The 120,872-nt window shown below is 44.6% G+C and overlaps 4 protein-coding genes and 1 long non-coding RNA gene across 6 annotated transcripts; 1 reads left to right on the top strand and 4 right to left on the bottom strand.

Annotated features, from left to right (window-relative positions):
• Window positions 1-579: 579 nt before the first annotated feature.
• Window positions 580-11,571, bottom strand: BRF2 (BRF2 RNA polymerase III transcription initiation factor subunit). The gene is made up of 4 exons (XM_038746325.1): window positions 11,375-11,571; window positions 3,375-3,434; window positions 2,237-2,558; window positions 580-1,671 (listed from the first exon to the last, which is right to left on the bottom strand). The coding sequence occupies exons 1-4, from the start codon at window positions 11,526-11,528 to the stop codon at window positions 924-926; spliced, it is 1,284 nt and encodes a 427-aa protein (XP_038602253.1). The 5' UTR covers window positions 11,529-11,571; the 3' UTR covers window positions 580-923.
• Window positions 11,572-24,577: 13,006 nt separating this feature from the next.
• Window positions 24,578-27,112, top strand: LOC119928732. Its single transcript, XR_005451106.1, has 3 exons — window positions 24,578-24,972; window positions 26,369-26,603; window positions 27,008-27,112. It is a non-coding gene; the product is annotated as an uncharacterized LOC119928732 (long non-coding RNA).
• Window positions 27,113-29,573: 2,461 nt separating this feature from the next.
• On the bottom strand, window positions 29,574-81,534 carry RAB11FIP1 (RAB11 family interacting protein 1). Its single transcript, XM_038747339.1, has 7 exons — window positions 81,522-81,534; window positions 62,869-63,367; window positions 43,631-44,076; window positions 41,813-42,626; window positions 38,142-40,262; window positions 37,196-37,304; window positions 29,574-31,849 (listed from the first exon to the last, which is right to left on the bottom strand). The coding sequence occupies exons 1-7, from the start codon at window positions 81,532-81,534 to the stop codon at window positions 31,631-31,633; spliced, it is 4,221 nt and encodes a 1,406-aa protein (XP_038603267.1). The 3' UTR covers window positions 29,574-31,630.
• Window positions 81,535-95,841: 14,307 nt separating this feature from the next.
• Window positions 95,842-109,328, bottom strand: GOT1L1 (glutamic-oxaloacetic transaminase 1 like 1). Of its 2 annotated transcripts, none has more exons than XM_038747111.1 (9): window positions 109,093-109,328; window positions 106,378-106,559; window positions 104,458-104,569; window positions 103,299-103,408; window positions 101,765-101,857; window positions 101,519-101,669; window positions 98,844-99,009; window positions 97,548-97,690; window positions 95,842-96,057 (listed from the first exon to the last, which is right to left on the bottom strand). In XM_038747111.1, the coding sequence occupies exons 1-9, from the start codon at window positions 109,205-109,207 to the stop codon at window positions 95,870-95,872; spliced, it is 1,260 nt and encodes a 419-aa protein (XP_038603039.1). In that variant the 5' UTR covers window positions 109,208-109,328; the 3' UTR covers window positions 95,842-95,869. The 2 variants fall into 2 exon arrangements, with proteins under 2 accessions (XP_038603039.1, XP_038603040.1); XM_038747112.1 differs by having other exon boundaries at window positions 101,519-101,666.
• A 1,555-nt stretch (window positions 109,329-110,883) lies between these two features.
• On the bottom strand, window positions 110,884-119,933 carry LOC119928821 (nucleoplasmin-like). Its single transcript, XM_038747338.1, has 6 exons — window positions 119,748-119,933; window positions 118,344-118,426; window positions 114,453-114,572; window positions 112,975-113,068; window positions 111,254-111,315; window positions 110,884-110,940 (listed from the first exon to the last, which is right to left on the bottom strand). Exons 1-6 carry the CDS (start codon window positions 119,809-119,811, stop codon window positions 110,884-110,886), a joined length of 480 nt encoding a protein of 159 aa, XP_038603266.1. The 5' UTR covers window positions 119,812-119,933.
• Window positions 119,934-120,872: the final 939 nt, after the last annotated feature.

Genomic DNA, 120,872 nt, shown 5'->3' with positions numbered 1-120,872 from the left:
CGAACCCTGGTGCCCCAGGATGGCCCAATCACCCTCCTGTCTCGTCCGGCGTGAGTCTGAACCCCATCCTTTCCCAAGGCAGTACATCCAGAGCACTTAATGGGGACCTAGCACTCTCTCTTGGGGCCACACTGCACAGCCGGGCCCCACCCCTTCACTCTTCTTCCGCTCCCAGCACTTACTCATCTTTTCCCAGTCTGGAAGACGGCTGTCGGTCCTAGGCTCCAGGACGGCTACAAGATGGGGAAAGCTTCCGTGTTAAGCTTGGGAGGTGAGAGCAACCCAAAGTCCTGCCTTCTCCTCAGGGTGGGCCACCCCAGGTTCATCCCTAACGGAAAGAAGGTGGTGGAGAGAGGGAGGAGGAGACACGACCCAGTTGTTTAGGGCGTGCTCTGTTATATACGCTTGCTGCACGGTGACAGTATTAGAGAAAGAGGAAAAAAAGCTTTGTATTATTCTTCCACATATGCTGACCGCTGTTTACATACCTTGCCAATGCCTTAGCACTGGAGAGCTTTTTGCAATATACTGGGGAAGGACAAGGGGGGAGGAGGGAATGAAAGGTGCCAAAGAAACGTGTTTTTCAAACTCGGGTTTTATACAGAATGTTTTCTAGGAGATGCCTCTTGTTTAATATATTAAAGATTCGCCAAGTCCCCTCAACAGCCCCCAGCCTGAACTCGGTCCTTCACTGTCTTGAGGGGCGATGCCACCTCTATTTTCTGTGCACATCAGGTCCCACGTGGGCCAAACCCGTCAAAGTCAGGACCAAGAGTAACCTCCATCAGACCTTCTCTCTCCCTGTCTCTGTGTGTGTCTCTCACTCTCCCTCGCCTACCTAGCTGATGGAAGGAGGAAGTGCTACAGCTACTTTTCCTCTCCTAGCCCACTGCAATCTGTCAAATTCACAGCGAGGCAGGGGTTCAGGAAGGGGCCGAGGTGCCTACCGCTTTCTGGCTGGCTGCCTGAGCCTTCTGGAATGCCTTCACTTCTTCGTGGGTGCGCAGATACTGCTCCAGCTCGCTGTCAGAGATGTCCTCGTACCCAGTGATGTGGGTCTCTGGGGAGCGGGGGCGAGGCCGCTTCTGGGGCCTCAGCAAGCAAGGGGGCAGCAGAAGAGGGGGACTAGCCGGCCGTTTCCCCTGCTGGGGTCCCGGAGGGCGGTCGCTCCCCTTCTCTTCGTCCCGTGGCTGCCGCTCCTCTTCTGCCCCTTCCCCTTCTCTTTCCTCCTGCTCCTCGTCCCCCTCCTCGTCCCGCTCCGCCCTCTCCCTGAAGGCCCGGCGGATGAGGAGGTAACGGTGCTGCAGTAGGTCCCCGATGTGCTTCACGACCGTCCGCTTGTCCGGGGACAGGAGCCGCAACCAAGCCAGCTGCCCGGCCATCCGCAGCAGGACGGCCAGCAGCTCCTGAAGCCGGAGGTAGGCCGGGTGGGGGAGGTCCACGCCGGCCAACTGGCAGAAGCGGGCGAGGGGACAGGTCAGGCGGCCGCCCGGCCGCAGGGACTGCCAGGCGAGGTAGGCGGCCGCGGTGACCACGGGCACTGGCTGCCGCCCCGTCACCAACCAGGTGTCACCGGCTAGCTCCACTAGCTGCACCGTCCGGGACACCAGCTTCTCCCTGTCCTCCGCAAACTTGGCCGGCACAGAAGGGGAAGCCTGCGACAACTTGAAGCTGGAACAACAGAAGCCCCGGGCTCAGTCCCCCAGGGAGGAGCTGCTCTTCCCTTCCGCTCCTTCGCCCTCCTCCCGACCCACCGGGAGGGAGTCCTCCTAGGTGAGGAGAGGCAGCTGATTCCTCAAGGATGGGGACCGCCCGAGCACAAAGAGCCCCAAACACAGCATATCCAGAGAGGGACAGACCCAGGAAGATGGACCCCTTCCACTCCGGCCCAGGCTGGTGGGAACCTGGGCCGGGGCAACGTGGAGAAGCAGCGTGGCCCAGTGGACAGAACACGGGCCTGGGAATCAGAAGGACCTGGGTTCTAATCCTGATTCTGCCACGAGCCTGCTGTGGGATCTCGGGCAAGTCACTTAGCTCCTCTGAGCCTTGGTAATCTCACCGGTATTATGGGGATTAAGACTGTGAGCCCCATGTGGGACGGGGACTTTGTCCGACCTGATTAGCTTGCATTTACCCCGGCGCTCAGTACAGTGACGGACACAGAGTAAGAGCCTAACAAATGCCATTCAAAACCAGTAGAAAACCAGCATCTATAACCGGGAAGCGGCCACCCTACCTGCTGCAGTAGGTCTTCACCAGGTCTGCCAGGCTCAGGGCAGGCACGTCCAGTCCCAGAAGCTTCACTACCTGCAGGTAAGTAGCCGAGAACAGCTCCAAGTCGGCGTAGAGCAGGGTGCACACCGTGCCCATCGTCAGGGGCCAGTTGTGCTGCCGGCAGGTGACCAGGACACAGCAACCCACCAGCACCTCCTTCTTCTGGATCCTGGTGGCTCGGAGGGCGGGAAGCTGGAACGCCCGCCGGTAGTAGGAGACGGCCGTGTCCTCGAAGGTGGCTGGCAGCTGCAGAACTCGGCACAGGTCCTTCACTCGCCGGAGCCCTAGGAGACGCCACGGCCCGGTCACGCAAAGCTGCAGCCGGCAGAAGGCCGGGGAGCTCGCGGCCGACGGGGAAACGTGTACCACGTGCCTCCTCCCGAGCTTACGGCCCATCGGCAAGCGACACGGTGGCAGGACGGAACTAGCTGCCTACCGCTGGTTTATAGCTCATCCACCTCGACGCTCCCTTATTCTTGGCCAGGTTTTTAAGTCTTTCTCCTGGATGGCCCCCTGGGGCTTCTGGCGGGGAAACCCAAGTGGATGCTTCCTCCTGACAGACCCGTTTCTAGAAAACCGTTCCCTCTTATTCGCTGTACCAGGGTGGCCTCCTTACAAAATGGCAACCTGATTGTTGCGCTTCTGAAAGGAGAGTTGGCCCACACCACCCGAGAGTTTACTGTAAGCACACCCCAATGGAGTCCAGCCCTAAGTCCACTCTAGGGCAGTGTCAGAGGTCAAGTTCCACCTGGGGACCCTCAGCAGTCTGTGCAGCAGGCCCACATCTCTGGAGTAACCCCTCAGAACAGGGCTAATTTCCCCAGGGGACTCTCATCCCCCTCAATTTCACCCAGAACCTCCCACTCCCGCCTGCTCCACCCCCCACCTTCTTCGGCTCTGAATCCGGGAAAGGCATTCATCATCATCATCATCAATTGTATTTATTGAGCGCTTATTGTGTGCAGAGCACTGTACTAAGAGCTTGGGAAGTACAAGTTGGCAACATATAGTTGCACATATATAGCATTCAGTCCATCCAACCCAAAGTACCGCTTTCCTTGTTGTTTATGCTGCCTTAGGGCAGAGAATCAGGCTCTCACCTCGAAGTTGGCTGCGGCTGACTTGTTCGCTCTCTCCCGTGCTACGCGAGTAGGTTACCTCTGAAAGAGAATAAAGAGTTTGGTCTCTCGTTACCCCGGATGCCACATAGTACATGTGGCAACGCAACCCACCGATGCCATCCGTTTGGGCCCCGAGGCGGTGTTAAAAGAGGGGAAGAAACATAAATTTTGCCTGCAAACCTGGGGAAAGGGGGCCAAATCGGGGCAGGGCACAAGGAGTTACCTGCAGCCAATCACCCCCGCACAATGGATCGATCAGTGTTACTTACTGATCACCTACTATGTGGACAGCTCTGTACTAAGCGCTTGGGAGAGTACAGTTTTCCTAATGCCCCTCCACCCCCACAACTAGCAGCTATGGTTAGTCCTGGCTTAAGAATAATAATACTACTACTAATGGTATTTGTTAAGCATTTACTATGTGCAAAGCAGTGTTCTAAGTGCTGGGTCAGGGGATACAAGGTGATCAGGTTGTCCCACATGGGGCTCACACTCTTCATCCCCATTTGACAGATGAGGGAACTGAGGCCCAGAGAAGTTAAGTGACTTGCTCAAAGTCACGCAGCTGATAAGTGGCGGAGCTGGGACGGCATTTGTTAAGCACTTACTATGTGCAAAGCACTGTTCTAAGCACTGGGGGGGGGATACAAGGTTATCGGGTTGTCCCACTTGGGGCTCCCAGTCTTCATCCCCATTTTCCAGATGAGGTGACAGGCACAGAGAAGTTACGTGACTGTCCCAGAGTCACACAGCTGACAAGTGGTTTCTGGGACGGGGTCTGCCAGGAGTCCTGGACTGGAATCGGAGGGTGAATTCATCCATTCATTCCATCGTTATTTATTGAGCTCTTACTGTGTTCAGAGCACTGTACTAAGCGCTTATGAAGTGGGGGGTGGCAGGGGGCTAGGGACTGAGACCTCCTCACCGTGCCTCCTTCTCGCCTGTCCCGCCGTCGACCCCCGGCCCACGTCATCCCCCTGGCCTGGAATGCCCTCCCTCTGCCCATCCGCCACGCTAGCTCTCTTCCTCCCTTCAAAGCCCTACTGAGAGCTCACCTCCTCCAGGAGGCCTTCCCAGACTGAGCCCCCTTTTTCCTCTCCTCCCCGCCCCCCGCCCTACCTCCTTCATTCATTCAGTCATATTTATTGAGCGCTTACTGTGTGCAGAGCACTGTACTAAGCGCTTGGGAGGTACAAGTCGGCAACATATAGAGACGGTCCCTACCCGACAACGGGCTAACAGTCTAGAGGAGGGAGACAGACAACAAAACAAAACATGTACAAAGAGGTCAAAATCGTCGGAACAAATAGAATTAAAGCTATACACACAACACACACCTCCCCACAGCACTTGTATATATTTGTACAGATTTATTGCTCTATTTATTTTACTTGTACATATTTACTATTCTATTTATTTTGTTAATGGTGTGCATATAACTATAATTCTATTTGTTCCAACGATTCTGACCCCTGTTCTCCGTGTTTCGTTTTGTGGCCCGTCTCCCCCTTCTAGCCTGTGAGCCCGTTGTCAGGTAGGGACCGTCTCTATCTGTGGCCGACTTGGACTTCCCAAGTGCTTAGCGAAGCAGCGTGGCCCAGTGGAAAGAGCCCGGGCTTTGGAGTCAGAGGTCGTGGGTTCAAGTCCCGGCTCCGCCGTCAGCTGTGTGGCCTTGGGCAAGTCACTTCACTTCTCTGGGCCTCAGCTCCCTCTTCTGTAAAATGGGGATTAAGACCGTGAGCCCCCCATGGGACAACCTGATCACCTTGTAACCTCCCCAGAACGGTGCTTTGCACATAGTAAGCGCTTCATAAATGCCGTCATTATTACTATTGAGTGCTTACTGTGTGCCGATCACCGTACTAAGCGCTTGGGAAGTACGAGCTGGCAACATATCCCTTTCCTTCCCTTCCTCTGAAGCCCACATTATTCGCCTCTACCACCCCCTCCAGATTCTTGTAGCCGTCATCTATGCCCCCCCACCCCACCCCAGGCCCCACCTCCAACTTCTTTAACGATTTTGACCCCTTCCTCACCTTCCTTCTCTCCTTTTCCATGCCCACTCTGATCCTCGGAGACTTCAACATCCACATGGATATCCCTGACGACTCCTCCGCCGCCCGCCTTCCATCTCTCCTCGACGCTGCCAACCTCTTCCTCCACCCCACCTCGCCCACTCACCAACTCGGTCACACCCTGGACCTCATCATCTCCTACCGCTGCACCATCTCCACCCTCACCAACTCTGAAATCCCTCTCTCTGATCATAACCGCCTCACCTGCCTCCTCACCCACACTCCTCTCCCCCGTAAATCTATATTAATCAATCAATCGCATTTATTGAGCGCTTACTGTGTGCAGAGCACTGGACTAAGCGCTTGGGAAGTCCAAGTTGGCAACGTATAGAGACAGTCCCTACCCAACAGTGGGCTCACAGTCTAAAAGGGGGAGACAGAGAACAAAGCCAAACATACTAACAAAATAAAATAAATAGAATAGATAGGTACAAGTAAAATAAATAGAGTAATAAATATGTGCAAACATATATACAGGTGCTGTGGGGAAGGAAAGGAGGTAAGATGGGGGGGATGGAGAGGGGGACGAGGGGGAGAGGAAGGAAGGGGCTCAGTCTGGGAAGGCTTCCTGGAGGAGGTGAGCTCTCAGTAGGGCCTTGAAGGGAGGAAGAGAGCTAGCTTGGCGGATGGGCAGAGGGAGGGCATTCCAGGCCCGGAATATTACTACCTCACGGAGTCCTCCGCTCTCTCGACCCCATCCATCTTTCTGAGCGCCTCGCACCCCACCTCGCCTCCCTTTCCTCTCTACCCAATCTTGCCCACAAGGCGCTTACAGTCTACAGGAGACGGACATTATAATAAATTATGGAAGTGCATATAAGTACAGCGGAACTGAGGTGAATATCAACTTCTAGGCTGTGAGCCCACTGTTGGGTAGGGACCGTCTCTATGTGTTGCCAACTTGTACTTCCCAAGCGCTTAGTACGGTGCTCTGCACGCAGTAAGCGCTCAATAAATACGATTGAATAAATGAATGAATGAATAAATACGACAATGAATGAATGAACATAGAGAGACAGTCCCTACCCAACAACGGGCTCACAGTCTAGAAGGGGGAGACAGGCAACAAAACCAAACATGCAGACAAGTGTCGAAGTCGTCAGAACAAACAGAATTAAAGCTATATGCCCATCATTAACGAGTAGAGAAGAAGCGTGGATACAAGTGGCGCAGTGGAAGGAGCCCGGGCTCTGGAGTCAGAGGTCGTGGGCTCAAATCCCGGCTCCGCCAACTGTCAGCTGTGTGACTTTGGGCAAGTCACTTCACTTCCCTGGGCCTCAGTCCCCTCATCTGTAAAATGGGGATGAAGATGGTGAGCCCCTCAGGGGACAACCTGATCACCTTGCAACCTCCCCAGTGCTTAGAACAGTGCTTGGCACATAGTAAGTGCTTAATAATACGATTGAATGAAGGAATGAATGAATGGATAAATGCCATTATTATTACTTAACTTCTCTGCGTCTCAGTTATCTCATCTGTAAAATGGGGATTAAGACCGTGAGCCCCCCGTGGGACAACCTGATCACCTTGTAACCTCCCCAGCGCTTAGAACAGTGCTTGGCACATAGTAAGTGCTTAATAATACGCTTAATAATACGATTGAATGAAGGAATGAACAAATAAATGCCATTATTATTACTTAACTTCTCTGTGCCTCAGTTACCTCATCTGTAAAATGGGGATGAAGATGGTGAGCCTGCCAGGGGACAACCTGATCACCTGGCAACCTCCCCAGCGCTTAGAACAGTGCTTGGCACAAAGTAAGCGCTTAATAATACAAATGAATGAATGCCATTATTATTAGTTAACTTCTCTGTGCCTCAGTTCCCTCATCTGTAAAATGGGGATAAAGACCGTGAGCTCCCCGTGGGACAACCCGATCACCTTGTAACCTCCCCACTCTTAGAACAGTGCTTGGCACAGAGTAAGCGCCTAATAAATGCCATCATTATTACTTAACTTCTCTGTGCCTCAGTTACCTCATCTGCAAAATGGGGATGAAGACGGTGAGCCCCCCGTGGGACCACCTGATCACCTTGCAACCTCCCCAGCGCTTAGAACAGTGCTTTGCACAGAGTAAGTGCTTAATAAATGCCATCACTATGAACTTCTCTGTGCCTCAGTTCCCTCATCTGTAAAATGGGGATGAAGACTGTGAGCCCCCCGTGGGACCACCCGATCACCTTGCAACCTCCCCAGCGCTTAGAACAGTGCTTGGCACATAGTAAGCACTTAATAAATGCCATCATTATTACTTAACTCCTCTGGGCCTCAGTTCCCTCATCTGTAAAAACTGTGAGCCCCCCATGGGACCGCCTGATCACCCTGCAACCTCCCCAGCGCTTAGAACAGTGCTCTGCACAGAGTAAGCGCTTCATAAATGCCAACATTATGAACTCTTCTGTGCCTCAGTTGCCTCATCTGTAAAATGGGGATGAGGACTGTGAGCCCCCCCGGGGACAGCGTGATCACCTTGCATCCTCCCCAGCGCTTAGAACAGTGCTTTGCACAAAGAATGAGCTTAATACTACGATTGAATGAAAGAATGAATATATGTCATTATTATTACTTAACTTCTCTGTGCCTCAGTTCCCTCATCTGTAAAATGGGGATGAAGACTGGGAGCCCCCCGGGGGACCCCCTGATCACCTTGCATCCTCCCCAGCGCTTAGAACAGTGCTCGGCACATAGCAGGCGCTTAATAAACGCCATCATTATTATGATTGTCATTCTCTGTGCCTCAGTTGCCTCATCTGCAAAATGGGGATGAAGACCGGGAGCCCCCCGGGGGACCCCCTGATCACCTTGCATCCTCCCCAGCGCTTAGACCAGTGCTTGACACCTAGTAGGCGCTTAATAAATGCCATCATTCTTCTTCTTCTTCTTCTCTGTGCCTCAGTTGCCTCATCTGCAAAATGGGGATGAAGACTGTGAGCCCCCCGGGGGACCCCCGATCACCTTGCATCCTCCCCAGCGCTTAGAACAGTGCTCGGCACATAGCAGGCGCTTCATAAACGCCATCATTATTATTATTACCATTCTCTGTGCCTCAGTTGTCTCATCTGCAAAATGGGGATGAAGAATGGGAGCCCCCCGTGGGACCACCTGATCACCTTGCATCCTCCCCAGCGCTTAGAACAGTGCCCGGCACATAGTAGGCGCTTAATAAATGCCATCATCACCATTATTATCATTCTCTGTACCTCAGTTGCCTCATCTTCAAAATGGGGATGAAGACCGGGAGCCCCCCGGGGGACCCCCTGATCACCTTGCATCCTCCCCAGCGCTTAGAACAGTGCTTGGCACATAGTAGGCGCTTAATAAACGCCATCATCATTAATATTATCATTCTCTGTGCCTCAGTTGCCTCATCTGCAAAATGGGGATGAAGACCGGGAGCCCCCCGGAGGACCCCCTGATCACCTTGCATCCTCCCCAGCACTTAGAACAGTGCTTGGCACGTAGTAAGCGCTTCATAAATACCATCATTATGAACTTCCCTGTGCCTCAGTTCCCTCATCTATAAAATAGGGATTAATCAATCACTCAATTGTATTTATTGAGCGCTGACTGTGGGCAGAGCACTGGACTAAGCGCTTGGTGAGCCCCCCGTGGGACCCCCTGATCACCCTGCATCCTCCCCAGCGCTTAGAACAGTGCTTAGCACCTAGTAGGTGCTTAATAAACGCCATCATTATTCTTCTTCTTCTTCTGTGTGCCTCAGTTACCTCACCTGCAAAATGGGGATGAAGACTGTGAGCCCCCCGTGGGACCAACTGATCACCTTGCAACCTCCCCAGCGCTTAGAACAGTGCTCGGCACATAGTAAGCGCTTAATAAACGCCATCATCACCATTATTATCATTCTCTGTGCCTCAGCTGCCTCATCTGCAAAATGGGGATGAAGACCGGGAGCCCCCCGGGGGACCCCCTGATCACCTTGCATCCTCCCCAGCGCTTAGAACAGTGCTCGGCACATAGTAGGCGCTTAATAAACGCCATCATCATTAATATTATCATTCTCTGTGCCTCAGTTGCCTCATCTGCAAAATGGGGATGAAGACTGGGAGGCCCCCCCGATCACCTTGCATCCTCCCCAGCGCTTAGAACAGTGCTCGGCACATAGTAGGCGCTTCATAAACGCCATCATTATTATTATCATTCTCTGTGCCTCAGCTGCCTCATCTGCAAAATGGGGATGAAGACTGGGAGCCCCCCGGGGGACCGCCTGATCACCTTGCATCCTCCCCAGCGCTTAGAACAGTGCTCGGCACATAGTAGGCGCTTCATAAACGCCATCATTATTATTACCATTCTCTGTGCCTCAGCTGCCTCATCTGCAAAATGGGGATGAAGACTGTGAGCCCCCCGGGGGACCGCCTGATCACCTTGCATCCTCCCCAGTGCTTAGAACAGTGCTCGGCACATAGTAAGCGCTTAATAAACGCCATCATCACCATTATTATCATTCTCTGTGCCTCAGTTGCCTCATCTGCAAAATGGGGATGAAGACTGGGAGCCCCCCGGGGGGACCCCCTGATCACCTTGCATCCTCCCCAGCGCTTAGAACAGTGCTCGGCACAGAGCAGGTGCTTAATAAACGCCATCATCACCATTATTATCATTCTCTGTGCCTCAGTTGCCTCATCTGCAAAATGGGGATGAAGACCGGGAGCCCCCCGGGGGACCCCCTGATCACCTTGCATCCTCCCCAGCGCTTAGAACAGTGCTCGGCACAGAGCAGGTGCTTAATAAACGCCATCATCACCATTATTATCATTCTCTGTGCCTCAGTTGCCTCATCTGCAAAATGGGGATGAAGACCGGGAGCCCCCCGGGGGACCCCCTGATCACCTTGCATCCTCCCCAGCGCTTAGAACAGTGCTCGGCACATAGTAGGCGCTTAAAAAACGCCATCATCATTATTATTATTATCATTCTCTGTGCCTCAGTTGCCTCATCTGCAAAATGGGGATGAAGACTGGGAGGCCCCCCCCGATCACCTTGCATCCTCCCCAGCGCTTAGGACAGTGCTCGGCACATAGTAGGCGCTTCATAAACGCCATCATTATTATTATCATTCTCTGTGCCTCAGCTGCCTCATCTGCAAAATGGGGATGAAGACTGGGAGCCCCCCGGGGGACCCCCTGATCACCTTGCATCCTCCCCAGCGCTTAGAACAGTGCTTGGCACATAGTAGGCGCTTCATAAACGCCATCATTATTATTACCATTATCTGTGCCTCAGTTGCCTCATCTGCAAAATGGGGATGAAGACTGGGAGCCCCCCGGGGGACCCCCTGATCACCTTGCATCCTCCCCAGAGCTTAGACCAGTGCTTGACACCTAGTAGGCGCTTAATAAACGCCATCGTTCTTCTTCTTCTTCTTCTTCTGTGTGCCTCAGTTACCTCACCTGCAAAATGGGGATGAAGACTGTGAGCCCCCCGGGGGACCCCCTGATCACCTTGCAACCTCCCCAGTGCTTAGAACAGTGCTCGGCACAGAGCAGGCGCTTAATAAACGCCATCATTATTATTATTATCATTCTCTGTGCCTCAGTTGCCTCATCTGCAAAATGGGGATGAAGACCGGGAGCCCCCCGGGGGACCCCCTGATCACCTTGCATCCTCCCCGGCGCTTAGAACAGTGCTCGGCACATAGTAAGCGCTTAATAGACGCCATCATTATTATTATTATCATTCTCTGTGCCTCAGTTGCCTCATCTGCAAAATGGGGATGAAGACTGGGAGCCTGATCACCTTGCATCCTCCCCAGCGCTTAGAACGGTGCTTGGCACATAGTAAGCGCTTAATAGACGCCATCGTCATTATTATTATTATTATTATAAATACGACTGAATGGCCGTCATCCCAGCGGCCTCCACGGTATCCATGACGACGCACCTCGGAGATGCTCCTCGTCGGCAAAGGTGGTGGTGAGGAGGCCCTCGCTGAGCACGCAGGCGCAGTGGGCGCAGACCAGCTGGCTCTGGGCGTAGTGGGCGTCCTCCACCAGCTCCCGAGACCCGCACTGCGGGCACCGGCCCCGGTCCGCCATGCGGGGAGCACAACGGCAGCGAAAAAACCACAACCACCCTCCCTCGGCCCCGCTTCCCCCCTGGGGGACCCTTTCCGCCGACGCACCTTCCGCTTCCGGCCGCGGCGCCGGACGGGGAAAGCCGCCCCCTCGCCGGCCGCTGCTACGTCATTTCCGGTCCCCGCCTTCACCAGTCCCGCCTGGAAAAGAGAGCCGGAAACAAGCGTTCCCGTTAAGGTGAGGTCTCTCCCGGAGCCCCTGGAGCTCTGGCCTCAGTCACTCCATCAACGTATAGATGTTTGTATATATTATGTTAACATGTTTGAACACATTTATTACTCTATTTATTTTGCTTGTACATATTTATTCTGTTTCTTTTATTAATATGTTTGTACACATTTATTACCCCATTTGACTGGTGCAAATTTATTCTATTTATTTTCATTTGGTAATGTGTTGGTAACATTTATTACTGTTTTACTTGGACATAGTTATTCTGTTTCTTTTATTTCGTTTATGTTTCTACACATTTACTACTCTTACTTGTACACATTTATTACTCTTACTTGTACATATTTAGTCTCTTTTATTTCGTTAATATGTTTGTACACAGTTATTACTCTATTTTGCTTGTACGTATTTATTCTGTTTCTTTGATTTAGTTAATATGTTTGTACACATTTATTACTCTATTTCTCTTATTTTGTTAATACGTTTGTACGCACTTATTACTCTATTTTGCTTGTACATATTTATTCTATTTCTTTCATTAATATGTTTGTACACATTTATTACCCCATTTGACTGGTGCAAATTTATTCTATTTATTTTCATTTGGTAATGTGTTGGTAACATTACTGTTTCTTTTACTTGTACATATTCTGTTTCTTTTATTTCGTTAATACGTTTCTACACATTTATTACTCTTACTTGTACATATTTAGTCTCTTTTATTTCGTTAATATGTTTGTACACAGTTATTACTCTTTATTTTGCTTGTACATATTTATTCTGTTTCTTTTATTTAGTTAATATGTTTGTACACATTTATTACTCTATTTCTCTTATTTTGTCAATACGTTTGTACGCACTTATTACTCTATTTTGCTTGTACATATTTATTCTATTTCTTTCATTAATATGTTTGTACACATTTATTACCCCATTTGACTGGTGCAAATTTATTCTATTTATTTTCATTTGGTAATGTGTTGGTAACATTACTGTTTCTTTTACTTGTACATATTCTGTTTCTTTTATTTCGTTAATACGTTTCTACACATTTATTACTCTTACTTGTACATATTTAGTCTCTTTTATTTCGTTAATATGTTTGTACACAGTTATTACTCTATTTTGCTTGTACGTATTTATTCTGTTTCTTTGATTTAGTTAATATGTTTGTACACATTTATTACTCTATTTCTCTTATTTTGTCAATACGTTTGTACACACTTATTACTCTATTTATTTTACTTGTGCATATTTATTCTATTTCTTTCATTAATATGTTTGTACACATTTATTACCCCATTTTACTGGTGCAAATTTATTCTATTTATTTTCATTTGGTAATGTGTTGGTAACATTTATTACTGTTTCTTTTACTTGGACATATTTATTCTGTTTCTTTTATTTCGTTAATATGTTTCTACACATTTATTACTCGTACATATTTAGTCTCTTTTATTTCGTTAATATGTTTGTACACAGTTGTTACTCTATTTTGCTTGTACGTATTTATTCTGTTTCTTTTATTTAGTTAATATGTTTGTACACGTTTATTACTCTATTTCTCTTATTTTGTTAATACGTTTGTACGCACTTATTACTCTATTTATTTTGCTTGTACATATTTATTCTATTTCTTTTATTAATATGTTTGCACACATTTATTACCCCATTTTACTGGTGCAAATTTATTCTATTTATTTTAATTTGGTAATGTGTTGGTAACATTTATTACTGTTTTACTTGGACATAGTTATTCTGTTTCTTTTATTTCGTTAATATGTTTCTACACATTTATTACTCTTACTTGTACATATTTAGTCTCTTTTATTTCGTTAATATGTTTGTACACAGTTATTACTCTATTTTGCTTGTACATATTTATCCTGTTTCTTTTATTTAGTTAATATGTTTGTACACATTTATTACTCTATTTCTCTTATTTTGTTAATACGTTTGTACGCACTTATTACTCTATTTATTTTATTTGTACATATTCTATTTCTTTTATTAATATGTTTGTACACATTTATTACCCCATTTTACTGGTGCAAATTTATTCTATTTATTTTCATTTGGTAATGTGTTGGTAACATTTATTACTGTTTCTTTTACTTGGACATTTTATTCTGTTTCTTTTATTTCGTTAATATGTTTCTACACATTTATTACTCTTGTACATATTTAGTCTCTTATTTCGTTAATATGTTTGTACACAGTTGTTACTCTATTTTGCTTGTACGTATTTATTCTGTTTCTTTTATTTAGTTAATATGTTTGTACACGTTTATTACTCTATTTCTCTTATTTTGTTAATACGTTTGTACGCACTTATTACTCTATTTATTTTATTTGTGCATATTTATTCTATTTCTTTTATTAATATGTTTGTACACATTTATTACCCCATTTTACTGGTGCAAATTTATTCTATTTATTTTAATTTGGTAATATGTTGGTAACATTTATTACTGTTTATTTTACTTGTACATATTTATTCTGTTTCTTTTATTTTGTTAATATGTTTCTACACACTTATTACTCTTACTTGCACATATTTAGTCTCTTTTATTTAGTTAATATGTTTGTACACAGTTATTACTCTATTTTGCTTGTACATATTTATTCTGTTTCTTTTATTTAGTTAATATGTTTGTACACATTTATTACTCTATTTCTCTTATTTTGTTAATACGTTTGTACGCACTTATTACTCTATTTTATTTGTGCATATTTATTCTATTTCTTTTATTAATATGTTTGTACACATTTATTACCCCATTTTACTGGTGCAAATTTATTCTATTTATTTTAATTTGGTAATATGTTGGTAACATTTATTACTGTTTATTTTACTTGGACATATTTATTCTGTTTCTTTTATTTCGTTAATATGTTTCTACACATTTATTACTCTTGTACATATTTAGTCTCTTTTATTTCGTTAATATGTTTGTGCACAGTTATTACTCTATTTTGCTTGTACATATTTATTCTGTTTCTTTGATTTAGTTAATATGTTTGTACACATTTATTACTCTATTTTACTTGTGCATATTTATTCTATTTCTTTTATTTCATTAATATGTTTGTACACATTTATTACTCTATTTTACTTGTACATATTAACTCTATTTCTTTTATTTTGTTAATATGTTTCTATACATTGCTTACTCTATTTATTTTACCTGTACATATTTATTCTATTTATTTTATTTCGTTAATATGTTTCTACACATTTATTACTCTTGTACATATTTAGTCTCTTTTATTTCGTTAATATGTTTGTACACAGTTATTACTCTATTTTACTTGTACATATTTATTCTATTTCTTTTATTTTGTTAATATGTTTGTACACACTTATTACTTGTACATATTTATTCTATTTCTTTCATTTCGATAATATGCTTGTACACATTTATTCTATTTTACTTGTACATATATATTCTATTTCTTTTATTTTGTTAATATGTCTGTACACATTTATTACTCTATTTATTTTACTTGTACACATTTATTCTATTTTATTTTGTTAATATGTTTGTACACATTTATTACTCTATTCATTTTACTTGTCCATATTTATTCTATTTCTTTTATTTCGTTATGTTTGTACACATTTATTACTCCATTTCTTTTATTTTGTGAATATGTTCGTACACATTTATTACTCTATTATTTTACTTGTACATATTTATTCTACTTTTATTTTGTTAGTATGTTTGTACACATTTATTACTCTATTTTACTTGTACATATTTATTCTATTTCTTTTATTTTGTTAATATGTTTGTACACATTTATTACTCTATTTTACTTGTACATATTTATTCTATTTCTTTTATTTCGTTAATATGTTTGTACACATTTATTACTCTATTTTACTTGTACATATTTAGTCTATTTCTTTTATTTCATTAATATGTTTGTGCACATTTATTACTCCATTTTACTTGTACAAATCTATTCTATTTTAATTTGGTAATATGTTTGTAAACATTTATTACTCTATTTCTTTTATTTTGTTAATATGTTCGTACACATTTATTACTCCATTTTACTTGTACATATTTATTCTATTTTTATTTTGCTAGTAAGTTTGTACACATTTATTACTCAATTTTACTTGTACATATTTATTCTATTTCTTTTATTTTGTTAATATGCTTGTACACATTTATTACTCTATTTTACTTCTACATATTTATTCTATTTCTTTTATTTCGTTAATATGTTTGTACACATTTATTACTCTATTTTCCTTGTACATATTTAGTCTATTTCTTTTATTTTGTTAATATGTTCGTACACATTTATTACTCTATTTTACTTGTACATATTTATTCTATTTCTTTTATTTCGTTAATATGTTTGTACACATTTATTACTCTATTTTACTTATACATATTTAGTCTATTTCTTTTATTTTGTTAATATGTTTGTACACATGAATGAAAATGGCATTTATTAAGCGCTTACTATGTGCAAAGCACTGTTCTAAGCGCTGAGCACTGTTCTAAGCGCTGAGCACTGTTATTTATTACTCTATTTTACTTGTACATATTTATTCTATTGTATTTTGTTAATATGCTTGTACACATTTATTACTCTATTTTACTTGTACATATTTATTCTATTTCTTTTATTTTGTTAATATGTTTGTGCATATTTATTACTCCATTTTACTTGTACAACTTTAGTCTATTTTAATTTGGTAATATGTTTGTACACATTTATTACTCTATTTTATTTTGTTAATATGTTTGTACATTTATTACTCTATTTTACTTGTACAAATTTGTTCTATTTCTTTTATTTTCTTAATACTTTTGTACACATTTATTACCCTATTTTACTTGTACATATTCTATTTCTTTTATTTCGTTAATATGTTTGTACACGTTTATTACTCTATTTTCCTTGAACATATTTAGTCTATTTCTTTTATTTTGTTAATATGTTTGTATACATTTATTATTTTATTTTACTTGTACATATTTATTCTATTTCTTTTATTTTGTTAATAGGTTTGTACATATTTATCACGCTATTTATTTTACTTGTACATATTTATTCTATTTATTTCAATTTGGTAATATGTTTGTACATATTTATTACTCTATTTATTTTACTTGTACAAATTTATTCTATTTATTTCAATTTGGTAATATGTTTGTACATGTTTATTACTCATTTATTTTACTTGTACATATCTATTCTATTTATTTTATTTTTTTAATATGTTTGGTTTTGTTGTCTGTCTCCCCCTTCTAGACTGTGAGCCCACTGTTGGGTAGGGACTGTCTCTCTATGTTGCCAACTTGTACTTCCCAAGCGCTTAGTACAGTGCTCTGCACACAGTAAGCGCTCAATAAATACGATTGATTGATTGATTTTACTTGTACATATTTATTCTATTTTATTTTGTTAATATGTTTGTACATATTTATTACTCGATTTATTTATTTTACTTGTACAAATTTATTCTATTTATTTTAATTAGGTAATGTTTGTACATATTTATTACTTGATTTATTTATTTAACTTATACAAATTTATTCTATTTTGTTAGTATGTTTGTACATATTTATTACTCTGTTTATTTGACTTGTACATATTTATTCTATTTATCTTATTTTGTTCATATGTTTCTACATACCTATTACTCGATTTGTTTATTTTACTTGTAGATATTTATTGCTCGATTTATTTATTTATTTTACTTGTAAATATTTATTCTATTTATTTTGTTATACTTGTACATATTACTCGATTTATTTATTTATTTTACCTGTACGTATTTATTCTATTTATTTTATTTTGTTAATATGTTTGTACATATTTACTACTCTATTTTACTTGGACATATTTTGTTTATTTTATTTTGTCAATGTTTGTACATATTTATTACTCTATTTTACTTGTACATATTTATTCTATTTATTTTATTTTGTTAATATGTGTATACATATTACTCGATGTATTTATTTTACTTGTACATATTGATTCTATTAATTTTTTGTTAATATGTGTGTACATATTTATTACTCGATTTATTTATTTATTTTACTTGTACATATTTATTCTATTCATTTTATTTTGTTAATATGTTTGTACTTATTCATTACTCAATTTATTTATTTTACTTGTACATATTTATGCTATTTATTTTATTTTGTTAATATGTATGTATCTGTTTATTACTCGATTTATTTATTTATTTTACTTGTACATATTTATTCTATTTATTTTATTTTGTTAATATGTGTGTACATATTTATTACTCAATTTATTTATTTTACGTGTACATATTTATTCTATTTATTTTATTTTGTTAATATGTTTTGTTTTGTTGTCTGTCTCCCCCTTCTAGACTGTGAGCCCACTGTTGGGTAGGGACTGTCTCTGTATTTTGCCAACTTGTACTTCCCAAGCGCTTAGTACAGTGCTCTGCACACAGTAAGCGCTCAATAAATACGATTGAATGAATGAATGGATGAATAGCACGTTTACTTCATTTATTCATTCAGTCCTTGTACATATTTACTATTCTATTTATTTTATTTTGTTAATATGTTTTGTTTTGTTGTCTGTCTCCCCCTTCTAGACTGTGAGCCCGCTGTTGGGTAGGCACTGTCTCTATATGTTGCCAACTTGTACTTCCCAAGCGCTTAGTACAGAGCTCTGCACACAGTAAGCGCTCAATAAATACGATTGAATGAATGAATGAATGAATGCGATTGAATGAATGAATTTATTGAGCAAATATAATAATAATAATAATAATGATGGTATTTATTAAGCACTTACTATATGCTAAGCACTGTTCTAAGTGCTGGCACTATTCTAAGCGCTGATATATGTACATAGTGTGCTCAGTGGGAAGAGCATGGGCTTTGGAGTCAGAGGTCATGGGTTCAAATCCCGGCTCTGCCAATTGTCAGCTGTGTGACTTTGGGCAAGTCACTTCACTTCTCTGGGCCTCAGTTCCCTCATCTGGAAAATGGGGATTAAGACTGTGAGCCTCTGTGGAACAACCTGATCACCTTGTAACCTCCCCAGTGCTTAGAACAGTGCTTTGCACATAGTAAGTGCTTAATAAATGCCATTATTATTATTATTATTATTACTAAGCGCTTGGAAAGTACAACTCGGCCACAGATAGAGACAATCCCTACCCAACAAGGGGCTCACAGTCTAGAAGTTTACTGTGTGCAGGGCCCTGTGATGATGATGATGATGGCATTTATTAAGCGCTTACTATGTGCCAAGCACTGTTCTAAGCGCTGGGAAGGTTACAAGGTGATCGGGTTGTCCCACGGGGGGGCTCCCAGTCTTCACCCCCATTTTACAGATGAGGGAACTGAGGCCCAGAGAAGTGAAGTGACTTGCCCAAAGTCACAAAGCCAAGTGGTGGAGTCGGGATTAGAACCCACGATCTCCGACTCCAAAGCCCGGACTCTTTCCACTGACCCACGCTGCTTCTCCTGTGCAGGAAAGCAGCGTGGCTTAATGGCAAGAGCCCGGGCTTAGGAGTCAGAGGTCGTGGGTTCTAATCCCGACTCCGCCGCTTATCAGCTGTGTGACTTTCTGGGCAAGTCACTTCACTTCTCTGGGCCTCAATTACCTCATCTGGAAAATGGGGATTAAGACTGTGAGCCCCATGTAGGACAACCTGATTACCTTCTATCTATCCCAGCGCTTAGAGCGGTGCATGGCACATAGTAAGCACTTAACCGATACCATCATTATTATTATTACTAAACGCTTGGGAGAGTTCAATATGACACAGTTGGTAGACACGTTCTCTGCCCTAAACGAGTTTACAGTCTAGCGGGGGAGACAGACATTAATAAAAAATTACGATTATGGTACATAAATGCAGTGGGGCTGAGGGAGAGGTGAATAAAGAGTGCAAATCCGAAGCAGGGCGAGGCAGAAGGGAGTGGGAGAAGAGGAAATGGGGGTTTAGTCGGGGATCCCCTTGAAGGAGATGTGTCTTTGATAAGGCTTTGAGGGTGATCGCCTGCCGGGTATGAAGAGGGAGGGAGTTTCAGGCCAGAGGCAGAATGTGGGTGGGAGGTAGGCGGCCAGATAGATGAGATCCAAGTGCAGTGAGTAGGTTGGCATTAGAGGGGCAAAGGGTGCGAGCTGGGTCATAGAAGCATATCACGGAGTTAAGATTGCAGGGGGCGAGGTGACTGAATGCTCCGCCACTTGTCTGCTGTGTGACTTTGGGCAAATCACTTAACTTCTCTGTGCCTCAGTTACCTCCTCTGTAAAATGGGGATTAAGACTCTGAGCCCCATGTGGGGCAACCTGATCACCTTGTATCCTCCCCAGCGCTTGGAACAGTGTTTGGCACATAGTAAGCGCTTAACAAAAAACTCCTTTCTCTCGGCTTCAAGGCTGTCCATCACCTCACCCCCTCCTACCTCTCCTCCCTTCTCTCCTTCTCCAGCCCAGCCCGCACCATCCGCTCCTCTGCTGTCGACCCCCGGCCCACGTCCTCCCCCTGGCCTGGAATGCCCTCCCTCTGCCCATCCTCCAAGCTAGCTCTCTTCCTCCCTTCAAAGCCCTACTGAGAGCTCACCTCCTCCAGGAGGCCTCCCCAGATTGAGCCCCCCGCCCTACCTCCTTCCCCTCCCCACAGCACCTGCATATGTTTGTACAGATTTATTACTCTATTTTACTTGTACATATTTACTATTCTATTTACTTTATTTTGTTAATAAGTTTTGTTTTGTTGTCTGTCTCCCCCTTCTAGACTGTGAGCCCGCTGTTGGGTAGGGACCATCTCTATATGTTGCCAACTTGGACTTCCCAAGCGCTTGGTACAGTGCTCTGCCCACAGTAAGCGCTCAATGAATATGATTGAATGAATGAATCCCCATTTTCCAGATGAGGTAACTGAAGCAAAGAGAAGTTAAGTAACTTGCCCAAAGTCATACGACTGATAAGAGGCAGAGCTAGGATTAGAACCCACAACCTCTGACTCCGAAGCCCGGGCTCTTTCCACTAAGCCATGCTGCTTCTCTGGGACCGAAAGAATCACCCAGCTACCTTATCAGCCAGCAGCCTCAATCTCCCTCCCCTTGGGCTCAGTGATGATAGAAAGTAATGAGCTTGAGTGTTTGCATTCAGCTAGCCCACCAAGCCAGCCTGTAGCCTCAGGAGATAACAAATGGGACCCTCCATGTCAAATCCTGGCTGAAATGTACAATGCTTGTGGGTAGGAGTGTTTGAGCATGGGTCTTTATGGGGAACTAGGCATAAACCTTCCGCTTTTGTGGCTCCTACTATTGCACACCACATCCTTGTTCTCCTCTCACCACACCCGCCCCAAACGACCCATCCCTGGATCCTCTCCACAGTCTTCCTTCTCTGCTCATGCCTTCGTCCAGCTGAGTCATCTTGGCAGAAATCTAAAATCCGTACCCATCTCTGCCACAATAAATTTGACCTTACCTATTACAGCTCTGCCCTTTTACTACGGAAACAGCGCTTCTATTCCTTCCTCATCAATTCCCTCAACTTTAGCCTCCTTCAAGTAGCCCAGACTCTGCCACAATAAATTTGACCTTACCTATTACAGCTCTGCCCTTTTACTACGGAAACAGCGCTTCTATTCCTTCCTCATCAATTCCCTCAACTTTAGCCTCCTTCAAGTAGCCCAGACTCTGCCACAATAAATTTGACCTTACATATTACAGCTCTGCCCTTTTACTAAGGAAACAGTGCTTCTATTCCTTCCCCATCAATTCCCTCAACTTTAGCCTCCTTCGAGCTTAGCATCCGCCAAGCTCGCTCTCTTCCTCCCTTCAAGGCCCTACTGAGAGCTCCCCTCCTCCAGGAGGCCTTCCCAGACTGAGCCCCTTCCTTCCTCTCCCCCTCGTCCCCCTCTCCATCCCCCTCATCTTACCTCCTTCCCTTCCCCACAGCACCTGTATATATATTTGTACATATTTATTACTCTATTTTACTTGTACATATCTATTCTATTTATTTTATTTTATTAGTATGTTTGGTTTTGTTCTCTGTCTCCCCTTTTTAGACTGTGAGCCCACTGTTGGGTAGGGACTGTCTCTATATGTTGCCAACTTGTACTTCCCAAGCGCTTAGTACAGTGCTCTGCACACAGTAAGCGCTCAATAAATACGATTGATTGATTGATTCAAGTAGCCCAGACTTTCAACTCCCTTCTAAAGACTCCAGTGCCCCATCCCCTCCCTCACTAAGCTCGTAGCTTCACACACTATTTTGTTAATAAGGACTATCAGACATGAATTAGCGTGGTTTAGTGGAAAGAGCCCAGGCTTGGGAGTCATAGGTCGTGGGTTCTAATTCCGGCTCCGCCACTTGTCAGCTGTGTGACTCTGAGCGAGTCACTTAACTTCTCTGGGCCTCAGTTCCCTCATCTGTAAAATGGGGATGAGGACTGTGAGCCCCACGTGGGACAACTTGATCACCTTATATCTACCCCAGTGCTAGAACAGTGCTTGGCACATAGTAAGTGTTTAACAAATACCATCATTATTATTATTTAAACAAATACCATCATTATTATTATTATTTAAACTCTCTGGGCCTCAGTTTCCACCTCTGAAAAATGGGAATAATAATAATACCTACCTTTCCCTATCTCCCAGGGATTTCATGAGAAGAAAAATGAGACGAGTAGTGTGAAAGTGCTCTGGAAGATACAAGCATCATACAAATTCAGTGTAGTCTCAATTCATACGAACTGAGAAGCAGCATGAAGTAGTGAAAAGAGCACAGGCCTGGGGGTCGGAAGACCTTAGTTCTAATCCCGGTTCTGCCACTTGTCTGCTGTGTGACCTTGAGCACCTCTCTGTGCCTCAGTTACCTCATTTGTAAAATGGGGATTAAGACTATGTGGGACATGGACTGTGTCCAGCCTGATTAGCTTGCATCTATCCCAGCACTTAGTACAGTGCCTGGCGCATATTAAGCATTTAAATAATAATAATAATGATAGTATTTGTCATTCTTTCATTCAATCGTATTTATTGAGCTCTTACTGTGTGCAGAGCACTGAGCTAAGCACTTGGAAAGTACAATTCAGCAATAAAGAGAGAGAATCCCTGCCCACAACATGTTTCAGTCTAGAAGCGGGGAGACAAACATCAAAACAAGTAAACAGGCATCAATAGCATCAATATAAATAGAATTACAGATATATACACATCAAAACAAGTAAACAGGCATTAATATAAATACTTAGGTACTTATTATGTGCCAAGCATGAGGTAAATACAAGTTAATCCGGTTGGACACAATCCTTGTTCCACCTGAAGCTCACAGTCTAAGTAGACGGGAGTAGGATTTAATCCCCATTTTACAGATGGGGTAACCGAGGCCCAGTTAAGCACTTACTACGTGCCAAGGACCATGCTAAGCACTGGGGAAGATACAAGATTGAATGAATGAAAGACGCTACGGTCACACCCAGTCCCTGTTCCACCTAGGGCTCACAGTCTTCATCCTCATTTTACGGATGAGGTAACGGAGACACAGAGAAGTGAAGTGACTTGTCCTACGTCACACAGCAGACACGTGGCAGAGGTAAGGTTAGAACCCAGGGCCTCTGACTCCCAGAGCCGTGGTCTGCATCATTTTGGAGGGGGAGAAAAGATGAAAGTATTGCTTGTTCTGTAGAGGAGTATAATCAGATGGTGCCTTCTGTCCAAGCTTCCAGCGCCCCAGTGAACGTCCAGCACAGACCCCAGCAGCTTGGGGACTTTGGCTGCCAGGCCGGCGGAGAACTTCGGGCGGGATGGGCGACGGAGTCCCGACCGGCCCTGAGGACAGAGCATGGCACCCTAGCCTGGCCGCCTTAAAGTCAAGGGCACCTAACTCCAAATATTCAAGGGCTAAGGGCACAATGCCAACGCTGACCAAATCTCAACAACTCAGTAAAGGGAAGTTTGTTCCATCCACATAAGGGGAAGTGACTGAGCCCAGCCCTAAAGAGCAGATCGGGGAGGAGCCAGAAACAGCAAGCCAAGAATCCTCTAGCGCTTTCACTAGCACCCACCTCACCCCACTTCTCCCTAGCCAGTTGGGCAAACATTTCTGGTGCTACAGCTTCTACCCCACCCAGTTGTATATTGTCGAGTCTGTTCCTCACCTAAACCAAGCAGTTTTTCTTTGGTGATTGGACTTCTACCTCTGTTCGGTGATAAACAGGCAAATCAGTTGGCCCCTCCTCCTGTCTAAGCATTTGAATCTTTGCTGATTTGCTTCCTTCCCTCTGGCATTTATTTTCCTTGAATATTTATCCTTCCTTCCCTCTCCCACTCCTATGCTGGTGAAGTCATCAGGGGTTAAGGGGAAAGGAAACGATGACACTGGAGGCTTCAGAAGGAGCTGAAGGTCTGGAAGTCCATGAGGAAAAAGGGAGTTTGACACTTGGGAGTCTGAGGTCGTGGGTTCTAATCCTGGCTCCGCCGCTTAGCTGTGTGATTTTGGGCAAGTCACTTCACTTCTCTGTACCTCTGTTACCTCATCTGGGAAATGGGGATTAAGACTGTGAGCCCCATGTGGGACAACCTGATTACCTTGTATCCCCCCCAGTACTTAGAACAGTGCTTGGCACATAGCGCTGAACAAATACCAAAACATTATTATTATTATTGAAGGAGGGATAGTAACACTGTTTTGCTAGTGGAAGGGCAGTCAGAATTGGTATCATGAGAGAGCAAATGAATAATGACGCCTACAAAGTGGGGGTTATTTTCCCTTCCATATCTCCCAGATGAAGCTCAATTCCTTTTGAGTTATTTGGAGAAGGCACAAAAATAAATCCCATGTATTATCACAGTATCGCCAGTTGTGCTGTACAACACGGAATGGATCAAATAGTCACCTTCTGCTGTAACAGTTTCCTGGTTCATTTGGCAAAACAGACATTAGAGTAAAATCCTGTGGAAGGCATTGTTGGTCCTTCGGGCAGACAAAAATTTCCATTTCAAGATTAACACACCTTTCCCCCAGCTCACCCTGCCCTTTAGAGGCTCAGCTCAACAGAAGGGTTCAGTTTACAAAGTCCCAAGTCTGCGGGGCCAGGTGTGTACAATTAGATATTCTTCTTTGCTTTGTCTCCCCAGAACAGTCAGCGAGAAATAAATCAAAACAAGGACACAGAGATATCTATATTTACTTTCAGGGAGCCAGTGCTAGTCTGGCTGGCAGAATCCAGAGCAGCCAGGTAAGAGATTTTTAAGGGGCCAAGTCTGCTTTAATCTCTCAAGTTTGCTATATTGGCCAATCTTTTCAAATTGGGGGGTTCAGACAGATGGAATCGGGGCCTAAAAAACATCTGCATGGCTTCAGTTCACGTCTCCCCACTCCTCAAGGACCATCCGCCTCTGTATTAAACTGAAACTCCTTACCATTGACTTTAAAACACCCAATCAACTCATCCCCCTCTTATCTTACTTGGCGGCTCTCCTACAACTCAGTCCACATACTTTGCTCCTCCAATGCCGACCTTCTCACCGTACCGCAAACTCATCAATCTCGCTGCCGACCCCTTGCCCCCGTCCACCCTCTGGTCTGGAATTCCCTCCCGCTTCACATACAACTGACAACTTTCCTCCCACACCTCCCGCAAGACTAAGCCCTACTCCCCCGCAACCCTTCCTCATGACATAATTTAATGTCTATTTCCCCCGGTAGACTGTAAGCTCCGTGTCTACCAACTGTTTTATTGTACTCCCCTAAGTGCTCAATAAATGCCACCAACCACTTGGTTCGCCTCACCACCAGTGAGGACTGCTTGGGGCTTGATTTGTTAAAGGAGGCAAGTGGGCCACTTGACCAAAGGGGCATAAAAATAATAATAATAATGCTATTGTGGTATTTGTTAATTACAAACTATGCGTCAAGCCCTGTTGTAAGCACTGGGATACATATAAATTCATCAGGTCCCACATGGGGTTCCCATTGTATGTAGGAGGGACAAAGCAACATGTCGTAATGGCTAGAGCGCAGACCTGAGAGTCAGAAGGCTTTAATCCCAGCTCTGCCACCTGTCTGCTGTGTGACCTTGGGCAAGTCACTTTACCGAGGTCTCTAGGCCTCAGTTACCTCATCTGTAAAATGGGGATTGAGACTGTGAGCCTCATGTGGGACAGGGACTGTGTCCAACCCGATCTACTTGTAATAATAACAATGGCATTTATTAAGCGCTTACTATGTGCAAAGCACTGTACTAAGCGCTGGGGAGGTTACAAGGTGATCAGGTTGTCCCATGGGGGGGCTCACAGTCTTAATCCCCATTTTACAGATATGGTAACTGAGGCCCAGAGAAGTGAAGTGACTTGCCTAAAGTCACACAGCTGACAATTGGTGGAGCCGGGATTTGAACCCACGACTTCTGACTCCAAAGCCCAAGCTCTTTCCACTGCGCCACTTGTATCCACCCCGGCACTTAGTACGGTGCCTGGCAAATAGCTAAGTGCTTAACAACTACCATAATTACTATTATGGACTGAGGCTCAGAGAAGTGAAGTAACTTGCCCAAGCTCACATAGAAGGCAAGTGGCAGAGGTGGGATTAGAACTCGGGTCCTCTAACTCCCAGACTCTTGCTCTTTCCACTAGGCCACACTACTTCTCTGGGAAGCATCCGTCAATGGATGGAGGGAAAGAGGAAGGTGTTTTCTGGACCTGAGGAGCTGGACAGTCCCTGCTGGGACTAGAATATATTGACTGATCATTGCTTTGGTCAACTGGGATCTCTGAGTGTGGCTGGACTGAGGATGGACTAGAAGGGACCTGGGACTCGAGGGCATGGCTTCGTGTGCTTGGCACCTGGGAAGGCGTAACGGTGAGCAAGGTAAGATAAACCCCTTGTTTTTATCTGGATACTTAAGTGTGTTGATCTGCGGTGTCTACTAGTGTGATCTTTTGTGTTTTCGGTTATACCTGGATGGTAGGTGAATTTGCGTGGTCTGTGCAAAGTCCCATCTTCAAAAAGGGGAAATAGGGGGAAGTTAGCATAACAGAGAAAGGGGAAGAGAGGCAAAACAACAACAAGGTGAGGCAAAGCGGGGGGAGAGCGTGTGAGGAAAGAACAATGTCAGAAAAAATGAGTACACGTATCGTGAAGGTGCGGATAAAGGTGTGGTTGTAGAATACCTTTTTATGACCCGGCTGCGGAGTTCGGGAAAGCTGAGTCCAGGCGACAGGGACTTTAATCTCTCTCATCACCCACTCCCATATTAACCTGGCTATCCTTAGATCCCAGCAGTATGTCTGCAGAGGGCAGAATGACCCAGACACCGAAGAGGGCAATTTCATCTGGGAAACACAAGTGAGGGGACTACATGGGGTGTTTACCCAATTGTCCTACGGAAAACCTTCCAGGCTTTCATCAAGAGGGCGAACCTCCTCAGTCCTCCTGGTCCACCTGGCCCTGCTGGTCCTTTTCGCCTCCACTAGCACCGAAGCAGCGTGGCTCAGTGGAAAGAGCATGGGTTTTGGAGTCAGAGGTCATGGGTTCGAATACTGGCTCTGCCACTTGTCAGCTGTGTGACTTTGGGCAAGTCACTTAACTTCCCTGGGCCCCAGTTTCCTCATCTGTAAAATGGGGATGAAGACTGTGAGCCCATGGGACAGCCTTATCACCTTGTACCCTCCCCAGTGTTTAGAACAGTGCTTTGCACATAGTAAGCACTTAATAAATGCCATTATTATTATTATTATTATTATTATCTCCCGAATCCCCATCCCAGCCGATTATCCCGCCCCTTCATCCATCCCCGGGACTTTCCCAGTGGGTAAGCGGCCCACCCGCCAACATGTCCAGTGGCGTCCCGGCCGACATGATGAGTGGGGGAAAAAGGGGAGAAAGGATCCATTCACTCGTTCCTTCCGTCCTATTTATTGGGCGCTTCCTGCGTATTCTATTTATTTTATTTGGTTTATATGTTTAGTTTTGTTGCCTGCCTCCCCTTTCTAGACTGGGAGCCCGCTGTTGGGGAGGGACCGTCTCTCTATGTTGCCAACTTGGACTTCCCAAGCGCTTAGTACACTGCTCTGCACACAGTAAGCGCTCAATATGATTGAATGAATGAATGAATGAATGCAGAGCACTGGACTAAGCACTTTTTGTGGCCTGTCTCCCCCTTCTACACTGGGAGCCCGCTGTTGGGTAGGGACCGTCTCTATATGTTGCCGACTTGTACTTCCCAAGCGCTTAGTACAGCGCTCTGCACAGTAAGCGCTCAATAAATACAATTGAATGAATGAATGAATCCAGGCTCAGGCTGTCACCCCAAGAGTGGTCCTCTTCCGGGACGGATCGAGGGACGCGCGGGCCAATCCACCGACACCAACTTTTAAGACCGTACCATTTTATTTAGTGTTCCAGGGAAAATTTAGGTTCACTTAAAAACAAAGCAAAAAGAAATTCCAAGTTCCCAAAGTAACAGAGCAGGAAATATCACACATTCCATAATCCTACCACAAAGCATAATGGGAGATCCTTCAATATTTTAAAAATACATAATATCCAAAAGCAGCAACTCATAGAGCAGGTGGTACGGAACCACCAAGGAGTAGAGGTGTGATATTGTTCCGGGAGATAGAGTAGGCTTCCAGGTCTGGGCAAGGAACCTCTAAACCCTATAGCACCTGGCTAGCTAATCAGAAGCTACAAGAACAGCAAGTTACATTTTTAAGCAAACTCGTTTCCAGCACGTGCATGAGAGGAGGCCGGGTCGCTTTCCTCCCTCACAGCCACTGTAGTGTCCTACAGTCCCCACAGCTGGGACTCAGGTGTGTGGATATGCTCCCATCTGGGTACCCTCTTCCACAATCCCCCGTACACATATACCCCACGCAGCAGATACAGCCATCTCACACACACATACACGCTCTCTCTCTCTCTCCAGTCCAAATGGGGCAAATTTCCTTCTTGTTTCTACTGTACTCAGAGAAAGTGACCCCACCGAGAGAGAAATGCAGAAAAAAAATTCCGGTTAAAAGTCCTAGGGACCAAGGGATGACCCCAGTGTAAGGAATATCATCAGCAAAGGTTTCACTGTCACATTTTAACTGTGAGTTCCAGCTGCAAGTCTGCCACGATGACAGGACATATGGCATTGGATTTAGCACTTCCTAAGGCACTGATTTTTTTTCTTTTTTTGGTCAAGGTCAACCGAGGCACTGCAAAAATGTAACAGGTCTTGCTGTGGAATGAGGATAACTTGATTCAGTCCAGTGAGGCCTTTAAAAATCCACTGGAGTTGGGTCCCCGTTATTATTTTGACTAGTTTAAGTCCCTGAGACACTCCCAGAGTTAGCTGTCATTTAGTTTTCTACGTCAAGCCATTGAGGTCATGGCTCGAACCTCACTATAGCTTGTTCGGTGGAGATATGAAATCCCTCAGCAGCAGCAGTAACCACTGAATGTAAGAGTCAGAGGTGGGATGACGGGAGACAGCTTGAAGCCCTAAAGCCACATTACAGTCCCAGGCAGAGCTCAGAGCAGGAATCAACCATTTTCGTCACCTCCAGGAAGCATCTGGGGACCCTAGGAACCCATTCCCCAATTACTGAAGTTGCCCCACTAATGACTGCTATTATGTACCTGAGGTCTAGCAAGGAATACTGAATCCAGCTTCCTCTGCCTTGAATATTGCAAGACTCCAACAAACTCATCTCTTTCCATGAAAAAAAAGGCCTGCCTTCCAAGTTTTCCAGCACATTAAGGTCATCATAGTTAAAAAGTTTATATAGAGTAACAAATGTAGCAAGAAGCAGATATATATATATATATATATATATATATCTGCTTCTTGCTACATTTATATATACATACCAATATATGTATATAAATACATATATATTCATCTTGATAGAGAGGGAGATATATTTCCCAGGTTCAAATGAACATTTGGATTTTTTAAATGGGTAAATATATTTCACTGTGTTTAACACAGCAAAAACATAAGTTATCCGAGAAGAGGTCTTCAGGGTTAGAAGAAAGTATTAAATATCACAACTTTAGCTATGGCTGTCCTGTTCTAAAGGGCTACTACGATGCATCAAGCTGTAGTTATCACCCTTCAGATAAAACTGCAGCAGAAACTATCTGCTTCCTATCAGGAGAAAATATTTCACCCTCAATCATCATGCCAAATGGCACACACTAGGAAAGTTTTCAACTTAAAAAAAAAGAATAGTTTTCATGCAAGGGGTTGGGCATTTAGTAGCTGTGCCTGCTTTCCCGCTCCCAGTCTCAGTCCTACAATAAACCTACATTCACCTTCTCAGCAGGAAGGTGGTATGATTCTAGAACCTATATTGTAGCTAGCCCATGGATCACACTATAAAGTACCACATGACAGCTTCCTGAAGCCTTCGAAACAATATTTAAGGGAAAAGGAGGAAAAGTAACCCTAGGGAGTTTTACAAAATTCGATCAATCTCAGGAAAGGGTTACATCTTACTTTTCACAAACCCATACCCAAAAGAAAAATAATCAAAAAAACAAAAAGGAGCAGCAGTAGATTGAAACGAGTCAGAATGTCTTTCAGGAAAGTAGTGGAGAAATTTCAGCTTTTGACTGGCTTTTAGGAATGATGATGAAATACAGTCCTAACAGTGATGCCTGATGCCCTCCTCTCACTTCCACCACCACCTGGAAATGGCAGGTTCACTGAAGGGGAGGTGTGGAAAGTGCACTTAATCGGAATAAGGCCTCCAGAAAGGTTCAAAACAAGCATTAGGTCTACTCTCTCATCTGATTGCTTCCTCGGTTAATTCATAAGGAACACTTAAAACAACAGATTCTGTACTGTTCCCACTCCCTGTGACATAATGGACTGACTTAAGCGGCAGTAGAGGATTGGCCTGACGAAGAAACTGGAAAGCAGGGCAGGTTTTCTGCAGAGTCTGTTACAGAGACCCAGTTGAAAATGTTGGCTTTGACTGCCAAGGGGCTCACTCTCCTCCTCCTCCTCCTCCTCCCTTCTTTCCACGTGTCATTCAATTTGGCGAGCAGCCGAATTCACTCTTGCAGCCAGGAGGATGCCTGCGGCTGAGTTAGCAGTGACTCTTACCCGGCTTCCCTTCCAAATGAGAGTTGAGTTGGGGTTGAATTCTGCTTTTCTCCTTCCCAAAACTGAGATGACATACCTCCCTGTGGTAGGACTCTACAGACTGTTCTGAAATATTCAAGTCTGTTTTGGGGACAAAGGAGGGAGGGTGGAGAAAGGCGAGACAGGACGCTATTCACGAAAGGCAACTCATCTAGATTACACTAAGGCACTTTCAGAAGGCATTCCTTAAAATAATCATGCCACGGTTACCCAAACTGAAGTCAAATCCAGGAAGGTTGTTCAGATTTATATGGTATCAGGTTTGCAATAGTGCATCTGTCACCAGAATGCAATCCCCAAACTACTTAAAGTCAAGAAGAGATGAGCGAAAGATGGCATCAGGCGCCTGGTTTGCCCCTTCTCCTTCTGAGGCTTGTAGAAGGCAGCTGTGGGTTTCAAAAAGAAATGACGCCCTGCAGTTAAAATTCATTAATGCCTCCCAAGGCCTTCTGAATCTCCGATCTCTTGTTTAGATCTCGTAACCAGGCTCCTGGTAGGAATAAAATATTTACAACACATTTAAAAGGCACAGTACAAAGCTTCTATTCATCTCTGAGAATGGGTCCAGAGATTCAACTGCAATAATTGACCAGGCTTGAGATTAGTAAAATTCACTCTCATCAGACAATTTGCAAGGGAACAGGTAATTCAAAAGCAGATTCTAGTTGCTGTTCCTCTGATCCGCAGGACATCCATTTCCCCAAGACAGCTTGTAAACGAAGGTAGGAGGAGGCCGTCTGTCCTTTATTCGGATGTCTCACATCTTGCCTGCTTTCTTCCCTAACTGTGCTGGAGTGCGCAGGATGTTGGGAGTTTCCTCCATGACTCTGACAAGCAGGTTATCAATGTAGTCTTCCAACTCCCGCACCTGAAACTCCTTCTTGTTGATGGTTTCCTTTTGTTTCAGAACCAACTGGATCAGCTCGTCATGGGTTAACTGGGCATACGCACAGGCAGGGTCGGAGGGGTTGTATTTCTTTAGAAATGGGGAAAGAGTAATGATTAGTCCCAGATTAATTTGAGAAAAGCCAGTCACTAAAAGCAACCCGAGGGGAACTGTGAGCTAGTTTATAAAGGATCATGATGTTTCAATCCAGTCACGAGCTTTAGTTGAAAAAGCCACAAAATCTGACCCTTTGTGTTTAAAGTTTCTCTGAAGTGACACTGCAGGATTCAACTAAAGCAAGAATTCACATGAGAGACAGACAGACACACACACACACACACACACACACACACACAGTTTGAGCTCATTTTCCAGCATCTCTGTCTGGGCACTGTCACAGAGTGTTGATTACACTAACAGCCCATGGAAAAAAAGTTGGCAAGGCAAGGCCTCTGGTAGGAATAAAATATTTACAACACACACGATGGCATGAAGGCAATTTAAGTAACTTGATAATCCTCACTTGAAGCCCCAGGAATCAAAATAAAAACACCACGGTATTCCATGAGCACCCTCTGGGTGCCAGCTGCTGTTCTAACTCCCCTACCGTTTCTCTCCTCACCCCTTCTCTTTGTGAAAGAGCAGGATCTCCTGACCAGGCAGCACCCTAAATTACTCCATCGGCATTGTTACAGGAGCTTGGAGCTGAAATCTGCTAACCCCTATCCTTGGCTGTCCCCAAAGAAGAGAGAGTAATTTAGGGCCAAGCTAACATGAAGCTCCTTGAAGAACTTTCCCAAAAACTACAGCTCAAGTACTGCCAGGCCAATTTACAGTGAATCAAGGAGATCGAGTTGGAACAAAGCAAATGGGACATTAAAAAAGAAAAAAAGCAGCTCTAGAGCATTCTCCAATACTCACAAAGCTTTGGCCAGAAGATGTCCAAACTTGGCCTGCCCCGAAACCTTAATTCAGTAAATTGTTCATCAATGGGTTGTATTTATTGCGTGCCTACTGTGTGCAGGGTACTGTACTAAGCACTTGGGAGACTACAACAATATAACTGTCCCAGAACGTGTGTTTTCCTTATGTGTTTGGGTAGGGCCCCGTCGGAAAATTAGGGAATGTTCTTCCGATAATACACGTCTGTCCGAACAGAACGTGATGCAGAGTGGAAAGAAAGGGTTTGTCAAGGTGTGAAGACCACAATGCAGGTTTTCCTTACCGTGGGTCTTCAAGAATGTGACTCCCACGTTATAGAAATAACTGGAGTTTCATTAGCTCCCAAAACAGGAAACAACCAGTTCTGATCAAAAACTGAAATTAGCATTCGCTCCTCTCTGTACGGGACACCCTCCCTCATCCAGAGGGGAGGGAAACCACCCAGGAACTCAAGGCAATTCAGCAAACCTCAGCAGAGACCAATCTGTCCTTTACACTGGCAATGGGGAAAAGGAATAAGAAACCGCTGGGCTTCTAAACTACATAGACATTTTAATATATAGTGGGGGATTTTACTTCCCACACTTTAATGAACTGGTTGAGAAACAACTTCCTCTCGAGAGGAATCCTCCTCCTCTTCTTCCCCTTTACCACTTCTATGTCTCGGTCAGGGCAAACAGGTAAAAATCGAATTTATAATGGCAACAAGATATTTTTTCCTAGGCCTCATCCTTCCAGTCAGAAGAGCCAAGAACAACAAATAATAATAATAATAGTACTTGTTAAACCCTCACTATGTGCCAAGCACTGTACTTAAGCACTGGGCTAGAAATAAAATAAGCAGGTTAGGCACAGTCCCTGTCTCACATGGGGCTCAAAGTCTAAGCAGGAGGAAAAACAGCCACAATTATATTGCAAATACGGTCCTAATGTCAAGAGAAAGTTTCAGTAGTCAGCAGAGGCTGTATTTTGAAGGGTAGAGAGCCTGTTTTTCAGGTTTTTACTAGTTCTCCACGACTATTGTTGGGGCCTCCGGGTGACCCCAAGGTAAGGAAACTGAGGTTAAACAAGAAAGGTTATTCCTTGGGACTTGCAACTTGAAAAATGGAGCCGTAGATTCATTCATTCATTCAATCGTATTTATTGAGCGCTTACTGTGTGCAGAGCACTGTACTAAGCGCTTGAGAAGTACAAGTTGGCAACATATAGAGACGGTTCCTACCCAAAAGCGGGCTCACAGTCTAGAAGATGGTGGTCTCAGTTAACTATTACAGAAATAATCCACAGTAAACCAAGTAACAATGGAGGGAAATCATGAAGCATTAAATACCTCCCTGGTTTTGTGGAGGTGTTTTTTTTTTTTAATATTCCAATTAATCCCACTAATTTATAACTTTCAAAATGGTTTGGTCTGTATGTAGAAAATGCATTTCTGGTATAGGTTTTGAGCTCTGTAGTCAGCTGTAAAAGGCTGAGTCATTACCATATTACCGATGGGAATGTGTCCATTGTACTGATCCTAATTAAGTACCGTTTCTGGGTTAGGAACATGAAAGGGTTTTAATAACTTTAGCTGTGCAATATCTTTGCTAAACCTCCCCCTGACTCTGGCAACATTCCAAAGAGTAGTATTAGCATAAATATTGTTTTTATCTTTTTAGTACAAAACCCTCATTATATAGCAGGTCAGCTCTCGGCAGGAGGGCTGAAGGAACAAATTCCTAGAAAGAGCTTTTATATGAATTCTGAATATTCACCCTGTTCAATAATGAAGCTTAGGCAAGAACTGGAGAAACTAGCCACCCAGCTTTCACAAATCAGGCTCTCTGTGTGTCGTCTTTTGACCGAAAAGAGGTTTGCAACTGTTGACACCTCCAGGCACCCCGAGTCAGTCGGGAGAAAGTTGCCTGGGACTAAATACCCTTTGAAGATGACAAAATGAGCCAAGTGTCTTTCTAAGTAGCTGAGTGCTCTTCTTGGGAGCAGAGCCTCAGCTGTGCTCCGAGCAACTGTAGGTTGTAGTTTTCATCACCAAATCATTTTTTATTCTCTTCCTCATCCTGATCCAAGCACTTATGTTTCCTACCCTGAATACTGTATCAGCCTACCCGTTGACTCCCCTGCCTCCTGTCAATCTTCTGCCCAGTTCATATTTCACTCTGCAGGCTGGATCATTTCTCTGAAAAGCTGTTCAGTCCATATGTCCCCACTCCTCAAGAACCTCCAGTAGTTACCCATCCACCTCTACAAACAGAAACTCCTTACCATCGACTTTAAGGTACTCAATCAGCTCTCCTTCTGCGGAGAAGCAGCTTGGCTCAGTGGAAAGAGCCCGGGCTTTGGAGTCAGAGGTCATGGGTTCAAATCCTGGGTCTGCCAATTGTCAGCTGTGTGACTTTGGGCAAGTCATTTAACTTCTCTGTGCCTCAGTTACCTCAACTGTAAAATGGGGATTAATACTGTGAGCCCCCTGTGGGACAACCTGATCACCTTGTAACCTCCCCAGCGCTTAGAACAGTGCTTTGCACATAGTAAGTGCTTAATAAATGCCATTATTATTATTACCTTGCTTACCTCCTACTACAACCCATTCGCACACTCCACTCTTCTAACTACAACCTACTGTATATACTTCAACCACATCTGTCCCACCGCTGACCGTTTGCCCTAGTCCTCTCGGGCCTGGAACTCTGTCCCCCTTCACATCCGACAGTCCACCACTCTCCCCACCTTCAAAACCCTCTTAAAAATCACATCATCTCCAAGAGGACTTCTCTAAGCCCTCATTTCCCCTACCCACCCTCCCCTCTGCATCAACTACGCACTTGACTCTGTAACCTCTTAAACACTTCGACATTCACCCCAGCCCCACAGCATTTATGTACACAGTCTTAGGCTTTATTATTTCTCCTGCCATTTATTTTAATGTCTGTTTTCCCCTGTAGGCTGTAAGTTCCTTATGGGCATGGATAGCCCTTACCAATTCTATTTTATTGTACTCTCCCAAGTGCTTAGTACAGTGCTCTGCGCTCAGGATGACTTAGTGGATACAGCACAGGCCTGGGATTCAGAAGGACCTGGGTTCTAATTCTGGCTCCATCATTTTTCTGCTGTGTGATCTGGGGCAAGTTACTCCAATTCTCTGTGCCTCAGTTACCCCATTTGTAAAATGAGGATTAAGATGATGAGCCCATGTGGGACAAGGAATGTGTCCAACCTCATTAGCCTGTATGTACCCCAGCACTTATTCCAATGCCTGGGATATAGTAAGCCCTTAACAAACACCATAAGAAAAATACCATTGATAAAGGCTAGAACTGCTGCCTATATAATATGGGGTTTGGTGGAATCTTCCATAAACTACCCACCTAGTTATGAGTTAAGTTAAGCAAACAGTGAACAATGCTACATATATATCATTCCTACATACCTGAGTAGGGAGCGTAGAGCATGAAAGGAAGGAGGAAATCAAGGAGGGTAGGGAGGGGAAGGAAAGTTTTATTAAAAATGTAATGTGCTGATCACATTTTTGCACTGTTTTGGAAGCCGGCCCTAAGTTCACATTGAGAGTGCTCAATATACACTCACTGCCAGACGACCTTAATTCTTCTGGGCAAAGTTAGCTTGTGCTAACTCTGTCAAGACTAGAGAGGTGAAGGCAAAGGGTGGTCTGAAAGGTGCTAACTTGCTTTAGCCATATATATATATATATACACACACACAAATTGCCAAAGCACATTAGCACTTTTCATATACATCTATATAAATGTGTATATATATATATATATATATATATATATGTATGTACAGATATGAAATAACCTCTTCACCAATAACCTGCATGCCCCGGTTACAAGAGATGGATACTCTAAGTACAGTTTCTGGCCGTTACGTTTTGGAGAAAGCTCTGAGGAGCCGGCAATACTCACCCATCAAGGTGCAACAGGGAAGGGTTAGAAAGGTGCTTTGGGCCTCCTGGTTCAGAGAGACCCGCCCTTCTTCATATATTATAGACCCAATGCAACATCCTCCTAAGATAGCCAAATCGAGTAACATTTTGACTTCCCCTGACACTGGAAAAATAGATCAGAGGGCCCATTTGTACTTCAGTAAAGGTCGGATGGAACTTCCTTCTGGATTTTGGCCAGGTGGAGGGGAATTCTATAATACAGAATCAATGCTAAAAGATGACTGACTCTATTTTCAAACAAGGAACTAGGATGTGTTTGGGGTTGTTTGTTGGGGGGATGTGCACTTCTTGCAAAGTCATCCACTTTTTATAAAAGGGAGGACCAACACTGGGAGGCAAATTCATTTTTAGGTGTTTTCCACGTTGGCATTAATATGAACAGCTACAAACCACATAAAAATCCTGAATTTACAGGAAGTTAAGTTCCTCCAAGCTAGCTCAGAGAGTGAGTGCCCTAGCAACGGAAAGCATTTGATAGTCAAAAAGCTCACACATTTACACACCTAATTCTTATAGAACTATACCTTTATAATGGCTTCATTAATCAGGTTTTCACTGATGATCGTGGCAGTTCCCAAGCTGGTGCTGAGAGACTTGGACGCTGTTGTATTCATTGGCTTCACAGGGTGCGGTCTGAAAGAGAAGAGGGGGTGGGGAAGTGGATCTGTTTAAGCCACTCAGCAGCAGTTTGGCAAGGCAAGCGTTCTCCATCGCAAGGAGGGCTGCCTGGCATGTTCTAGAAGTGAAGGCAGACAAGGTGAGTGGTCCTGCCTAGGTCTCTCAGTTCATCGGGTTCCCTAAGTTTTAGTTAAAGCGAGAGAAGACAGGAGAAGTGACAATACAGCCAAGTGCCACCATATCCAGAGCCCAGATGCTCTCTCCAAACACAGAGACTCTTCCTCCGGGAACACACCAGAGACCTAGAAAGGACAGTATCTCCTATTTTCCGACAGCGTTTCTGGAGGCAATCATCTACCCACTGGACAAACCCTCTGCAACCCGATCCTCGGAGGCAGGGCAGAGACAACAAGGATAAACCTGGTTCGGTTTTAAGCCCGTGCTACTGTACCTATGGCAGAAAAGGTGTTCCGAGCAGAAGTCCAATAATTAGATCTGAACCAGTTTCTGGTGGGGAGGAGGATCGTTCAGATTTTGCTAATAACTTGTTCTCCCCTTCTCGGGGGCTGCGTGACTCGACAAACCTGTTCTACAATGGCATTGCAGGCCAGATGGCAGACCTGCGACTTCCCTCGTACCTGACTTTCGGTAGGTCAGCCGAGGTACGTGCGATACCAGCTGCAAACTGGGGTTTTTTTTAATCTTTCGCCCTGCCAGGACAACCTAGGCATGACATCAAAACACCTGTAAACTTAGGAAGAACGGGAGTCAACTCTGTCTACAAGTGGAAAGCCAGGCAGGGGGGAAAAAATGTATCCCACATTTAGACAGACAATCTTCCCATTCTCTCACCTTTGCTTGGCAGACACAGCCCCACCACTCAGCTGAGTTGGGACCGGCTGTGTCTCCGAGGGGGAAACCCACGCCCGAAGCAGCTGCTTCTTCTTGCCAGAATTTTCAACTTTATCAGCCGAGCCCTCTGCTGTTGCTTTTTTTGGAGATTCTGCTTTACCAGTGTCATAAGTGTCAGAGTGTGGAGAGCTGGAGGAGGAGTGTGCTGGAGAAAAAGGCTCAGAAAGGGAGGGATTTGAAATAGAGGAAGCCTGAGGGGTTTCAGAGAAAGAGAGTGGCTTCCCGCTTTCCTTAAAGGGGTCATCCTCCTTCAACTCCTGCTCCTCAACGCTACCGGGGCTCGACAGCTGTATGGCTAATCCCAAAACACGGGTTTCATGAATTCCTAAAGCTGAAATCTCCTTTGAAGCGGACCTGCTGGATGTAGCAGCTCCTTCAGGTTTGTTTGTTTCAGCGTCCTTCGTTTCCTTCTGGACTGATGTAGCCTGCCTAGCCTCACTTCTCCAACTCTCTGTTGGGCTCTGATCTCCCTCCTTAGTGCAGGCCAACGACAGACTCGAAAAAGGGGTCCTGGCCTCATCAGGATCTGTACTGTTTACAGCCATTTTGTCCTCTTCATACTGGTCTACTCTCTCATCATCCGAGGTCGCTTCCGGAATAGAAGGGAGGGTTAAGTTCAGATCTCCGGTAACTGGAGATCTAAGGTCCGGAGCAGATTTAAGATCCTTCAGGGGGTCAGATAATAAACCTTCGTGATCGTTGGCTTTACTTTGAAAATGCTCGCTGTTGAGATCATATTCCTCAATCCGGAATAACGGAGGAGCTTGTCGTGAGCTGTCTTCACTGATCGAGCCTCCTGAGAGACTCTCACCACCAAGCGTGGACCCCACCGTCTGGTCTGCTACGTTGACAGGTGGAGAGCGGGAAGAAGAAAGGCGGCCGCCAGCTAGAGACGCCGATCCATCATGATTTAGTTTGAAAATACTTCTTGGCTTTGGCTCTGGCGGCAGAGAATGAGGGTCCACTTCAATCCCAGTTTTATCCGTAGTGTCTCCTGTGTCGGATTCCTGGAGTCTTGAAATGGATGCAGGTGGCTTTAACTCAGAGAAAATATCACCGGCCATTTTTTCTTTAAATTTCAGCTCTGAAAGCTGATTTCCAGCCTTCTCTATAGTGGAATCTTCCACGTCCTCTTCCAGGAGGGAATGTTCATAAAAGGACACAGACTTCTTGCTTTTCTTTTGACCATCGGCACAAGTGAGACCAGCTACATCGCCCTTTTGCACCGCCGCATCAAATGGGGAAGACGAGTCACCCTTTTTGATCGACAGCTCACTTTTTTCATGGACAGACACTTCTCCATCTTCATTTCCTTGGCTTTCTGGAGAAGCTGGTTGCTTCCTGGTGTTCTGAGGCAGTGCCTCAGAGTCAGGAGTAAATTCTTCATTTGATTTCATCCAAAGTTTAGCATTTGGGCTCCTGCTGCCCTCACTGCTACCCTGGGTGATAATCTCATTATACTCGCTTGCATTTTCCCTGGAGGAAAGGTAACCACCAAATCCTTGTCGGTAGTGGTTCTGAGAAAGCTTGGTGTCCTTTTCTTTTTGTTGGACTTCCTCAAGCTGCTCAGGATTTGCACCTTTCTGCTCCTCCATGAGGGACTGTGCTGGTTTTCTGCCACTCAAGCCTGTGCTCTTCCTTGGGACGGGGCCTACCAGTTCCACTTCACTGATTTCATTAGCTCCCTCTGCAGAGGTGGCTGCCCCTGGATACAGAGGAACTAGAGGTTGTTCAGAAAGCCCTCCGAAAGAGGTGGAATCTTTGGTTGCACTCTCATTTTGAGACTTGACTGTATGGAGGAAAGAAGGCCTTGCAGAATCAACCTGGTTCGTATTTAAGGGAGGCCAACTTTCAATAGGAGTAGAAGTGGAAAGGGGAGCGGTGAGAGGTGACAGAGAGGAACAGCCAGGAAGGCTTTCAAGGGATTGTGTTTCTGAATCTTGTCTTGTTTTGGAAGGGGGAGGTTTATGACCCGGAATGGAAGTTTGCCCAGAAAAAGAAAGAGAAGAATCACAAAGAGAAGAAAGAAGCGTGGCTTTGGGTGGAGCCTCTGGAGACACTCTGTAAAAGGACAAAATGAAATCTGCCGGTCAGTTGCAGATGCAATATGAGATGAGCTCCCACACATACACTCACTCTCAATCTCTGTCTCTCTCCCTCTCCCATGGAGTGACGAAGATCTCACACATCTGGCAACATCAATTCAAGCAAAGTTGTAAGGGTGAAAACTGAACAATTAGAGAAGCAGCAGAAACTTACAACGCAAAAGAAGCACTTTGGAAACAGAGCATCTCTGCCACACTGAAAGGCTCATTTCAACAGGGCCAGGCAGATCCATGTCAAGAAACAGCCTGCAATTTCTTTTGTGGGTAATTTAATTGGAGTATTTGATTAATGGAATAGCAAAAAAAAAAAGGCACTTAAAAATCTTCAAAGCATTGCCAGAGCAGAGATTCCAAGACTCTAGACAGGGGTCTTGGTAAGGAACATGTTTTCTGTATGTGTAAGACAAAGGTAGGCAGAATCTCCAAAAAAAGTGTCACATACCCCAAGTCACAGAACTACGGTTAGTGTGAATGTGAGTCATGCTGAAAAGTAGAAATGCACTGAAGTTAGTTGGTCTTCTTACAACAAGATGCAAAGTCAAACATGCAGGGAACCATCACAACGCATGTCCAGGAATGAACTGCAGCTCCTCATACCATGTCAAACTTGCACCCCATTGCAAGGAAGAAATATGGCATTAGTCTTCACGAAAAAGGAGAATTACAGCATCCACTACGACCACAATTCACACAGGGCTGGGCGCAGTACAGCACCAATACACATTATTCTGCAGAAGTAAAAAAAAATGCATTCATATTCTCACATTTTCCATTTGAAGACACGAAACCACCTTGAGAACACCCAGTACTTTCTCCACAATTAGCAATTCGGACAGTTGGCGTTGACTAATGACATCATCTGCTTATTAAAAACCCTTGCTGGGCCAGTGGTGTTGAAAAAAAAACCAGAAACTTAGTACTGAGAGGAGGCAAAGAAAGCCTCTGAAAAGAGTGGAGCACTTGGAAAGTGATTAGATGGCTCGGAGGACCAGGATTTAGAGAGGAGCCACTCCGCTCACCATCTCTTCCCATCTCCCTCTTCTGCCCTTGACAGCTCGCCTTAGGAGTCTGAAGGGTTTTATTATGAGTACATTCAGAGTGGGTTCAACACTGTGGTTTGACCTTCACACCAGTGGTCGAATCTCCAACCCACAGTGTGACTGCCTCCTTAAAGAAGCCCGCAAAACTGTGGTTGGTGGCGCCAGTTTATTTGATCAGCATCTATGTATTTTACTCTATGTGCAGCCCAGATTGGAGATCCTGGAAGGGGGGCAAGCAATTAAAATAACAGGTGGGCTAGTAAAAAAAGCTATAATAACCTTGCAGGTCACTACAAACATTCCTTCAAAATTTTGTGAAATGACCACCGAGGAGCCAGGAGCGGCCCCTCCTCTACCCTCTGCCGACAGAAATGGCTGGAGGGGCACTAGAAAAAAAATGATCCAAGAAGGTGCCATTCCCTGCAAGCTTTTAAAAAGGCAGTTGACCCGAGGAGCCAAGACTAACCTGGGTTTGACAGCTTTGGTTTGGGGCGCTCTTGCTGAGGCTGAAGTCGGTTTGGTTTCAGGTTTGGGTTCTGGTTCCGGCTCAGTTTCGGGATCCAGGATCAGCACCTCCTCAAAGGGGTTTAAAGCTTTACCCTGTCCGGACACAGCGGCATGTGGGTCTTTCCCAGGATCTACCAAAGGGCCTCTCACAGGCTCAGCCGGTTTTTCCTCCCCTTTGACTTCTGCGGGGTTCACTTCTTTCTCCTTCACTGTGATGTTGGCAGGGTTCTCTGCTTCACTGTTCTTTGCCACCTCCTTTTTTCCTGTGACAAGAGACAGCAGAGAGGACTTCTTGTTCTCCTGCTTCTTATTCTCTTTCATTTCTTTTGCTGCCTCCACATTCTCAGGCAAAATGTTCTCCCTTAAGTCCCCACTAGCCAGAGGTTTATAAGATGGCAGAGTCAAGGATTTAAGTGAGTCTTTTGAGGGAGACCCAGACAGCCTTCTGTCAGGAGACATTCTTCCTGGGTCTCCAAGTTCCTTTGATGATCTGGAAGACAGGTTTTCGGCAGAAGAGAACAAGTGTTTCTTCCTAAAGCCTTGAGGGGATGGGGAGGAAGAAGGAGTGTTGTCTCTTGGCAGAGTTTCACTTTTGGGTTCTGGTTGCTCCATGTAAACGTGATTCCCATTGATGCACACATTAGATCGGGAAAGGTGATCGTTCTTGGACCTAAGGCCACTGAAAAGGGAGAGTCCTTCTTTTTTGGGAATGTTGTAGGTGATCTGGCTTAACTGTTTGGGATCTGCACTTGCTGTCCTCTTGTGAGACATGCCTGTGGGAAAACAAAAAACAAAAAAAACCACGAGTCTTAATAAGCAGAGTTCCCAAATCTCAATTAAAAAGAGATGAGATGTTAAACTAATGAGAACCCTACACAGAGGATATCAGAGTCTCTAATTAAAGACCCGTGTATATCTTTTACAGAGAGTCCTGCTGCGGAGAGCAGAGGAAATGGTCGGATGGATGGAACGGGTTCAAAGGACCCAGATTCTAGGATCTGAAAGGACAGATCTGAATAAACCAAATATTTTATTCTCCCAAAGAATAAAAAGGGAACTTCATGCAACCATATAAGCCTGTAGCATAGATAAGAAATAATACTTTAACGGAGCTCTTGCCTATTTCTGCAGACACGTGAGATTCCACAGGGCTCTGCCTTCTGAAACAGTGTTGTAGCCCTATACAAAACTTCTGGGACTCATCCTATACTCTTCCAGGCCTCAAGAAGATGTGCTTCAACATCCCTCTGTGATAATGTCCTAGATGTTCCAAAGGAAGCCTAGGGACCGCCACTTTTGATTTGACAGAATAGGCATGAATGTGCTCCTAAGTGTGCTTGAGTGATGCAAGCCCAAGAGTATTTTTGTTGCAAAACAGGGTGAAGACGTGAGATGTTTGCACATCTCATATGCACGTGTGTACACACACACATCCACTACCACAGGCTAGTATCAGAGGAAAGGGTGGGAGTGTGCCCAAAGTCCCTCCTCATGACTTGGACTGTCTTGGATCAAAAAAAAAAAAGTTTTAGATGGACTGTTGTAAACGATAGTATGTACTCTTGAAAACCAAACACACAGAGGACTCCGTAAGCACTATTCCTTTTGTTATTGTTAAAATTTACAAAAATCTGCAGCGTTCACCTACTTCTTTCCCCCTTTCACATTACATTCTGAAGCACACAGGGCTATCTATCACTGTTTTGTCTTCTACTTCTCTATATTGAAGAGTGAAGTGTAGAAAGGGGAAGAGAGGAGAAGGGAAGAAGAAACTTACTTTCAGAGGTTGAGGAAGATTCATCCTCAAAATCATCATCTTCCCACCGGGAGCGGAAGTCTTGTGGCCGAAGTGTCACTTTCTCTGGTTTGGAAGTGGGCAGGACAGACATGGACTGGGAGAGGGAGGTTTTCTGCAAACCAGCCTTGGAAAATAAGGTCTTGAACTTTGATTTCTTCTTCTTCTCTTTCGTAGGTGATTCCTCATCACTGTCCACTGGGGAGTGAGTCATACTGGGGACGATGGCAGAAGCGGTGTCAGAAAGTCCGTCTTGCCTCTTTCCCTTGATTCTGTCCTTCAGTTTCCCAAATGGACTTCGGGGCTTGTCTTTCATAGACAGGTCAAACATGCTAGCGGTCATGTTGTTCCTCATGAACTGGATGTCAACCTCGATTTCCCCTCGCTCTTTTTCCTTCTTTCCTGGCTTGGACTTTAAGGGATACCACCTTCGAAACAGGATAGAAAAAAAAAGAAAGAAAAAAAAGGGAGTTGACCCATAAACCCAAGTGGTCAGATAACTGACAACACATGAATTGCTTCATTCTTTGCCTTAGATGGTTTCTCCTCTCTGTCACTCACCTCTCTGACAAATGAATTCTCACTTCCCCATTGCCCCATTGTTCTATATTAGGAAAAAAAAAATATTGGGTGAAGCTACCTCTAAGTCAAAGTTTAATGCAATGCCAACTATACTATTGCCATTCAGTAAATATTTACTCCTAAAAAAAATCCAGTCTTTTTTTCCATAATCCGTGATATTCCTACAGTAGAAGACACAAAATACAAGATGATAGGGAAATATGTGATAAATTGTATGCAAACCACAGAGGAAAATGCAGAGGATAGAGAAAAGAACAGGCCTTGGCGGAGAAGTTATTGAAAATGTTGTAACGAAGAAAAGGGAGCAACTTGGGAAGGGAATGACAGGAGGTCTTCATTCCTGGTTAATGCTGCTGCTCAGCTTAACCAGTAGGAAATATAGCCATAGTGCAAGCATCACTTGAAAAACAAATGTCAAATATTTTCCACGGCCTAGTGGATAGATCATGGACCTGGGAGACGGAAGGACCTGGGTTCTAATACCAACTCGGCCACATCTCTGTTAGGTGACCTTGGGCAAGTCGCTTCACTTCTCTGGGCCCCAGTTAACTCATCTGTAAAACGGGGATGAAGACCGTGAGCCCCATGTGGGACAGTGACTGTGCCCAACCTAATTAACTCATACCCACCCAGAGCTTAGAACAGTGCTTGACACGTAGTAAGCGCTTACCAAATACCATCACCGTTATTATTATTAGGTTATGCAAATATCTGAAAATATACTGATGCAATAACTGTGGCATTTGTACTAAGCACCGTGGTAGACATAAGATCATCAGGTCTCCTGCGGGGCTCACATTTTAAGTAGAAGGGAGAACAAAGTATTGAATCCCCATTCTACAGATCAGGAAACTGAAGCACAGAGACGTTAAGTGACTTGCCCAAGGTGACACAGCAGGCAAGTGAGGCGGGATTAGAAACCAGGGTCCTCTAACTCCCAGGCTCGTGCTCTTCCCTCTAAACCACACTGCTTCTCGTGTGGAAGTATCAACCTAGCTGCAGTAAAAACTAAAAACGATACCCAGAAGTCTGAAGGGGAAAAAAAAAGATCCGCTTGACAATGCCTACTGGAGGAAACTTCCATCTCTGGTGGACTATAGAGTCATCACTACAACCATGACATCCGGTACTCTCAATCAGGATTCACTTTAGTAACCTACTTAAGATGATAGCCAGGGACTCAAGGAAACTGGCTTTACCAAAATACGAGGTGTGATTTCCTCCGTGCTTTCAGCAGTCAATACCAAGTGTGCTTGCAGCGCACACTTCAGCTCATCCTACACTGAAGATAAGGAGGATGATGACAGTGACCCAAAAGAAGTTGAAATACTGGGTTCTCGGCTTGCTCTGAGCTATCTCCTAGTTCTCTTTTTCTAAGGTCGTTTTGGCATTACATCAGTACTTGGCGATGAAGGCGCAGTCTCAAAATAGAATTCCTTCAAAGCAAATTATTTCGAAGCCACTAATCATAAAAGGAATTTCATTTTAAGGGAGTTAGTTTTAAGCAACCACAAGGACGAGAGAAAATGGATTCAGAGGCAGGCACAAGTCAAAAGCAGATACTCTTGTTGAGTTAATGAAATTCTTCCAGGGCTCTGTTGAAAACTGTGTGGGCTAGAAGTTTGTAAACTTAAAGAATGCATAGATTGCCATTTTCCGACCAAACCACGTGGGGTTTAAGAATGGGGCCAGCAGGGAAGAGGGAAAGAGCTTGAATTACTCCAGATAGTTAAAATACTCATAGCAGCAATTCATACTTTCCTTCCTGAATCCTCCTGCACATATCATGAATTGCTTGCCTATTTATCATTCAAAGGTTGAAAAGATTACAGTATTTGTATTTTCTCCCCAAGGGATAATGTGATAAATGACGCCTCCTTGATAATCTAGAGTTTCTCTTAAATTCCCCCAAAAGGGTAACTAACAAGAACATCTGAGACAGCACAAACAGTAGGACTTTACCCTGCCCAAATATATACGGAATTCAGACATCAAGAACCCACACAAGTAGTACTTCACCTTTAACTGAAGAAATTTACCCAGACAGTTTGTGATTTGGGGGAGTGCTTATTTATTCCAAAGTGTGCCTCTGAGCTGCTCAGGTTCCAAACGGGTCTTATTCTCCAAATACAATGCCAGCCATTCCACAGAGCACTCTCTACTACACTGAGTTGGCTAAAATATTTCCAAAGTGAAGTAAAGCCGTTGCAGGCGTTCAAAGAATGTCACTCAACAGCTATTGGGAATAGGCCCTCCGTTCAGAGAGGAATGATGCTAATAACATCTGTTTACTCTTAGAGTAGCTACGCAATCATCATACAACCAACCCAGGAGTCTTCCCCAGGGACCAATTACTCAATAAGACGAGGTCAGCACCCTACCACAACGACCAGCGGCCGGATTGGATTTGTTTTGGAAACTTCAGCACAACCTGGACATGACTAAAACACCCACCACTTGTTAATGAAGCCTATTTTCATATGCACCTGGGCAAGCCGAAAACCGAATGTAAGATGAGAAAGAGCACCAAGGACTTCAGGCTATAAAAAGTGGATTCGCTCACAGAGACGTAACTACCTGCGCAAGATTTCAGCCCTTTTCAAGTAGTTCTGTCCCATTCGGTAGTTACTGCAAGCCAACAAGTGATTAGGAAAGAGTAGGAAGGGGTGCTTAATTATTACTTTGAGTCCTGCTATTATTCTTATCACTAAGATTGACTTTGTATATAGCTCTGGGGTTTTATTAAATACTCACAGGCAACCACTAACCTCAATCCACAAAGGGGCTACTTACAAAGGAATGAGCCATAAACAAAATGCTGGAAAGTTTACCAAGCTGACTGACAAATACCTTAACCTGAAAAATCCAAAGTACAGACTTTATATTTGTCATTGACCAAATAGGTTTTAAGTTGTTCTGCAAAGTGATCTTATAGATTCATCCTAACAGTACTGAATAACAAAACCTGGGTTCTAATCCCGGCTCTGCCACTTGTCTGCTGTGTGACCTTGGGGCAAGTCACTTCACTGGGCCTCAGTTCCCTATCTGTAAAATGGAGATTGAGACTTTGAGTCCCACGTGGGAGAGGGACATGTCCAACCCAATTTGCTTGTATCCACCCCAGCGCTTAGTAAGCGCTCAGCAAATATATCATCATTATTATTATCATTGGAAGAATGTGAAGATAGGGGGTGGATGTGTGCTAAGGTTAGACTGACGTTTTGGGTACAATTCAGAAGCTCTCATTATCTCAGAAATTGGGGTTGGGATCATTTTCTTGGTCCAAAGGACAAGGCACTTCTGCTCAGAGAGAAAACCCTAATGCTAACATTCCAAACATTTTTTTTTAAATCCAGCATATATCCTGGAAAATTCTGTAAACATTCCTCTAGCAGATAAATGTACAAGCTGCACAAATAACAGGCTGCTATTCACCCCTGTGGTTTTTGTCTTCCACATGTAAAAGGCAGAAAAAAATAAAATGCAACTAGTCAAATGATCAGAACACGATGCCATACGTACGCCATCGAGTTTACCTCAGTTTGAAATCGCTAGCAAATTCATAACTGTAGGATATGGAAAAGATTCTCTTCCCTTTAAAATCCTTGTATGAAAACTCTCTCTGCTTCCTTCATGCTTCCTTGGTCAAAGGCATGTATGAAAAACAAAATGAATTTAATCATTTTACTTCACAACTGCCCTGATAAAAGGTTGAGATGAAGTTTTTATATGCTCAGGGGAATAAAAGGAGATGGAAAAGAGAAATTGTGGCTATGCGGCCAGGAGTGTTTCTCAAATGTGGTCCTCAGGACTGCAGCCCCTGCAGTATTTCTGCCACTGCCGCTCTGCTTTAGGTCAGAGGCCGCTGACGCATCCAAGTTCTCCAGGTGCAGTTTGTGGCTATGGCAATGGGCCACAAAACAAACCAATCTCCTTTCCCAGGGTGGTGGTGGAAGCCATTTGGTCTCTTGTGAGGGTGTGGCAGTGTCAGGGGGTAGGAGCAGTGAAGCACCCAACCCAGGATGAAAAGTAGGTGATTAGGGCAGGGGGAAAGGGAGCTGATGGAAGGAAGTGGGGGACGGAGAAGATAGATAAAGGGGAGAGGGGAGCCAAGGTGGTAGGATGAGGAGTGGGGAGGTTGTGAAGCAAGAGTGACGCCCAGGATGGCGAAGGGAAAGTGAGACCATGTGGCGGCTAGAACAAAGAGCCCGGAGATAACAGCATTTTTCTCAGTGGACCTCTGTAGCTTTGTGTGTCATTCCCAGCTTTAATCTCCTTCCCCTTTCCCACTGCCCCTCTCAGAAGAAGGAAGCTACTTCTTATGAAAACACTGGGCCAGGACTCCAGGTGGGAATCCTAGGCAGAGATGGCTGGGCAGGGAGACTTGGGAGAGCAGTACCTAGCACTAAAAACTACAGCTACATTTGATTTGAGAAACACAAATTTAGAAGGCTTGGGGAGGGCCTGGAAACATATTTGTATGAAGGAGCCACTCAGGAGCAGCCCAGTGATATTAAAATTCTGTGGTTTCTTCCCCATCAGTGTTAGCTCTTTAAATGGCCATTTAGAGACTTTCAGCTCAGTCCAGACCAATTAAGGAATTTCAAGTCTAAAGGCTGCTACTTTGCTTCAGAACCTGGAGTCCATACAGACACCGAGAATCGCTCTCTTTCACGCCCCCAACCCCACCCTGCAGTTCAGCCAAATGTCAGAATAAGGAAGGGTAGGATAGTCTGTTCCGGCTACTGGAAAAAAACAAGCTCCCACGGTTACGGCTTGCAGTCGTTCATGCTCACTCCCTAGAAGACTGACTGGTAGGACTCAAGTCTATTTCTACTGCTGAAGCAAACTTCTCTATCTTCCAAAACATTCCACAGAGCACAAATGATGGCTTCATTGATTAAGAATGAAAGCCATGAGGGATGAGATCCAACCCTATATCAAATATTTATTCGGGCAAGCGTTCACAGATGCTCAAGACAAATTTCAGGAAAATAACCTTACATGAAAAGAAACTCCCTATACTCTGGAATTCCCGACAGAATAAACCAATGATTTCTATGGTCATCATCCCTGGGCACTGACTTTGTACAAGGTGGTGGCCTGGGTGTTTGGGAACATACAATAAAAATCAGAGACACAATCCCTGTCGAAAGTTTTTCAGCTTCCTAAAGTAGTGAGAGGTCAGTGGCTCCTGCGGGCTTCAAATATCAAGGTGCTGCAACACTCACCCAAAGTCTATTCATCCCTGTGAGTGAATTTCTGCTTCCTCCTGATTCTACACAGCCCAGACCACCTCCATCTCCATGAGGGACACAGGTGGGTGACATTTAACATCTCCCAGAAAACTTTTAGCCTTTAAAGTAACTGTTAATTACAGGGGATTTTTACAGCCCTAGTTGGTGAGCAGAGGTGTCATTTTGCCCACTTCTCATTGGAAATATTCATGCCCTATCTAAGCATCAGTCCTCTCAGTAGTGCTGACCTAAATGCTTCATCCTGGAGGATTAATGATTTGGGAGGGGGAACCAGAAGGGAAAAACATTCCTCAACTTGAATTTTGTTGGTCCCTGCAAGATGCAATTTAAAGGTCATTTTGCTGATGCTGTAGGTCCCTTAGAAGGGCTCCAGATTCTTTTGGGTAAAATGTCCTGACATTCCCATCAGTAGCTTGGGACAAGCATAGCAATATAGAAAACAGAGGCAGTCATGTTTATAACCTATAAAAGTTTATAACCTTCAGAAGGTATGTGGTCTAACAAGTTCTGTTGTTGGACAAAGTGGCTGGCCATCTTCACCTAGCTCCATGCAGACTAATCTATCTTGTACAGAAAGTACTGGGGCATAAGGGGCTACCGATCATTGACTATGCCCATAGCCCTTTTCAAATAACCAGGGCAGTAGAAATGTCTTTTGGACACTAATCCCTGAAAACAGCGACTCTGGCAGAAACAAAGGCTATTTATAGCCACACCACATCATTTGGTCTAGGAGCTAATACCAACAGCAAAACCCAGAAAATCAAAGGTTGGAGATGAGAGAGTCAAAATTCTTTTGGTGGTGGATTAGCCCTCAGTCAGCTGCTCTCCTGGCACGCAACTTAAACTCCTCCTCAGTAGTCATAACCTCCCCTCCTTCTAACCCACTGAGATTATCAACGGCACACAGATGAAAACAAAGAAGCAGGAAGGGAGGAGAATGAAGAGAGATTTGTTTGGAACTGCAGTACCTAGTTTCCCTATAAAACTTAAGGGTTTATTACTTGGGGCTTTTTTTTTTGCAGAGTGAAGATGGTGGTGAGAGAGCCTCCCCGTCTCCCCTCCACCCCCAAGGAGAGAAAAGGAGACTCCTAAAAATATTAATAGAAGAATTTCTTAAGCAATCCCTTTGTACCTAAGTGGAACGGATTAATTTAATGGTCCTGCTAAATTAGGGCTAATAAAAAACCTACCAAGTCTTTTTGCTACCAAGTCCAATTTTCCTTAAGGTATCCCTCCGCAATGTTTACCAAAACTTGATCACGATCCAGAAGTCTCTGAATAATAATAATAAATAATAATAATATTTGTTAGGTGCTTATTATGCTCCAGGCACCGTTCTAAGCACTGGGGTAGATACAATTTAATCAGGTTGAACATAGTTCCTGTCCCATATAGGGCTCACAGTCTAAGTATGAGGGAGTGGGTTTTAATCCCATTTATAGTTGAGGTAGCTGAGACACAGAGAAGCTAAGTGACTTGCTCAAGATCACACAACAGACCTGAGGCAGGTCTTCTAACTCCCAGGCCAATGCTCTTTCCATTGAGGTTTCTCTGTATGTTTCACAAACACGACATTTTCAAGGGGGGAAAAAAGTCACTGGTCATTCTCTTTCCGGGTCTGGCTCCCATGAAGGGAGGGTGGGACTTGGTTAAGCACAAAGTCAGAGAATTTAAAGAAGGGAGCAAAAAAGATGATGCACTGCACCACCCAATCCACCAGCAGAGAAGAAATAATAATGAATTAAAACATTTTGCTCTATACTAAAGAGAAACTACCATGGTCTCCCAAATGACAACAACCAATGATTATCCAACTCAGGACATACTCTCTTGATTTATTTTGAAAGCCTAAGAAAAAGTTTCTGGTAAAATCCCAGAACCGATAACGTATCCTGTTAACAAGTTATATCAAGAAAGGTTCCATCAAATACTTCAAAAAATGAATTCCAATTTAGCAAAAATAAGTAGTCATGGAAAAGGGTCAATTTCAGTGGTGTGGGTGACACAGTTAATAAAAGTTACTAAAAGTGCATACAAAACCCTACAGAAGTATTATTCCAGGAGTTGTATGTATCCTTTATGAATATTTATTGGAAAGAAGTTGGGTGGCTGGGTCATATCAAGTCAATCAGTGGTTTTTATTGAGCGCTGTACTAGGAACTGGTACAGAATACAATAGGGTGGGTAGACAGGATCCCTGCCCAAAAGGAGCTTACAGACAAGTTATCTCACTTCTTCAAAGGAAGAAAGAAAGAGGCCTTCGCAGACAGTCTTCCTGGAAGAATTCATTGTTTTCAGTTGAAGTCGGCCTAGTGCTTCCCCTTCAAAAGCATCGCGGAACTGAGTTATTTCTCATCGCGGAACTGAGTTATTTCTCTGGGATTTCCCAAAAGTCCCTACCCAACTATCCTATAATTCAGGCTACCATACTCAGGCAGAGTCTATTGCACATTTAATTACAATGCTCATTTGCACTCCTCATCAGCTCACTGGAGCTTCCAAGAGACTAAATTCCCAAACTGCTCCCTCACAGCCTACAGGCTTCCACCTGAAGGAAAGTTATTTCTTTCATTAATCCCCAAAACGGCTTCTTTGCCAGATGCACCTGCTGTCTACAAAGTTACCTGACAGACTGGTCCTGGATGACAAGCAAATTCAACCAGACCTTGAACTGGAAAGTATATTCATTCAGTCGTATTTACTGAGCACTTACTGTGTGCACAGCACTGTACTAAGTGCTCCAAATGATATGGCCAAGAGTTTTAGTCTTTTATAACAGAGTCTCCACTAAGTGCCTACTTTCGGGTAGGTCAAAAATGTAAAATAAAACTACCTCCCAAGAGGTAAATATAATGGGGTAATCTGTGACTACAGCTGCAGGCATATGTTTGGGTTCTTACAGCAGAGGTTATGGCTAGCAGTCAGAGGTGGGTGGCATGGAGAGAGTCCTAAAACATGGCAGTCACCTTGGAGGAATGTCTTGAAGAACTTCAACAGATTCCAGATTAATCTAGGGAGGTGCCGTGGCCTAAAACAGTCACCTAATGGTATTCATCTCTCTTCAGGATGCCGAGGCAGGGTGAAATGGCCTGCTACAAAATGTCTGGCAGACCTACTTAAAAAACAAAATGAAAATCTTAGCTGCAAGAATGTTTGAAAAGTAAAAGAAGAAGTTACTATTTCAGTTACTATCTCAAAGCTTTTCTTTCTTTTTCAAATTTCCAAAAAAAAGTATTTGTACTTATATGATTGGGTTCTTCAAAAAGTATTTGGCCATTTAGTGAAAGTGGAGAGTCAAAGGTAGGTCATGCAAACAGTTTGGGCCTTAAAAAAGAAAAAAGGCCCACTAAACAAACATAATTCAGAAGGCACTTGACCTAACCAGTCTGGGTCCCAGTCTTCTAGTGAAATCCCACTCAAAGTAATGCAAAATTCAAGTTGCAAAATAATACCCTCACTTTTCTTTATTGGGCCAGTGATAGTCTTTCTTAATTTGAAAGAGATCAAGATGAGCTACTACTGGCCTTCATAAACTATATTTTCACCAAGTTACAAAACATACTAATAGTTCCATATTACTCAGAAATGGGATAACTTCTAAAGCAGTACAGAATGAGAAATGTATTTGTAATTAATGCAGTAAAGTTATAAAAGAAAGAAACTGTAGCTAAAAGATACAGACAGTATCAACACGAGATAAGCGATAACTACAAAGTAGACAAAACCTGAATTCAATTGTGGAAATTTAAAAAAAATAAGATGAAAAGATTCCAATGGAAGCCACAGAGTGATTCAAAGAAGTGATCTAGTTATTACCGCCATAGAGTCGTCTGTTTATTACATGACCTCACTTTATTACAAGAGCTACTTTGGATACTGAAGGCATAGTCCCCTGTCCCTGGCTCACATCCAATGCTAAGCTTAGGCATTCTCATCAAGTCACTCCTTATAACTCTGTGGAAGGAAAAAGAGAAATCAATCAATCGTGCTTATTGTGTGCAGAGCACTGTACTGAGCATTTGGAAGAGCACAGCACAAGAGTTGGTAAGTACATTCCCTGCCCACAATAAGTTTACAGTTTACAGGGGAAATACCAGTCTAGAGAATGGAGTACCAACTTTCTCAAAGGTCACTAGATACCTTAAAAATCAAATAGTATTATCGCATAGTCATATACACAGCCCGTTGTTGGGTAGGGACTGTCTCTGTTATCAAATTGTACATTGTACTTTCCAAGCACTTAGTACAGTGCTCTGCACACAGTAAACACTCAATAAATATGAATGAATGAATGAATAAAATGGCATCAACTGTCTTTAAAATCTTCTAGGCAACAATTTTTAAGGTACATTCCCCCTTCTTAGTCATTTCATCACATAGCGTGAACAGTCTGAGGTTTGTTGTCTCAGTATCTGCAGAAAACTCTCCCCTCAGGATGCTGACAATTTTGTTTCCTTGACCTTCTCTCAGTTTGAAAATAAGTGCTCTGTGGCACGGTGAGAAAGGAGAAGTTTCCGGTACGTTTAACCATACCACCTTGAATGAGGGTGTTTCAGCAACTACCAGAGACGAAAAAGTACCTAATTCAAAATCAATAACAACAGACCCTCATTTGTTGAAAACATCTACTATGCATTCAACCAAAGGCAAGCATAGGAGGGCTCGTGGGGAATCATTTGAATCTTAAGATTGGATAAGTCCTCAAAAGTCACCTAGCCTACCTCCTTCTCTCCGGATAGGGCCGTACTTAAATTCTGGAAAGGACGGCACTGAGTAGCTGTGAGTGCACACACCTGACAGCACAGAGATCTAAATCACGTTTTCCCTTTCTCAATCAGCATCGACACTTCTTAATTCCCTTGCACATCCAGGTCACATTATATAATCCCTAGTATATCCTTCTAATCACTAAGCAACGATGTTCTGTCACAAATGAAAATTTAATTAAGAGAATTTACTCTTCAGAAAGTCATTTTGATTTTTTTTTTAATACACTGTGCCCTCGTAGAGATTTTTAAAGAGATATTTCTGTATTTTCCAGGTTTGGAAGTAAAAATCGACACATCTACAATTCTTAGGATTATACTTCTTTTCCCCCGACCCTGCTTTTTCCAGGCTTTGGGCAGGTACCTTAGTCAGTCCAACATCAGTTCTCAAAAAAAATTATGTAATCAATTGTCAACCTCTTTTTAATTAGTCCAGGGGTAATTTTGGACACATTCAATTTATTCATCTCCTTTCACCAAACCTTTCCTCATTTTAGAATGATTTTCTACCTTCCTGTCGGCATTGACATTTCTCATAGTTCCCAGAGCCTGTTCGGTTTTAGCCCTATTATCTTAAGGACAGTAAATTAACTAATGCCCTTTAAAAATTCTTTTTCTACCAAAAACAAAGTATCAAAGTATAAATTGGAATTCAAGGTCCCAAAATGGAAGTGAGGACTGGAATTTCATATCTGAGTGTGGGCAAGCTGACAGAATCGGGTGGCATTTAGTATCAAATTTTCACCTGTGTATTTTTTCCCCATGCTTAGTACTCTGCTCTGCCCAGACTAGGTGCTTAATAAATACTATAATTACTACTCTAACATATTCAGTAACCATTTGGAACTCAAACACCATAAGCCTCCAACAACTGAATTTTATTCATTTTTCCTCCATAGACAAAATCCTGAGATGAATGATAAAAGTTGGTCTCTACCCAGAGAAAAAAAAACCTGGCTTATTATAGCTTTAACTTTCTTTTAAGTTGGCTATTCAGAGACTAAAGATTTTGCAGACTCTGTAAAAGGTTTGGGTGTTTTTATTGTCTCAGGTGGAGTCAAGTGACTACTAATTACTTCGATTGGCTTTCCCAGCCTAACCAGTTTCTTTCTCTGAGCAGCCCTGAATTCAGGGTAGCATGTCATACTTTCCAAACCTCTGCAATGTTCTGGCAGAACCTTTACGGTGGCTCTTTCGTTAGCCCAACTGCACAAAGGCTATGTGCTATCACAGCAATTTAGCAAGCCCCAGGAAAGCTGGAGTTTCGCTCTGTAGACGGGGCTATATAACTTGGCTACAGCGTAGAGAAGCGGTAGAACGATTCTCTAAAATTATAAAGCATTTAAAACCAAGCCCTAGCCTTCCCAAGTTCAATCCTATATAATCAAAAGAAGGCTTAATTAACCACTAAAAGTGTAGGGGTGACCATTTGAAAATGTACTTATTAAACTGAAGGGGATGAGAAAAGCCTGAGTAGCAGAATAAACCCCTAAAAGAAACAGGCGAGGTTTCACACAAAGCAGGATTAGGATTTTGTATATAGTAGTTTCCTTTAATCCAGGAACTTCAGAATGTTTTACAAATACCAATTAAACTTGACAACACCCTTTGTGAAGTAGTAACCCCATTTCATAAGCTGCCACACTCTGGCATCTAGAGACCAAATGAGTGCCAAAGGCCCCATGATGAGTAATTGCCAAAGCAAAAGAACCTGGACATCTTCCAGATCCCTGCTCCGGGAAAATGACCATATTTCTCAGATTTGAAGTAAAGTGTATGTTCTAACACTTCATAGATGAAGCTGGAGAGGCAGCCAGATTGAGGCCACTGTGAAAGCTCTAGCTGATCGATAGATAAAATGGCATTTTTCCCTCCCCTGACCAATGGAAAATAGCAGTCGCTTTCTACCTCTTAAGTTCATTTTGTTAAAACCTCCTCTTCTCACTTTTCCCAAAGACTCTGTTTATTGCCTTTTGGGCAGTGAACAGGGGCTTTACTAGACTTGGGTGCCCCCGTGTAGCTTAGTGGATCGAACATGGGCCTGGGAGTTAGAGGACCTGGTTTCTAATCCCCGCTCTGCCATAAATCTGCCGCGTGACCTTGGGCACGTCGCTTATCTTCTCTGGGCCTCAGTTTCCTCAGGGGGATCAAGAGTGTGAGCCCTGTGCGGGACAGAGACTGTGTCCAACCTGATTAACTTGTATCTGGCCCAGTGCTTAGAACAGTGCTTGGCACATAGTAAGGGCTTAACGAGTACCATAATTATTATTATCATTATGTGTCCAGATTAGCATGCCCCTTCTTAGGCCTGCCACTCCTCAGAAATACAAAATCACATACTGAGCAGAATTCCAAAGACAACACCGACATTAAAGGTCTGACTTTTGAACACTCCCAGCTTCCTGGCCCACTTGAGTCCCTCTGTACCTAGCCATCATTCAGAAATCCTAAAAACCTGGATTTCTTGCTCCGAAAAGAGCCACCAAACCATTTCTCTTCTTTTGTATCATCGGGTGTTTTGACTTTTCCAAAGCACTTTCATGCCATTTATCTCAACATACTCTCACAACTGCCCTGTGAGATGGGTCGCTATTAGCCCTGCTTTGCCAATGGGGAAACTGAGGCGGGAAGGTTAAACCCCATCCAAAAAAATCACAAAACAGCCGTTGAGTCTTTTCTGTCCCTCGGAGTCTAATCCCTGAATGTGTAGTGTCAGTAAGATAATGAGCCTCTCTCTGAAGGGTGACCCCATTCTGATTCATCCCAGGCCTCGCAGAGCTCAAAATACCTGGTACGGAGCCATGACGTACACCCAGTAGATGCCCCATAAATATTAATCAATGATTAAACTGTGCATTCTAACCCTCAGTTGATGAGTGGAGAACCCTCACCCCACTTGTTGCTCAGATTCATGCAGGGAGGAGGCCTGGGGAATGGGGAACGTGCCATCAATGCCACCCTTGCCTGGGTCACTGGATCATTCAAAATCACAGAGGGTCTCCCCTCTTCCCTCACCACCCCCTTTTAAGAAAGTGCCCTGGGCGCCCAAGAGCCGCCCGGTAGAAAGCTGGGGGGGGGTCCCAGGTTGGCAGGGTCACACTCTCCCCTCCTTGCCACAACCTAAATCTCCTACTGAAGCTCTCTCCCATAGCTTTATCTCCTGAGGAGGTCTCATTCATTCATTCCATCTTATTTAACAATAATAATAATAATAATAATGATGGCATTTATTAAGCGCTTACTATGTGCAAAGCACTGTTCTAAGCGCTGGGGAGGTTACAAGGTGATCAGGTTGTCCCACCGGGGGCTCACAGTCTTCATCCTCATTTTTACAGATGAGGTAATGTATATTACCTATATATATATATATATATGTTTGTACATATTTATTACTCTATTTTACTTGTACATATCTATTCTATTTACTTTATTTTGTTAGTATGTTTGGTTTTGTTCTTTGTCTCCCCCTTTTAGACTCTGAGCCCACTGTTGGGTAGGGACTGTCTCTAGATGTTGCCAACTTGTACTTCCCAAGCGCCTGGTACAGTGCTCTGCACACAGTAAGCGCTCAATAAATACGACTGATTGATTGATTGAGCGCTGACTGTACTCGGAGCTTGGGACAGTACAACACAACAATAAACAGTCACATTGCCCACACTGGCTCCAGTCTCCTCCCTCTGAACGTCCTGAAAGCCCCCTTCCCCTCCCCAATCGATCAATCGTAGTCACTGAGCGTTGACTGTGCTCAGAGCACTGTACTAAGCGCTTGGGAGAGTACGACACGGCAATAAACAGTCACATTCCCTGGCCACAACAGGTTCCAGTTCCTTCCCTCTCGACACCCTGAAAGTCCCCCAAGTCCCCCCGAATCGATCGGTCGTATTGATTGAGCGCTTACTGTGCACAGAGCACTGTACTAAGCGCTTGGGAGAGTACAACACGGCAATAAAGCATTCCCTGCCCACAACGGGCTCCAGTCCTCTCCCTCTCGACGCCTTGATAGCCCCCCAAGTCCCTCCCAATCGATCGATCGTATTTATTGGGCGCTGAAAGTGCTCAGAGCACTGTACTAAGCGCTTGGGAGAGAACACAACAATAAACTGTCACATTCCCTGCCCACAACGGGTTCCAGTCCCCTCCCTCTCGACACCCTGATAGCCCCCCAAGTCCCTCCCAATCGATCGGTTGTATTGATTGAGAGCTTACTGAGCGCAGAGCACTGTACTAAGTGCTTGGGAGAGGGCAACACAACAATAAACAGTCACATTCCCTGCCCACAACGGGTTCCAGTCCCATCTTTCTGGACGCCCTGAAAGCCCTCCTTCTCCTCCCCAATCGATCGGTCATACTGATTGTGCGCTGACTCTGCGCAGAGCACTGGACTAAGCGCCTGGAAAGTACAATTCGGCAACATATAGAGAAGCCGCGTGGCTCAGTGGAAAGAGCTGGGGCTTTGGAGTCACAGGTCATGGGTTCAAATCCCGGCTCCACCAACTGTCAGCTGTGTCACTTTGGGCAAGTCACTTCTCTGGGCCTCAGTGACCTCATCTGGAAAATGGGGGTGAAGACTGAGCCCCTGATGGGCCAGCCTGATCACCCTGTAACCTCCCCAGTGCTTAGAACAGCGCCTGGCACCTAGTAAGCGCTTAATAAATACCATTATGATGATTATTATAAATGTCATCGTTATTATTATACAGAGATGGTCCCTACTCAACAACGGGCTCTGGAAGGGGGAGACAGACGGCAAAACAAGTAGACCAGTATTCATTCATTCAATCGTATTTATTGAGCGCTTACTGTGTGCAGAGCACTGTACTAAGCGCTTGGGAAGTCCAAGTCGGCAACACAGAGAGACGGTCCCTACCCAACAACGGGCTCCCGGTCTAGAAGGGGGAGACAGACAACAAAACGAAACAGGGAGAAGGGGTCAGCGCTGTTCTAAGCGCTGGGGAGGTTACAAGGTGATCAGGTTGTCCCACTGGGGGCTCCCAGTCTTCATCCCCATTTTACAGACGAGGGAACTGGGGCACAGAGATAATAATAATGGCATTTATTAAGCGATTACTATGTGCCAAGCACTGTTCTAAGCACTGGGGAGGATACAAGGTGATCAGCTTGTCCCACGGGGGGCTCCCAGTCTTCATCCCCATTTTACAGAAGAGGGAACTCGGGCATAGAGAATGCCAATAATAATAATGACAATGGCATTTATTAAGCGCTTACTATGTGCCAAGCACTGTTCTAAGCACTGGGGAGGATACAAGGTGATCATCTTGTCCCACGGGGGGCTCCCAGTCTTCATCCCCATTTTACAGAAGAGGGAACTAGGGCATAGAGAATGCCAATAATAATAATGACAATGGCATTTATTAAGCGCTTACTATGTGCCCAAGCACTGTTCTAAGCGCTGGGGAGGATACAAGGTGATCAGGTTGTCCCACGGGGGGCTCCCAGTCTTCATCCCCATTTTACAGATGAGGGAACTGGGGGCCCAGAGGAGTGACTCGCCCAAAGCCACCCAGCTGACAGTTGGCGGAGCCGGGATTTGAACCCACGCCCTTTCATCCATCCGTTCGTTCCATCGTATTTAGTAAGCGCCTGGAAAGTACAATTCGGCAACATATAGTGGAAAGAGCCGGGGCTTTGGAGTCACGGGTCATGGGTTCAAATCCCGGCTCCACCAACTGTCAGCTGTGTCACTTTGGGCAAGTCACTTCTCTGGGCCTCAGTGACCTCACCTGGAAAAGAAGACTGAGCCCCTGATGGGCCAGCCTGATCACCCTGTAACCTCCCCAGTGCTTAGAACAGCGCTTGGCACCTAGTAAGTGCTTAATAAATACCATTATGATGATTATTATAAATGCCATCATTATTATACAGAGATGGTCCCTACTCAACAACGGGCTCTGGAAGGGGGAGACAGACGGCAAAACAAGTAGACCAGTATTCATTCATTCAATCGCAGCACTCGCTGTGTGCAGAGCGCTGTACTAAGCGCTTGGGAAGTCCAAGTTGGCAACCGACAGAGATGGTCCCTACCCAATAACGGGCTCCCAGTCTAGAAGGGGGAGGTTACAAGGTGATCAGGTTGTCCCACGGGGGGTTCCCAGTCTTCATCCCCATTTTACAGATGAGGGAACTGGGGCACAGAGAATATAATGGCATTTATTAAGCGATTACTATGTGCCAAGCACCGTTCGAAGCACTGGGGAGGTTACAAGGTGATCAGGTTGCCCCACGGGGGGCTCAATCCATCAATCGTATTTATTGAGCGCTTACTGTGTGCAGAGCACTGTACTAAGCGCTTGGGAAGTCCAAGTTGGCAACATATAGAGACGGTCCCTACCCAACAGAGGGCTCACATATAGAGAAGCCGAGTGGCTCAGCGGAAAGAGCCGGGGCTTTGGAGTCACGGGTCATGGGTTCAAGTCCCGGCTCCACCAACTGTCAGCCGTGTCACTTTGGGCAAGTCACTTCTCTGGGCCTCAGTGACCTCATCTGGAAAATAAGACTGAGAAGCCGCGTGGCTCAGTGGAAAGAGCCGGGGCTTTGGAGTCATGGGTCACGGGTTCGAATCCCGGCTCCACAACTGTCAGCCGTGTCACTTTGGGGAAGTCACTTCTCTGGGCCTCAGTGACCTCATCTGGAAAAGAAGCCCGAGCCCCTGATGGGCCAGCCTGATTGCCCTGTAACCTCCCCAGTGCACAAGTTGGCAACATATAGAGACAGTCCCTACCCAACAGTGGGCTCACGATTAGAGAAGCCGCGTGGCTCGGTAGTCACAGGTCATGGGTTCAAATCCCGGCTCCACCAACTGTCAGCAGTGTCACTTCGGGGAAGTCACTTCTCTGGGCCTCATCTGGAAAATGGGGATGAAGACTGAGCCCCTGATGGGCCAGCCTGATCGCCCTGTAACCTCCCCAGTGCACAAGTTGGCAACATATAGAGACAGTCCCCACCCAACAGTGGGCTCACGATTAGGGAAGCCCCGTGGCTCGGTAGTCACAGGTCATGGGTTCAAATCCCAGCTCCACCAACTATCAGCCGTGTCACTTTGGGGAAGTCACTTCTCTGGGCCTCAGTGACCTCACCTGGAAAAGAAGACCGAGCCCCTGATGGGCCAGCCTGATCGCCCTGTAACCTCCCCAGTGCACAAGTTGGCAACATATAGAGACGGTCCCCACCCAACAGTGGGCTCACGATTAGGGAAGCCCCGTGGCTCGGTAGTCACAGGTCATGGGTTCAAATCCCGGCTCCACCAACTGTCAGCCGTGTCACTTTGGGGAAGTCACTTCTCCGGGCCTCAGTGACCTCACCTGGAAAAGAAGACCGAGCCCCTGATGGGCCAGCCTGATCGCCCTGTAACCTCCCCAGTGCACAAGTTGGCAACATATAGAGACGGTCCCCACCCAACAGTGGGCTCACGATTAGGGAAGCCCCGTGGCTCGGTAGTCACAGGTCATGGGTTCAAATCCCAGCTCCACCAACTATCAGCCGTGTCACTTTGGGGAAGTCACTTCTCTGGGCCTCAGTGACCTCACCTGGAAAAGAAGACCGAGCCCCTGATGGGCCAGCCTGATCGCCCTGTAACCTCCCCAGTGCACAAGTTGGCAACATATAGAGACAGTCCCTACCCAACAGTGGGCTCACGTATACAGAAGCCGCGTGGCTCGGTAGTCACGGGTCATGGGTTCAAATCCCGGCTCCACCAACTGTCAGCCGTGTCACTTTGGGGAAGTCACTTCTCCGGGCCTCAGTGACCTCACCTGGAAAAGAAGACCGAGCCCCTGATGGGCCAGCCTGATCGCCCTGTAACCTCCCCAGTGCACAAGTTGGCAACATATAGAGACAGTCCCTACCCAACAGTGGGCTCACGTATACAGAAGCCGCGTGGCTCGGTAGTCACGGGTCATGGGTTCAAATCCCGGCTCCACCAACCGTCAGCCGTGTCACTTAGGGGAAGTCACTTCTCCGGGCCTCAGTGACCTCATCTGGAAAAGAAGGCCGAGCCCCTGATGGGCCAGCCTGATCACCCTGTAACCTCTCCAGTGTTTAGAACAGCGCTTGGCCCCTAGTAAGTGCTTAATACCATTATGATGATTATTATAAATGCCATCGTTATTATTATACAGAGATGGTCCTTACTCAACAACGGGCTCTGGAAGGGGGAGAGAGACGGCAAAACAAGCAAACCAGTATTCATTCATTCAATCGTGGCGCTCGCTGTGTGCGAAGCACCGTACTAACAGAAGCGGCGTGGCTCAGTGGAAAGAGCCCGGGCTTTGGAGTCAGAGGTCATGGGTTCAAATGCCGGCTCCACCACCTGTCAGCTGTCACTTCACTTCTCCGTGCCTCAGTTCCCTCATCTGTACAATGGGATTAAGACTGTGAGCCCCCAGTGGGGCAACCCGGTCACCTTGCAACCTCCCCGGCGTTTAGAACAGTGCTTTGCACAGAGTAAGCGCTTAGCAAACGCCATCGTTATTAGTACCAAGCGCTTGGGAAGTCCAATTGGCAACCGACAGGGGCGGTCCCTACCCCGCAGCGGGCTTCCAGTCTAGAAGGGGGGTCTTCCCACCGAAACCACGCGTCTTTTCCGACTCACTGGGTCTTCGTGCGGCCCTGCGGTGGGTGGCTGAGGTCCACCTCGGCTTGGCCCAGGAACTTGTCGAGGCCCAGCAGGGCTCGGTGGAGGACGGTGAGGCGCAGGGTGGCGGGGGCCGGCCACGGCGGCAGCTCGAAGGTGGCCTCCTCCCTCCAGACGGGCGCGCCCGGGCAGCGCTCCGACACCGACGTGGCGTACTTCTCCTTGCCCACCTGGATCAGCGCGTAGGCGTCGCTGGTGCCCCCGGGGCCCTTGGCCCGCAGGCCCCGGGCCCGCAGCACCGTCACCTGCACGTGGGTCGGGGACCAGGACCCCCGGGACCCCGCTGGCGGGGGCATGGCCACCGACCCGCGACGGCCGGGGCTCGGACGGGACGGGACCGGCTCCTTTAAGGGCTCCGGGCACGCCCCCGCCTGGGCGCGCGCCCCAACGCTCGGCCCGCGGGCGGGCGCGCGCGCGCATGCGCGCAGGGCGGGGAGGCCCCCGCCGTGGGGCCGCCCTGAGGGGAGGACGACGACGAGGAGGAGCCGGGGCCCGGGGAGGGAACGGCCCACACGCCACTCTCTGCCATTTATTTTATTCATTCATTCCACTCTATTCATTCATTCAATCGCCTGTATTCATTCATTCATTCAATCACCTGTATTCATTCATTCCTTCATTATTCATTCCTCTATCTGTAGAAAGCTATTCGATCACTCTATTCGATTTATTTATTCGTTCTACTCTATGCAATCGTTCAATCACCTGTATTCGTTCATTCATTCATTATTCATTCATTATACGAATGAATAATTATAATTATCTAATTATAATAATTATAATTATATAGTATGAATAATTATATGAATGGATTCATTCATTATTCATTCATATATATGTAGAAGACTATTCAATCACTCTATTCCATTTATTTATTCATTCTACTCTGTGCAATCATTCAATCACCTGTATTTATTCATTCCACTCTATTCATGCATTCAATCACCTGTGTTCATTCATTCATTCGTTATTCATTCGTCTATCTGGAGAAAGCTATTCAATCACTCTATTCGGTTTATTTATTCATTCTACTCTATGCAATCGTTCAATCACCTGCAGTTATTCATTCATTCGTTCGTTATTCATTCATTATACGAATGAATAATTATAAAATTATTATAATTATATAGTATGAATAATTATATGAGTGGATTCATCATTATTCATTCATATATATGTAGAAGACTATTCAATCACTCTATTCCATTTATTTATTCTACTCTATGCAATCGTTCAATCACCTGTATTTATTCATTCCACTCTATTCATGCATTCAATCGCCTGTATTCATTCATTCATTCAATCACCTGTATTCATTCATTCGTTCGTTATTCATTCCTCTATCTGTAGAAAGCTATTCGATCACTCTATTCGGTTTATTTATTCATTCTACTCTATGCAATCATTCAATCACCTGCATTTATTCATTCATTCGTTCGTTATTCATTCATTATACGAATGAATAATTATAAAATTATTATAATTATATAGTATGAATAATTATATGAGTGGATTCATCATTATTCATTCATATATATGTAGAAGACTATTCAATCACTCTATTCCATTTATTTATTCTACTCTATGCAATCGTTCAATCACCTGTATTTATTCATTCCACTCTATTCATGCATTCAATCGCCTGTGTTCATTCATTCGTTATTCATTCCTCTATCTGGAGAAAGCTATTCAATCACTCTATTCGATTTATTTATTCGTTCTACTCTATGCAATCGTTCAATCACCTGTATTCATTCATTCATTCATTATTCATTCATTATACGAATGAATAATTATAATTATCTAATTATAATAATTATAATTATATAGTATGAATAATTATATGAATGGATTCATTCATTATTCATTCATATATATGTAGAAGACTATTCAATCACTCTATTCCATTTATTTATTCATTCTACTCTGTGCAATCATTCAATCACCTGTATTTATTCATTCCACTCTATTCATGCATTCAATCACCTGTGTTCATTCATTCATTCGTTATTCATTCATCTATCTGGAGAAAGCTATTCAATCACTCTATTCGGTTTATTTATTCATTCTACTCTATGCAATCGTTCAATCACCTGCATTTATTCATTCATTCGTTCGTTATTCATTCATTATACGAATGAATAATTATAATTATAATAATTATAATTATATAGTATGAATAACTATATGAGTGGATTCATCATTATTCATTCATATATATGTAGAAGACTATTCAATCACTCTATTCCATTTATTTATTCTACTCTATGCAATCGTTCAATCACCTGTATTTATTCATTCTACTCTATGCAATCGTTCAATCACCTGCAGTTATTCATTCATTCGTTCGTTATTCATTCATTATACGAATGAATAATTATAATTATAATAATTATAATTATATAGTATGAATAATTATATGAGTGGATTCATCATTATTCATTCATATATATGTAGAAGACTATTCAATCACTCTATTCCATTTATTTATTCATTCTACTCTGTGCAATCGTTCAATCACCTGTGTTTATTCATTCCACTCTATTCATGCATTCAGTCGCCTGTGTTCATTCATTCATTCATTATTCATTCATCTATCTGTAGAAGACTATTCAATCACTCTATTCGATTTATTTATTCATTCTACTCTATGCAATCATTCAATCACCTGCATTTATTCATTCATTCGTTCATTATTCATTCATTATACGAATGAATTATTATGAATTATAATTATAATTATCATTATACGCATGAATAATTCGTATATAGTACGAATAATTATATGAATGAATTCATTCATTATTCATTCATATATATGTAGAAGACTATTCAATCACTCTCTTCGATTTATTTATTCATTCTACTCCATTCATTCAATCACCTGTATTCATTCATTCATTATCATTCATATTCATTCATTCATTCATTCATTCATTCATTATCATTCATATATCTGTAGAAGACTATTCAGTCACTCTATTCCATTTATTTTATTCATTCTACTCTATTCATGCATTCAATCACCTGTGTTCATTCATTCATTATTCATTATATGAATGATTCATTATTCATTATATGAATGATTCATTATTCATTCATATATCTGTAGAAGACTAGAAGACTATTCAATCACTCTATTTGATTTATTTTATTCATTCTATTCTATTCATGTGTTCAATCACCTGTGTTCATTCATTCATTCATTATTCATTCATCTATCTGTAGAAGACTATTCAATCCCTCTATTCGATTTTTATTCATTCTACTCTATTCATGCGTTCAATCCCCTGTGTTCATTCATTCACTCATTGATTAATTATTCATTCATATATCTGTGGAAGACTATTCAATCACTCTCTTCGATTTATTTATTCATTCTACTCTATTCATGCATTCAATCACTTGTATTCATTCATTCATTATTCATTCATTCTATGAATGAATTCATTCAATCACCTGTATTAATTCATTCATTATTCATTTATTACATGAATGAATAATTATAATTATATAATTATAATAATTATATATATTATGAATAATTATATGAATGAATTCATTCATTATTCATTCATATATATGTAGAAGGCTATTCAATCACTCTCTTCGATTTATTTATTCATTCTACTCCATTCATTCAATCACCTGTATTCATTCATTCATTCATTCATTCATTCATTATTCATTCATTATGTGAATGAATTCATTCATTATTCATTCATATATCTGCAGAAGACTATTCAATCACCCTATTCGATTTTTATTCATTCTACTCTATTCATGCATTCAATCGCCTGTATTCATTCATTCATTCGTTATTCATTATAGGAATGAATTCATTTATTATTTATTCATATATCTGTAGAAGACTAGAAGACTATTCAATCATTCTATTCCATTTATTTTATTCATTCTACTCTATTCATGCATTCAATCGCCTGTGTTCATTCATTCATTCATTATTCGTTCATATATCTGCAGAAAACTATTCAATCACTCTGTTCGATTTTTATTCATTCTACTGTATTCATGCATTCAATCACCTGTGTTCATTCATTCATTCATTATTCATTCATCTATCTGCAGAAGACTATTCAATCACTGTTCGATTTTTATTCATTCTACTCTATTCATGCATTCGATCACCTGTGTTCATTCATTCATTCATTCATTATTCATTCATCTATCTGTAGAAGACTAGAAGACTATTCAGTCACTCTATTCGATTTATTTTATTCATTCTACTCTATTCATGCATTCAATCGCCTGTGTTCATTCATTCATTCATTATTCATTCATATATCTGCAGAAGACTATTCAATCACTGTTCGATTTTTATTCATTCTACTCTATTCATGCATTCGATCACCTGTGTTCATTCATTCATTCATTATTCATTCATCTATCTGTAGAAGACTATTCAATCACTCTATTCGATTTTTATTCATTCTACTCTATTCATGCATTCAATCGCCTGCGTTCATTCATTCATTCATTGATTATTCATTCATATATCTGTAGAAGACTATTCAATCACTGTCTTCGATTTATTTATTCATTCTGCTCTATTCAATCATTCCATCACCTGTATTTATTCATTCTACTCTATTCATGCATTCAATCACCCGTATTAATTGATTAATTAATTAGTCATTCATTATTCATTCATATATCTATAGAAGACTACAAGACTATTTGATCACTCTCTTCGATTTATTTATTCATTCTACTCTATTCATGCATTCAATCGCCTGTATTCATTCATTCATTATTCATTCATATATATGTAGAAGACTATTCAATCACTCTCTTCGATTTATTTATTCATTCATTCAATCACCTGTATTCATTCATTCATTCATTCATTATTCAGTCATATATATGTAGAAGACTATTCAATCACTCTCTTCAATTTATTTATTCATTCTACTCTGTTCATGCATTCAATCGCCTGTATTCATTCATTCATTCATTATTCATTCATTATATGAATTCATTCATTCATTATTCATTCATATATCTGTAGAAGACTAGAAGACTAGAAGACTATTCAATCAATCTATTCGATTTATTTTATTCATTCTACTCTATTCATGCATTCAATCACCTGTGTTCATTCGTTCATTATTCATTCATATATCTGTAGAAGACTAGTCAATCACTCTCTTCGATTTATTTATTCATTCTACTCTATTCATGCATTCAATCACCTGCGTTCATTGATTGATTGATTGATTGATTGATTAATTATTCATATATCTGTAGAAGACTATTCAATCACTCTATTCAATTTATTTATTCATTCTACTCTATGCAATCATTCAATCACCTGTATTTATTCATTCTACTCTATTCGTGCATTCAATCACCTGCGTTCATTCATTCATTCATTCATTATTCATTCATTCATTCATTCATTATTCATTCATATATCTGTAGAAGACTATTCAATCACTCTATTCCATTTATTTATTCATTCTACTCTATGCTATCATTCAATCACCTGTGTTCATTCTACTCTATTCATGCATTCAATCACCTGTATTTATTCATTCATTCGTTATTCATATATCTGTAGAGGACTAGAAGACTAATCAATCACTCTCTTCGATTTATTTATTCATTCTACTCTATTCATGCATTCAATCACCTGTATTCATTCATTCATTATTCATTCATTCTATGAATGAATGAATTCAATCACCTGTATTCATTCATTCATTATTCATTTATTACATGAATGAATAATTATAATTATATAATTTTAATTATAATAATTATATATATTATGAATAATTATATGAATGAATTCATTCATTATTCATTCATATATATGTAGAAGGCTATTCAATCACTCTCTTCGATTTATTTATTCATTCTACTCCATTCATTCAATCACCTGTATTCATTCATTCATTCATTCATTATTCATTCATTATAGGAATGAATTCATTCATTATTCATTCATATATCTGCAGAAGACTATTCAATCACTCTATTCGATTTTTATTCATTCTACTCTATTCATGCATTCAATCGCCTGTATTCATTCATTCATTCATTATTCATTCATTATAGGAATGAATTCATTCATTATTCATTCATATATCTGTAGAAGACTAGGAGACTATTCAATCATTCTATTCCATTTATTTTATTCATTCTACTCTATTCATGCGTTCAATCGCCTGTGTTCATTCATTCATTCATTATTCGTTCATATATCTGCAGAAGACTATTCAATCACTCTATTCGATTTTTATTCATTCTACTCTATTTATGCATTCAATCACCTGTATTCATTCATTCATTATTCATTGTATGAATGATTCATTCATTATTCATTCATATATCTGTAGAAGACTAGAAGATTATTCAATCACTCTATTCGATTTATTTTATTCATTCTACTCTATTCATGCGTTCAATCACCTGTGTTCATTCATTCATTAATTATTCACTCATATATCTGTAGAAGACTATTCAATCACTCTGTTCGATTTTTATTCATTCTACTCTATTCATGCATTCAATCACCTGTGTTCATTCATTCATTGATTGATTGATTAACCGCAACCCGCAACCCCAGACTGTGAGCTTGTTGTGGGCAGGGATTGCCACTCTTTACTGCTGTATTGCACTTTCCCTAGCACTTGATACAGTGCTCTGTACGCAGTAGGCACTCAGTAAGTATGACTGAATGAATGTAAAATGGGGATCGAGGCCGTGAGCCCCACATGGGACAGGGACTGTGTCCAACCCAATCCGCTTGTATCCACCCTGCACTTAGTACAGGGTTTCACACATAGCGCTTAACAAATATCATTATTATTATTATTAATGTAGATGAATAGGAATGAGGGAAGGGGAGGCTGAGGCATTGGAGGAGGGGTAAAGAGGTGATATGATGGCTGGTTACAGAAAGAGGAGGTAATTAGAAAAGAGGGATGTGACTTGTCTTCCTCCCCACCTCCACTGTCAAATTAGAGAGAAGAGAAAAAGAAAACAAAACCACAACGGAATTACCAGTGAAACTTACTAATAACCAGAGTTAAGTTTGCAAAGAAATGCTCTTTTTCACCCAGATGTGTTCATCTAGTCTTCCTTTTATGGTGTAAACTTGAAGAGAGCATGGACCCTATCTGGGGTATAATACGGAAAGGATTTCGTTCAGTGCTCAGACACCCAGGCCATGGACTTGCCCATCTGGATCTGCCCGTAAGCATCACTGGTCCTGCTCGTGCCCTCGACCTGTAGACCTCAACCCTGCATATCATTTACTTATTGAGCGCTTACTGTGTACAGAGTATTGTACTTGGCGCTTAGTTCAGTGCCTACGCAATATGCCCCGTGGTGGTGTTGTCAAGGGAAAGAATGGTGGCTTCCTCTATATCAGGGGCAGGCAAGACTTCAAGTCCCTAAAAATAATCCTGTAGGAAGAGAGTAATCATTCACCCGGATTCAAAGATTATGGGACCGTTGCCCTGTAAAGCCAACAGGCCCTGTCGGAGGTGTGCAATCCAGGAGGGCAAACATCTAGTTAGAGAAGTTTTATCAAACCACCTGGGGACCAAAGCTGGGGATAGGCACCTCAGTTTTGATCCTATCACCTCTAATACCGTGTCAACTTATATCACCATCATCATCATCAATGGTATTTATTGAGCACTTAATAAACAGTAATAATAATGGTATTTGTTAAGCATTTACTATGTGCCAAGTCCCTCTTTCCTCACCTCCCTACTCTCCTTCTACATCCCAGCCCACACACGCCACTCCTCTTGTTCTCACTGAGCCTCGTTCTCTCCTGTCCCGCTGTCGACCCCTGGCCCACATCCTACCTCTGGCCTGTGAGCCCACTGTTGGGTAGGGACTGTATATGTTGCCAACTTGTACTTCCCAAGCACTTAGTACAGTGCTCTGCACACAGTAAGCGCTCAATAAATATGATTGATTGATTGATTGATTGATTGATTGGAACGCCCTCCTGCCTCAAATCTGCCAAACATTCACACTTTCCCCCCTTCAAAGCCCTACTGAAGGCTCACCTCCTCCAAGAGGCCTTCCCAGACTAAGCCCTCAGCTCCCCCTCCTTCCACGTTGCCCCGACTCTAACCTCCCTACCACCCCCCGCAGCACTTGTGTATATATGTACATTGCTGTAATTCTATTTATTTATATTAATGCATGCTTGTTTTGACGTGTATATATAATTCTATTTATATTGATGCCTGTTTACTCGTTTTGATGTCTGTCTCGCCCCTCCTAGACTTTAAGCCCAGTGTGGGCAGGGATTGCCTCTATTGCTGAATTGTACTTTCCAAGTATTCAGTACAGTGCTCTGCACACAGTAAGCACTCAATAAGTACGATTTAATGAATGAATGAATGAAGCACTGTTCTTAGCACTGGCTTGTGCTAAGGAATTCATGTTGTCCCATGTGGGGCTCATAGTCTTAATCCCCATTTTGCAGGTGAGGTAAATGAGGCACAGAGAAGTGCAGTGATTTGCCCAAGGTCACACAGCAGACAGGTGGCAGAGCCAGGATTAGAACCCAAGTCCTCTGACTCCAAAGCCCGTGCTCTTTCCACTAAGCCACGCGCTTACTATGTGCTAAGCATTGGACTAAGCTCTTGAACGAGTACAATCCAAAAGAGTTAGCAGACACATTCACTGTCCATGTAAGCGTACATGTACATGGAGATAATAATTCTAATCGTATTTGTTGAACACTTACTATGTGTCAAGCTTTGTTTTAAGCCCTAGGGGAGACACAAGTTAATCAGGTCAGGAAACAATCCCTGTCCAGATGGGAATCAGTCTAAGTAGGCAGGAGAACAGGTATTGAATCCTCATTTTATAGTTGGGGAAACAGGCCCGGAGAAACAAAGTGATTTGGTGAAGGTCAAACAGCAGGCAAGTGATAGAGCTGGGACTAGAACTCGGGTCCTCTGATTCCCAGGCCCGGGGTCTTTCTACTACACCACACTCCTTCCCAAAGTGATCCCAGGGGTGACGGACTGACCCCTTAAGTCTAAGTGCTCTATAAGGTCGGTTACAAGCTTGGATGCAGATCGGGGATGCACAGGGACTGGTTTCCTTTCTGCCAATGGTGAGTAATTGTTCAAAAGGAGCCGCATAAAGATGCTCATTACACCCTTAGAAGGTACTGAGGGGCGGAACACTTTAAATAGTCAATAATATTCAAATATAGTAGTCAGTAATGAATACTAAGACTGGAGTCCTCCTTTGCTCTTCTCCGTTTTCCTTCTATATAACTCTGACTGGCTCCCTTTATTCACCTCCCCCTTCCCTCCCCACAACACTTATGTACACATCTGTAATTTATTTATATTAATGTCTGTCTCCCTCTCTAGACTGTAAGCTCGTTGTGGACTGGGAATGTGTCCGTTTATTGTTGTATCGTGCTCTCCCAGATGCTTAACATAGTGCTCTGCATATAGTAAGCGCTCAATAAATACGACTGACTGGCTGACTGGAGAGGTAGGAAAACCCAATTCCAAGACTTCGCATTTTGAATTCGCAATTGAAAAATCCCTCTGGCTTACCTTTCTTAATGGAAAAGAACGAGGGAAGGGCTGAGGGAGAGAGGGAGAAGAGGGAAGGCAGCGATGTATCAGTATCCCATGATCTCACATGTTTGGGTTTTTATTTGACCCAAATAGGTTTTATGGGTAGAAGGAGGGAGGACTGGGAAATTGAGGTCCAGGCGGGTGTAGTCAGGAATGTATCTATCTCCACCAGTGAGACTCTGGAGCTCTCTTGTCCCGTCAACTATTTTTCAGTCAGGTGCCAGGGGAGTCCCGGGCCTTGTAGAGGCGGGGAAGAGTGAACTAATGCCCAACAAAGTAGGATTTGATTGTTCCTTACTGGAAGCTGTTCTCTATTGCTTTCTCCGCCCTCCCCTCCAGCCTGGAGACTTATTCCGTGAGTGTCTCCTTACAGGAAACGCTTGTATTACTGAGGACCTCTGCCTCACCTCATTTTTCTGGCCAGACAACAGGACCAGAGGATGAGTTCATCGACGGGCAATGTCTTGAAGCTGTCCCTCGTGCCTCTGTGGCCTTTGGAAGCTGTCCTCCTGGAATTCTACCTTATCTGCTTGCCCCCTAATTCCTTTGGAGAGGGCTCCGGGCCCCTTTTTTGAGGGCAACTCGGGCCTAACTGACTGCTGAATTCCATGAGTGTTTGTAAACACCTCCTCCGATAGCCCGCAGTGAGAGGAGGGTAAAAATGCTCAATCATCCAGCCCCGCCTCTTTCTGTGAGAGAGGAAAAGAGTTTCAACCCTCCCAGACCAAGGCACAAGATGCCTGGCAGGTTAAACTGGAAAGCCTCTCCTTCCCCAGAGCAGCAGAGTGGAGAGAGCACTAATTCCAAGTAACTATAGGGGTGGCCACTTCCTCCTTTGGACTTCACGTAGACAGGAATTGCCCCGCTTGGCAACCGAGCTCTGAAACAGGATCGGAAACTTGAACTGGTTTCCGTGGCTTAACTGGGGAGGTGACGTCCTGAGCCGCCACTCAGCCCCTTTCAAAAGAAAACAAGCCATGTGGTGAATGAGCAGTCGGCTGAGAGATAAAATGTTGCTGGGCACTACCTTCCGGGATGGTTAGGCTTTTTATTCCCACTTTCCTCCTTACACCTACACGACATTTTAGTAAATCAAAGTCAGGCATCGGATGAGGATGTGAAGACCTTGACTTAGGGGATGAGCTCGGGTTGGGGAGGGGAGCGATTGTTTTTTACTGCCGTTTCAGGGATCGCAGTGGGAAAACAGTTCTTGGGTATTATTTGTCTTTCACTGGGGTTGGCAGGGTGTGGCATTCATTTGTTTTTAGTCGCTTGTACATTTTCTAAACAACAATCTCACCTCTCACTAGTCCCTTTGCCTCTGTCTCGCACTTTGATTGTGTCTTATGGCTTCACCTTGCGTGGATTCTCCACCCACAGGTTGCCTCATGAGGAAAATGAAGAGGGTGATGAAGAAGGGAAAAGTGGGTAGCAGTAGTACTATAGTATTTATTAAGCATTTACTGTGTGCAAAACGCTCTGAAAGGTGAGGGAGGGAAAGGATTGTTTTGCTGTCAAATTCACCTCTGTCTGGGTGAGTACTGTGAATTTTCCCAAAGTTGCACTTTGTACAGTGTTTTGCGTATAACAGGGACTCAGTAAGTATTAATGAATGAATGAGTGAATAACTCCTGTTGCTGCTATCGGATGCATTAAACTTGGGTTCAGGCTGAAAAAGACAAAGGCCTTTGCCCAGGCCAAAATATGTCTGGAGGAAATCCTCTCTTGCAATAAAGCCTCCTGAATCCTTGACTCCAGTACCCTATGAACCTCCCCTTCTCTCCACACTTCCCTCCAGAAAGTACTTCTTTGACCTCTTGACCAGTACAACCCTGATCCCCGCCATTCCTCAATCATACTCTGTTGCAACCAGCGGAGTACGCTGTAAGCAGCAGCGAACATGCACCCCCTTCCAACATGCCCAGTATTCCCAGGATGACTATTCTGGCAGAAGTAAAAGAAGGAGCTGGAGAAGAGAGGATTCAGGATGTAAACTTCTAAAGGGCAGGGCTGTGCCTTCTTTTTTTGTAACTTCTCACATCCAACACTGTCGACTGACTGGTCATCATCATCATCATCATCATCAATCGTATTTATTGAGCGCTTACTGTGTGCAGAGCACTGTACTAAGCGCTTGGGTCCTTGTCGCCCATCTGAATGCTCAGCGTTCATTTTCTTTCTAATAATAATAATGCAACCAGGGACTCCCTGGGTAGCTAGAATCTGTTAAACAGTGTGTGCTGAAAGGAGAGATAGCATGGAGAGATCACAGAGCTATTCGCAGCTCCCTACCAGATCCCTTGATTGCTATCCCCCTCCCCCTGCATATTTTGACCTAAGGTGAATTTGGAATGGGAGAAGGGATAAATGGCGCTTCTAACCTATTTACCTTACTAGAAGAGAGCCCCAGGGTAGAAGAAAAGACTCCTAGCCCCTCAGAGTCTTCACAGCTCTGTTCTAAAGTGTTGCCCCCAGAAGGCCTTTGAGATCCTGTAGACTGTAAACTCCTCGTGGGCAGGGGTCACATCTACCAACTCTGTTGTATGGTACTTTCCCATCTGCTTAGTACAGTGCTCTGCACACAGTAAGGATTGATTGGTTGACCCCCAAATAAAAGGAATCACATTAACAAAACCAACCTCTCAAGGTTTTCCAGAATAAGCAGAGCTTATTTTATATGAAGCTTCTTTTATATTATGTTCACGTCAAGCATATGTACTGTAACAACGGTACAGGGGAGAAAGATGGGCAGAGTAGAGAAAGGGCCAAAGTGGCAGGGATGGTAGGAAAGCGATCTGGCTGTCAGGCTTCAAAGATTCTTCAGTTATGAGAACATGGCAAAGACGTTGGTTGATGATCAGAAATTTGTGGTATTCAATCAATCATATTTATTGAGCGCTTACTGTGTGCAGAGCACCGTACTAAGCGCTTGGGAAGTACAAGTTGGCAACATATTCGTTAATTCATGCCTTCAATAATGTTTTTGACTGCCCGCTCTATACTAAGCTCTGAGGAAGACTACAGTGGAGGATAAGTCAGATGTGGTTCCTGGTCCTCATAGAGACTGACAATCTAAGGATAAGTATGATGGGCAGGCAATGGACACACAAGAAAAGGCTGAAATGACAAAACAGTAGAATAACATGAGAAAATGACCAAAAATCAAAACAAAAAGAGCTAATGAATGTCAGTTGCACAGTCGAAGGAGTCATTTTAGGTTCTTCATCATTGTCCCTTTCCCTCTAAAGGGACTAAATAGACTCAACAGAGTCTAAAAGTCTCAACAGGCACAAACTTCTCAAAATCCTTCCCAAACAACATCCCTCCTGCCGTTCCCATTATCTCAGGGGTGGCAGAATGGCTGGGGAGTGAGGCAGCCTGGGGAATCTTTAAGGAGGAGCTTTAAGGGAAGGGAAGAGACAGCAGTCTTGCACTTTCCGTGCCTGGGTCTTCACCCGATCTTTCCGCTTCTCCTCTCCCAAGTTCTTCTAACCTGGCTCTGTCTAGCCTCCTCTCCTGTCATTACCCCCACTGCTGGCTTCTCTCCCACTACCACCAATGTTTGTAATTTGATGGCTCCTTTACCTAGTAGAATCAGAGGTGGGAAAGGAACCTGTCCCTTGTGTCTATCAACTCTATTATACTGTACTTTCTTAAGCTGTAAATTCAGTGCTTTGCTAACAGTAAGTGATCATTGATTGACTGAACCTCTAGAGGTAATCTTTATTAGAATATTTATTTTATTTTGTTAGTATGTTTGGTTTTGTTCTCTGTCTCCCCCTTCTAGACTGTGAGCCCGCTGTTGGGTAGGGACTGTCTCTGTGTGTTGCCGACTTGTACTTCCCAAGCGCTTAGTACAGTGCTCTGCACACAGTAAGCGCTCAATAAATACAATTGATTGATTGATTGATAATCTAGTCCATCCCACTGCCTCGGAGTAGGACTACCTTTTCAGACAGCATTCAACACTGCAGGAGCAAAAAAGGGCTAAGAATAATTTGTTCTATTTTCCGCCTCCACGGCTTTTCTAGTTTTTATCATCATCACTAGTATCAAATATTGAGCTCTCATTCACACTTGACCTTTACAAAAGTTAACCTAAAATAAGACAAGGTGCCTGCCTAATGTAGCTTAGGTTCTAAAGAAGAGACAATATCAGCATAGATAATGCTACAGGAAGGGTTTTTTTCATGCCAGTATGTAGCCTGGAAATTGATCAATATTAAATAATGAACTGAAGGGTGTTGGGGACAGAGAGACCAGTAGAGCAATTCCCTCATTTAGAAAAGTAGATTCTTTTAAATGCCTCGGGAAATCAAACTTCCACTGAGCAAGATCTCAGATTAAGTGCTGGCTCAGGAAATAGGACTAGAGCAGGATCTGGTTCAGACATTTGGCTGCCCTGAGGCAGGGAAAAATTCATCCCCCCTTCTTGTTCCGAACAACTTTGTCACCGTGCAGCTCTGCATCCGATAGCTGCCACTTTCCATATGACATTCGTCACACTATTCTGCCGGTGCACACAGCACAATGTAATGATGTCATACGGAAATCTATCCATGCTATTTATTGAGCACTTAACTGTGTACAGAGCATTGTACTAAGGGCTTGGGAAAGTACAATGCAATAAGAGTTGATCGGCACAATCCCTGCCTTCAGAGAGGTTATAATCTAGTCTGGGAGAGAGACCCTAAATAAATTATAGTTAGGGGAAGTAGCAGAGTATAAGGATATTTATTTAAGGGGCAATAGAGTATAAGGATATTTATGTAAGGGCTGTGAGGCTGGGGTGGGGTATCAAAGTGCCTAGAGTATACAGACCCAAGTGCACAAGTGATGAAGAAGGGAGAGAAAGGAAAGGTGGGGAGATGAGAGCTTAGTCAGGGAAGGTTTCAATCCCCGAGACCTGGAACATTTCTCCGGGGGGAACTTCTGTTGCCCCGTTTACTCCAGGGACATCATGTTCCCCTCCCAGATCTCTGTTCAGGCACCACTTTGGACAGCTGGGGTGTTTTAGCCACAGACTTTATGCTCCTTGGTGGCAGGGAACGTATCTACCAACTCTACTGTATTGTACTCTCCCAAACGCTTAGTACAGCACTCTGCATACAGTAGGTGCTCAGCAAAAAAATGGACTGAGGGAACTGTTACCAGGACCCAAAGCACTTAGGCACTTAGATAGAACCATAAACTGACAATCTATTAAATCATTGGGTGTTTATTGAGTGCTTACTGTGTGCTTAATACTGCAGAAGTTCTTGGGAAAGTAAAAAACCAGAGGTCTTACTGTGTGCAGAGCACTGTACTAAGCTCTTGGGAGAGTAAGAAAGCCTGATGTCTGCAGAGTTTTTAGAAGCTCTCTCTATTCCTTATGTCAAAGTTGGGCAGTATTTCCCCATTTCCTTTAAGCACGCAGAATTCTCTCCTCCTTAAGCTCTCAACAGTTGATGAAAAATGCCAAGTACTTTCTGAGTCTCACTTCATCCACAGAGTCGTCGATCGGTCAGTTAGTCCAATAACGTTTATTAAACGCCCAAGAGTGCATGACACTGAGCTGGATGTGACAGAAAAGTTAATCCAAAATGACACTATCCCTACTCTTTGGGAGCTTACAAATGAATGCAAAGTCAGCCTAGCGGCACAGTCTTATCCAGCAGAATTCAATTGAGCAGTTGCAATGGCAAGTCTCACGTCCACCTGCTGTAATGTGCGGGCTCAGAACCGTCTACACGGTCGGAATTGGCTGAACTCATTTATCCGGAAGGACACCGTGTCACCCTGCTGATGAATAGACAGCAAGACTAAATAGAGAAGAGATCTAATAATAATATTTATGGAAATTGTTAAGCACTTACTATGTGCCAAGCACTGCTCTAAGCACTGGTGTAGGATTAAGCAAATCAGGTAGGACACAGTCCCTGTCCCACATGGAGCTCACACTCATCCCCATTTTACAGATGTGGTAACTGAGGCACAGAGAAGTTAAGTGGCTTGCCCAAAGTCACACAGCAGACGTGACAGAGCCGGGATTAGAACCCACATCCTTTCATTCATTCATTCAATCGTATTTATTGAGTGCTTACTGTGTGCAGAGCACTGTACTAAGCGCTTGGTAAGTACAAGTCGGCAACATATAGAGACGGTCCCTACCCAACAACGGGTTCACGGTCTATAAGGGGGAGACAGACAACAAAATAAAGCGAGTAGACAGGTGTCAATACCATCAGAATAAATAGACTGGCCCATGCTGCCTCCACCAAGCCACGTTGCTTCTCCTAAGCCACACTGCTTCCAATACCCACCTCTCAATGAAACTCTCATTTCACATTTTGATAAATAGTTTCTTTTAATTTTTTCCTTTATTTCATTGCTATATAATGACTAAAAACACCTATACAACCAAGTTGAAGGACACATTTGGGGGGGGCTGTCGTTCCATGAGGAATTCTATCAATCAATAGTATCTATTGAACGCTTACTATGTGGAGAGCATTATACTAAGAGCTAAGTGGCGGTTACTGTGACAGGTTCCTAAACTCTGAGCCAGAAGAAGACTGGACCTCTGCCCCCTGAGCCACAGTACCCTTCAGCTTTCTTTATTTTAGTTTTGTATTTATCCCTGCCCTCATCTTCTGTTGGTTTTGTGTTCTTTCTGTTTTATGCTTCCTTTCAAATCTATTACCAATCAATCAATGACATTTCTTGCATGCTCACTGTGTGCAGCGAAAGGTACTAAGCACTTGGGAAAGTACAATACAAAATTGTTGATAGATGTGATCCCTGCCTACAAGGTGCTTACAATCTACAGGAGAAGACAGATACCTAGACGTCTAACAGACAGCATCTAATAGACAATCAGACAACGTCCCTGGCCTTCAAGAGACTCCTAGAAGACCAGGGATGACGTTTAATCTCCCTCATATATTCCTTCCCAGGACTTAATACAGGGTTTTGCACACAATCAGTGCTTAATAAATATTATTGCTACTACTGCTATTACTACAGTAAGTGATCAAGAAATAGTGTTGGTGATGATGATGTGATAATATGGGAGTTCTTCATATGGAACTCATTTAGAAGTGTATAGGAACCAATGGAAAACTTTGTTTATGGAGGTTTTTGTTATGAAGAGTGTGTCAAGATCAGCTGTTCAGTAAGTAAATTCCTGAAGATGAAGTCCATGACTATAATAGGACTGCTTGGCGTATGGCCTTGAGCGTAGAATTTTGTGTATGTGAACACTTAATAAATATCATTTGATGGTGAGTGGATGAGCTGATCTGAGAGTTCTCCACTGCGGGCCTCTCCAGTCCTCAAGCTGGTGGCTGAGACACACTGATAGCAGGGTGGAATGCTGGGGGTAAATGTCTGGGGGTGGAGGGCGAGGCCTAATTAAGAATTAGCCTGAGGAGAGAAGGGAGTTGGGCAAGTTGGAATTAGGGGAGATGTTGCTTAACGTGTATATTGGCATATTTCAGTCTAAAACAAAGAAACATTTTATCCTGCAGGGCAGACATGGCCAAATTTCCTGACCCTAGAAGACGCCAAACCATCTTCAACGTGGCTCCAGAGCTGTAAGACAAAAGCTTCAGAGAGGTGAACCCTCACAGTAGCTCTGCAGGAGTTTAAGAAGCCATATGGAAGGGCAACAAAAGGCGAAGCGGCGTGGCCTAGTGGAAAGCGTCTGGGAGTCCGAAGAACTGGGTTTGAATCCCAGCTCCATCATTTGCCTGCTGTGTGAACTCGGGTAAGTCATTTAATTCCTCTACACCTGTTTCCTCATCTGTAAAATGAGGATAGGATACGGTTTTTCCCTGCCCCTTAGATCGTAAATCCCACTTGTGGGACAGGGACTGTGTCCAATCAATCAATCAATCAATCAATCATATTTATTGAGCGCTTACTGTGTGCAGAGCACTGTACTAAGCGCTTGGGAAGTACAAGTTGGCAACATATAGAGACAGTCCCTACCCAACAATGGGCTCACAGTCTAAAAGGGGGAGACAGAGAACAAAACCAAACATGCTAACAAAATAAAATAAATAGAATAGATATGTACAAGTAAAATAAATAAATAAATAGAGTAAAAAATATGTACAAACATATATACATATATACAGTGTGTACAGTATACAATACAATACAGTACAGTACAGTACAGTACAATATACAGTATATACAGTGTCCGGTGATCTTATGGTGCACCTACCCCAGTCCTTGGTATGGTGCTTGGTACATAGTATGAGTTTAAGAAAGCTCTGAAAAGTAGCGTGGCCTTGTGAAAAGAGCTCTTGCCTGGGAGTCAGAGGGCCTGGATTCTAATCCCAACTCTGCCACTTGTCTGTGTGTGACCTTGGGCAAGCCACTTAACTTCTCTGTACCTCGTCTCTAAAGTGGGGATTGAGACAGTGAGCCCTAAATGGGACAGGGACTGTGTGCAACCGGATCATCTCGTGTCTACCCCAGGGCTTAGTACAGTACCTGGCACATGGTAAGCACTTAGCAAATACCACAGTGACCCAAATACTATTATTATTTTTGTTATTATTATTATACTTGGGTTCGAGTTTGTGGAGTAAGAACCCTGCGTTTTGGTGGGAGGGTGCGGAGGGCAGAACAAGTTTTGGAGTTGTGGGTGGAAAGGAAACAGCCCGGGAGAGCCACCAGTGGCGGGAGGTGAGGGCTAAACCTGGCCTGGAGCCGTTAACCGGTAGGCACATTGGCTTCCAAAAAGCTGCAATTGGCTCCTAAACCCTTATTCTAGAGAAAAGAGCCTGAGTTTCTTCAGGGGGAAGACCCGCTGTGGATGAGAGACAAAGGGCAGGGATCTGAGGACAAACATCCCCGGGACCATCAAGTCCAGGGCAAGTAGCCGAGGCCACCCTCAGCTGGGTGAAGGATGAGTCAGCTGGGAAGACGGCGCAGGGCGAGCATAGCTGCTGCAGTTCCTCACGGTTCCTAGCCCCACCAGGGATGACCCAATACTGTAACACCCAAAGGCTGCACCAGGCTTACATTCCAAAGACATTTCGGATACTTCGACCTACGGAGACAAGCACACACACCCCTGCCGCCCCCTCCCTTTGAGGCTGACTGAGTTTTGGGGGACAAAGCTAAGGAACACGTATGACTCATCTGTCCTCGATAATAAGCAATTGTTTCCTGCTCTCGCTAATAATAAATATTGTGTGTCTGCCTGTCCTCCAATTTAATTGCAGTCCATGAGAAGCAGTATTCATTCATTCATTCATTCAATCGTATTTATTGAGCGCTTACTGTGTGCAGAGCACTGTACTAAGCGCTTGGGAAGTCGGCAACACATAGAGACGGTCCCTATCCAACAGTGGGCTCACAGTGAAAAGAGCATAGGCCTGGGAGTTGGAGGATCTGGGGTTCTAATGTTGGCTCTGCCACTTGCCGACTGTGTGACCTTGCGATAGTCACTTAACTTTTTTGTGCTCATCTGTAAAATGGTGATTAAGTACCAGTTCTCCTTCACATGAAGTCTGTGTGTAAGACAGGGACTGTGTCTGACCTGATTATCTTACATCTACTCTAGTATTTAGTATAGTGCTCTGCACAGAGTAAACACCTAACTCATATTATTATTATTCATTGTAGAATAATTAGAATCTCCCTAGGGTAGGGTTGGTATTTTTCGTTTCTGATGTATTCTCTTTAAACACCCAATACAGTGCTCTCAATACTCTTGATTGATTGATCCTTGTTTAGCTGTACTTTTTGCCTACTGATGATGGAGTCTCCTACTGAAAATTCAAATGAGCCTCTGGCCAGTCTTAAAGACTGCAGGACCAAGAACTTGTGGAAGGAATTATCTTATGTCTAGAGAAGTAGCGTGGCCTAGCAGATAGATTGTGGGCCTGGAAGTAAGAAGCACCTGGGTTCCTAGCTCCACCACTTGTCTGCTGTGTGACCTTGGGCAAGTCACCTAAGTTCTCTGTGCCTCTTACCTCAACTGTAAAATGGGATTAAAACTATTAACCTCATGTGGGACATGGATTTTGTCCAACCTGATTAGCTTGTACCTACCCCAGTGCTTCATACGGTGCCTGGCATACAGTAAACGCTCAACAAATACCATTTAAAATAAAAGAATTGATTATATCACTAATGGTTTGCATAGTAGCACTCACATTCTCTCATCCCCGCCAGGCATGTTCCCCCTGGGGTTGGGGGTGCGACAGCTAAGTAGATGGGCACATTGCACGCCATAATTTTACATACAAAACCAAAAACAAAATGACCACAGCATAATGCCACTCTTGTGCCACAGTACCAGAGACCCGAGCCTCAGATCTTGCTTATCCTCTCTGCCTTAATTTCCTCATCTGGAAAATGAGGATGAAATACCTATTCCGTCTCCCCCTTTAAACTGTGAGTCCCATTAGGGCCAGGGACGGTATCTGATCTGATTGTATTTACCGCAGCACTTGGCATAGTGGTTGGCACATAGTAAGCACTTATTAAATACCACTACTATTATTATTATGTCAACATTTGCCAAGGCAGCCATGTTGGAAGCCACTGTGGTCCTCATTGTTCATGGTAGACACCTATTTTCAAGATTCCTGTTAAGCCTGCCCCCACCTAACACACCGAGGTGGGTTCTTTCTGAGTCTGATCCACACTTCAGTCCAATGGGAGGGTGAAAAAGCCAGATAATAGTGATAATAATAATAATTATGGAATTTGTTAAGCGCTTGCTATGTGCCAAGCACTGTTCTCAGTGCTGGGGTAGATACAAGATCATCAGGTGTAGGGGAACGCCTCCTGGGGCTTTGCCACCAGTGGTGAATGTTTCTCCTGGGTACTCAGGGACTATTGAAAAAGATACAGAGGAAAAAGGAATCAGTCTTGAACATTTCTTGCTTCTTGGCCACAACCCTACCCCTGGCCTCACCAGTTTGGATGGGGTGTCTAGTTTCTCTGATGTTTAGGTTCCCCTTCTACTGCCTCGTACTTTTCCAAGCTCTTATTACAGTGCTCGGCAAAGAGTAAATGCTTAGTAAATACCATCGATTGATGGATTGATTCCCCTTATGGGCTTCTGTCTGCTAAGCAGCACCACTTGCTGTTCCTCAGGGGTGTAGATCTGAAGCTCAAAAGCACCTGTGAGGGCAGAAGGAATTTTTGGTTTGAACACACTTAACACGTGAGATAAAATATACCTTTCCCATCTGCAAATTTCATACACTCCGTAGCCAGTTTCCCACAGCTCCATAAATTTCCTTTAACCCTAATGGTATATCCCCTATCAACTAAACCAGGGTTGGGAACAGAAAAACCTATCCTTCATCTTAGATCTTTAAAAACTCCTAAGGTCCCTGCTAATGATCTTCTACACTTCAGAGTGGGCCAGATTAGCTAATGTTTCGGGAAGACTTGAACATATACGTGTCCTCGTGGAAAGAGCACAGGCCTGGGAGCCAGAGAACCTGAGTTCTAATCCCCACCCTGCCACATCCCTGCTGCATGACCTTGTGCCTCAGTTTCCTCCTCTTTAAGATGGGGAAATCACTCCTCCTCCCTCCAATTTAGACTGCGAACCCTATGTGGGACCTGATTATCTTGTATTTAACCGGTGTTTAGAACAGTGCTTGGCACTTAGTACGTGCTTAAGAAATGCCACAAAAATATATGGATTCTCCCCCCATATGTAGGTGATGTATATATACCCAGTGATATGCCTTGTTTGGATGCAGTTCAATAGCATATTCCTCTCGTGAGCTGGGGGTGGAGGCAGAAGCACGGGAGCATGTATATATGTATATATGGTTGTACATATTTATTACTCTATTTATTTATTTATTTTACTTGTACATATCTATCCTATTTATTTTATTTTGTTGGTATGTTTGGTTTTGTTCTCTGTCTCCCCCTTTTAGACTGTGAGCCCACTGTTGGGTAGGGACTGTCTCTATGTGTTGCCAATTTGTACTTCCCAAGCGCTTAGTACAGTGCTCTGCACATAGTAAGCGCTCAATAAATACGATTGATGATGATGATGATGATGATGATGAAACTGCAACCTAGGAGCAGAAGTACAGTGCTCTGCACACAGTAAGCGCTCAATAAATACGATTGATGATGGTTGGTGATGATGAGAAGTGATCCTGCTGGCTGAGCAGTCTAGCTCAGGAGGAAGACTGACGTGGTGAGATGAAGAGAGAATGTATGCAGTTTATATGGCTCTACTAGGGAAGCTAGCAAAAGCAAATTACTCGGAAGAGGCCTTTTATCATCATCATCATCAATTGTATTTATTGAGCGCTTACTATGTGCAGAGCACTGTACTAAGCGCTTGGGAAGTACAAATTGGCAACATAGAGAGACAGTCCCTACCCAACAGTGGGCTCACAGTCTAAAAGGGGGAGACAGAGAACAAAACCAAACATACTAACAAAATAAAATAAATAGAATAGATATGTACCCGGATACTAGCTCTGCACATATTTTGGCTGGAGAGCTGCAGCAGACATGACTGCCTAACAAATACTTTCTGCCTTCAGGAGGCATCTCCCTCAAGCATCGACTGGTTAGTCTCAGGGGCAAAAATTCCCTTCCCAGCTAGCCACAAACTAGGGAACTGCTTTTGAAGCACTATCATTCTGCACTGCCCAACCCTGGAACCAAATCTCTCCCTGCTCAAGAGCATGGGCTTGGAAGTCAGGAGACCTGGGTTCTAATCCCACTCAGCCACTGGTTTACTGTATGACTTAGGTGAATCACTTAACTTCTCTGTGCCTCGGTTTCCTAATCTGTAAAGTGGAGATTCAATACCCGAAGTGGGGATTCAATACCCGTTCTCCTTCCTACTTAGACTGTGAGCCCCGTGTGTGGACAGGAACTTTGTCCAAGCTGATTGTCTTCTGTCTACTTCAGCGCTTAGTATAGTGCTTGGCACACGGTAAACGCTCAACAGATACCGCAATTACGAGTACTTCTCTATTTATAGCACTTCGCTCTATCGTAGTCTCTGCATCTGATTGCAAGTGAAACCCTAAAGCTTGTTCAGCCACATAGTTTTCAGTGTGCTGACAGTGCCTGGAGCCAGAGAACTCATCAGCCCTCTCAGTCCTTGCAATTACTGATCCTCCTCCCGCCTCATCTCAGCTTCTCAGTATTAGGGCACAGCAGGCACTTTTCTCTCAGTGCCGATGATAGACTGAGTACATCCCTTCATTCATTCAATCGTATTTATTGAGCGCTTAATGTGTGCAGAGCATTGTACTAATCGCTTGGGAAGTACAAGTTGGCAACATATAGAGACGGTCCCTCCCCAACAACGGGCTCACAGTCTAGAAGGGGGAGACGGACAACAAAACAAAACGTGTGGACCGGTGTCAAGTCATCAGAATAAATAGAAATAAAGCTAGGTGCACATCATTAACAAAATAAATAGAATAGTAAATATGTACTAGTTCAGACAATAGCCATTCACCTGGATCTCTGGAACTCCGTCTTTACGGCTGGTGATCCTTCTATTCCTCCAAGATACTCCGATTACATGCTGCGTTGTTCTACCAGTCCAGTGTTTTGGGGGAAGCATCATTTCTTGGTCCTTTTCACTTTTGCAAGGTGATCTTTTTTCACGTATCCCCTAGGGATAGGCCATCTGGGCTCCGAGCCAGAACTCCTTGCAGATGGGGAAGGCTGTCTTCTTGGAGGTTCACGTGATAGGGGTTGAGGCCTCCAGTGTCCCCAACGGCTGCCCGATCCCTGCCAGGATCACACGCACAGCCTCACGGAGCCAGGGGACGCTTCTTAGGGTGCACAGTGGCACCACAAGGAAAGAAGGAAGGAACGAGTGGGTGAAGATGTGGTGTCTTCTGGGCTAAATTGCCAGATTTTCGACTTCAGGTTCTTAAATATTTTAGCCAACTTCCTTTATTTGCAAAAAGAAAAAACCCTAAAACTAGGGGAAATTTTTAGACACTATTTGCCCAATCAGACTTCCATAGATGACTGTGCATTAGTTACATTTTGAAAGTTAAGCCCTGTAGGTATCACAGAGCCCCAGATACTCATGAAAGGCTGTCCATCACTTCGCCCCCTCCTACCTCACCTCCCTTCTCTCCTTCTCCAGCCCAGCCCGCACCCTCCGCTCCTCTGCCGCTCACCTCCTCACCGTACCTCATTCTCGTCTGTCCCGCCGTCGACCCCCAACCCACGTCCTCCCCCTGGCCTGGAATGCCCTCCCTCAACGCCAAGCTACCTCTCTTCCCCCACCATCATCGTGATGGTGGTGGCGGTTCTATTTATTTTATTGTGTTAATATGTTTTGTTTTCATTCATTCAATCGTTTTTATTGTACATATTTTATTTGTACGTATTTATTCACTTCACTTCTCTGTGCCTCAGTGCCCTCATCTGTAAAACGGGGATGAAGACTGTGAGCCCCCCATGGGACAACCTGATCACCTTGTAACCTCCCCAGCGCTTAGAACAGTGCTTTGCACATAGTAAGCGCTTAATAAATGCCATCATTATTACTCTATTTTATTTTGTTAATATGTTTTGTCGTCTGTCTCCCCCTTCTAGACTGTGAGCCTGCTGTTGGGTAGGGACCGGCTCTAGATGTTGCCGACTTGTGCTTCCCAAGCGCTTAGTACAGTGTTCTGCACACAGTAAGTGCTCAATAAATACGATTGAATGAATGAATGAATTCAGTCGTATTTATTGTACATATTTTATTTGTACATACTTATTCACTTAACTTCTCTGTGCCTCAGTTCCCTCATCTGTAAAATGGGGATGAAGACTGTGAGCCCCCCATGGGACAACCTGATCACCTTGTAACGTCCCCAACACTTAGAACAGTGCTTTGCACATAGTAAGCACTTAATAAATGCCATCATTATTATTATTATTATTATTCTCTTCCTCCCTTCAAAGCCCTACTGAGAGCTCACCTCCTCCAAGAGGCCTTCCCAGACGAGCCCCCTTTTTCCTCTCCCCCTTCCCACCCCCCCACCCTACCTCCTTCCCCTCCCCACAGCACCTGTACATGTGTTTGTACAGATTTATTACTGTATTTATTTTATTCGTACATATTTACTATTCTATTTATTTTGTTAATGATGTGCATCTAGCTTTAATTCTGTTTGTTCTGATGACTTGACACCTGTCCACATGTTTTGTTTTGTTGTCTGTCTCCCCCTTCTAGACTGTGAGCCCGTCGTTGGGTAGGGACCGTCTCTATAGGTTGCCAACTTGTACTTCCCAAGCGCTTAGTACAGTGCTCTGCACACAGTAAGCGCTCAGTAAATACGATTGAATGAATGAGTGAATGAATAAAAATTCAGAGGGCTCTATTCCTTCCAAAGCACAACTAGAGGTGAGTTATGTGCTTGGTGAGGCAAAGCTTTTCATCCCGTAGGGGACCTTTGACATCGCTGCTGTCACATTAAGCAACTAATTTACCATTAGGCATTGGATTAATCTGGCTCTAAAGTTGGCCGGAAACCCGGAGCTGCTTCCCAAGGGACTGACGACCCCACCTTGGCCTCGCGGAAAGAGCATAGGCCTGGGAATCAGAGGATCAGAGGACCTGAGTTCTAATCCCAGCTCCAATATGTCCCAGCTCCAAGCCACTTAACTTATCTGGGCTTCAGCTACCTCATCTGTAAATTGAGGATTCAATACCTGTTCTTCCTCTTAGACTGTGAGCCGCAACTGGGACAGGGACCGTGTCCAACCTGATTAACTTGTATATTCCCCGACACTTAGAACAGTGCTTAACACACAGTAAACACTTAACCGATTCCACAATTATTATTAGTATTCCCCTCTGGTTCCTTTAGCCCTCACAACACCTCTCCAACACAACCCTCCATCTTCTGAGACTCTGATCAACTTTGCCCTCTTTACCTTCTTTCAAGCTGCAGATGGTACACGTTGTTGGTCCTAGCTTCTGGCATTTCCATGCATATCCTTACACTCTGCTATTTCCCCTCTCTGTAATTTATTTTTAACGTAATTTATTTCAATTTTTTGGTCTACCTCTCTAGACTGCAAGCTCCTTGTGGGCCGGGAACATGTCTACCAACTGTACCGTATTGTGCTCTCCCAAGCGTGCAGTACGGTGCTCCGCACCCAGTAAGTGCTCAATAAATAATATTGACTGATTGTTTGATTCCAGCAGGAGGGTGGGTGTGTATAGCTCTGATCGTGAGCTTCCCCTAGGGCCGGGTGCGTTCCTGAGCAAAGAGAATGGATAGTATCAATGATAACTTCATCACAGATCATGATGATTTTGCAACTCACCTTCTCCTCTGGTAGAAGCATTTGCTCTTGCACTTGAGAAGGATTTTTCTACGCTATAGCTCCAGAGCCTGGGGATGGGGAACCCACCTGCTGAGTTCCCCCAGAACGGAGGAGGGGAAGCAGTGGTTAGAGCATGTGTCTGAGAGTCACTAGGACCTGGGTTCTAATCCCCCCCTTGCCGCTTGTCTGCAGTGTGACCTTGGGCTAGTCACTTCACTTCTCTGTGCCCCAGTTTCCTCACCTTGTAAAATGGGGAATAAGACTGTAAACCCTACGCGGAACAGGGACTGTGTGCAACCTGATTATCTCCCCCTCATCTTACCTCCTTCCCTTCCCCACAGCACCTGTATATATGTATATATGTCTGTACGTATTTATTACTCTATTTATTTTGCTTGTACATATCTATTCTATTTATTTTATTTTGTTAGTATGTGTGGTTTTGTTCTCTATCATCTCCCCCTTTTAGACTGTGAGCCCACTGTTGGGTAGGGACTGTATATGTTGCCGACTTGTACTTCCCAAGCGCTTAGTACAGTGCTCTGCACACAGTAAGCGCTCAATAAATACGATTGATTGATTGATTGATTGATATCTACTCCAGTGCTTAGAACAGCGCTTGGCACATAGCCAGTGCTTAACAAAAGCCTTCATTATCATTATCCATCTCGGGCGTCTGCTCCTGCCTCTCTGACACTCATGGCTTAGTCGGCAGAGCCCGGGCCTGGGAGTCAGAAGGACCTGGGTTCTAATTCCGCCTCTGCCACGTGTCTGCTGTGTGACCTGGGGCAAGTCTCTTCACTTCTCTGAGCCCCAGTGCCCTCATCTGTAAAGTGGGAATAAGACTGTGAGCCCTATTTGGGGCAGGGTCATTGTCCGATCTGATTAACTTGTAGCTACTCGAGCGCTTAGTACTGTGCTCTGCACACAGTAAGCGCTCAATAAATACGATTGAATGAATGAATGAATGAATGAATGAAGCCCAGTGCGGGCAGGGATTGTCTCTCTTTCTGCTGAATTGTACTTTCCAAGCGCTTAGGACAGTGCTCTGCACACAGTAAGCGCTCAATAAATACGATTGAATGAATGAATGAATGAAGCCCAGTGTGGGCAGGGATTGTCTCTATTGCTGAATTGTCCTTTCCAAGTGCTCAGTACAGTGCTCTGCACACAGTAAGCGCTCAATAAGTATGATTGAATGAATGAGTGAATGAATGAATGAATGAAGCCCAGTGTGGGCAGGGATTGTCTTTATTGCTGAATTGTACTTTCCAAGCGCTCACTACAGTGCTCTGCACACAGTAAGTGCTCAGTAAAAATGAATGAATGAATGCAGCCCGGTGTGGGCAGAGATTGTCTCTCTTGATGAATTGTCCTTCCCAAGCGCTCAGTACGGTGCTCTGCACACAGTAAGCACTCAATAAATACGACTGACTGACTGAATGAATGAATGAAGCCTGGTGTGAACAGGGATTGTATCTATTGCTGAATTGTCCTTTCCAAGAGCTCAGTACAGTGCTCTGCACACAGTAAGCGCTCAATAAGTACGACTGAGTGAATGAGTGAATGAATGAAGCCCTGTGTGGGCAGGGATTGTCTCTATTGCTGAATTGTCCTTCCCAAGCGCTCAGTACGGTGCTCTGCACACAGTAAGCGCTAAATAAATACGATTGAATGAATGAATGAATGAATGAATGAACACTGGTGTGGGCAGGGATTGTCTCTATTGCTGAATTGTCCTTTCCAAGCGCTCAGTACGGTGCTCTGCACACAGTAAACGCTCAATAAATACGATTGAATGAATGAATAAATGAGTGAAGCCCGGTGTGGGCAGGGATTGTCTCTCTTTATTGCTGAACTGTCCTTCCCAAGCGCTCAGTACGGTGCTCTGCACACAGTAAGCGCTCAATAAATACAATTGAATGAATGAATAAATGAATGAAGCCCGGTGTGGGCAGGGATTGTCTCTGTTTATTGCTGAATTATCCTTTCCAAGCGCTCAGTACAGTGCTCTACACGCAGTAAGCGCTCAATAAGTACGATTGAATGAATGACTGCGGCTCCCCCTGGCGGCCACGGCTTCTCCCTGCACCGGGCCCGAATGCGAAGGGCCTCCTCGGGGAGGGTCAATCAATCAATCAATCAATCAATCGTATTTATTGAGCGCTTACTGTGTGCAGAACACTGGACTAAGCGCTGGGGAAGTCCAAGTTGGAAAATACGATTGAATGAATGGATGAATCAATCCATCAATCGTATTTGTTGAGCGCTTACCGTGTGCAGAGCACTGGACTAAGCGCTTGGGAAGTCCAAGTTGAAAAATACGATTGAATGAATGAATGAATCAATCAATCAATCGTATTTATTAAGCGCTTACTGTGTGCAGAGCACCGGACTAAGCGCTTGGGAAGTCCGAGTTGGCAACATATAGAGACGGTCCCTAACCAACAGCGGGTTCACGGTCTAGAAGGGGGAGACGGACAACGAAACTAAACATATTAGCACGATAAAATAATAATAATAATAATAATAATGTTGGTATTTGTTAATAATAATAATAATGATGGCTTTTGTTAAGCGCTTACTATGTGCAAAGCACTGTTCTTGAAATGGGATGGGAGGGGCAGAAATACGATCAGAAAGCAAGAATGCCCAGGATAACAGGAAGTAATAATAATAATAATAATGGCATTTGTTAAGCGCTTACTATGTGCAAAGCACCGTTCTAAGCGCTGGGGTAGATACAAGGTAATCAGGTTGTCCCACGTGGGGCTCACAGTCTTCATCCCCATTTTACAGATGAGGGAACTGAGGCCCAGAGAAGTTAAGTGACTTGCCCAAAGTAACACAGCTGACAAATGGCGGAGCTGGGATTTGAACCCATGACCTCTTGACTCCAAAGCCCGTGATAAATATGTACTAGTAAAATAGAGTAATAAATTCATTTATTCATTCATTCAATCGTATTTATTGAGCGCTTACTGTGTGCAGAGCACTGGACTAAGCGCTTGGGAAGGACAAGTTGGCAACATATAGAGTCGGTCCCTACCCAACAGTGGGCTCACAGTCTAGAAGGGAGAGGGTCGGGGGTGGGGGGCAACCATTAGGGTGAAGCTCTCTTCCTCCCTTCAAGGCCCTACTGAGAACTCACCTCCTCCAGGAGGCCTTCCCAGATTGAGCCCTTTCCTTCCTCTCCCCCTCATCCCCCTCTCCATCCCCCCATCTTACCTCCTTCCCTTCCCCACAGCACCTGTATATACGTATATGTTTGTACAGATTTATTACTCTATTTATTTTACTTGTACATATCTATTCTATTTATTTTATTTTGTTAGTATGGTTTTGTTCTCTGTCTCCCCCTTTTAGACTGTGAGCCCACTGTTGGGTAGGGACCGTCTCTATATGTTGCCGACTTGTACTTCCCAAGCGCTTAGTACAGTGCTCTGCACACAGTAAGCGCTCAATAAATACGATTGATTGATTGAAGTTGGGACACTCGGGCCCAGGACAACCCTCCCACACCCCCCCTGCTTGGGCCACCCTATATTTCAGACGCATCCGGGCCTCGCCCCAGCCCCACGGGGTGCCTCCCTAGCTAGGGAACCTCTCTCCCAACTCGGATGTATTGAGCAAGCCTTTAGTAGAGCGCTCAGCATACAGTAAGCGTTCATTAAATACCAGTAATGACGAAGGGCCTCAGCAGGAACAAAGAGCCTGATGAAGGAGAGGACACAATCCCAACCAAACCACATCCAGGGAGCTGCCCCTTCCAACAGGAAGCAATAGAGAAGCAGCGTGGCTCAGTGGAAAGAGCCCGGGCTTTGGAGTCAGAGGTCATGGGTTCAAATCCTGGCTCTGCCAATTGTCAGCTGTGTGACTTGGGCAAGTCACTTCACTTCGCTATGCCTCAGTTACCTCATCTGTAAAATGGGGATTAAGTCTGTGAACCCCACGTGGGACAACCTGATCATCATCATCATCATCATCATCAGTCGTATTTATTGAGCGCTTACTATGTGCAGAGCACTGTACTAAGCGCTTGGGAAGTACAAATTGGCAACATATAGAGACAGTCCCTACCCAACAGTGGGCTCACAGTCTAAAAGGGGGAGACAGAGAACAAAACCAAACATACTAACAAAATAAAATAAATAGAATAGATATGTACAAATAAAATAAATAAATAAATAAACAGAGTAATAAATATGTACAAACATATATACATATATACAGGTTATATAGAAGGATAACGCCAAGTCTATGGGCTTGTGAGACAGGGCAGGTGGTGGTGCTGTTGACACTAATGGGAAAGTCACTGGGAGGACAGGATTTGGGTGGAAAGATAAGGAGTTCTGTTTTGGACATGTTCAGTTTGAGGTGTTAGAGGGAGGGAGAGCGATAAGGGTTAGAGAAGTAGATTAGGACATTGTCCACACAGAGATGGCAGTTGAAGCCACGGGAGAGAATTGAGTTCTCCAAGTGCATGGTTGAAGATGGAGAATAGAAGGGGACACAGAATTGAACCTTGAGCGACCCCCCTACCTTAGGAGGTGGGAGACAGAGGAGGACCCTGAGGAAGAGACTGAGAATGGGCAGCAAGACAGCCAGGAGGAGAATCAGGAGACAACGTCACCGAAGCCAGGGTTGGATAATGTGTTCAGGAGAACGGGGCGGTCGACAATGTTGAAGGTCGCTAACAGGTCGAGAAGGATTAGGATGGAATAGAGGCCATTGGATTTGTCAAGAAAGAAGTAGGTGCTAGGTCACACAGCAGTTACATACTGGAGCTGGGATTAGAACCCAGGGCCTCTGACTCCCATTCATCAGACCCACAGTCCCAGCCACACTGTGCTCCCACAAAAGCTGTCCTTTCAAACCTAATCACTTTGTATTCCCCCAGCGCTTAGAACAGTGCTTTGCACATAGTAAGCGCTTAATAAATGCCATCATCATCATCAACAGGATCCCTCCCAGAGGCCTTCCCCAATTAAATCCTCCTTTTCCCCGCTCCCTCTCCCTTCTAAGAGAGAAGCTTCTCCCTAAGAAGCAGCGTGGCTCCGTAGAAAGAGCCCGGGCTTGGGAGTCAGAAGTTCACGGGTTCTAATCCCGGCTCCGCCTCTTGTCTGCTGTGTGACCTTGGGCAAGTCGCTTCACTTCTCTGAGCCTCAGTCACCTCATCTGTTAAATGGGGATGAAGACTGTGAGCCCCATGTGGGACAACCTGATCACCTTATATCCCCCACCAGCACTTAGAACAGGGCTTTGCACATAGTAAGCGCTTAACAAATGCCAGCATCATTATTATTATTATTCTGTGTCACCTCTGCACTTGATATTCACCCCACCCTCAGCCCTACAGCACTTATGTACAAATCCGTATTTTATTTACCTCATCTGTAAAATGGGGATTAAGACTGTGAACCCCCCGTGGGACCATCTGATCACCTTGTAACCTCCCCAGCGCTTAGAACAGTGCTTTGCACATAGAAAGCGCTTACTAAATGCCATTATTATTATTATTATTATTTATATTAATGTCCATCTCCCTCTCGAGACTAAAAGTTCCTCGTGGGCAGGGATCGTGTCCACCAACTCTGCTGTATTGTACTCTACTGTTTAGTACAATGCTCTACACACAGTAAGTAGTAAATACATATCTTTGCATGTATTTACAAAGATAAATACATACATTTATGTATATGTATATGTATACATATACATTTATACATATATTTACACTGCTGCCGGGAGACAGGCAGAGCCCCAGCTCCTGGGCTGAAACAAGAGATTCACTGATGGGATGGGGCACTGTAATCGGGACTTGGGGAATCACCCCTCCGCCTTGGCAAGAGAGCAAGGAGACCCCCTTCCCTTCTCAGCCTGCAAATCCAGGCCTATGGAGAGTGGCTGTGGGGATGACCGATTCATTTCCTGCCAGTAGTGATTTGTGCACAGATTCCTGGAGCCCTTTTTTTCTTTTAATGGTACTTGGTAAGCACTTACTATGTGCCAAGGACTGTGTACTAAACACGGGGATAGATACAAGATAGGTTGGACACAGTGCCTGGGGCTCACAGTTTAAATTGGAGGGAAAAAGTATTCAGTCCCCATTTTACAGAGGAGGAAACTGAGGACCAGAGAAGTTAAGTGACTTGCCCAAAGTCACACAGTAGACAAGTGGCAGAATCAGGATTATGACCCAGTCTTCTGACTCCCAGGACTGTGCTCTTTCAACTAGGTGATGCTGAGAGGGCATGAACATTTGTTTCTGAGGGGTGCTAGTGAGAGGAGAGGAAGGAGGGTGCCTAGAGAATTGGGCCATGACCTCTATCTCACTTAGCCGGGGACTACCCCAACCCCTCCATAAGCTATTTTTTAAGGCTTTGGCAATCCATGAGCTCCCAGGGGACACTGGAGACCACGGGGCCGGGCATAAGGGTAATCAAGAATCAACAAGCAAAAAGGAATAGTAATAAAAATGGCAAATAGGATCCACTGTCCCGATGTTATAAGTCCTGCGAGAGTGATAAAAATCTATTACGCTATAACATCCTCTGAATGTTGCCCAAGGGTCTAGTAGAGTGATGTGTACACAGACAGTACTCAAATAAATGCTGCTAATGATGAGAGGGTGTTATGAAATGATGGATTTTTCTCCTATTTATAAAAGAAAGTCATAACAACAGAACGCGTCCCCACTCCACTGCCAACTAAATACAGAAAGTGCTCAATAAATACCATTGCTTGATTGACTCCTCCTACACTCCTTGACACTGGAAAGAAAAGATGAGTTTCCAAGTGGGAGGAAGGGGAAGGGGTCTATCCTGATCTGAGTTCTATCCCTAGCCCTAACTTTGAGACCACGAGGTCATATCGGGATCCTCTTTGGATCTTATTATTATTTTTTCCATCTGTTTAAAAAAATGCAGCTCCAAGTGTAAAGGGAAGGAAAGGGGAAGGAGGAGGAAGGTTGAAGGTTAGAAATAGAAATGATGGGAAAATGTTATGTAAAGAGACGGCAACTGCAGCCAACAAGTTACAGGTCTGGTCTTGAGCAAACGAGTCTTTATTGCGGGTTAAATCATTTTCTCCGGAGCGGAGAAAGAACACCTAGGGTAGGAACGGTGTGGGTAGGCGAGGACGGCCTCGTTGATGCTCTGGGAGACGTAGTCCAGGTTGTGGGAGTTGATGCAGGTCAAGTTGACCTTCCCATTTCTTAGGAGGTATATGTGTTTCTTCTTGACTAAGTAGTCTATCTGGACAGCTAGAACAGACAAAGGACATTGGAATCTAGGTCTGCAGCCGCCCACCCGCCACTGCCCAACCCCTGATTGTGTACGTGTCCCGAGCAGGCCGGATGGAAGCGAGGGAAACTTGCATCTTTATTTTCTCTTGGCCCTAACAGTGACAGTACCACAATACCTCAATATCTGGTTAGCACTGCCTCCCTGGGTAGCCGGGAAATCAGGAGGTTGCGGGCAGGGGGGCGGTTGGAGGAGAGGGAGAGGAGGGAAGAGACTTAGGTTTCTTATGAAATATAAAGTTGAAGCGGTTTCTCAGGGATTTCCCCCACAGTTTCCCCAGGGGGATGATTCTGATGGAAAAATCCTCTTAAAAAAAAGAAAGTGCTGACAGCCCTGCTCTCCACCTGTACAGGGCCACTGCCTGAACGACACACTGTTAGATTTCGTGTAAGGGTAGTTCACAGAGCCCCTGTCCTCAAAATCCTCCAGTTGTTGCCCGTCCACCTCTGCATCAGACAGAAACTCCTTACCGTTGGCTTTAAAGTACTCAGTCAGCTCGCCCCTCCTTCCTCAGCTCACAGATCTCCTACTACAGCCCAGCCCGCACAATTTGTTCCTCTAGCATCAGCTTACTCACTGCACCCCAATCTCATCTATCTCACCATCGACCCCTTTCTCATGTTCCCCCTCTAGCCTGGAACTCCCTCTTCCTCCAGACATGCCAGAGCACCACTCTCCCCACCTTCAAGGCAGTATTAAGGTCACATCTCCTCCAGGAGGCCTTCCCCAATTAAGATTTCTTTTCCCCAGCTCCCTCTCCCTTCTGTGTCATCTAGCACTTGAATCTGTGACCTTTGGGCATTTGATATTTGCCCTATATTCAATCCCACAGCATTTTTACACATATTTATAACTTGTATATTATAAATTATTCATTTATATTAATGCCTGTTTCTCTCTGTAGACTGTAAGCTCCTTGTGGGCTTAGAACAGTGCTTTGCACATAGTAAGCGCTTACTAAATGCCATCATCATCATTGTGGGCAGGGACCACGTCTGCCAACTCGTATTGTACTCTCCCAAGTGCTTGGTAAGTGCTCAATAAATACTACTGATGCGGGAGGTACTTTGAGAGGTACCCAAATGCTTTATCATCTTTAGGAGACCCTTCGGTACATCATCGTCACTGCTGCTGCAAGAAAAAATGGGCTGCCAGGCTCTTAGCTCTTTTCTTAAGGAGAAACAAGGATATTTGGGGTGGAGAAGAAAGCTGGGTTCTCAAGGAAAATAACAGATCGGAAGGAGGAAGCGGTACCTCTCTATGCCTCAGTTTCTCGTCTTCAAAATGAGCATAATAAAACCTGCCTTTCCCTAGCCTGCAGGGATATGATGAGTGCAATCATAAGTAATGCGAATGTGGTTTGGAAATAAAAGTGCTATTTAAAATGAAGGTATTGGAGAGGGAATAAGACCTTGGGAAGTCTCCCTTCCCTCCTACCCCAGCTACTCACGGCTGAGCCCCAAAAGACTGTGGGTGCCCTCGTGGCAGGTGAGGTGTTCCCAGGACCCTGGGGTGCCGAGGAGCCGCAGCTTCTCCTTCAACTTCTCCCGGGTCAGCATGATGGTCTCCACCAGGGCCTTCAGGCTAGTCTTCCTGCAGAAGACAGTTGGCGTCAGGGGATTGGGGTCGAGGGGTTATTTGCTTCTCAGGTAACCCCATCACCTCCAGCCCTTCGAAACAATCTACCAAGGCTGGTACGTGAGGGTCCCCCTCAAGCTACCCTGGGGACCGGGATTAAGGGAGAGCAGACAGTGTGTTTCTGGTGGGCTGCCTACCAAGAGGTACCCACTGTAAATTCAGTAGACAGTGGTGGGGACCTGCGGGGACCACTGTCTAAATTCAGTGGACAGTGGGGAAGGTGTGGGTAGGGACATTCTTTGTCAATTGAATACAATATTGAGTGCTTACTTTTTGCAGACCATTGTACTAAGCACTAAGCAACTAGACACGTTCCCTGTCCACAATAAGCTTACAGTCTAGAGGGGGAGACAGACATTAATGTAAATAAATAAATTACAGATATGTGCATAAGTGCTGTGGGGCTGGGAGGGGGGCGATGAATAAAGGGAGCAAGTCAGGGTGACGGAGAAGAGGGAGAAGAGGAAAGGAGAGTTTTGTTAGGGAAGGCCTCTTGGAGACATGACTTTAATAATCAATCAATCAATCAATCGTATTTATTTAGCGCTTACTATGTGCAGAGCACTGTACTAAGCGCTTGGGAAGTACAAATTGGCAACACATAGAGACAGTCCCTACCCAACAGTGGGCTCACAGTCTAAGGCTTTGAAAGAGGGGAGAGTAATTGTCTGTCAGATATGAGGAGGGAGGGTGTTCCTGGACAGAGGCAGGACCTGGGCCAGGGGTCGGTGACCAGATAGAAGAGATTGAAGTACAGTGAGAAGGTTAGCCTGAGAGGAGTGAACTGTGTGGGCTGGGTTGTAGTAGGAGACTAGTGAGGTGAGGTAGAAGGGGGTAAGGTGATTGAGTGCTTTAAATGTCTATGAAAGCTGTTGTATCATACTGTCCCAAACACTTAATACGGTGCCCTGCACATGGTAAGTACTCTGTAAATACGATTGATTGATTATCCTCACTTGGGAGTACTTGTTAGTAAGCACTTAGCAAATACCATCATTATTGGGAGAGAAGCAGAGAGATCAAGCTGGAGAGGGGTCATGGGGTGGGAACCCAGCAATGACAGGTCTCTTCCTCCCCCCCCGGGCCCAGTCCTTCCTTTCTCTCTTACCACTCTGCTCGCAGGGCAGGGTTGTTGAGAACGGTAGTGATGATACGAGCGCCCAGGTCAGGGGGGCTGCTCCACAGACACTTGGCTCTCTCCTCCAGCTGTGAGCGGATCTTTAGCATCACCTGACTGCTCAGCGTCACCACAATCAAGTTTCCCACTCGCTCATCTGCGGGAAAAGCCCAGTTAGTCCGCGGGTCCCAGGAAAGGGATCCCTTCTCTCCTGGCTTCCAGAATCCTCCCTCCCGGGACAGGACCTCCTTGGAGATAAATGAATCCCGCTGCAGGTCCCTAACCCAAGTTAGCTGCCGGGGTGAGCTGTGACCATGGGGACATTTTCGACCCAACAGTACGTTGAGGACGGGAATGTAGGCATGAGACCGTGAAGAAGCGCCAGCATTACACTGAGCAAATAGCCACAACTAATGGAGAAGCTAATCAAGTTCTGATGGAGATGGTAGAGTTTTTTTATAGTATTTGTTAAGTGTTTACTATATGCCAGGCACTGTTCTAAGCACTGAGGTAGATAGAAGGTGATCAGGTTGGACACAATCCATGTCCCACATGCACAGTCTTAACCCCCATTTACAGATGAGGTACCTGAGGCACAGAGAAGTTAAGTGACTTGCCCAAGGTTACGCAGCAGAAAAGAGGCAGAGGAGGGACTAGAACCCTGGTCCTTCTGACACTCAGGCGTGTTCTCGATCCACTTAGACCACGCTTTGGAGTAACAAAAAGTTGGTCAGCTCATCCAGGTCCTCAGAGGAGTTAATGTGGGCCTTGAATTCTGTGTCTCCAGACTGAGATAAATAAATTTTGGAAGAATCACAGAGCTAAAAAGAACCTCAGAAGCTTTCCCAACTAGCTCTCTACCTTCAGAGAGGTAGTCTGCATCCACTCCAGCATTTAGTACAGTGCCTGGCACATAGTAAGCGCTTAACAAATACCGTTATTATTATTATTTTTCCAGTTAGGTAAGTGCCCGTAGGCCTTGCAGGACGGCTGATTCCCTCTATACTGTAAACTCACTGTGGGGAGGGAACATGTCTACCAACTCTGTTATACTGTACTCTGCCAAGTACCTAACACAGTGTTCTGCACACAGAAAGTTAGTACAGTGCCCTGCACCCAGTAAGCACTCGATAAATACGATTGATTGATTGATTGATTGATTCTCTCTCTATGTTGTGAGTACTGTGTGGCACCAGGATTGTGGCCAATCTGATTGTCTTGTACCTAGTCCTGTATGTGGAACATAGCAGTGTGGCTCAGTGGAAAAGAGCACGGGCTTTGGAGTCAGAGATCATGGGTTCAAATCCCGGCTCTGCCAATTGTCAGCTGTGTGACTTTGGGCAAGTCACTTCACTTCTCTGGGCCTCAGTTACCTCATCTGTAAAATGGGGATGAAGACTGTGAGCCCCCCATGGGACAACCTGATCACCTTGTAACCTCCCCAGTGCTTAGAACAGTGCTTTGCACGTAGTAAGTGCTTAATAAATGCCATCATCATTGTTATTATTATGGTAAGCATGTAATAGCATAACGATGATCTCCAAGTGTGGATAAGAGGCCAGGGTGGGGTGTAATCTCCTGGGGGGAGCAGGGTGCCATAAAATGCCTTCTGGCTTTTCCCCTGGAAGGGGAAAGCAGGGAAGAGGTGAGCAAACATCTGAGCTAGTCTACTCAGAGAGGCCTATATGAGGTCTCATAGGATCAGCAATTCTCTTCTCTATCCCCAAGGACCAGATATATTGCTGGGCAAAATATCTCCAAACACTTTTAAAAGTAAAAATCATCTGTTGATTAAGTAAGACTGATGTGACCACTGACTTTGAAGCTGGTCTGGTACTGTCCTAGGGAAGAACGTGACCCCGGTGTCATAAACTTTCTACCGTCAGGCCCTGTTCCTCGGCCCTAAGGCAGTAGGCCCTAAGGCAGGAGAGGCAGCGTAGCTTAGTGGAAAGAGCACGGGCTTGGGAGTCAGAGGTCATGAGTTCTAATCCCTGCTCTGCCACTTAGCTGTGTGACTTTGGGCAAGTCACTTCACCTCTCTGTGCCTCAGTTACCTCATCTGTAAAACGAGGATTATGACTGTGAGCCCCTGATTCCCTTGTATCTACCCCAGTGCTTAGAACAGTGCTTGGCACATAGTAAGCGCTTAACAAATACCATCATTATTATTAAGGGCCTGGTGGGGATGGGGATTTGAAAGACCAGGAGACCCTCTGGCCAAAATTTTGTGTCTTCAACGTCCGTACCCACATTCCTCCTTCTGACACTACTGGGGCAATTTCTGGTCCCAGAACGGTAACCATGGTGAAGGCAAAAGCAGGGAGAGGAGTTGTTGGATGCTGATGGCCCTGAAGGCAATAATGGGTCACTGGAAGTTGACGAGCCATCCCACCATCCACTCCCAGGTGGTAAGGCTATTGTGGGCAGGGAATGTGTCAACCAACTCTGCTAATTTCTACCCAACCCCAGCGCTCAGGTCATCATGAGGTTTCCATAAATAACATTATCATTCAATCCACCTTCCTGCTCTAAAGTCCTTGTCTTCCCTGGGACCTCTGGCCTCTGAGCATCATTTCTTGGGGGTCACGGGCTCTGCACTCCCCAACATTTTCTCCCTTCTCTGCAACACCCGCACCCCCTGCCAGCTTGTGCCCACGCTGCTGCACCATATAAGCCAAAGTTTTTGGTGAAGGTCTGGGAGCAGAAGATCTCAAAACCGTTGTCCACAAAATAACGTAGGGCCCAGACGTCTTGGTCCAAATTTCCACTGATGAATCCCTGATGAGGGTCATCAAAGAATGGGAAAATCCGCTTCTGCTGCAGGGACAGAGAGGAGAACTGAGGGTTAGAACATGCTCGTGGGCAGGAAAACGGAAGACGAAGGGAAGGAGGAACTATTGAACTGGACTCACCTTCATCATTGCAGCCACAGTCTTCCACTGCTCTTGTGTAAGCCCCATGCTTTCAGAGTTGTGCAAAACAAAGATGCTGCCTTCTGGAGCATGCTGCAGAGAGAGTGCAGCTTAACAGTGACCCCTCTACTATCTCCCCTAACTCCAGTCCTACGTTATTCTGAGGTTAGGAGAATGTAGGGAATACAGGGAATTCTCTTATGTTCTGGCTAGGAGTTTGCAGGGGCAGGGGTTCGTCAGGGATACTCAAGTTTGGGAGAAACCTAGGGCATGAAGGAGAAAGAACGAATCAGGGATCTTGGGAAAATGGGGGAAGACACAGTGGTATGAATTGGGTCTCCAAAGGGAAAGGGAGAACTTCCCAGACTGAGCCCCCACCTTATCCTCTGCTCCTCCTCCCCTCCCCATCGCCCCCACTCCCTCCCTCTGCCCTACCCCCTTCCCCTCCCCACAGCACGTGTGTATCTTTGTACATATCTATTACTGTATTTATTTTAGTAATGATGTGTATATAGCTATAATTCTATTTATTTTGATGGTATTGTTTTGTTTTGCTGTCTGTCTCCCCCTTCTAGACTGTGAGCCTGTTGTTGGGTAGGGACTGTCTCTATATGTTGCCGAATTGTACTTTCCAAGCACTTAGTACAGTGCTCAATAAATATGAAAGAAAGAAAGAAAGACAGAAAGAAAGAAAGAAAGAAAGAAAGAAAGAAAGAAAGAAAGAAAGAAAGAAAGAAAGAAAGAAAGAAGGAAAGAAGGAAGAAGGAAAGAAGAAAAGAAGAAAGAGAGAAAGAGAGAAAGAGAAGGAAAGAAGGAAGGAAGGAAGGAAGGAAGGAAGGAAGGAAGGAAGGAAAGAAAGAAAGAAAGAAAGAAAGAAAGAACAAAAGAAAAAGAAAGAAAGAAAGAAAGAAAGAAGGAAAGAAAGAAGGAAAGAAAGAAAAAGAAGGAAGGAAAGAGAGAGAAAGAATGAAAGAAAGAAAGAAAGGAAGAAAGAAAGAGTGAAAGAAAGAGAAAAAGAAAGAAAGAATTGTTGCCGAATTGTACTTTCCAAGCACTTAGTACAGTGCTCTCCACACAGTAAGTGCTCGATAAATATGAAAGAAAGAAAGAGAGAAAGGAAGAAAGAAAAGAAAGAAAAAGAGAGAAAGAAAGGAAAAGAAAATGAAAGGAAGGAAGGAAGGAAGGAAGGAAGGAAGCAAGGAAGGAAGGAAGGAAGGGCAAGAGAGAGAGAAAGAGAGAAAGAGAGAGAGAAAGAAAGAAAGAAAGAAAGAAAGAAAGAAAGAAAGAAGGAAGGAAGGAAGGAAGGAAGGAAGGAAGGAAGGAAGGAAGGAAGGAAGGAAGGGAAAGAGAAAGAGAGGGAGAAAGAGAAAGAAAGGAAGGAAGGAAGGAAGGGAGGGAGGGGGAGGGAGAGAGCAAGAGAGAGAGAAAGAAAGAGAGAGAAAGAGAGAAAGAGAGAGAGAAAGAAAGAGGGAAAGAGAGAGAAAGAGAGAGAGAAAGAGAAAGAGAGAGAGAAAGAAAGAAGAGCTTCTCCTACCTCCACAGTTTCCATGAACTTGCCGGTGTCCAGATGCATCCTTTCATAGTCCCAATAGCAGTACAAGCACAAGGAGAAGCCCAAACTCTCGAAGATGTGCCCATGGAAATCTGGGGGGATAAAGTTGTCCCGCCCACCCCCAACCAACACCATACAGTGGCCTCAAGCCAATTTAATCAATCAGTCAATCAATGGCATTTATTGTCTCTATATGTTGCCAATTTGTACTTCCCAAGCGCTTAGTACAGTGCTCTGCACACAGTAAGCGCTCAATAAATACGATCGATGATTTATTGAGCGATTACTGTGTACAGAGCATGATATCAAGCATTGGGAGAGTACATTATAACAGAGTCTGTAGACACGTTCCCTGCCCACAATGAGCTTACGGTCTAGAGCTTACTGTCTTTCACCTCCATGGCATAAAGGAGAATGGAGATGTCTTCAGACTGGAAGCAGCCCAATCCCCAATCCCTAGTGTCAGGGGTGAGCAGGGCAAGGCTCTGGAGACTCCCTTCAGTAAACATGTAGGAAGCAGCATGGCATAGTAGATAGAACATGTGCCTGAGAGTCAGAAGGTCATGGGTTCTAATCCCAGCTCTGCCACTTGTCTGCTGTGTGACCCTGGGCAAGTCACTTCACTTCCCTGTGCCTCAGCGACCTCATCTGTAAAATGGGGGTTGAGACTGTGAGCCCCATGTGGGACAGGGGAAGGTGTCTAACCTGATTTGCTTCTATCCACCCCAGTGTTTAGTAAAGTGCCTGGCACATAGTTAAGCACTTAACAAATGCCAAAATATTTGTGAATTATTATTAGTTCAGAGGCTGAACAGAGGAAGGGAGCTGGCCAGGGATTCTGGGGGTGACCTGGAAGCTTGTGGGAAGGCAAACAAGTCCTGCCCCGTTATTAATCTTCTTGAGCAGGCAAAAAGGGCAGGAGGAGATAGTAGAATCAATCACTCAATCGTATTTATTGAGCGCTTACTGTGTGCAGAGCACTGTACTAAGCGCTTGGGAAGTACAAGTTGGCAACATATAGAGACAGTCCCTACCCAACAGTGGGCTCACAGTCTAGAAGGGGGGGAAGTTGAAAGAAAGATTGCCCAGAGGATCGGGCCTGTTCTTGTGGGCCACATTCTTCTCTCTGAGTGACACTTACCCAGCTGTGACCAGAGAATGTAGACCTTCTGGGAGCCATGATGCCACATATTGAGGAACTCTGCCCCAAGCCGGATGGCACCCGTGCCACCCACGGTATGCACAGCACCTGCCTACCATCATGGAGGGAAAAAAAAATCCCAATCAAATCACTGAGTCTAATTCTCCCATAGCTCTAACTTTTCTCTTCAATGTCCCATCACGGACCTCCTCTCCATTCATTTACCTTCTCGAATTTAGCGAGCATTCAGCCTTTACAACTTTCTGAGGTAGTCATTTCTATAAACAACAGCAGCTGAAAAAAACATAATTTTCTATGGCATTAGTTAATCGCTTACTATGTGCCAGGCACTGTTTTAAGCACCAGGGAAGATGCAAGATAAACAGGTTGGACACAGTGCCTGGCCCACATGGGGCTCACAGTCTTCATCCCCACTTTACAGATGAGGTAATTGAGGCACAGAGAAGTCAAGTGACTTGCCCAAGGTCACAAAGCAGACATGTGGCAGAGCCGGGATTATTTCTGAAACAGAAACAGAGCAGAAGTTTCCCCTCTCTTACCTTACGTCTGGACTAGGTTAAAAATATCCTGCCTTACGTCTGGGACTGAGAGAAAGAGAAGGGACATAGGAGTTCCTTTTTCCTCCCGAGCAAGATTCTGAGAAGTAAGTGTGGGGAATAAGGGACCATGACAAGTGAGCTGATTTTCTCCAGTGAGATCTTCATGTTGGGCTAGTCACAGAGTAGGCCAGTTTTCAGACAGCTTTACAGAGCAAGGGGAAAGTAGCCAACCTGTCCTTGCTTTGGGTGGAAACTTAGTAGCAAAGGTGACCCAAATCCTTTCATTTGAAAGGAAGTCATTCCATTGAAAAACACGAGGCCGACAGGTACCCGGGATAAACAGGTATCATCTGGATATAACCCTCCTTGCTCCCTCCATTCCCCCTCCAGTTTTCTACAGAAACGTTCAGGACACATTTCCCCACTCCTCAAGAAACTCCAGTGGTTGACCATCCACCTCCACATCAAGAAAAGCCCCTCACCATTGGCTTTAAAGCACTCAATCACCTTGCCCCCTCCTACTTTACCTCACTACTCTGCTACTACAACCCAGCCTGCACACTTTGCTCCTCTAATGCTAAGCTTCTCACTCCACCTCGATCCCATCTATTTTGCCTCCCAACCGTTGCGCCCGTCCTGGCTCTGGCCTGGAATGCCCTCCCTCCCCAAATCCTACAGACAATTACTCTCCCCCCAACTTCAAAGCCTTATTGAAGGTCCATCTCCTCCAAGAGGCCTTCCCTGATTAAGCCCTCCTTTCCTCTTCTCCCACTCCCTCCTGTGTCATCCTGACTTGCTCCCTTTATTCATCCCTTCTCCCAGCCCCACAGCACTTAGGTACATATCTGTAATTTATAATTTGCTTATTTATTTTAACGTCTGTCTCCCCCTCTAAACTGTAAGCTCACTGTGGGCAGGGAATGTGTCTTTTTAATTTTATATTGTTTTCTCCCAAATGGTGAATTCAGTGCTCTGCACACATTAAGCTCAACAAATATGACTGAGCCCCTTCTTTCCTCTTCCCCTTCCCCATCCCCCCCCACCCTACCTCCTTCCCCTCCCCACAGCACCTGTATATGTTTGTACAGATTTATTACTCTATTTATTTTACTTGTACATATTTACTATTCTATTTATTTTCTTTTGTTAATATATTTTGTTTGGTTGTCTGTCTCCCCCTTCTAGACCGTGAGCCCGTTGTTGGGTAGGGACCGTCTCTATATGTTGCCAACTTGTACCTCCCAAGCGCTTAGTACAGTGCTCTGCACACAGTAAGCGCTCAATAAATACGATTGAATGAATGAATTAGCACACCAAGAGGCCAGAGATGAAGTTTCAGAGGAGGAAGTTGCATTCTCACCCTGTTGTTCAGAATGGCTGGACTGTTCCTGCCCACAATCAGTTCTGTGACCACGCGATTGAACTCTTTGAGGCCTAAGGCTGGCAGGTACTCATGGTTGAGGGTGGGGTCGGAAATGAGCTGTAAGAGGGTCTTTTGTACCACGGGTGAAATCCAGTTCTGCCCTTCATTGGTCTTGCAGGCTGTGGAAGGAGAGACGAGGGTGAGGTCTGGCACTCCCTCATCTGAGTAACTTCTAGTTGCCAAGCTGTGGGCTAAGGGGAGGGGGTCCCCGCCATCCTGCTTCTGAGAAAAGCTCGCAGGCAGCAAGAGACCCATTCCTACCCCCACCAGGAAACGCTGTTCAGTCAATCAATCGTATTTATTGAGCACTTACTGGGTGCAGAGCATTGTATTTGGGAGAATAGCCTCGACTGGGCTCTCCTCCTCATCATCGGTGGAAGCATGGAACCTCACAATGGAAATTATTTTAGATTTCCAGCTAATCTTTGTAGAAACAGTAGAGTTTATGTTAGTGAAAGTGCAGAATGTTTGACTTCTAGTAAAGGTTACAACTGTAAGTGTTTAAAAAAAAGCCATAAACTACCTCTAGACTGTGAGCTCGCTGTGGGCAGGAATGTATCTTTTTGTTATATTGTACTCTCCCGAGTGCTTAGTATAGTGCTTTGCCCATAGAAAGAGCTCAATAAATACAAGGAAGAAGAAAATTTTAAAAAAATAACTAAGCCAGTGTAAGGGTGTGAGTTACATGGGAGTGAATTATGCACACGTGAGTCTAAACAAGAATGGTCCATGTGAGTCTGTCCAATTTAAGACCTGACATATACATAAGCAAAAGTCTGTTGTTTGTCATAGATGGTGCGTTATGAGGATTGAAGCCCTTTTCTGTCACCTTTATCACGTGCCAGTAATGCTAACACTGCCCTTAAACTGAGTGGTTTCAGTGGATTTATTTTTAACTCCCTAGTAGTGTCTGCACAGTGAGTAACTAACCAAGTCAGGGAAGCAGTGTGGCCCAGTGGGGAGGGCACATGCCTGGGAGTCAGAGGACCTGCGCTCTAATCCCAGCTCTGCCACTTGGCTTCTGGGTGACCTTGGACAAGTCATTTTTCTGGGCCTCAGTTTCCTCACCTGTAAAATGGGGACTAAATCCTACTTCCTCCTACTTAAACTGTAAGCCCCATTTAGGACAGGCACTGTGTCCAACCTGATTATTTTGTATCTACCCCAGCGATTCGTGCAGTAATTGGCACAAAGTGCTTAACAGGTACCTTAAAAAAAATTGAGTCACCTCCCAAAATAATGTAATGTTGGGTTTGGGTGATCAAAAGAAATTTAATGGGGGTATATTAACATGGAAAGGGGCTGTGACCCAGAAAGTCAGGTTAAGGGAGGCCCCAACCTGGGTCATGACTGAAAGACAGCAGAAATGCTGCCCACCTTCACCTTTACAAAATCCTTGAAGATGGTGGGTGCCATTCTCTCCACGTATAGCATAAATGCACCACTCTGCACTAAATGCTTTCACAGCTTCATGTTCTTCCATTGTGTAATTGTTGATCGTGTAGCAGAAACGCTTGACAGCAGAATCTATCAACATAACAGTGCTTAGAACAGTGCTTTGCACATAGTAAGCACTTAACAAATACCATCATTATTATTATTATTATCATCTCCCTACTTCAGTGTTTAGAACAGTGCTTGACACATACTAAGCACTTCACAAATATCCTAAGTAGCACCGGGCCCACAGGAGGCTTACCCTGGCTCTTAGAGGGAGACTACCACCTGGTCTTTTCCATTACTTATTAATAATAACAATAATGATGGCATTTGTTAAGCACTTACTATGTGCAAAGCACTGTTCTAAGCGCTGGGGAGGTTACAAGGTGATCAGGTTGTCCCACGGGAGGCTCACAATCTTAATCCCCATTTTACAGATGTGGGAACTGAGGCCCAGAGAAGTTAAGTGACTTGCCCAAAGTCACACAGCTGACAATTGGCGACGCCGGAATTTGAACCCACGACCTCTGACTCCAAAGCCGGGTTCTTTCCATTGAACACCTACTGTCTGGGTAGGGACTGTCTCTATATGTTGCCAACTTGTACTTCCCAAGCGCTTAGTACTGTGCTCTGCACACAGTAAGCGCTCAATAAATACGATTGATTGGTTGATTACTGTGTGTAAAGCACTATACCAGGCATTTGGAAAACATTTAGAAGTGGCTATAGTCCCTGCCCTTGAGAAGTTTATAATCTAGTAGGGTGGCAAAGTGAGGAGAGATGACAATAGATAATAGGTAAAAGAAAATGCAACTATGAACACCACAAATGGATAAACAAATCAATGAGATAGACAAGATGGAAAAGATAAATACCTAAGAGGGCTGAGGATAAGGCACGGTGGTAGGATACTAGAGTCATACTAACATGGGACATTAGGGGAGGAGCGTTGGGGGTCCCCAATTCCTCTCCCCCTCACACCCCACCCCACTTCGCTGGGTGACTTGGATCCCAAAGACAAGAGAACCAGAAGCCTCATACGTCCCCAGCCCCCTTTTCTGGATGAGCTACTTAAGAGACACTTTGCCCTGAGCCCCTGCAACTCACTTCCAAGTTGTACTTCCCAAGCGCTTCGTACAGTGCTTTGCACACAGTAAGCGCTCAATAAATACGATTGATTGATTGATTGATATTGATTCACAAGACTCTCACCTCTGTGGGACAGGTAAACCTTGTTTGGGTTCTCATCTTGGATATAGTCGTTGAGCAATTGGTCTTCTGCCACGTTGGCGGAGGGCACATCCAGGAAGACAGAGAGGGTGGGCATACTTCAGGTCAAGCAAAGGGCACCGCTTCACTTGCTTCTGTCGGCCCGACCCCACCTGACTGCGAAGCCCCAGGCCAACCCTGTCCTTTTCCACCTAGAAATCTGTCCCTCCCCTCTCAAACGCACTAAAATCAGTTGACCAGGCTCATTAGAAATCTGGTTTCCAGGACAACTGAATATCAACACTCCACTCACCTTGGCAGCAGTAAACAAGGCTTTTTTGAACATTCCGTTCCCAAAAGTAGTAAAGGATGGACAAGCAACTGTGAACAGGGAAGATTCCCCTCTTTCAAGAGCCCTGAGAGAACAAAAATTGAGCAGTAGCCTCCCAATTTACTTCAGATAAACAATTAATATAAAACCACACGGCATCAGCCTCAGGCTAAGTGCAGGGAGTAAATTAGGAGGCTCATCAGAGGGAAGTTCAGGGTTTAAATTTCAAGGAGCTCAGAGGAGCTCTGGTCCTGGGACTGAATCAGTCAGTCGTTCAGTCCATCATATTTACTGAGTGCAAGGCACTGTACTAAGCACTTGGGAGAGTTCAACATAATAATAATAATTATGGCATTTATTAAGCACTTACTATGTGCAAAGCACTGTTCTAAGTGCTGGGGAGGTGACAAGGTGATCAGGTTGTCCCACGTGGGGCTCGCGGAATAAAGACATATTCCCAGCCCACAGTGAGCTTACAGTTTATTTATTTATTCATTTTACTTGTACATATCTATTCTATTTATTTTATTATGTTAGTGTGTTTGGTTTTGTTCTCTGTCTCCCCCTTCTAGACTGTGAGCCCACTGTTGGGTAGGAACTGTCTCTATATGTTGCCAACTTGTACTTCCCAAGCATTTAGTACAGTGCTCTGCACACAGTAAGTGCTCAATAAATACGATTGATTGATTTAGAAGACTGTCCCAACACTTGGGCCTGGAAGTAGAAAATCTTCCATTCCTTACACCCCAGCTGTAGCTTTCTGGCCAGGGGAAAGTTCATTTGGCAGCGGAGGTCGGGAGAGGTGCTATATTCAGTGCCTCATCCCTCTCCTAGGACAAATTAAGCAAAATAAAATAAAAAGATGGATTTCAACTGGGAAACAGGTAAAAGCTACTGCTTTATTGTGCAGAATATAGCAAAAATGAAAGGGAAGGAGCATGCCAGAGTCGAACACCAACTCTCAGACATAGTGAGTGGAGCGGCAGCCCCTTTTGACTGCTGCTGCCTTCCTCTTCTCCTCTTCTCTCCAGGACTAGGGCAGGGGGTGAGAGAAGGTGGAGGCAGGAGCGGTACATTGTGGCCCAGGGCCCCAGAGTCCTTACATGCTGAAGGCCGGGAGCCAGGTAATCACAGAGAAACAGCTTAGACAAATTCCAAGTGCAGGCCCACTCTCTAAGGCCTGGACAGCAGGAGTGGGTAGGGGAATGGTCCTTGATGTGAAGAGGGAAGCCCCCCCAGACTGAAGGGTTCGTAGGGAGAGAGGCCGGGCCAATGTTCCATTCGGGTAGCTGAGGCTAGTGACGTCTTCAACAAGATCCGTCCTGCGACAATCAGGGATGAAAGCACACACGTACACACCCCATTCCCCCTCCCCATTCAAGCCGACAGCTCAGGAGCTTGAGAACTCAGGAAGGGAAGACCCCGATGGGAGAGAAGAAACCAAGGCTGGGGGAGAATTGTAACTACGCTGAGCAGTTCGTGCTGAAACACTGGAAGAATCTGGTGCCACTAGTCTGTATCTTCGGGGGGGATTACAGACGAAACAAGAGTGAGGGGGTGGCATACATTCTTGATTAAGATTAGAAGTTTTCCTGCTGCTTTCATAAACATGGGGGGGGTGAAGGATGCAAAGTGAGCCCCCCGTGGGACAACCTGATCACCTTGTAACCTCCCCAGTGCTTAGAACAGTGCTTTGCACATAGTAAGCGCTTAATAAATGCCATTATTATTATTATAAACAAGGAACTCTCCCTCATTTCCCACCACCCAAGAAAGGGAGAAGGAATTCCCCTGCCTTTCCATGCAGCCTGAGGTCACCAGAAAGAACCATACCATGTCATCTCCTACTGACAAAGAACACGTCATCTCCGGGTCGGATTCTGTATCCTCTTCCACTGGGCAGGAGACAGCACAAGATGGCATTGATTAGACTCATCAATCGGTGGTATTTATGGAGTGCTTACACCATGCAGAGTGCTATACTAAGCATTTGGGAGAATACAGTAGAATAGCTGCTGTGAACCTTGCCCTCCAGGAGCTTACAACCTTCCCTATCAATCAATGGTATTTACTGAGCACTTACTGTGTGCAGAGCACTGTACTAAGCACTTGGGAGGGTGCAATACAACAGAGGTGGTATTGGTAGAGAGGGAGACAGACATTAATATAAATCAATCCTATTTATGGGTAGGGACTGTCTCTATATGTTGCCAACTTGTACTTCCCAAGCGCTTAGTACAGTGCTCTGCACACAGTAAGCGCTCAATAAATGCGATTGAATGAATGAATGCAGAGCCCTGTATTAAGTGCTTGGGAGATTCCAATATAACAGAGTTGGTAGACATATTCCCAGCCCACAACTAACTTACAAATAAATGACAGAAATGTACATAAGTGCTGTGGAGTGAAAAATCAAGAGCTTAAAGGGTACGGAGCTAAGTGCATAGGTGACGCAGAAGGGAAAGAGGGCTTAATCTGGGAAGGCCTCTTGGAGGAGGCACATTTTGAAGGTGAAGAGAGCAGTGGACTGACATATGGAGAGGGAGGGATTATGTGGGAAAGGGCTTGGTGGTGACGTAGATCAGATAGAGGTCCAGTGAGCAAGGTGGCACTAGAAGAGTGAACTGTATGGGATAGGTTGTAATAGGAAATCAGCGAGGTAAGGTAGGAGGGGGCAAGCAGACAAAGCCCGTGTCGAGGAGTTTCCTCACCAGGTTCTCAGGAAAACAAAGTGGGACAAATAGGGTGCACTTCTTAAACCACAGGGGAGTTCCAGGCTCTGTGGTGAACAGCAGCCTCACCCAAGGAGAATTAGTGAGTCAAAGAAGTCAGTTCCTGCAATGGCTCCGTGAAGAACCATTAGCAAGCAACCAGGTGATCGCACCTAAGTAGACCAGCCATGATAACTTTTGACTGTTGATTCATTCATTCAATCACATTTATTGAGCACTTACTGTGTGCACAGCACTATACTAAGCACTTGGGAAGCACAAGTTGGTAACATACAGAGACGGTGCCTACCCAACAACGGGCTCACGGTCTAGAAGGGGGAGACAGACAACAAAACACATGTAGACAGGTGTCAAAATCATCAGAACAAATAGAATTAAAGCTATATGCACAATAATGATGGTTTTTGTTAAGCGCTTACTCTGGCAAAGCACTGTTCTAAGCGCTGGGGAGGATACAAGCTGATCAAGTTGTTCCAGGTGGGACTCACAGTTCTTAATCCCCATTTTACAGATGAGGTAACTGAGGCACAGAGAAGTTAAGTGACTTGCCCAAAGTCACACAGCTGATAATTGGTTGAGCAGGGATTTGAACCCATGACCTCTTTTCCATTGAGCCACGCTAAGGGCTTCCAAACAACTTGCTGCAAGACCAAGAAAAGACTCAGGCAGAGACTGTGACCCCAGCAGGGACAACACTACATGTGCAGTGAGGAGGAAAAACTGAAGTTCCTCCAGACTCCGTGGCCCTGCCCATGGGAAGTCTATAGGAAGGGAGAACGGGGCAACAACCCAGCTAGGGACAACAGAGACGGCATCACTTACAGGCCAAGTGCAGCCCGCTGATGTAGACAGGGCCCGAACCCGACAGCAGCACAAAGGTGACAGGCGGGACAAACTCCAGGCCATCCAGGCTGATCTGCAAGCAGAGAGGAAGGTCCATGGGCATGCTGTGCCAGTGACCCAGGCCTTTTCTTCAAGGCCCTACTGAGGGCTCACCTCCTCCAGGAGGCCTTCCCAGACTGAGCCCCTTCCTTCCTCTCCCCCTCATCCCCCTCTCCATCTCCCCCATCTTACCTCCTTCCCTTCCCCACAGCACCTGTATATATGTGTATATGTTTGTACGTATTTACTACTCTATTTATTTATCTTACTTGTACATATCTATTCTATGTATTTTATTTTGTTAGTATGTTTGGGTTTGTTCTCTGTCTCCCCCTTCTAGACTGGGAGCCCGCTGTTGGGTAGAGACTGTCTCTATGTGTTGCCTACTTGTACTTCCCAAGCGCTTAGTCCAGTGCTCTGCACACAGTAAGCACTCAATAAATACGATTGATTGATTGATTTTCAGAGGAGATCTGGCTGCCCATTCCCCGAGCCTCCCTGCCTTTTGTCTCGCCCCACTGCAGTCCATCCTTCACCCTGCTGCCCAAATAATTTCTCTACAACAGCTTTCCATCGATGTTTCTCCACTCCACAAGAACCTCCAGGGGTTATCCAATCACCTCTGCAACAAACAGACAGAGCTTACCATCGGCTTTAAAGCTCTCCATCACTTTGTCCCCCTTCTATCTTACCTCAGCGTTCTCCTACTACAATCCAGGCTGCACACTTCAGTCCTCTAATGCCAACCCACTCACTGTACCTCGATCCTATCTCGCCACCCACATCCTGCCTCCGGCCTGGAACGCCCTTCCTTTTCATATCTGATGGACAATTACTCTCCCCTCCTACAAAGTCTTATTAAAAGGTACATCTCCTCCAAGAGGCCCTCCCTAAGTCCTCATTTCCTCTTCTTCCGCTCCCTTCTGCATCGCCCTTGCACTTGGATTTGCTCCCTTTATTCACCCCTCAGTCCCACTGCACTTATGTACATATCTATAATTTATTTATATTCATGTCTGTCTCCCTCTCTAGACTTTTAGACTGTGAGCCCACTGTTGGGTAGGGACTGTCTCTATATGTTGCCAACTTGTACTTCCCAAGCTCTTAGTACAGTGCTCTGCACACAGTAAGCGCTCAATAAATATGATTGATTGATTGATGTTAGCTAGTTATAGGCATGGAACACATCTACCAACTCTGCTACACTGTACTCTCCCATACTCTTAATTGAGTGCCCTGCACTCAGTAAGCACTCAATAAATGATTGAGTCTCCACCTTGTTGGGTCTTCTGAGGTCAACCCTGACTCCTTAATTCAGCTAGAGAGGAATAGAAAGATATACTCTAAGCCCCCTCTAGCAGCTGCTTCTAACCCTGAGCTTTGGCAGCCAGTTAAGCCTCACCTCTCCCCATTATTACCATGGGCAGAACAGAGGACCGAAGACAGGCGATGGGGACTGGCGTCAGACTTCCATAGACATTCTTAGAAGTGGCAGCCACCACAGTCAGCTGGTCATCAGTGGCCACACTTAAGCAGATCTGCAGAGAGAGGAGCCCCCTCAGCTTCTGACAGGGGCAGGCCCCGGAGCCTGTCTGCAAAGGAACCCATCCATTTGCAATCTGGTCCGCTGGGGTCTCAAGTGTGCAAATGGGGATGGAAGAGAGGCAAGAGAGTAGCAGCAGGTTCCCGCTGGATCAGCAAACTTGCTTATCCCGGGGAGGGCCCTTCACCCTGGCAGTCCACTGCAATTGGGTCAGCCACAGTGCAAGAACCGTTCATACATCTCTTTGCTATTTTGCTCCAATCATCACAGTTTGAGGCAATGGGCTAGTTGGAGCCATTTGCCTCTCAACGCTTCTCAGTTGGCAGGACAGATCAGGGAGCAACCCATGGAGGCCAACTTTTCATTCTGAGTCCATCTAGAAATAGTGTCACCTATTGTAATGAGCTTGGCCTAAGTAGTCCAAGGCCCTGGGCTCTAATCCCAAGCTCCACCACTTGTCTGCTGTGTGACCGTAGGCAAGTCACCTAACTCCTCCGTTACCTCATCTGTAAAATGGGGATTAAGACCATTGGCCCCACAGGGGACGTGGACTGTGTCCAACCTGATTAACTTGTATCTTCCCCTGTGCTTAAACAGTGCCTGGCACATAGTAAGCACTTAATTCCATAAAAAAAAAAACCCAAAACATGAATGTGCATTTCTGCCTGGTTCTGACTTAAAGATGGGAAACAATGCTTAGGCAGAGAAATATCAAACTCATATCTGCACTTTGCCTCTAACTTCCTTGGACTACCTTTCAGCCCTGTTTCTCCTCTAGAAACCCAAGACGGACGGCAGCAGTTTGGGGAGTGGCAGCTGCTTTAGCTGTAGATGGGAAATGAAGCAGCGTGGCTCAGTGGAAAGAGCACGGGCTTTGGGGTCAGAGGTCATGGGTTCAAATCCCGGCCCTTCCAATTGTCAGCTGTGTGACTTTGGGCAAGTCACTTCACTTCTCTGTGCCTCAGTTCCCTCATCTGTAAAATGGGGATTAAGACTATGAGCACCCCCCCCCCCCCCGCCGTGGAATAACCTGATCACCTTGTAACCTCCCCAGCACTTAGAACAGTGCTTTGCACATAGTAAGCGCTTAATAAATGCCATTAAAAAAACAACATGGAATCCTTTGTAATCCCATCCAAACTCCACCCATGCATTTGCTTCACAGAGCTAGTCCCACTGTGATGCGGCACTGGTCCTCCTAGGCGAGTAAGCTAATGAGTAAAGTGGTGACGCCAAATTCTGCCACCAACACTTTCTGATCACGCACAGGTCAAGATAAAACATGACTTTTAGAGTCTTAATTAATTAGAGCAGCATGTGAAGAGAATGAAAATGGCAGGATACCAAATGTTGTTACTCTATAGTGAGCTAAGATGGAGAAAGTACTACAAACAAGGATGGCTGCTATGAGTAGCCTGATAGGAGGCTGCTTATGAGAAATATGGTAGCACCTTGGCATTAGAGGAGCAAAGTGTATGTTGGGTTGTAGCAGGAAATCAGGGAAGTAATGTGGGAAGGAGCAACTTCAGTCAGTCAATTGTATTTATTGAGCGCTTATTGTGTGCAGTGCACTGTACCAAGCACTTGGGAGAGTACAGTATAACACTATAACAGTCACATTCCCTGCCCACAACATGCTTACGGTCTAGAGAGGTCAAGCGCCTAGTACAATGCTCTGCACACAGTAAGTGCTCAATAAATACGATTGATTGATAGAGAGGGAGACAGATATTAAAATAAATAAATAAAATTCCAGAAAAATACCTAAATGCTGTGGGGCTGAGCGGAAGGATGAATAAAAGGAGCAAGCCAGGGTGATGCAGAGGGGAGTGGGAGAAGAGGAAAGGAGGGCTTAGTCAGGGAGGCCTCTTGGAGGAGATGTGCCTTCAATAAGGCTTTGAAGGCGGGAGAGTGTAATTTCCAGATATGAAGAGGTAGGGTGTTCCAGGCCAGAGGCACTACATTAATTAATTAATGATGGCATTTATTAAGTGCTTACTATGTGCAAAGCACTGGGGAGGTTACAAGGTGATCAGGTTGTCCCACGCGGGGCTCACAGTCTTCATCCCCATTTTACAGATGAGGTAACTGAGGCACAGAGAAGTTAAGTGACTTGCCCAAAGTCACACAGCTGAGTACATATCTCACAGTACATGAGCAAGTGGTCAATGACAAGATAGACAAGATCAACTTACAGCGAGAAGGTTAGCGTTAGAGGAACGAAGTGTGCGGGCTGGGTTATAGTGAAGAGTAACGAAGTGAAATAGGAGGGGTCAAGGTGATTAAATGCTTTAAAGCCATTGGTAAGGAGTTTCTGTTTGATGTGGAGGCGGATGGGAAACAAGTGGAGGTACTTGAGGGTGGGGAAATATGAATTGAATGTTTTTGTAGAAAAGTGACCTGAGCAATAGAGTCAATTATGGACTGAAGTTGGGGAGAGGCAGGGAGGTCAGCTAGGAGGCTGGTGCAGTAGTTGAGGCAGGATAGGATTAGTGCTTGAATTGATGTGGCAGCAGTTTAGAGGGAGAGGAAAGGGTGGATGTTAGCGGTATTGTAAAGGTTGAACTGAAAGGATTTGGTAAAAGAGTGACTATGTGGGTGGAATGAGAGAGATGAGTTGAAAATAATGCAATGGTTGTGGGTTGTGAGACTGGGCGGATGGTAGTGCTGTCTACAGTGATGGGAAAGTGAAGGGGAGGACAGGGCTTGGGTGGGAAGATGAGTTCTGCTTTGCACATGTTAAATTTGAGGTGTTGGGGGGGACACCCAACTAGAGATGTCCTGAAGTTGGGAGGAAATACAGACGACTGCAAAGAAGGGGTGTGATGTAGACTGGATTCTTGGTCTTTAAGCCATCCTTTTCAGCTACACTTACATCATGGAAGCCACAGGGCCCAGGCTCAAGACTGCTCTCCACTACCAGGCTTAAAAGTGGGATCGTGGGTGAGTCACGGAACCTCTCTGGACCTCAGTTTCCTCATCTGCAAAGTGGGAAATAATAACTCCTGCCTTTCTACCTTCCTCACAGGGTTGTTGGTAGTCAGGATAATAATAATAATAATAATAATAATAATGGCATTTATTAAGCGCTTACTATTGAGCAAAGTAATGTGAGGGTGTTGAGAATTAAAATCACTGTACAAAAATCAAGGATATGTTAGTATTAGGAGTGAGACCTTACCATCTTTAGCAATGTCGCTGAACCTGAAGGGTAGCTGCATATTGAGAATAATTAGCCTTTGCTCTAACGGAAAGTGCATGTATGAGCATGGAATGGGACCTGGGAACTTAATCTGAATATACTTAGACTGTGAGCCCCACGTGAGCCAGGAACTGTATCCAACCTGAATTGCTTGTATCTATCCCAGCACATAGAACAGGGTCTGACACACAGTCAGCACTTAACAAATACCATAATAAATAAATAAGGTGATTTGACTCATGCTGCCAACTTTTTGCCCATGCTCAAAATGAAGAGAGGACGATAAGGACAGGGAGAGGACAGGCTTTAGTCAGAAATCCATAATCTGGGGTCTTTACAGCCCTGACTGGAAACACTCTGGTCTTGTCAAGTCTGGGAGTCTAGCTCAAAAAGCTTTAGGGACAACCGCCTCCTGGGAGAGGCAGCTAGGCTTGGTACTACACTGAAAATATTCATTCAGTGGTATTTACTGAGTGCTTTTGGTGTGCAGAGCCCTGTACTAAGTGCTTGAGAGTGGGACAAAGGGCCACCTGCCCCAACCCATGGACACAGGGCTGCTCTTACCGTCTTCAGCTTAAGCAGGTGCTCCAGGAGATCTTCTGCTGCTGTGAAGACACAGCTCCTATTGCTGCTGCTCAGCTCACAGCCTGCAGCAACAAGGTGTGGGAGGGAGCTCTTCTCTGACCTCAGCACTTCTGGTTAGTTCCCTCTATGCCAGGGTGAATCTGGAGTTTCTCTGGAAATCACTTCTTTCTGTTGTCTATAACATTTAGAGCCCCTCCACGCCACCCGCCCGCTCTAACCAGAAATCCACCGAAGGATTTGGGAATGGACTCCTCCATCCATTCCAGAGTGGAGTGGCACCCTGAGAGGCATCCACAGCATGCCCAGAGAAACAGTGTGGCCTGTTGGGTAGGGACTGTCTCTATATGTTGCCAACTTGTACTTCCCAAGCGCTCAGTACAGTGCTCTGCACACAGTAAGCGCTCAATAAATATGATTGATGATGATGATGATGGAGAGAGCAGGGGCTTGGGAGTCAGAAAAAACTGGGTTCTAATCCTGACCCCACCATTTGTCTGCCTTGTGCCTCCGTTACGTCGTCGGTAACATGGCCCCAGGTGGGACATAGACTGTGTTGAACTTGATAAGCTTGTATCTACCCCAGCCTTTAGTATGGTGCCTAGCACACAATAAGCACTTAAATACCATAAAAAAGACCTAGGCAGGTAGAAAGAGGAGGCCACTGTAGCCTGGATGAGGAGGAGGAAAATGCAATAGCAGATTAGGTTTCTAATTGGCTTCGCACTCCCTGGGGAGGAGTCTAGAGTTTGGTTTGGAGGAGTCAGGATCCAGCTCACCAGCTTCACCCAAGCAGTCTGCACTTAGTAGAGTGTGCTACACAAAATGCTCAAAAAATACCATTGGTTGATTGGCTAAGGGTTTTCTCTACTATTACATATCTCTGCATTCTCTCTCAAGAACTCTGGGAGGTAGGCTTAGGCTAGTCACTCTCCTAACTTGGTAGGGTGAAGACTGAGGCACATCATCATCATCATCAATCGTATTTATTGAGCGCTTACTGTGTGCAGAGCACTGTACTAAGTGCTTGGGAAGTACAAGTTGGCAACATATAGAGACAGTCCCTACCCAACAGTGGGCTCACAGTCTAAAAGGGGGAGACAGAGAACAAAACCAAACATACTAACAAAATAAAATAGAATAGATATGTACAAGCAAAATAAATAGAGTAACAAATATGTACAAACAGAGAGACAGCATGAATTGCTCAGGGTCACACAGTAAGTGTTCTGCTGCAGAGTTATAGGGGTGTCTCTTTGCTTCCCAGCTTTCACCAGTCACCCCTCAAGCACCCCTAGAAAACCCAGAAAAGCCCTAGTTCTGTAGGAGCTGGGAGGCATGCTAAACCCATGAAACAGAGTTAGGAAGCTAGAGCCCCTTCCTTACCCCACAGCTGAACACTAGGCTGCTCATCTTCAGAGCACAGACTCAGCCGGGCAGGTGATTCCATTCGGTCACAGACGGAGCTCAGGCCCCTACAAGCCAAAAGACAAACCTAGCCTGCAGCCCCATGGCTCCCTTAGGAAGCTTAGCTCCGAGCCACGCCTTGAGCGATTCTCCGGGCAGCACCGATGCTGAGAGGTTAGAACTTCAGAAGAGAGCCCGCAGCTGCCGGTTCCCCTTGCAGAAGCACAAGTGCAGCTGGGTCAGAGGAAAAAAATCTCTCCAGTGCCCCTTCCCCACCCCGGGAACTGAAATAGGAAGCCTATTCATACCTAGAGGGAGAAACGAAGGCCCTGGGGACACAAGAGTAAGGCTTCCAGGATTTAAATTGGTACCGAGTCTCAACCCTCCCTCATAGCCGCCGGGCTTTCGGGACCAGGATCAGAAGGAGTATCGTTGGCAAAGTAGGTCTCCCAGCTCCTTCTGGTTTCCAACACCCCCAAGGCAATGGCAAGGGTTGAGTTGGACCTCTTCCAGGACAAATAAAGAACTGAAGGTCCCACCTCTAAGTGCCGAACACTTCAGCATCCACCCCGCTGCACAAAACAAATGAGGTGGCATCATCAGGGCTAGCCATTTCCTTGAAACAACGCTCCACATAGTGCAAAAGAAGAAAAAAAAAGCTATCCCTCATAGGTCAACCCCAACAGAACTAAGCTGACTAAAGAGGAATAAGGGCACACACTTAACCCCACCCCTAGAAAGCACTCACTTCTCAGGATCCAGACCTCTCTACAGCCTGTAAGAGCAACCCAATTTAAGTGGGAATCATTACAGCATTTGCAGCCTGACTGCTGAATATTGGTTATCAGGTGTGGAGGAGTTTCCTGGGTCAAATGCCCAGAAAAGAAGCTAAATTGGGAGAGGAGCAGGGCCTATCAATCAATCCCCTTTATTGAGTGCTTACTATAGGCATAGCACTTGAGAAGCAGTGTGGCCCAGTGGAAAGAGCACAAGCTTGGGTGTCAGAGATCATGGGCTCAAATTCATTCAGTCAATCATATTTATTGAGCACTTACTGTGTGCAGAGCACTGTACTAAGCGCTTGGGAAGTACAAGTTGGCAACA

Source organism: Tachyglossus aculeatus, chromosome 5, assembly GCF_015852505.1.
Source record: "Tachyglossus aculeatus isolate mTacAcu1 chromosome 5, mTacAcu1.pri, whole genome shotgun sequence".
In the NCBI taxonomy this organism is placed as follows: domain Eukaryota; kingdom Metazoa; phylum Chordata; class Mammalia; order Monotremata; family Tachyglossidae; genus Tachyglossus; species Tachyglossus aculeatus.
The sequence above is the reverse complement of the archived record's forward strand: the minus strand, read 5'-3'. Positions and strand labels throughout refer to the sequence as shown.

Coding starts and splice junctions, on each gene's coding strand:
- GOT1L1 (XM_038747111.1), bottom strand. CDS start 109,207: ATGCCCACCCTCTCTGTCTTCCTGGATGTGCCCTCCGCCAACGTGGCA. Junction 104,570..106,377: donor CAGCCATTCTGAACAACAGG/GTGAGAATGCAA, acceptor CCATGATGGTAG/GCAGGTGCTGTGCATACCGT. Junction 101,858..103,298: donor AGTTCATGGAAACTGTGGAG/GTAGGAGAAGCT, acceptor CTCTCTCTGCAG/CATGCTCCAGAAGGCAGCAT.
- RAB11FIP1 (XM_038747339.1), bottom strand. Junction 44,077..62,868: donor CAGGGCCGCACGAAGACCCA/GTGAGTCGGAAA, acceptor CCTGTTTCGAAG/GTGGTATCCCTTAAAGTCCA. Junction 31,850..37,195: donor TTAATGAAGCCATTATAAAG/GTATAGTTCTAT, acceptor CCATTTCTAAAG/AAATACAACCCCTCCGACCC.
- BRF2 (XM_038746325.1), bottom strand. CDS start 11,528: ATGGCGGACCGGGGCCGGTGCCCGCAGTGCGGGTCTCGGGAGCTGGTG. Junction 3,435..11,374: donor CGACGAGGAGCATCTCCGAG/GTGCGTCGTCAT, acceptor ATTCTCTTTCAG/AGGTAACCTACTCGCGTAGC. Junction 1,672..2,236: donor GTGAAGACCTACTGCAGCAG/GTAGGGTGGCCG, acceptor CTGTTGTTCCAG/CTTCAAGTTGTCGCAGGCTT.
- LOC119928821 (XM_038747338.1), bottom strand. CDS start 119,811: ATGGAATCACCTGCCCGGCTGAGTCTGTGCTCTGAAGATGAGCAGCCT. Junction 114,573..118,343: donor ACCTGCTTAAGCTGAAGACG/GTAAGAGCAGCC, acceptor CTCTCTCTGCAG/ATCTGCTTAAGTGTGGCCAC. Junction 110,941..111,253: donor TGTCAGTAGGAGATGACATG/GTATGGTTCTTT, acceptor TCCCCCCCGAAG/ATACAGACTAGTGGCACCAG.